This window comes from Macaca thibetana, chromosome 1 (assembly GCF_024542745.1).
Source record: "Macaca thibetana thibetana isolate TM-01 chromosome 1, ASM2454274v1, whole genome shotgun sequence".
NCBI lineage: Eukaryota > Metazoa > Chordata > Mammalia > Primates > Cercopithecidae > Macaca > Macaca thibetana.
This window is the reverse complement of record NC_065578.1, coordinates 158,947,522-159,058,042: the sequence shown is the minus strand read 5'-3', so window position 1 is coordinate 159,058,042 and position 110,521 is coordinate 158,947,522. Positions and strand designations below refer to the sequence as shown.

The following is a 110,521-nucleotide window of genomic DNA, read 5'->3' as shown; positions in this document are numbered from 1 at the left end:
AAGCCTCTTTCATAAGGGCACTAATCTCATTCATGAGGAGTCCGCTTTCATGACCTAATCACCCCTCTAAGGTCTCACATCTTAATGGGATCCCAGTGGGGATTAAGTTTCAACACATGAATTTGAGGGGACACCATCATCTAGACCATAGCGCACACTCAGAAATGTGTGCAGTGGAGAGGTCTCTCTCTCTCTCTCACACACACACACACGCACGCACACACACATTGAGCAGGCAGACAGAGCCCAGCCCCAAGCTCCTCCTGACAGGGCTGGCTTTATGGATGTGCAACCTGTACACTGTGCTCAGAGGGCCCTGCACTTGGTGCTCTGCTTTTGCCATCTTGAAATTCTTAACAATTTTGGAACATTTCCTTCTTTTCCCTTCCTTCCTTCCTTCCTTCCCTCCTTCCCTTTCTCTTCTCTTTTCTTTCTTTCCCTTTCTTTCTTTCTTTCTTTTTCTTTCTTTCTTTCTCTTTCATCTTTCTTTCTTCATTTCTTTCTTTTCTCTTTCTTTCTCTTCTTCCTTCCTTCCTTCCTTCCCTCCTTCCCTCCCTCTTTTCTTTTTTCTTTTCTTTCTTCTCTTTTTTTATCTTTCTTTCTTCCTTACTTTTCTCTTTCTCTCCTTCCTTCCTTCCTTCCTTCCTACCTTCCTTCTTGCTTCTTTTTTTGAGACAGGGTCTCACGGGTCGCTGTCGCCCAGGCTGGAGTGCAGTGGCACAATCTCCACCTCTTGGGTTCAAGTGATTCTTCTCCTCAGCCTCCCAAGTTGCTGGGACTACAGGTGTATGCCACTATGCCAGGGTAATTTTTGTATTTTTAGTAGAGATGGGGTTTCACCATGTTGGCCAGCTGGTCTTGAACTCCTGGCCTCAAGTGATCCACCCATCTCAACCTCCCAAAGTGCTGAGATTACAGGTGTGAGCCACCGCGCATGGACTAATTTTGGAACATTTTATTTTGTACCGGATCCTGCAAGCTGTGTAGACAGTCCTGTCTTCACTTTTCACCACATCCTAATGAGAAGGGATGCAGAAGTGACCAAGTTTTTTGACCGTGAGGTGTCCATCCAGGGCAGACACTTAATCTTTGGGTACAGTTCTTGGGCACAAGGTAAGCCTTTTGGAAAAAGAGGAGGAAGAGCTCAAATACCTTTGATTCAGTCCCCAGAGCTTCCTGTCTAGCCTTAACTCCTCAGTGAGTTCTCAACTAAAGCATGAATCTTGGAGTTGCCCACCTCTAATCTCTAGCCTTCAGACTTGGCCTGTCCCAGCCCTGTTTCCTTTGGGATCCCTGGCAGAAACCCAAAGGGGCGGAGAGGGGAGGGATGAAAGGAAAGTGAAAGTATCAGCCTCTCTGGATGCCCCTTCTCTTCCTCCTCCTCCTTCATCCTCCCCTCTCCCCCGCCCCTGTTGCCATGGATACCAGAACAAAGCCTCTCTTTCCCCTCTTTTCTGGATTGTTAATTGTCTTTACTCCATGGTGCCTTTGTTCATTGTCGCCAGTCCCTCCCAGGATGGGGATCTAGGTCTCCTCAAGGCAGGAAATAGGGCTTTAAAAAAAGTTTGGGGGTGAGTGTGGGACACTGTGAGCCAGGTGGTAGCTATGGGGAGGAAAAGAGACTGAGGAGACGGCCTCAGGATTTTCTAAATGGCGCAGACTTCTGGGAGGGAAGCACCTTCCGCATGTCTTTTCCTCCCTCCCTCAATCACCTGCCTTTTCTGGTGGGGCCCAGTGGCCCCTCTCTGTGGGAAGAGACAGAAGAGAATGAAAAAAAAACCACTATTGTGCGTATTCGCACGCATGTGGGCGTCCTCGCAGGGGGAAGTGGCCCTGTCTTTGCATTGCCCCCATTCCAAGTAGATCAGGAAGACATGAGGCCTGATTGTTGGCCCTACACTTAGGACTCCAGATAATTACATTCACAGAGAGTGTGCACTAGCCCTGCAGGTGAGAATGACTACTCCAGCCCTCTTCCCAAGCTCATTTCCTGTGGCAGCTGAACACATGAAGATGGAGTGGAAAAGCTCTAGAAGTGTGCGTGTGTGTGTCTGTGTGTGTGTGTGTATGTGTAAAAAGGACTCAAGTCACCAACATTAGCTGAACCCACACACTGAGTGGGGTCCCTGCATGTTTCTGTGCCTGCATGTTAAGGAGTGGTGGTATGGGTTGGGTCCTCTGTCCTTGGGAGAAAGTCTGCCACTCAAGAAACAGGAGGCTGACTGGCATATGGAAAGCAGAGAGCTGCTTCTACTTCTAGGGTCTAGGCTAGAATCTAGGGTACGGAATACTACTCAGCTGCTGTTAATTATATGTTTCAGATTCCAAGGACCAGAAAATCCCAAAAGCAGCAAGGCAGCATGGTATGCTGGACAAAGCATGGATCTGAGGACCAGAAAACCTGGGTTCAGATGTCCGATGGTGCCCCTTCACTGCGTGGTCTTGGGAAATTTCCCTCCCCTCTCTGAGTGTCTTTTTCCTCATCTGTGAAAGGAACTGTCCCGGTCTTCACAGAGCGGCTGATAGCTTCAGGGAGTCCCGTGTGTAGTGTGCAGGCTGGAGTGAACTATCCCTCCTCCTTGTGCCTCAGTCTTCTCTATTGCACAAAGAGGGAGCTAGAGGAGATGGTTCTGGAAGGCCGATTCCTTCCAGATCTTGTACTGTCAGATTCTGATAGGCAAATGAAACAGCTGTGACTTAATCTGTTACTTTCTTGATGGGCTCCATACCTGAGTGTGACTCCCTAGAAAAGCCCAAGTAGAAGTGGGTAGAAGCCCACCTCAGGTCAGCCTGAAGGCAGTGCTTGCCTCTGAGAAGAAGCCCCACGGGCTGTGCCATGGTGCAAGATCCCCTGAGTGGGGCACCTCTGACTCACATCTCTAGCTATAGAGATGTGGAAAAGCACTTGCTCAGACAGAAGGATGAAGAGTTGGTACCAGACAAACCTCATGAGGCTGGGCCTATCCTGACGTGACTGACCCGACCTACAAGCACCCTGTTTCTAAGCTTTGCAGGGAAAATGGCCCTGGGTTAGGTGGGGGTGGGTGAGGGAACAGGCAGGACCGTCTTGAAGCAGAGCAGTGAGACCAGGATTTCACTATGCTTCTTCCTGTTGTCAACCCGTGGGCTCTTGCTTTTTCTCTCAGAGCTTTCACTCTGGTGCTTGAGGAAAGTAATTCACACTATTTTGTGAATTTAATTATTTTATTATCTCTCCCAAGGGCATTTGCATTTTACACCTTGTCTCTAACCTTGGAGGTTAAAGGCAAAATCAGAAACCCAGCACATCTGGGTACCGCAACCCCCACCTGTGTTTCAGGCTATGGCCACACACAAATCAGAGGGGAGCCCTCGGAGCCCCCACTCCCGGAAGCCAAGCAGAGTCTTTCCTTCAGCAGGTATTCTGGACATTAAACGGAGACTAGAGCAGACAAGGTCCCCCCTCACAGAGCCTACAGTCTAAAGGGAAGCAGGAAAAATACAAGAAGCCAGGCACGGTGGCTTACGCCTGTAATCCCAGCACTTTGGGAGGCCGAGGTGGGTGAATCATTTGAGGCCAGGAGTTTAAGACCAGCCCGGCCAACATGGTGAAACTCCGTCTTTACTAAAAGTACAAAAAATTAGCCAGGCGGTAGTGGCGTGCGCCTATAATACCAGCTACTCAGGAGGCTAAGGCAGGAGAATTGCTTGAGCCCAGGAAGCGGAGGTTGTGGTGAATAGAGATCGCACCACTGCACTCCAGCCAGAGTGACAGAGAGAAACTCTGTCACCAAAAAAAAAAAAAAAAAAAAGAAAAATACAAGAAAACAGATAAGGCCGGGTGCGGTGGCTCAAGCCTGTAATCCCAGCACTTTGGGAGGCCGAGACGGGCGGATCACGAGGTCAGGAGATCAAGACCATCCTGGCTAACACAGTGAAACCCCGTCTCTACTAAAAAATACAAAAAACTAGCCGGGCGAGGTGGCGGGTGCCTGTAGTCCCAGCTACTCGAGAGGCTGAGGCAGGAGAATGGCGTAAATCCGGGAGGCGGAACTTGCAGTGAGCTGAGATCCGGCCACGGCACTCCAGCCTGGGCGATAGAGCGAGACTTCGTCTCAAAAAAAAAAAAAAAAAAAAAAAAAAAAAAAAAGAAAAAAGATAAAATAAGTGCAACTGTGGTAAGTGCTATGAAGGAAGCAAACAGGACTGAGAAACAGAATAAAGGTGGGATGGGGTAGAGGATGATTTTATATGGCAGGAAAGGGGGAGATGAGAAGAGACAAGAGGGTGAAAAGGTGCCCACTTTAGGAAGAGGAGGGTTTGGGGAAGAACTTTCCAGGTGTAAAGATTTTTATAGGATTTGAAGTCTAGTTCAAGGCAGATCTTTCAATATGGGGATCTGATTGGGATTTGGCAAAATTTGTAACAGTTTAGGATTGGAGGACATGGTGAAGGGAGGGTCTTGAAGAATAAACAATTGTTTGATAAGCTACTAGTTTGCCCAGTTAAGCAAACTGTTGTTCCAAGAAGAGGGCTGTTTGAGCAGTCTATTGTTCAGATAAATTGATTTTCAGGAAGTTCCTGAAGGAAATAATGAAGTTATTTACTGGTTTACATTCTTACCTTCCTGGGGAAGAAATTTCTGGAACAAATATTATAGTCATGCAGATATAAGCAGCCTCAGTGAAATGATGTCACTGCAGGTGAGACTGTTGTAGTCTATCTGAGCGGTAGGTAATGGTGGCCTGGACTAGGGTGGGGTGGTAAAGACAGAGGAATGGATGGATTGGGATATATTTTTGGAGATAGGCCAATGACTCACTAAATTGATTAGATGAGCAAAAAACAATCATAAATGATGGCTAGGTTTTTGACTTGAGCCATTAGGTAAGTGGTGATGCCATTTACTGGATGGGAAAGAAGATGGTACTGGGTTGGGGATGATGGTTAAAGGTTCAATGTTAGGGTTAGGATGTGGAAGCCATCCTCACAGGGTTAGCAAGTATTACACGCTAGGTTCTGGACAGAAATACAGTTATAATTTAACCTTAATGAGCAAGTGCGGTGGCTCACACCTGTAATCCCAGTACTCTGGGAGGCCAAGGTGAGAGGATCACTTGAGCCCAGGAATTTGAGATTAGCCTGGGCAACATAGCGCGACCTTGTCTCTACACAAAAAGAAAAACAATAAGCCAGGCAGGGTGGCTCATGCCTGTATATGTAGTCCCAGCTACTTGGGAGGCTGAGGTGGAAGGATCCCTTGAACCCAGGAGGTTGAGACTGCAGTGAGCCGTGACTTCACCAGTACACTCCAGCCTGGGTGACAGAGCAAGATCCTGTCTCAAAAAAGAAAGAAAGAAAGAAAAAGCATTAATTAGGTTGCACTTTGACGCACTTCCTTGTTGCTAAAAGTCCAGATACTGACCATTTACATCCCCATTGTTCCTATAGATAGGACTTCTGATGTTAGAATCATAAGGCTTTTGTTGAAGAATAGATTTGCATCCCCATTGTTCCTATAGATAGGATCACTGACGTTGGAATCATAAGGCTTTTGTTTAAGATTTGCTTAAGATGTTTTTAGCTCTTGAGTTCCAGCAGAATGGCTGATGCCACCAGTTGGAAGACCCTCACAGAGGACAGTAATCAGCATGAGAATGCAGTTTCTTCATCTCCCTGACTCTCCGTACTCTTCAACTCATCCACAGTGATCCCCATACCTCGGCCCACTCCAGACCCCTTAAAATCCCTAGCCCCCAACTCTTTGGAGAAGCAGAATTGAGGTTTTCTCTCCTTTCCTTGTTCAGCCTTGCGTTTAAAATTTTTTTTCTGTTGCAACCCTGGTAGTTGGTGTATTGACTTGCAGGCCCTCAGGCAGTGGGCCCATTATGGTTACAATGCCTGTGAGGCCCTTGAGTAGAAACATCAAGTGTGTGGTTGGATAATAGTCTTGGATATTAAATAATTTGGAGAATCATCACCACATAGTTGGTACTTAAAGCTATGGAAAAGGACAAAATTTTACCTAGGGAGAGGTGGTAGGAGGAAAATGGGGTGCAGGAGAGAGCCCACAGGGAATGCCCACCTGGAGACCAGAATGGAGGAGGGAACATAAACAAGGGTGGCTGGGAAAGAGCAGCCAGTGAGGTGGGAGGACTCAGGAGACTTGTGGACTCATGAAGTGAGTGTTTCAAGGAGAGGCTGACTGAGTTAAATCGTGTACATTTGATAGTTGTTCCTGGGAAATGGTGAGGTAGTAGAGAAAATCTAGAATCTTCAATCAGATAACTTCCTCTTACCACTAACTGGAGCTTCATTTTTCTCATCTCTAGAATGGGATTCCAGGTACTCAGGGACTTGCAAAGAGATGGAGTTAAATTAAATTAAAAAATAAAATAAAATGGGGATGACACCAACCTTACAGAATTGGGATAAGGTACAAGTAGATATCATATAGGAAAATAGTATTGTGTCTAAGACCCAGTAGGGAGACACTTTATACCTTAATTTGGTGGCAGTGTTTGGAAGGCATGATCTTTGCTCTTCCTCTCTCAATCTGCTGTTACTAAGGACAGCTACAGGGAGGGACCCACGGTCAAGCTGCCTCCGTGAAGATGATCAGGGGCCAGAGAAAAACAACCAGATACATGGAAAACACAGGCATGTTGTCTGGGAGGAGGAAAGTCTTGGTGGCACTTGGGTAACCTTTTCTTTTTTTTTTTTTTTTTGAGACGGAGTTTCGCTCTTGTTGCCCAGGCTGGAGTGCAGTGGCGCGATCTTAGCTCACCTTAACCTCTGCCTCCTGGGGTTCAAGCAATTCTCCTGCCTCAGCCTCCCGATTAGCTGGGATTACAGGCATGCACCACCACGCCCGGCTAATTTTGTATTTTTAGTAGAGACTGGGTTTCTCCATGTTGGTCAGACTGGTTTCAAACTCCTGACCTCAGGTGATCCGCCTGCCTCGGACTTCCAAAGTGCTGGGATTACATGCATGAGCCACTACATCTGGCAACTTGGGTAACCCTTTCATGGTTTCTAGGATGGCTTCATCCATAGTTATCCCAAACATCAGGCCCTTAATGTTGGCTTCTCCCACTCTCTTACACCCACCTGTTTTCTCCTTTCCATTCCTCCTACTCCCAGTTTAGCTCAGGCCTGCATCATTTTTACCCTGGTCACTGTTATTGTCTGGTCACTGGCCTCCTTCCTATCTCCAGCTAGATTGATGGCATCTGAGGCCTTGCTTAGAATCCTTCAGTGGCTCCCCATTTCCTTCCATCAACAAGTATTCATCAATAAGTATTTATGCTCTTTCTCAATCCCTGGCTAGGCACACTGGAGAGATACATCCCTGCCCTTGCGGAGCTTACAGTCCAGCAGGGCAGACAGACAAATGAATGGTTACCATATTATCTACAAGTGGGGATTTTTCCAGAGCCCACAGATGGGGCACCTGGCCCAGATATGGCCATCAAGAAAGGCTTCAGGGAAAGTTGATGTCTAGGCTGAGACCTAAAAGATGAAAGGAGTTAGCCAGGCAAAGCAGTGGGCAAGGATGAGTCCTTAGAAGGCCTTGAGAGCCTTGCTGACCACCACCTTTGAACACACTGGCCATGAATCATAGTAGGTCCATGATTGTCACTCTTTTAATCTGCCCTACACCCACAGGTCCTTCCAAGACCCATTTCAGATGCCACCTCCCCCAAGAAGACTCTGGTTCCAGTCCCCATACCCCAGTGTCTTTGGTGGCCCTGTGCCCATTTGCCTGCCCTATCTTAGCCCTCTCCACTTCACTGCAATGGTATATTCACCCATTCCTTTACAAAATCAGAATCCAGAAAGGGAAGGACACTGTCTCATTTGTCTTCGTGTCCCCAGCACTCAGGTAAGCCAAGCATATGTAGATGTTTTTTTTTTTTTGGAGATGGAGTCTCACTCTGTCGCCCAGGCTGGAGTGCGGTGGTGCGTTCTCCACTCACTGCAACCTCCGCCTCCCAGGTTCAAGCAATTCTTCTGCCTCAGCCTCTCCAGTAGTTGGAGTTACAGGCATGCACCACCACACCCGGCTAATTTTTGTATTTTTAGTAGAGGGGGGTTTCACCAGGCTGGTCTCGAACTCCTAACCTCAGGTGATACCCTGCCTTGGCCTCCCAAAGTGCTGGGATTAAAGGCATGAGCCACCGCGCCCGGTCACATGTGGACATTTGATAAATATGTTGAATGAACCGAAACCAACTCTGCATTCTCCCCCACCCTCCCATATAATGGGACAGGAGAAAATAAGAGATTTATATGAGAGGCTGCAAATGATAGGATTAGGGAGTGGTTGGAGATATCAGGAATCCATCTAGCTACAGGTGAGATCAGGTTTTTTGTTTGTTTGTTTGTTTGTTTGTTTGTTTGTTTTTTGAGCCGAGTCTCGCTCTGTCGCCCAGGCTGGAGTGCAATGGCGCGATCTTGGCTCACTGCAACCTCTGACTCCCGGGTTCAAGCGATTCTCCTGCCTTAGCCTTCCGAGTACGGGTGTTACAGGCGCGTGCCATCACGCCCGGCTAATTTTTTGTATTTTTAGTAGAGACGGGGTTTCACCATATTAGCCAGGATTGTCTCGATCTCCTGACCTAGTGATCCGCCCGCCTCGGCCTCCCAAATTGCTGGGATTACAGGCGTGAGCCACCGCGCCCGGTCGAGATCAGGTTCCCAGAGAAATGGGTTATTTAAAAACCCCGAGTTCAGGCTATCTGTCTGGAGGGGCTAGGAGGCTTGGAGTTGGACCAGTAACTTCTTAGGTCTAGCTTCAAGGAGTGAAGATTCTCTGTAGCGATCTGCATACCTGGGCAGTGGGAGCGGGCAGAATCCTTCTTTCTTCTCTTCTCTACACCCCCTCACTCCACCTCCACCCTCCACCGCCGCCCGGAAACCTTAAGCTTTCTCCTTTCCAACAGAGGTTTCCAGCTGTTGATGCCTGGATGGACCCGGCTGCAGGGAGGAGGAGGAAACTCTCTGTCCCTCCCTTCTTCTGCATGTCCCCACCCTCCCTCCCTCCCTCCTCCCCCCTCCCCCTGCGCGCTCTCAGTCTCCCTCCCTCTTTCTCCTCTAGGCTGTCCAGTAGCCTCGCAGCGGCGAGCAGCGAGCGCCCTGCTCCAGTCCCGGCTTGGAATTGAACTGTGTGAGCACGGGTCCTGGAACCCGGGTCCAGAACCGGCGAGCCCGGGTCTGAGCCCAGAGCTCAGCGGTCAGCCTCGTAGGCCCTGACTCGGAACCAAGCCGAGGCGCTGAGCGTGGAGCCGGAGAGCCGGAGAGCCGGAGAGCAGGGCGGGCCGGCCGGCTGCGCGTCGGACTAGTGGCGGAGCAGGACCGCGGAAGGCAGGGAGACGGCCGCAAACCCAGGGCAGAGGGCAGAGGGCAGAGAGCGGCCTGGCTCGGTGGAGAGGGCGCCGCCCGGCCGGAACCAAGCTCGCCGCCCGGGACGGCGGCCCCCCGTGGGGCGCGGACCCAGGGTGGCCGTGGGTCCGCAGCGACTCCCCGGCCGACGGCGGGGGGCGTGCCCCCTCCCAGCCCAGCCTCACCAACCCGGCCCGCCCGCGGCGTCGCGGGGGCATGTGAGCGGGAAGCGTAGGCTGCCAGCCGCGAGGACCGCACGGAGTTGGAGCAGGAGCGCGGAGCCGCGAGCCCCGAGCCCCGAGCCCCGCGCCTGGCTGAGTAGTAAGTGCACCCCTCCGCGCCATGATCGCGCCGTCGCGCCCATCTCCCCAGCCCGCTGAAGTTTGACACTTGCGCCCCTACGTTTCTGGGCACCCACCGGCTCTCTTCCCTGCGAGTTTCCACCCCGTGCAAAGTTTTTCGAGGAGGGACGGACCCTCACCTACCCCCAACAACCCTGGGCAGAGGCGGCTCCTCCCTGGCCGACTTGGGTCCTTGTGGAAAGGGGTGGCAGCCTGTAAGGCAGTGCGTGGCTGTGTGTGTGTGTGTGTTTGTGTGTGTGTGTGTGTGTGTGCGCGCGCGCGCGCGCGCGCGTTCACCACGCGGGTCGAGCTTAGGGTGCACCCTCAACCCGCTCCTCGCCGACCGCAGAGGACTAGGTCTTTCTCATTAGCCCGACTATGCGCCTAGTTCAAGGATTTCTCAGTGGGAAGCCGAGGCGACCTGCGCGCGTCCTGCGTGGGGCTCAGGTGCCTGCGACGAGGCGCAGAGCTCCTCCGCCATGGTTGCGTGGGGTGCTGGGGGACAGACGCGCGCCCCTTGCCGCGGTTTCAGGGTCGTTCCCCAGCGGACCAGACTGGCGCCGCATCCTGTTTGTTTTCTGCTCCGGCTGCTCCCGTCCCACCCCCACCCCCACCCCAGGCTGCTTTTTACTACCCACACCTCCCGCCCTGGGATATCGTAGGTGAGCCTTTTCATCCCGATTCCGCTGCAAACGCTGATCGCGCCTAGGGGTAGGGAGATGCGGAGCGGGTAGTCACTCAGTTCCCAGCGGCTCGCCATTGTTTTCCCACCCCGCGCGTTCCGTACGTAAACACACACGCACACACAAGGTTGTGTGTGTGCGCCTGCTCTGGCTGCTTCCAGTCCCCAGGCGCGCAGGGATCGCCCGCGGGATTCGCCCAGCTGCCCGCATGGGTCTTCAGGCTGGAGGCGCTCCAGGACTAACTGGAGCTGGAGAAGGCAAGAGACGTGGGGGTTGCCGGAGAGTACCGGGCGGGGCAGTGAGCCGGGCCTGGGCGGGAAGTGAATTTTGAACTTCAGCCCTGGACCTTTCCGGGAGGACCCCGAACGCTGGAGCGGCGGCTCCCGCCCTGGAGGGCCCGCGGCAGCTGCAAAGACTCCGCTGGCGCTCTTGGCAGCCGCCACGGTGACAGAGGCTTGGAGGAAGCCGAAGAGTTTTCCTGGGAAGTTTGCTTTGACTCTCTGGGAATTTCCGGGCAGGACGCCTCGGCGCTGGCGCTGGCGCTGGCGAAGGGGTCTGGCCAAAGACGGCCAGAGACGATGCTGCTGGCTCTTGACCACTAGGCTGTACTTGGCTCTCAGTAGTCCAAGTAGGTGGGTCCCTACTTCCCGGAGTTCATGCCTTCCAAACCGGTATCCCCCAAACGATCACGACATGCCGGTTTCAAAGATGGGTGCATAAGTCTGTTCGTTTCGCAGTCCTGGGAGGCAAGCTTGGTTCTGGCCGGGCGGCACTCTCCGTCGATCCAGGCCGCTCTCTGCCCTCTGCTCTCTGCCCTGGGCTTGGGGCGGTCTCCCTGCCTTCCGCGGTTCTGTTTTCGGACCCGTCCGACGCGGCGCCAGCCCGCTAGCTCCTTTTCTCCGGCTCCCCGGCTCCCAGGCTCCCCGACTCCGTAATCCGCGCCTCGGCGCAGTCGGGAGTCAGGGCCTGAGGCTGACCCCTGTTTCTACTGTGCTTCATTAGAAAGCACCTCGCAAGATGCTGGGATTCAGCACATTTGGATTCCAGTTCCCCATCGATGGGCAGCGTGGGTTCGGACTTTCCCGCATGCGAAATGGGTAGAGTAAGCAGCCATCTTTGAAACTGGCATGTCGTGATCGTTTGGGAGATACTGGTTTGGAAGGCATGATCTCCAGGAGGGTAGGGACCCACCTACCTGGATCATTGAGGGCCAAATATAGCCTAGTGGTTAAGAGTCCTGGAGCTGGAGTTAGATCCCGGATGCCCCTGGCGGTGTGGCTGTGGGCAATTTAACTTAACCTCTGTGCCTCAGTTTCCTCAGCCACAAAATAGGGTTAATATGAACGCTTCAAGGGGTTGACTTGAGGATTAAAAGCCTTAATAAAGTGAAACTGAGAACAGTGCCTGGTACATAATAAGTGCTAGATAAATATTAGCTGTTATTGCCATTATTATTTAACAGAGCCCAGAAGAGCACTTGGCGTTTGTGCTCAACGAATCGATTATAATATCGCCCACTTCTGGAGACGAGGAGATCTTGTACTCTCTCCCACCCTTTCCTGATTCCAGCCCCTCAGATCAAACTTATCCTTCTTATTCCTTGTCTACTGCCATCTTCTTGAGTCTTTTTTCTTTTTCTTGTTTCCTTCCTTTCTCCCTCCCTTCACAATTTTTGTGAAAGCATTTCATTCCCTCCCTTCCTCATTCTTAAAAATCAATCTTGGCTCAACTGCAGTGTTCTCTCCATGGAAATCAGGTCCCAGGAAGGAAGTGTCTCCAAAAGGGTGTCCCTTGAGCATCCTCAGCCTGGGCTGCTGGATCAGGATTGGATGTGCATTTGTGTCTCTGGGGCTGGGTGAATTTCTAGAGAGAAGAGCCCAAGAGGCCGGGCGCGGTGGCTCAAGCCTGTAATCCCAGCACTTTGGGAGGCTGAGACGGGCGGATCACGAGGTCAGGAGATCGAGACCATCCTGGCTGACACGGTGAAACCCCGTCTCCACTAAAAATACAAAAAAATTAGCCGGGCGTGGTGGCGGCGCCTGTAGTCCCAGCTACTCGGGAGGCTGAGGCAGGAGAATGGCGGGAACCCGGGAGGCGGAGCTTGCAGTGAGCCGAGATCGCGCCACTGCACTCCAGCCTGGGCGACAAAGCGAGACTCCGCCTCAAAAAAAAAAAAAAAAAAAAAAAAAAAAAAAGAGAAGAGCCCAAGTGTCAGGGGCCCAGGGGAAGAATCAGGTGGGATGGGCTGGGACTGTCCCAGGAGGAGCCCTGCTCCCTGGGTAGCGTCTGTGTCTCCTGCTGCTGGACTCACTTGGAAACATGGAATAGCACAGCTGCCTGGGTAGACTGGATGTGGGATTTGGGGTGAGGGGCAAAAGTGTCACCTCCAACTTTCCACTTGCAGTTGGAGGATTTTCTAGGAATTTGGGTTTGTCACAAGTTCCTTGTCTGATTTGGGATTCTGCAAATGCATAGCAGAGGTAAGGGGTGAGCTGAGGAACCAGGAGGAAGAACAGGGTGCTGCTGTCCAGCCACACTGCCTTGGACAACAGGCTCCTGTCTTCCTTTCTCAGACCCTCCAACCTCCACGTGGGGGATGGCCAGAAGGTTGCTTCTTCGTGTTGGCGATCCTGCAATTGGCAGTTTTTAGTTATGACAACTGACACTGCAGTCACCCCATTCACTCCTTCAACAGAAATTGTTGACCACCTGCTATGTGCCAGGGCCTGTGCTATGCAGTGGGATAACAGGGGAGAACAAGACAGGCAGCGTGCCTGCCTTCAAAGAGGCGTCTTTCTATTGTGGGGAGACAGACAGTAAATAATTTTAAGTAACCAAGACTATCAGACTATGACATGCAATGTGAAAGAAATACCACAGGGTGATGTGATAGAAAACATATGTAGGTCAGGCAGTGGTGGCCCTAGATTGGGAGGCCAGTGAAGGCCACCTGGGGGAGAGGACAGCTCAGCCCAGGCCTTGAAGGGTGAGGAGCCAGCTGCATAAAGACCTGGAGATGGGGGATTGCAGGCAGAGGGAATAGCAAATGAAACCCCCTAAGGCCAGAACGGGGGCAACAGCTATGTGGCTGGAGAGGAGAGACTGGAGAAATCAGAGAAATCAGAGGAGAGCCAGAGAGTAAGACTGATTAGGAGCCTGGATTTTATTGCAGGGTGATGGCAAGCCATCAGAGAGTTTTAAGTAGGGGAGTGACATGATCTGCTCCATGATTTTAAAAGATTATTTGGGACTAGTTGCCCCAAGGGAGGGAAATGGTGGCTGAGGGATGGGATGGAGAAAAGATTGTTTTTTCTGTAGACCCTTTCGTCCTTTCTGAATTTAGTACCGGGTGGGTATACAAACCATACCCCAAAACCTCCCCAAAACGTGGTTAATAGCAGTTTATAACCTGGAAAATTACATAAGAAGTGACAAAATCAGGATATAAAACTGCAGAGTACAGTCTTAGTCTTGTACAGAGAATTGCAAGTGTACACATGGCCATCGTGCACACACGCATGGACGGAATCTGGGAGGATGCATCAGAATATTTACAAGAGGTTAGCTCTGGATCCTAGACATATGGATGGTTTTAATTTCCTTATCTCCCATTTGTTTTTTTACTTTTCTACAATGGTCATGAATTATTTTTATTTGTTTGCTTGTTTATTTGTTTGTTTTGAGATGGACTCTCACTCTGTCGCCCAGGCTGGAGTGCAGTGGTGTGATCTTGGCTCACTGCAACCTCCACCTGCCGAGTTCAAGTGATTCTCCTGCCTCAGCCTCCTGAGTAGCTGGGACTACAGGTGTGTGCCACCACACCTGGCTAATTTTTTTGTATTTTTAGTAGAGACAGTATTTCACTATGTTGGTTTGGCTGGTCTGGAACTCCTGACCTCAAATGATCCCACCATCCTCGGCCTCCCAAAGTGCTGGGATTCTAGGTGTGAGCCACAGCACCCGGCCAAATTACTTTCATAAGTGAAAAATATGTACAACAGAGAGATCACTTTGGCTGCTAAGTAGTGAAGAGCTTCAAGGAGAGCAAGGATGGAATCAGGCAAGTTAGGAGGCTGACTTGATGACTTGGATTAGACTTGCTTGGGGAGGGCTTTCCACCTCCAACTCAGATTTTGTGATCAAGAGTGCCAGGGTCAGTCATGGATGATGTTCAGTGCTGCCTCGGCTCTGGAAAATACCCCACGTTCCACCTGCACCCTTATCCCCGTCATTCCTTCTGGTGGGAGAGTCCCATAGTGGACATTTTGCTACTGTGGTAATTGGTAGACTTAGGAAAACACATCCACAGTGAGAAGGATTTAGGGTCAGGAGAAATATTTGTCCCATAACATCTCCGAGCCTCTGTTTTCCCTCCTGTGAAATGGGACGGTAACAGTGATAATACCTTCCTTTTTTTTTTTTTTTGGAGATGGAATTTCGATTTTGTTGCCTGGGCTGGAGTGCAAATGGCGCGATCTCAGCTCACTGCAACCTCTGCCTCCCAGGTTCAAGTGATTCTTCTGCCTCAGCCTCTTGAGTAGCTGGGATTACAGGCACCCACCACCACGTCCGGCTAATGTTTTTTTTTTTTTTTTTGGCAACAGAGTCTCACTCATCATGCAGTGTGTAATCTCAGCTCACTGCAACCTCCGCCTCCCAGGTTCAAGTGATTCTCCTGCCTCAGCCTCCTGAGTTGCTGGGACTACAGGCACGTGCCATGACGCCCGGCTAATTTTTGTATTTTTAGTAGAGACGAGGTTTTGCCATGTTGGCCAGGCTGGTCTTGGACTCCTGACCTCAGGTGATCTGCCCACCTCGGCCTCCCAAAGTGCTGGGATTACAGACGCAAGCCACCGCCCCCGGCCAATACCTTCCTCTTGGAACTGTTGGGAGGCTAATGGCTGATGATGTCTATAGCAACAGCGCTCCACGAATAGTAAGCTGGGGTTTGCTATTACCAGACAAGTGTTGGTTGAGCTAGGCCTATTCCACCAAGGGATCTAGGTGTCCTTGCCCTTGAGAGGCTGACACTGGATTCTACAAAGGTTTTCTCCTCTCTGGGGGTGCTTTGAGATTGGTCCTTATTGGGCAGCTCCCCTGGGTAAGTCTCCAGGAAGCTGACACCACCGGAAAAAGTGGAATTCAAATGCAGCTGTGCTCCTGAGCCCCCTCCCCCAGCCACATTCAGGGGTGAAGCTGAGTGTTTGAAAAGGGCTCTGTGCTGGGAGGGCCGGCCAGGCACACAGTAAATCGTGCTTTGAATGGGAGTTATTTTTGTGCTCAGTGTTTGCTTAAGAGGGCTCGCTCCTGCCTGAACTCGTTGCGGTCCTCACCCTTTGCTAGTCCCCTTTCTGGAACCCGGATGTGTCAGCCAGGGAGGCCATCACAATGCCTTTTACCAGATGGGGAACTAGACCCATGGAGGATTGCTTTCTCTCTCCTGTCAGCTCCCTGCCCCGAAGCAGGAAGGCATGCTCTGGATGGTGGTCTTTGCCTCGGTGACTGCCTGCCTTTTGACTGGCCTTTCCTTAGTTCTTGGGAAGACTTGGTTCAAAGATTGCTGCAGGCCAGCTCAGCAGGGTTCCTCCGACCTCCGTCAGCTTCTCTGATCAAGAGTGACTGCTCTTTAAAAAATGTAAATACTTTCTCGGAGGAGCAGTGATATGGTAGTTCCCTCCTAAGAGCACTTGTATGCCATGGACCCAACTTAAAGCCCCAAGATGGTGAAGCCTTTGCAGCTCCCCTAGGAAAAGATTTCTGAGCCAGGCGCAGTGGCTCGCGCCTGTAATCCCAGCACTTTGGGAGACTGAGGTGGGCGGATCACGAGGTCAGGAGATCGAGACCATTCTGGCTAACACGGTGGAACCCTGTCTCTACTAAAAATACAAGAAAAGTAGCCGGGTGTGGCGGTGTGCACCTGTAGTCCCAGCTGCTGGGGAGGCGGAGGCAGAAGAATGGTGTGAACCTGGAGCCTAGATCACTCCACCACTGCACTTCAGCCTGGGTGTCAGAGCAAGACTCTGTCCCAAAAAAAAAAAAAAAAAAAAAAAAAAAAAAAAAAAAAAAAAATCTGCCCAGTCTGTGTAGTCCACAGCATAGAACCTTTTATTTTTATTTTTATTTTTTTTTTGAGACAGAGTCTTGCCCTGCCTCCCAGGCCTGAGTGCAGTGGTGCAATCTTGGCTCACTGCAAAACTCCGCCTTCTGGATTCAAGCAATTCTGCCTCCGTCTCCTGAGTAGCTGAGATTACAGGCGTGCGCCACCATGCCTGGCTAATTTTTGTATTTTTAGGAGAGATGGGGTTTCACTGTGTTGGCCACGGCTGATCTCAAACTCCTGACCTCAGGTGATCCGCCCACCTCAGCCTCTCAAAGTGCTGGGATTACAGGTGAGAACCACCAAGCCTGGCCTCACAGCATAGAACCTTGTAGCTACAACCTGCTACTCCAGGCGGCTCTCCTGCCTTAGTGGGTGGCAGGAGGTCCTTCTTGCTTTTGGAAGACCCCTCTCCTTCCATGGACTGCGTCTTTTGTGAAGGAGGCCCTGAGGCCTGCCTCCCTGCTCACTCCTGGCAGGAGCACATTGTGGTGCTGTCAGGGAGGATCTCAATGGTCTCAGATGGAACAGCAGCAGTGGTCAGACCTCCTAGAGGCTGTGAGGTGAGGAGGAAGTGGCTGAGGTTTCCTCTGCCTCCTCCTGAGGTCATCCATGGGCAAACCAAAGCCCCAGGATGTGTTGTGTGTGTGGCCTGGTATCTCAGAGTGCTGAGTGTACACAGGATGTGCCACGCTAGGAGACGTCCCGAGATCTGTACCCACATGTTGAGGGCTTCAGCCAGGGGTGTTTTTTTTGGGGAAAGGAATGTGTATGGCACAGTAGAGGAAAAGAAGTTAGAAGTGGGGACAGTATCTCCAGCTGCCACCTTTCTTCCCAAATAGCTTTTGATACCCACACCCTTTTGGTTACAGGAAGTCTGACACTGGGAAGTCATCAAATTTGGAATTCAGTTCCCTCCACTCTCCCCGCGATGGTGGCCTTAGCATTTAAATAGCCTTGGCATGAAGCCCCATAAACTGCCCCAGGGATTGGGGCAGGGTTGGGGGGAAGGGTATTAGTGTTACCCCCCGACATTGTCCCCCTGTGTCTTCCGGGGACATGTCCAAGCTAGGGTGTCAGTGTTTTGGCTTGAGAGGAGAGAGAAGGGGCCACAGACTGGGCAGGAGCCCTCCTGGCTCCCCTCCCGCTCTGGTGGTTTTGGTCCTAATCCCTGCCTGCCAAGCCCAGAGCTCCCTGGGGGATCCGCCCCAGAGGAGGCCAGACTGTTCTCCTCCCCTCTGCCTTACCTCCCCCAGTCCCCGCCCCCTGCTTGACTGAGAATGGAATGTGCAGCCTGTGGAACAAGATGGGGTGAGAACTAGTTCCCAGAGGACCTTGGTCCCGCCCCCTCCCATCCCCCAACAAAGGGGGTGAGGAATCTGGGGGCAGGGCCTGCTCCCAGGTATGGCTGATGGTGCCCCGATGCAGACTCAGGTCCTGTGCTGAGTTGGTGCAGAGAAAGGCAGGTGCTGTGGGGGTCCAGGACTAGCGATTTGAAGGTTTTCTTGTAAGTCCAGCATGCGGGACAGGTGCTGAGTTAGAGGAGGTGCAGCAGGCAGAGCAGCTCTAACTCCAGCTCCTGTAGCTGGGGGTGGTCAATATTCTTTGTTGGCCTCTTTTTTTTTTTTTGAAACGGAGTTTTGCTCTTGTTGGCCAGGCTGGTGTGTGCAATAGGGCCATCTCGGCTCACAGCAACCTCCACCTCCCAGGTTCAAGCGATTCTCCTGCCTCAGCCTCCGGAGTAGCTGGGATTACAGGCATGCGCTACCATGCCCAGCTAATTTTTTGTATTTTTAATAGAGACGGGATTTCTCTGTGTTGGTCAGGCTGGTCTCGAATTCCGGACCTCAGGTGATCCGCCCGCCTTGGCCTCCCAAAGTGCTGGGATTACAGGCGTGAGCCACCGTGCCTGGCCATGACTTCTTTTTTTTTTTTTCAAAGATCGTGGCTCATATTCATTTTCTTATTTCTGTAGTCTCTAAAAGTAATACAACAATGTGTAGCACCTTTGTCATCAGGATGAAAAGGATTTAAAATACATCTAATATTGCCAGATAGTGAAACAGAAATGTCATCGTGTTTGTTTCCACGGAAGACCAAGAGGAGGCACGGCTTGACCAGTGCTAAGAGGGATCTGGCAGGAGGAGTGGTTGTGGAAATGTGTCAGACTGGGCTGATGCCCTTTCACGATGACAACTGAGTGGGCCCCATGGACCCCCTGGCGGGCTCTGGGGGCAGGGGTGGGGGGGTTGCCCGGGACTCATGGGGCCTCCTGCTTTGGCCCTGGGGCCTAGGAAAGGCCAGACAGGGAGGGGAGCCTTGGCGTGAGCTGCCTTCACACTGACTTAAAAGCATTAACTCTTGCCTGGCCACACAAGGCAGGACCCGGCATTCCTCAGAGTGGAGGGTGAGGAGGATTTTCTGTCTTAGCCCTCAGCCTGTGCGGGGTGTGAGGTCCCTCACCCTCACGCGAACAACCTCTCCCCACCCTCCAGCCCTACTGGAGTCTGAAGTCACTCAACCATCCCTGTGAGGTTTTGGTTCGGGCCTGTTCCAGGAGGGTGGGGTAGGGTGGGGAAAGAAGGGGGAATAAAAGGTAATGAGGAGGGGTGGAAGGAAGCCTGTGTGCAGCTACAGCCGGCACTCAGGCAGGTGGGGTGAGGGCAGTGGGGCTTGAATAGGGTGCTCTTGAAAGCAGAGGGAGTGGCCCCTTCAGTCCCTGCCATTTCTCAGGCTTGTGTGGCTCCTTGTTTCTCGGCTGCTGGTGGGGTGTGTGTATGTGGTGGGGAGAGGTGGCTAAGTGTGATGTGTGTGTGATTGCAATGTGAGTGGTGTGTGTGTGTGTGTGTGTGTGTGGAGGGCCAGGTGTGTGTGCGTTTGTGGAGGACTGAGTGTGATGTGTGTAGCTGTGAGTGTGATGAGTGTGTGTGTGGAGGGCCAGGTGTGGTGTATGTGTTTATGTGTGCAGACAGGCAGGGGCCTGTGCTCTTGAGACCCCGACCAGCCTCTTCCCACCCATGGGAACCAGGCGGGGCCTCTGAGAACTCCAGGGAGACAGTGGGGACATTAGACAGATGTCAAGAAGGAAGGGAGAGTAGAATGGAAGAAAAAGGAAGAAGCAGAACAGCCCCACAGCTTCCGGTGCCCCAAGCAGGTTGGGGTTTTAATCCCAGTATATCTGGGGAGGGCCAGTAGTAGGCTATCACCCCCTTCCCTCCTTTTGCTATCAACTTGGTTTCCAGGGCAATCATGGAACCCCAGCCATCCCCCTTGCCCAGGAGCACTTAATATGGCAGTGTCTGGCCAGGGCAAGGAGCTGAGGAAGAGAAGAGTGGTTGAGAAAGACTCAATGGTGGGCTCCCTAACTGGGGCTGGTGGGGCAGGGAGAGGAGGCCTCTCCTCTTAGTTGGGTAAGGTACCTTAGTCAGTAAACTCCTAGGGACCAGAACAGGAAACAGGGTCAGAGAACAGAGGAAGGGGACCTGTGTCAAATCTTGACTTAGGTAGAGGTGGGTAGCAAGAGGGCTTTCTCTTTCATATCTGAGGTAGACAAGGGATGGACTTGACTGCTCTCGGCCAGAGAATCCTTGAAATGGGTGTACAAGTCTAGGTGAATGGGCCTGTCTTAGAGTTGTGCAATGCAGTCTGTACAACTGTACACAACGGCCTGTTGGAACTGGCTGAAAGCATCAGGAACCTTTGGTTTTCGTAATGTAAATTCCCCTTTTCTTCTACTGGGTTCACCTGACCTTAGATCCATACTCCTCACCATGGTGGCACTCTCCATTTGGGACCGATTTTGGCTATCTGTGTTGCCCTTTTCTGGGCACTGATTAACTTGAAGTTTGGAGAACCAGAATTTTTTTTTTGTGTGTGTGTGTGTGTGTGTGTGGGAAGGGGGGTTGTGTGTGAGTGTTGGTGTGTTTGGCAGTTTAGAGAGGGTCTGTTGGACCGTTGACACCCTTTATTGAGCCTGAGCCCTCTTGGGCCAATTGGCCACAGGTGTAAGGGACCTCCTGACTGCGAAGCCACGACTGATGGGGTTTAGGAGCTCTCAGATGGGGCACGTAAGACTGAAAGGAGGCACATGGGGAAGAGGGGAAGTTTCTGCCTCACCTGATAGCAACCCCTGCCCCAGGCCCTTCTTCTGTTCCTCAACTCGCAGGGTCTTCTTTATATCCCTGCCTTCTCTCTCCACCTCCCACCATCTAAATTCATCCATTCCTTGCCCTTCAGGATCCGTGCTCCTTGATCTCTAAGGAGATAGCTTGGCTAGTTAGCTTTACCAATCTAGGTGCATGGACAGATTAACAGGTAACTCCAGAAGCACATTGGCCTTTTAAGCAGCCACGGGGCCTTACTAATCCAAGAGGTGATTGAAAAGCAGGAACTTGGGGTGGAGATGGAGTGGATGTTGGGGCCTGTAGGGGCCTTCTCCAGTCCTCCGTCCCTGAGGCAGGTATGTAGGGAGCACCTGCCTTGTGGCTATGCCGGGCCACCCTGGGCTGGGGCTGAAAGACCATGAGGCCAGCACAGCCCTTACACAGCTTTGAGAAAGTGAAGTAAGTAACTGATACCAGTACTGACAAACCGAGGGGAGGGAGGGACAGGGCAGGATGCTTCGGGAGCGCCCACACCAGATTTGGGCAACCAGGGAAAGTTCCCTGAAAGACATAACATAAAGACCTGGAGGGTGGGGGGAGAGAACAGGTCAGAGGGAGGAGAAGGTCATAAGCGCAGGTCCCCTCCACATCTCCCAGCGGCCCCACCTGGGCCTCTAAGGGCATATCAGATGGTCCTATTCCTCACCAAGGACCCGGGCACACTATGACTTTGCGGGGAGAGTGAGTACTGGGCATTTGAAGACAAGGTGGCCAGGGGCTCCCAGAGCTCAGGGGCCTTATTCAGCTACAAGTTGTGTGTGCCAGCACAGGGGAGGAGGGTTTTGGTGTGCACTAACATACATGGGGGCCCTGCCTATGGGGGCCCTGGGGATGGGGGCTGCCTGTGGTGTGGTGCTGTGGGTTCAAGCGGGACTTGGGCACTGTGTGGTGTGTGGCCCAAGCTGCTGGGGGATTGAAACCCCAAGCCTCTCGCAGGCAGCTGTGGGGGGTGCAGGATTGCTAGGGCCAACTGCAAATTAGCCAGGCTGGCATTAAATGCCTTTGCTGCCTCTCTCCTCCTGTCCCTCCCTACCCTCCCGAAAATCAACAACTGTGTCAACAGCAGGGTGATTGTGCTTGGCCAGCAGCCTCCAGGGCTGCCAGGACCAGGCAGGTGCTGGCAGGGGCTGCTGGAGCCCCACGCTGGGAGCAGGCTGGGCCTAGCTGCCAGGGCTGCAGGATAAACAAGGCCGCACACAGGCTGGGCCGGGAGGGAGGCCACAGGCAGGCAGGAGGCGAGAACAGGTGTCTCAGGAGCTCTGTAGACACAAAGGGCCTCTTGTCTCCTCCTTCCTGGCCCCAGGGAGCCGCCCCCCTCCTCCCTCCTCTCAGACCCCGCCCAGAGATCAGTGACCTGGTCAGCAAGGGGGTGCTGTCTTCCAGATTCACCCCCTGCCTCTCAGGGTTTGTTGTTCTTGCTTGAGACAGAGGTGAGACCGGACCATGTGGGGTGGGGCGCATTAGCCCGAGAGGCAGGAAATCTGCCTCTGAGCGAATCCACTAGCTCTGAGGTCTCTGTGTGTCTCAGTTTCCTTGCTGGAAAGACAGCAAGATCTCTTCCCCCTGGGACACCCAAACGTGAAATGGATGGGAGATGGGAAAGCATCTGGAGCTTTGGGGAAGAAAGATGTGGTGAACGTCAGGAGTGATGGAAGCTAGGGTGAGACCTAAGGGATTCCAGGTGAGATTTAGGGCAGGAGGTGGCCGGGGTGTGGCAACCCTCCTTCCTGCTCACCTATTTCTAAAGCAGACCTTTACAGAGCACCTACTGTGTGCCAGCCACTGCACTAGGAACTGGGGAGGACATGGAGAATAATACAGTACCAGTATAGACAGACAGGCAGCTTCTGGAGCCAGGCTGTCTGTGTGATCTTGGGTAAGTAATCTAACCTAACCATAGAGATGATAACAACTGTACCTGCCGCAGGCTCATGGGGCTATTGTGATGGTGAAATGTAAAGACGTAAAGTATAGAGAAAGGATGTAAAACAGTGCCTGACATATAGTAAGGACCATTTAAAAGATGCCTGTTATTGTCCCTCTTCCTGAGAGCATATTAAGGACTCAAATCTAGTCAGAGCCTGGCGGGTAGAGAGGTAAACAAATAATGGCAGGTTGGTTAAGTACTAGACACCAGTGATGTCCAAGGTCTCTAGGATGCCCTGGAGAAATAATGAACTCTTCTAAGATTGTTTGGAAGGGACTTATAAAGGACATCTAGGCCGAGTTTTGAGTGAGATATAAGAGTTTGCTGGTCAAGAATGTGGGAATTACAAAAGCAGAAAGTGCATGTTAAAAAAAAAAAAAAAAGAGCCAGGCATGGTGGCTCACGCCTGTAATCCCAGCACTTTGGGAGGCCGAGGCAGGCAGATCACGAGGTCAGGAGATTGAGACCATCCTGGCTAACACGGTGAAACCCCGTCTCTACTAAAAATACAAAAACAAAATTAGCCGGGCGTGGTGACGGGCGCCTGTAGTCTCAGCTACTCCAGCCTGGGTGACAGAGTGAGACTCTGTCTCAAAAAGGAAGAAAGAAAGAAAGAATGTAGGAAGTGCCTTCCAGGCAGAGACACCATGTGAAGTGTGAAAGTATTGAGTGTGTGCCTGAAGTATATGGTTGTGAGCACAGCTGGAGGGGTGGCCTGGGCCAGGTGTGGAGGGCCTGTGCAGCCTACCAGATGTGGAGCCATTTAATTTCTAATATCTTTGAGCCATGTTTTCTTTATCCATAAAATGGGATAATGGTTCTCCCTTGTGGCAGGCTGATGGTACCGGTTAGAGAAAGATGTGTGCTGGGTGCACAGTTAATGGTAGCTATTTAGGTCCCTCTGTGATCTGGCGCATGTCCGAAGCCTGTCTGGGCCTTGGTCTCTAGATCTGTAACAAGGAGACAATGGTCTTTCTCCTTCCTTCCATGACTTCTGCAGATGCAAAAGGGCCAGGCTGCCCATCACCTGGGTAGATAAGTCAGGCTGAGAGGCCTAGGACTGCTTGCCTTATACAGAGGGGTCAGGTGCCCGCCTTCCCAGGGGCACCAGCTGGACCCTACTGGACTGAAGAGGAGGGAGCCTGACTCCATGGTGGCTGCAACTGTCTGTTCCAGGACCTTCCTGTAGTTTCCCAGGGGCTGCTCCCTGCGCATGAGGCGGTAGGGCCTTCTGTCCCACCTTTTCTTATGGGGGCTCCCTGACATCTCCCCTTTCTGGCTGTGCTGGTGTTTCCGGGGGGGGGGTGCTGGGGCCGGTGCTTCTACCGCTGACTGACAGCCCTGAGGGCACACAGGCCCTGGTCTAGCTTCTACTGCTAATGGCCTATATACCCTCAGGGCTGCCACTTAGCCACTTGGAGCCTCACTTCCCCCATCAGCAACTTGGGAAGGGAGCATTTTGAGTCCTCTTGATATAAAATAAGAATTCTGGTTCGCTGGAAATGGAGTTAGATGAGGGTGATGACAACCACACTGGCAGTTTTTGCTGCAGTTTAAAAGCTCGGATGTAGAGTCAGACACTTTCCCACAGCCCCGCACGGGATGCTTATGTGGGGCTTGTCTCAGGGGTACCTCATAAAACCTTCTAGTTTGGAAGGGCAGGGAGCATCTAATCCTCAAATTTGGCAGATAAGGGAATTGGGAACCATCTAGGTGGTGGGGCTTCCAGAGTCCCACCTGGCTGTGGATCTGCAGGGATGAGGCTGGTCTATGCAGTATGTTCAGAACAAGTGACAACCCACACTGAGATCTTGCTTTAGAGTCCCCTGGCCTCCTGCCCTAGTGTCTTGCCATTGGTTTTGGGGAACTGGTGATGGGAAGGGCCGGGGCATCGAGCAATGTCTGGAGCCCACTGGGTCTCCTGACAGTCACAGGGAACCATGCTGAGACTGGATCTGGAAGGATGTGTGCTTATAGGGCCCTCATTTACTTTCTCCTCCCTCACTTCCCACCTTGGCTCTGGACTTAGCCTTGTTTTCTCTTCTTCCCCTGAGGTCATGTTTCTCAGATAGCCACAAGGTGGGCTGACACCAAGGAGAGGCATTGGTGTAAAGGGGATGCTGGTCGATTAGGCTGGGGACACTACTCTGGGTTCTCCTGGCCAGGTGGTCAGATGACTCCCTTTGGAGCCTTGGAAACTGCCCAAGTAAGAAACAGAGCGAGGCAGAAAGAGCAGCGGGGACACTCAGATTTTTCCAGGGGCTTTGTCCATATTTACATGCCATTTGCATATAACCAGTACGCTAAACATCATTTTATAATCTATCCCCAGGCACATTCAGATTTGCCTTTTACTCTTGTTCTTTCCAGAGATGGCTAGTTCTGCCTTTTTGTGCCTGTCTGTGTCTTCTTACTCTTGTTCCATTACCCCCACTCCTGGACAGAGGGGTAGGCGACTGGGAACAGTCAGTGTGGGGTAGGGGTCGTTCCTGCTGTCGAACTGGTCTGATCAGATGAGATCAGACCTGACCTCTCTGGGCTTAGCACAGAGAGCTGGATGCACAGGCCCAGCCTCCCCTCCTCACCCCACCCCAGCGGCCACCACCTCGCCTAGTCAGGGATCAGGGCACCATGCCTGGCACTCAGCAGGTGCCCATTAAATGTGAAGCAAAAGCTCAATTAGAGTTCAGACAAATACATACCATGCAGGCTTCTCAGGACCTGGCTTTTGAGCTCATGAAGGGAGATGCTGGTGGGTTGAGGGGAGCCTCTGGTGGTCCCGAGGGTGGGAGGAATTGATTTCCCTCTCAGCGACTGTGACCAGGGAGGCATTTCTTTCTCTGCTTGGCCTTGCAGGAAACAGTGTTGAGAATGAGAGGAGCAGAAAGGAAGAGCTAGGCCTTGTATTAATTTGTTTTTCAGATTGAGTCTCTGTTACTAGCAATTTATTACATCCGGGTCTCCAGCCAAGCACATTCTGTTCTCCAGTGTTGGGGGAAGATGCATGGGGGTGGGGTGGGGAAGAGGCTGGACAGGAAAGAGGAGCAGATCAACAATTTTATGACTGAGTGTGTGGTGTCTTGGCCTGTGCTAGAGGACGGTTTTAGCACAGGGCATTTTGAGCCCAGCCCTGCGTGGGGAGGCGCTCCTCTAGACGGCATGGCATTCCCATGCGAGCCCAGACAGCCCTGGGGAGCAGGGTGAATGGGCTTCCCTCCCACTCTCATGCCCGCCGGGCCTCAGGCTCCAGATTTCTCTGTGTGAAATGAGGTCAGGGCAGTGATGCTTGGAACAAAATCGTAGTTTCTTGAGGCAGTGGGGCCTGGGGAGATCGCTCCGAGTAACAGGGGAGCAGCTGTGTGAGGGGACCCTGGAAGAGGGGTAGCAGGCAAGGCGGCCACCCTGTGGAAAGAATGGTGCAAAAGCAAAACAACCCCCTCTCTGCAAAAGTGCTGAGCTGGTGGAATTTCACTTGGCGGCTGTGAGATCAGGGCAGTAGATAGAGCCCTGCGGGCACCAGGGCTGTGTGGGTGCAGGGGGTCCCGGAAGAGAGGGCAGGGGCAACACCTGTGGCACCCCCTCCACTGAGCTGGCCTCCACATTGCCCAGGGCTCATCACTGGTCCCCATTCCTGGAGGTGCGTCCCTTACCTCCATCCACTTGTCACGTAAGTTGGTCTCATTCTTCCCATTTTCCCTCATTCTCTTCCCAACTGTGGCTTTGACTAGACGTAGCTACATCATCTAGTCTTCAAGGGGCCAGCATTGCGCAGAGGGCCATGGTGCCAGACAGCAGGGAACTCTAGTAGGAGGAACTCTGTCCGACCAGGATGGTGGTGCCTGAAGCCCCCGGGGCCTCTGCCTTATGGCTGGGCCTCTGGTGAGAGCCCAGGCTGCTTAGAGGAGAGTGAACCCTTCAGTAGTGATTTTTTGCATCCCAGCCACATCTCCAAGCTGGGTGCCATTGGATGGTTGTTGAAGGGCAGATTCACTGGAAGGATAAGAAGCTCTGGTGGGACTCTAGGAAGAGCCAGCACAGAGAATGTGTGTGTTGGGCAGTCGGGGAGAGAGGGTGTTAGGCAGGGAGATCATGGGCCTAGTTTCCAGCTGTGAGGTTTGAACTATTATTATCCTCCACACCGAGCTGGTGGCCACTTAACCCTGAGGCTGGTTACTTGTCCTCTGTTCTCTGAGTTGACAGCCTCCTTCCTGACTAGCTCAAGACTGTTTTTTTTGAGATGTAGTCTCACTCTGTCGTCCAGCCTGGAGTGTAGTGGCATGACTGCAACCTCCGCCTCCAGGGTTCAAGCGATTCTCCTGCCTCGGCCTCCCAAGTAGCTGGGATTACAGGTGTGTGCCACGATACCCGGCTAACTTTTTTGTATTTTTAGTAGAGACAGGGTTTCACTATGTTGACCAGGCTGGTCTTGAACTCCTGGCCTCAAGTGATCCACCCACCTCGGCCTCCCAAAGTGCTGGGATTACAGACATGAGCCACCATACCCGGCCAAGCTCAAGACTCTTGCCAGAGGTTCAGGAAAGGATGAACTCAGATTCGATTCAGCATGGGGGAATTTGGTAAGTGTGTGTTGAGCATGGATTCTGGACCCAGTGTTCTGCTGATGAGCATCTGTAGGGCACCTTTGTACCAGGTGCTGTAAGGAACACTGGTGACTTACAGAGGCAGAGGAGCCTCTCTGGGGTGGGAAGGGATGGTGTTAGTTTAGATTGCAGTTAGGCGGAGACCATCCATGTCAGAAGGAACCTTGGACACAGGCCGAGGAGCTAGGACTTTGTTGACAATGGGGAACCAGAGGATCTGTCAGAGAACTTTCAGAATGGGTGGCTCATTCATTCAGGCTGAAGCTGCTCTCTCATTGTCCTGCAAAAAATTCCAACAGAACCCTGTTCTTTTCCTTTCCATTCAAAGACATTTTTGCTGTCTTCCGTATTGAACTGCCTGGTAACTGAGACAACTTTCCCTTCCCTCCCAGGGCTAGTGGGTTCCCAGGGCTGCCACCCTGGGAAAAAGACAAGTCGTTTTTCCTTGTCTGCCCTGACCAGTGCTGCTCACGGCTTTGGTCCCACTGGGACCCAAACGAATCAGTGTGGCCAGCTTTCCTGGGATATCCAGCACGAGCAGTTTCCAGCATGGGCATGCTTACATTGTTCAGGATCAAGGAATATTGCTCTCTAGATGTCTTTTTAAAACCAATGGTTTGGTATATTTTTGAATGAATGAGATACTCATCCAGTGGATAAGCTTTACCAAGACCTCATTGTGTGAAAGGCACTGGGCAAGGCTAGGGGTGAGGGGATCAGACCCCACCCTCAGAGATGCTGTCTGCGGAGGTGAAACAGCTCATTGTTGGAACAAAGCCTCTTTCCCATCTCTGTAGCCTTGGGTCGGAAGGCTGGGGGCAAGGTGAAATCAGACTGGGGTTTGAGTCCTGGCTCTGCTTCTGAGCCCTGTGATTTCTGGCAAATAACAGAACTTTTTTCTTTTTGTGTGTGTGTGTGTGTGTGTGTGTGTGTGTGTGTGTGTTTTAGATGGGGGTCTCACTATATTGCACAGGCTGGTCTTGTACTCCTGAGCTCAAGCAGCCCTCCCACCTGAGCTCCCAAAGTGCTGGGATCATAGGCGTGAGCCGCCTCTTTCTTAGCTTTGGCTCTTTCTTTCTTTGTTTCTTTCCTTTCTGTCGTTCGTTCATTAGTTCATGCTTTCTTTCGTTCTCTTTCGGTCTGCCTTTCTTTCTATCTTCTTTTTTCTTTCCTTCCTTTTCCTTCTCTTTTTCACTTTTTTTCTTTCTCTCTTTGTTTCTTTGCCCAGGCTGGAGTGCAGTGGCACGACGCTAGCTTACTGCAGCCTTGAGCTCCTGGGCTCAAGTGATTCTAGTTGTGACTTAGGCGCGTGCTACTACACACGGCTAATTTTTAAGCTTTTTTGTAGAAACAAGGTCTTGCTATGTTGCCCAGGCTAGTCTTCAAAGTCCACATTGGTCTCCTGAAGTGTGCTGGATTACAGGTGTGGGCCCACCACACCTGGCCCAGAACTTTTTTTTTTGAGACAAGGTTTTGCTCTGTCGCTCAGGCTGGAGTGCAGTGGCATGGTCATGGCCCACTGCAGCCTTAACCTCCTAGGCTCAAGCAATCCTCCTGACTTGACCTCCCAAAGTGCTTGAATTACAAGTGTGAGCCACCACTTGTGGCCTCAGAACCTTCTTAAACTCTAGTTTTCTCACCTACAAAGTGGGAAAAAAAATAACACCTACTTTGTGAGATTAAAAGGATTTAATGAAGTGATGTATATATTATGGCCCTTAGTATAGGACCTGGACTATCAAAGGCTTTGGTAAGTGGGAGCTGATATTAGTGTGATGGTCGCTGTGGTGGTGGTTGTTGAAGTCTGTCCTGGGGTGGGGACAGTTCAGCTCTCCTGGGCCTACTTGGACTTGGGGGGCCGCTCCTCCTAGGGTCATGGGCATGGCCTCTGTGGGGTCTGGGAAAGGAGGGGAAGCAGCTTCCTGGTGTGTGGTGGGGACAGGCACTGTCTCCTGTAACACCTCCTATGGTTGCTACTTGCAGATTCGCTGTGCAGCATGGGTCAAGTTACTTAGCTTCTCTGTGTTTCCGCTTCCTAACTGTGAAATGCCATTAATCACGATGCTCTCACTTGAGAAGAGAGAACATTAAAAGGGTCACATGAGAAGTGTCTAGAATAGTGCGTGGGAATCTGATCCAGGCGTTGGCTACCCTTGCTATTTGTTGCTGTGGTTATTCTGTTATTGGAGTGACCCCCATTCAGTCAAAGAAGCAAGGGTGAGAGCTGGTGTCCCAAGTGTATCAGCATGGGGATGTGGGGACATGGGGGAGGTGGACTGGGGCATGGACTTCGCCATGCTGGCCCCAGGGATCAGCCCAGAGAAGGAAAGAAACTGTTTCTCACGTGCTAGCTGTAGGTAGGGCGTTCCCAGGTGTGACTGAAATGAGAGTCTGGCTGAGAACACACTGCCTTTTCTTCCCACCCTAACTGGTCACTAAGGGGACAGTTCTACACTACATAGGATTGATTTCTGTGAAACCTATGGAATTTACATACAGTTTTGAGGGACTGCTTTGAGGCATGAAGCTACTGCATTCACAAAACGCATTCACAAAACCCAACTGTGGGTGAATTGCAATTTATAATAATAAACAGCCTGCACCTGACCTTTGGACCCTGGGTGCTCAGGATGATGCCTGCAGGGCCTGACAGGAAGTGAGGGCGGTGGCATGGGTGTGGGGGGCACCCCTCCCCTGACCATGTGGCTGTCCCCTTGGCACCCAGCTCCAGCAGGCGGAGAGGGTTAATTGGGGTTTGGAGTGTCTGTGGAAAGTAACCTCTTCTCAAATATCTTGTGCTATGGTTTGGAACTTTGGAGTCAGGCATACCGTAAGTGGAATTCTGTCTTCAAGTAAGCCTCAGTTTCCTCATCTATACAATGGGTTTTGTCCCTGCAGAAAATATCTGTGAAGTGTTTAGCTTGTTGTTACCACTCAGCAAATAGCAGGCACTGTCATCATCTTTCTGATGAGGAGCTTCCGTATGTGGCCTGCCCTGGGCTACAACTCGAACATGGAAGTCAGAAGCTTAGCAACACTTTTATTTCCACTGCGTTAAAGTCCTGGGAGCCCTCCCCTACCTATACTTTTGTCTCTCAGAGAAGAAGTAATAATTCATTCCATATGCAAATGGAAAAACTGAGACCTGAAAGGCTGGGTGGTTTGTCCCAGGCCCCGTAGTGAGTTAAAAGCATCAGAATCCTTACACATGTATGGGGCTTTACAAACCAAGTGTGTAAAGGGCATTGACATTTAGAAAATAAGTATGCCGAGTCTCCTAGGGATCTGGTGCGTGTGTTTTGACTTCCAGTTTACGGATGGGAAAGATGAGGCTCAGAGAAATCAGATGAGCCCAGGATCGTACATTGAGTTTGTGGCAGAGTTGACGCTCAAACTCGAGCCCTCTGCTTTTTCCGTGGCACACACCACAGACCTCTCACCTGGGCCCTTCTAGACCCTCTCTGCAATTATTTTTTCCCCTCCATACAGGTAGATCTGTGAAGGTGAAGAGTCATGAGCCAGGAGGGACAGGGTTAAATTCTTCCTAAGCAACTGAGCTGGTTTTGAGCTGGGCGCCTTCAGTGACCCCGTTGTTGACCCCCTTCCCTTGGGTCAGGTCTGCAGGCAGTGGGGGAAGGGAAGCACTGCAGGGAGCTCTAATGGCCCAATGGAGGCAGAGAGAGGGCCAGGAAGGGATGCTCATCTGTCTCCCTCTTTGGACAGAGGTGAACAAAGATGCCGGTGGCTTTCTCAGTCTCCACAGAAAATTCCCAAGGCTCCCTTGGGGTGGGCTGCCGTCAGCTCGGCCTGCACTCTTAATCACACCATGGAGCACGGGCAGCTCCTGTAGACACAGCAAACCCCGTGATGTGTTGTTGGTTAAGTGGGAATTGGGATAATGTTTGCCAGTAAAGCACCAAATCAGAAAATGGAAGCATCAAATGAACCGTAGGGCTAGTGGGACTTTGGGGCTTGCCTGTCATTCATTGAAAAGGAAAAGGATGGCTTGGGTGGCCCACAGAAGCCAGCATCTGTGACCTCAAATGGATGAGTCCCTGCAAACTGGGAAGGCTGCCCAGTCCTCTTCCTCTCCCCAGGTGGCCTCCGTCTTGCCACTCCCTTCTATGAGCACAGACCTTCTGGTTTAGAGCTTCGGTCTGGACCACTGTGCTGTGTCCTCTCCAGGCGGGGAGGGCAGCAGGAGTAAACCTTCTTCCACGGGTCCTGAGCCGTACAGTAGGTCTCCCAGGGTTGTACGGCAAGGCAGGGGCAGAGCTGTTCTGGAAACAGGCGTCAGCTCAGTGCTTGCCTTGAAACCGCCAACTCTAAGATGGACGTCCGACGGGAAAGAATTTCCAGGAAAGTCGAGGAACTGATTTTAGGGGAAGACTGAATCTCTCCCTCTATCCCTATCTTCTTTTCGTCCGGGTCCCTTTAACTCTCTGCTGAGAAATCCTAAATACACCTTGTCTCTGGGTTGTGCACGGAAGCCTTTAATTGTTTCTAGAGGCAGTGAGGGAAGGCCTTCTAGTTGGTCGGGCAGGTCTGGCACTGTCTGGGTCTCGCTGCTTCTAGACACTTCAATTAGGGATGTTAATTATGGCCTTGTGAACACAGGTTCTCCCAAGGCAGCCGTTCCCCAGCCCTGCTGCCCCCATGGTGTCCCCTCGCCAGTCGATGAGGCTGTGTTTATGGTCTCGCCTCTGCCCATTTGCAGATTAAAGATGCCCTGAAAGCATAACTTATTAGCAGTTTTTTGTTCTCTCCATTTTTAAAAAAATTGGATTAAAGTAGACATAATGTAAAATTTACAGTTTTTAAATGTGTAGTTCAGAGGCATTAAGTCCATTCACATTGTTTTGCAACCATCACCACCATCTGTCCATGAAACTTTTTCATCTTCCCAAACTGAAACTCTGTTCCCATTAAACAATAGCTTCCCCTTCCTCTCTCACTCCAGCCCCTGTAACTCTATTCCACTTTCTGTCTCTATGAATTTAGCTATTCTAAGTACCTCACATAAGTAGACTCATATAATATTTGACCTTTTGTGACTGGCTAATTTCAGTTAACATAATGTCTTCAATATTTGTCTACATCATAGATGTGTCAAGATTGCCTTCCAGCTTAGGGCCGATGATATTCCATTGCATGTATATATCCTACTGTGTTGATTCATTCATCCATTGATGGACACTTCAGTTGTTTCCCATTTTGGCTGTTGTGAGTAATATTGCTATGAGTTCTGGGGGTACATCCCCAGAAGTGGAATTGCTGGATCATATGGTAATTCTGTATCTAATTTCTTGAGGAGCCGCCATCCTATTTTTCTTTTCTTTCCTTCTTTCCTTCTATCCTCCTTCCCTTCCTTCCTTCCTTCCTTCCTTCCTTCCTTCCTTCCTTCCTTCCTTCCTTCCTTCCTTCCTTCCTTCCTCTCTTTCTCTCTTTCTTTCTTTCTCTTTCTTTCTTTCCACAGGGTCTCACTCCGTCTCCCAGGTTGGAGTACAGTGGCATGATCACAGCTCACTGCAGCATCAACCTCCCAGGCTCAAGCGATCCTCCCACCTCAGTCTCCCAAGTAGCTGAGACCACAGGTGTATGCCACCATGCCCAGCTAATTTTTGTGTTTATTTATTTTTGAGACAGAGTCTTGCTCTGTCGCCCAGGTTAGAGTGCAGTGGTGGGATGTCGGCTCACTGCAGCCTCCACCTCCTGGGCTCAAGCAATTCTCATGCATCAGCCTCCCAAGTACCTGGGATTACAGGCAGGTGCCACCACACCTGGCTAATTTTTGTATTTTTAGTAGACACAGGATTTCACCATGTTGGCCAGGCTGGTCTCGAACTCCTGACCTCGTGATCCACCCGCCTCAGCCTCCCAAAGTGCTGGGATTATAGGCGTGAGCCACCACGTCCAGCTAATTTTTGTATTTTCTGTAGAGATGAGGTTTCACCATGTTGCCCAGGCTTCCATCTGTTTTTCATAGCAGCTACACCACTTTTCATTTTACATTCCCATCAGAAATTCTCTACATCCTTGCCAATTCTCCTCCTGCTCTTTCTTTTCTTTTTCTTCTTCTTTGTCCTTCTTTTTTTGGATAATAGCCATCCTGTTGGGTGTGAAGTGAAAATCTATTGTGCTCTTTATCTTTTAAGGGGAAGTCAAGGCCGGAGAAACACAGATACGTGCGGCGGCATTGCAGAGGCCCTTGGGCCCAGGCTTTCTAGCCCCGTCCTGGCTTCCATTCTCTGTCCTAAACCCCTTTGTCTCCAGCCCATCAAGAGAGGGCAGGCGAGGTCCACTGACTGTTAGGGGCCCTGCCTTCCCTCCTGTCACAGCAGCAGAGTGGCTGTGACCTGGCAGAGGTGTTGGGAGGGTGGACGTCCCTAGGGGTCAGGAGGAGGTTTCAGTAATGTGAAATTGAAAGAGTTGAATCATTTCAACCATGGGGCATGGGGATAAAGGAAATCATGATGCAGCCATAGAGTGGGAGATGTGCAGCCATTAAATACGGCTTTACAAATAATTTTTAATACCCAGTTTTTGGTAACGTGAAAACTGCTGATGTACTATTAAGGGGGAGAAAATAAATATAAAACTTGCTTATGAGGCCGGGCGCAGTGGCTCATGCCTGTAATCCCAGCACTTTGGGAGGCCGAGGCGGGTGGATCGCCTGAGCTTGGGAGTTTGAGACTAGCCCGACCAACATGGAGAAACCCCACCTCTACTAAAAATACAAAATTAGCTGGGCTTGGTGGCACATGCCTGTAATCCCAGCTACTCAGGAGGCTGGGGCAGGAGAATCACTTGAACCCAGAAGGTGGAGGTTGCAGTGAGCCAAGATTGCACCATTGCATTCCAGCCTGGGCAACAAAAGCGAAACTCCTTCTCAAAAAAACAACAACAAACAAAAACAAAAACAAAAAAAATCTTGCTTATGAATGAAAAACAAAACCACCTTCAGAAAAAAAGGTTTGATAGAAATAGGCCAAATTGTGATCAGTGGCCACCTCCTGGATGTGAAATGGGTGATTTTAAAAATTGTTTTCTTATTTTTAAATTTAAATTTAAATTTATTTTTGGAGACAGGATCCTGCTCTGTTGCCCAGGCTGGAGTGCAGTGGTGTGATCATGGCTCACTGCAGCCTCAACCTCAAGTGATCCTCCCACCTTAGCCTCCTTAGTAGCTGGGACTACAGGTGTGTGCCACCACACCTGGGGAATTTTTTCATATTTTTTGTAGAGATGGGACTTCGCCATGTTGCCTAGGGTGATCTCAAACTCCTGAGCTCAAGCAGTCCACCCACCTCAACCTTCCAAAGTGCTGGGATTACAGATGTGAGTCATCATTGCCCAACCTGCTTTCTTTATGTTATTTTAAATTTTGCAGATTGGTTGGACGCGGTGGCTCACGCCTGTAATCCCAGCACTTTGGGAGGCGGAGGAGGTTGGATCACTTGAGCTCAGGAGATCAAGACCAGCCTGGCCAACATGGTGAAACCCTGTCTCTACTAAAAATACAAAAATTAGCTGGGGCCAGGCGCAGTGGCTCATGCCTGTAATCCCAGCACTTTGGGAGCCTGAGGTGGGCAGATCACCTGAGGTCGGGAGTTCGAAACTAGCCTGACCAACATGGAGAAACCCCGTCTCTACTAAAAATACAAAATTAGCCGGGCGTGGAGGTGCATGCCTATAATCCCAGCTATTCGGGAGGCTGAGGCAGGAGAATTGCTTGAACCCAGGAGGCAGAGAGGTTGTAGTGAGCTGAGATGGTGCCACTGCACTCCAGCCTGGGCGACAGAGCAAAAAAAAAAAAATTTTTTTTTTTTGCAGATTTTCTATGGTAAGCACACACTCCTTTTATATTTAGGAAAAAACTGATAAAATAAGAGTGACTACAACTATTCATTAGGCATATGTGTTGCCAGGGTCTACTAAACACTCAGCTCTGCCTGATGCTATTGAAAGTTCAGGAATGAATGAGAAGCTAACCAGGAGATGTGGGCATAGGTGGTGGGGAGGACTGGCCAGAATACAGACGGGTGATGAATGTAAGGGGAGTCAGGGTCTGGGCAGCCCGGAGCCCTCCAGAATGCTGCCCTTTGTTCACGAGAAACCTCATTCATGGGGAAGATACTGTGGGTAGGACTCTGGCTTTGAGTCACCTTGTGTCTGCAAGTGGCGCAGGCAGGCTCCATTGAGCTCTTCACCCATGTTCATCTGGTCCCTTGGCATAGCTGGCAGGAGTGAGCGAAGCTTGTAGCCTGTGAAACCAGGGGTTTTCCTGCCCCAGGTTGACTATTACTTCCCTTGCATCATCTGTACCAGGGCAAAGGGCCTGGTTCCCTTGACTTCCATCGTGGGAGCAGCACTGGCCCAGCAGAGGTGGGAGGGTGGGGACTCCAGGAGATAACCTTCCATGGCTCTTGGGACCTTTGACTAGTAGAAGAGAAGCCAGTATAATCCAACACTTAAAAGAAGAGACTCATTAGCCAGTCTCTGGGTTCAGTTTCTTGGTCACTACTCACTGGCTATGACCTTGGGCAATGGCTCCTTACACCTCTGTGTCCTCATAGTAGCTATCTCATAAGACTAATGAAGGAATTAAAAGGCTAAATCCTTATAGATTATGCTTAGCTTATAAGTCGTTGATTCCTATGGTCTGGTTGAGAGGTGGATTCTAATGCTAGACTGCCTGGGCTCAAATCATGTTGGTGTCTCAGTTTCTTTTTCTTTTTCTGGCTTTTTTTTTTTTTTTTTTAAAGACAGGGTCTCTGTAGCTCAGGCTCAAGTGCAGTGGCATGATCATGGCTCACTGCAGCCCCAGCCTCCTGTACTCAAGCCATCCTTCTGAGTAGCTTGGGGTACAGGCATGCCTCACCACGCCTGGCAAATTTTTGTGTAGAGATGGGGTTTTATCATGTTGCCCAGACTGGTCTCAAACTCTTGGGCTCAAACAATTCCCCCACTTTGGCCTCCCAAAGTGCTGGGATTACAGGTGTGTGCCACTGCATCCAGCCAGCATCTCAAGTTTTTCATCTGTAAAGTAGAGATGATAATATGATCTACTTCGGATGATTATTATAAAGATTAAATGAATTAATATAAGTAAAAGTGATTCAAACAGTGCTTGGCACACAGTAAAAGCTCAATAAATGTTAGTCATAGGCCCGGCATGGTGGCTTATGCCTATAACCTCAGCATTTTGAGAGGCCAAGGCGGGAGGATAGCTTGAGGCCAGGAGTTCAAGACCAGTCTGGGCAACATAGCAAGACCCTGTCGCTACAAAAAATAAATTAGCTGGGCATGATGGCATGCACCTGTAGTTCCAGCTACTTAGGAGGCTGAGGTGGGAGGATTACTTGATCCTGGGAGGTTGAGAGGCTGTAGTGAGCTGTGATTGTGCCACTGTACTCCAGCCTGGGTGACAGAGTAAGACCCCATCTCTAAAAAATAGTTAGCCATAATTGGGGTCTTTCGCCACATACCAGTGTGACTCAGCCAGTTGTTTGTGGCTGGCAACTGCCAATTCATCTGATTGTCCCAAGAGCCTCAGTGGATTGGTCAGTGCCCATGATTCCCTTGCTAAATAATCTTGAATGTCACTATTATTCATTTTACTATTATTAGTATTGTGGGTTCCATGTGTCAGGATCCCTTCCTAGGTCGTATTTCATCTCACCCCTTGGCCAAGTCTTGGTTGAGGTGGTCCTGCCTCAGTTTCCAAAGGGTGCTGGTGATGGAAAGCGGGGTTCTGGGCAGATTGGGGTGAAAGCTGGCTGCTTTGGGGATTGTTTGATGAACATTGTAGATGAAAACAGAGACTAAGCTACTTCTCTCCCTTTGCTTCCCTGCCCTTTTTGAAAGGGCACCAAAGCCAGGAAAAACAAACAGCCACCCACAAATAAAGAGGACCATGAAAATAACAAAATGAAAGAAGAAATCTTGCTTTAGTGGCAGGCTTGTCTGACAATAGGGTAGATAATGGGAGAGGAAGTGCAGCCTTTGGAGAGAAAAAGAATGGAACACTTTGTTCACTGGAAGAATGAATGCTGCCTGAGCAAGAGCTGCTAAAATGGGGTGTCCGATGAGCGAGCTTGTGTTAGGGGAGCTAGTGGTGATTAGGCTTACATGAGGCATGAGTGTTGTCCCACCTAGAACCCCTGGGGTGGGCGACACCATAGGCTTAAGCGGGCTGCGCCAGCGGGAAGCTGGTGTGCCAGTCTGGCTTGGGGCCTTGGCCACCGTGATCACAGGGCTGCTGCTCACCTCCTCAAGGGCTGCCCAAGCTGGGAGCTAGATGCTTGAATCTCTTAGGGAGCCCCTAGACCTTCTGTCAAGGTATATATTGTTTTCTGGAGCGTTAGGGAGACAATCCCAGGGAGGAGAGGACGAGGCCAAAGTATGTTTGCTGACTATTTGCATTCAAGGCTGTGCGCCTGTCAACACTGCCTGGTGGCTTTCCTGGTGAATGAAATGTACTGACTCCTCTTCCTTTCTTGTACCACTTACCCATCTGGATCGTGAACCCATTTCTCCTGCCTCTGCAGTGAGTTGGGTGCCTGCGGTGGGAAGAGGGAGAGAAACCTTTCCTGAGCCCTTGGGATGCCAGGATGCTGTGTGGAAGTGCTCATTTTGGGAGTGGGCTATGGGCTCACAGATGCATAGAGGCTGATATTTGAAATACATTTAAGAAGGGCCTTAGATGGCTGGGCGCGGTGGCTCACGCCTGTAATCCTAGCATTTTGGGAGGCAGAGGCAGGAAGCCCAGGTGTTCAAGACCAGCCTGGGCAACATAGTGAGATTCCATCTTTATAAAAAAAAAAAAAAAAGGTGGCAGGAGGCCTTGGAAACATACTGGTTTGGGGCTGAATGGTCTGGCTGGAAGCACAGTCCTTCATTTAGCTACCACAATACTAAGTGCCAGTCTGCTTTGTGCCAGACATTGTGCTAAGTATTTTCTATATAATAACTTATCAGTTCTCCAGCAAGCATGAGAGGAGGTATTATTAGCCCCCATTTCAGACAATGAATCTGAGGTGTGAAGAGGTTAAGTCTCAAGTATTCACTGGGTTACCTAGAACCCAGTGGCTTCCCACTTTTCCACCCTTCACCTCCTAATCTAGATGACAATGATAAAATGTCCATTACGGTTGTTCAGTACGGCTGGGTGCCAGGCACTGGGCTTTGCCTGTGTTGTCTTGTTTACTCTTTGAAACCTCACTAGTGAGTATATATTACTATTTGTCCCAGTTATAAATAAAGACAGGAGCGTCATTTGAGCCCAGGAGTTCAGGACCAGCCTGGGCAACATGGTGAGGCTGAGAGAGTTAAACTAGTTGGCTAGTTAAGAGGGATACTGGGTTTGAACCAATTCTGTGTGTCTTCCGGAGCCTCATTTCACCACGTACTGTGAGGGCTTAGTCTACATGGCTTAGACTTGTCACCAAGCAGAAGCCAATGCTGCCCAGCCTACCCCAGTACTGGGAGAAGGAGTGTTTGGCAAAGGTGAGATTTCATCAGCCTGGCAGGTAAAGATGGCTGTTTGCAGACTGGTTGCACTTGTCCTTTCCCCTGTCTGTGGTCATCCCTGTAGTCCCCACCTTCCTCTCCCTCTGGGGTTGGCAGAAGGCTGCAAGGGTTAATGGAATAGCACTTCACCCTCGTGGGCTCCAGAGGAAATGAGGGAGCTCATGAGTTCTGCAGAGCTTTTGTGTCATCAGTCGAGGAAGGGAAGGCACCGTGGCTTGGCCAGATAAGCGGTGGCGCTGCGAATGTGGGGCTTCCTTGGCAGATTTGTAGCCTTTCCGCCTGTTTGCACTGTGGGGCACCTGCTGGGGCTTCCAGGGTGGTTGGGGACATCAACAGGGCATTCAGAAAACTGATAACCTAGGCTAGGGAGGGAGCCCTACATGGAGCAGATGGAGGAGGAAGAGGGTGGCGGGCCCCGGTGTTCCGCAGGTGCACGTCTTCTGCGTGTTTGACCATGCGGGGGAAGGGGGGGGCGGTGGGTCAGGGAGCAAACATTTTTTTGATTTTCACAAACACCGTCATATTCAGTCTTCTCTACCTCTATGGGGTAGGTATTATTTGTTCCATTTTAGAGATAGAGAAACTGAAACTTCCTCATGGTCACACATCTAGTGGTACGTAACAGAGCTAGTCTTCAGACACAGGTCCATGTGACAAAGTCCTTTTTCCATTAGCCACACCAGGATGCCTCCCAGCAATGCTGGGTCATCACACCCACCCACCTGCCTCCAGAAGAGGTGGGCTGGCTGGGGAGGAGAATAGGCTGCCAGTCCTTCTCCCCCTTGCCCTTGAGGGTAGGGAGGGGGAGGGACTCCTTCCTCCTTTAGGGCTCTCTCTCCTTACCTCCTTCCCTGAACGTATATTCTGTACCAGATTCTATAATTATACCTTATCTCTTACTTACAAAATAGTTCTTGGAATCTCTCTTTTACACATGAAGAATGGAAGTTTTGAGAGGTGAAGTCTTTTCCCTAAGTTCCCAGAGCTGCCTGGGTTTCTTTTGCCTAGGTTTTCCTTGGCCATGACTCAAGTCAAAAAAACCGCAGTCCTATAAGAGGTGAAGACAGTGGCCATTCTATCTTTGCTGGACCAGAGCCTGTTATTTCACGCTGAGGAGAGTGGCCAGGGCATCAGCGGATAAATGAAACGATGTGGATTTAGACATCAGTGAGGCCTGAGTTCAAATGCTACTTCTACTGGGCCCTGAGTAGGGCGTTCTAGCCCTCTGAGCCTTAGTCTTTGTAGTGTTCTTGTGAGGATTAAGCAGGGATGTGAATGAAGAGCCTTTCACTTAGTGTTTGCAGCCAAGTAAGTGCTGTACCACTGCATGCTTGCTTTTTGCCTCCCATTCCTTTGGTCAATATTCAGGGCTATCCCCCAAGGGGCCTTTGACATGGCCAGTCAGCCTCAGCTGCACAATTTCTGCATCTCCTGGCCCTAGGATGAGCACTGTCCCTGCAGGAAGCCAGAGGTGCTCACCTGTCCAGGACACAGGCTTGGCCTTGCCATTGGGAGACAAGGATAAGGCCTGCCCCTGCCTTCTAGCACTGTTGGGGTGCAGGAGAACCTGGAGACAGGCTCAGGTCCTAGAGGCAGGAAGGCCTCCAGAGAGGGGCCTCCTGGAGACACTGTTGACCTCTTTTCAGTTTGGGCCTTCTGGAGGCCCACATCACACTGGGAGCCCCAGCGGCGCTTTTAAGCAGCCCCATCTGTCTCTTTCTCGACCCACTCACTGGGTTGGGAGAAGACTCAGATGCCTCCAAGGCCTGAGGACCAGGTGGGAACATCACAGCTACAGTCTCTCCCTGGCCACTGCTTTCCTTTGTGCCCTTGGGCCAGGGTCAGCTGAGTCCCGGCAGCCACAGAAGCTCAGGCTGGACTGTGATTCTGTCCCTGGGGCGCTGCGGGGAAGCACCTCTTCTCCCATGCTTGGGAGTTTACCCAGCCGCTGTCTGGTGTTGGCCGCTCTACCAGGTGAATGCCACCCTGGCCACCCTGGCCAACCGGGAAACAGCTGAGGGAGTGTTGGCTGTGGCCCCCCTGAGATGGGCTAGACCAGACTGGCCGTGCCCTGGATCTGATCCCCCCCAGGGCCCACAGAGGCTGGAAAGGGAGAGAGGGACTCTTAGGAAAGCTTTGTCCCAAGCCTGCAGCCAGTCCAGCTCCCAGCTCTGAGTAAACATTAGAGATAGGATCGGGTGTAGCCAGGAAGGGTGGCAGGGTGTGGTCTGTGAGAAGAATGGCAGGATGTGGCACCGGGGCACTGTTCTGGGCACCCACGCCTTGGGCTATTGTTTAGGGCAGCCTGAGGTTCTCAGCTCTCTGGAGGCTTTCAGAGGAAGTGGCATTCCCCTGGGACTCAAGCCCTGCCCCACCCCTGCTGCATGGATCTCTTTCCCTGGTGATGCCCCTTGGCACCACCCACTCAGGGCAAGCTTGGGAGTGGGAGCCAGCAGTGGAGGGGGCTTAGTGTGTGCCCAGTGGGGAAGTGTAGCCATTGGCCCTCTCAGAGGGTCTGCCTGTCTGTTCAGGCTTCCTGTACCCCAGCGTCTGAGTCACCCGTCATGCTACGATGACTGGAATTTATCTCTATCTTTATCTTCATCTAGATATTTTTTGTGGGGGGGGGAAGACTGTCGTCGTGGAGGGAGGAAGGGCTGACAGTAAAAACTCCTTTGATTCCAATCCAACAGGGTCGGTGGTTGACTGGTTAGAAGAGGAAGTGGCTGGTGATTTGTTTGGGGCAGAAAGGGGCTAGGTGTGTGTGCACCTGTGGGTTGGTGGGGGTCAGAGGGGCCGTGACGGGGCTGGTTGTGGGGAGGAGAAAGGAAGAGGATCGGCACCTGCAGCGGGCTTTGTCATATAAGGGCCATGCTTTGAGCCACTGTCGCTCCTTGGAGGCGGGTGCCTCTCTATACCTTGTCCCAGGTGCTGGATTTGGGGGCCCCAGGGCCTGGCAGGCACCAGCTGAGACTCAAGGCTCTGCGTGTCAAGGGTGAAGATGGCTGGAGCCTTCTCCTTCGCGGTCTTCACTTCTTAAGGATGCTCGCTTGGGTGAGATAAGACCAAGGAGGAAGAAGAACGGAAGAGGGATTGTGAGGTGGGTTCCTGAGAAGGAAGGGAGGGCAGAGCGGAGATGCTGCTCAGCGCCCCAGCTGGCTGACGGCCTCTGACTCTATACAGTCTTTTTTTGTTTGTTTGTTTGTTTTTGAGACAGAGTCTCACTCAGTCACCCAGGCTGGAGTGCAGCAGTGCGATCTCGGCTCACTGCAACCTCCGCCTCCTGGGTTCGAGCGATTCTCCTGCCTCAGCCTCCTGAGTAGCTGGGATTACAGGCGTGCACCACCATGCCTGGCTAATTTTTGTATTTTTGGTGGAGATGGGGTTTTACCGTGTTGGCCAGGCTGGTCTTGAACTCCCAAACTCAGGTGATCCACCTGCCTCGGCCTCCCAAAGTGCTGGGATTACGGGTATGAGCCACCACGCCCGGCCATTCTATATAGTCTTGAAGCAGTGCTGCCCAAAAAGCTGTGTGAACTCGACATCTCCTGACCTCAGTTTCTCTGTTTGTAAAATGTGTTAAGGTTGGGCAAGAGAGGAAACCGGGCACACAGGAGCACTTCCATCCGAGCGAGGGGCTGATGGGCTACCCTATGGACTTGTGGCCTCTGACCACAAGGCATCAGACTAGGGTGGAAACCGAGGGAGCCCAGTAATGCCTGTATCCTGTGGACCCAGGGTTCTCTGGCTTCTGGGCATTTTGGGACAGCGGAGTTTGAGGTTACTGACCTTAAAACCTCCTGCGGAGCCACATGGAAAATCACTGAAGCAAGGAGCATGCTGTGTAACAAAGGAGTAAAGGAACTTGAGGGATTATTTTAGTTTCTGCAAAGTCTAAAGGGAGACTTAAGGGTGGACTCCAACGGGGTCTTTAAATCTAAAAAGTATGGAAACTGTTTCTTATCTGACCCAAGGTAAAAAGAAAAGGAAATGGACTCACTTTGCTGCTTGGGGTATTTAGGAAACTCACAGGAAGAACTTAGACCCAAGGAAGAGACAGCAGAGGATAATTGGGTGTGGGAGAAAAGCCTGAGAGAGCAGGAGCTGTCTAATAGTCCTAGCAGTATCCATCACCTGTTAAGCATCCAGACCTGCTTTGTGCTGTGCTGCTGAACTCTTTGTCACTCTCTTGTCATTCTAAGAATATTTATTGAGCACCTACTGTGTTTCAGGCACTGTGCTAGGCTCTGGAGCTACAATGATGAGCAGAAACAGGTACATTTTTGGCTACTGGGTGAATCCAAAATAATTTTTTTTTTTTTTTGAGACCGAGTTTTCGCTGTTGTTGCCCAGGCTGGAGTGCAGTGGCGCGATCTCAACTGACTACAACTTCTGCTTCACAGGTTCAAGCGATTCTCCTGCCTCAGCCTCCCAAGTACCTGGGATTACACACCTGGCTAATTTTGTGTTTTTACTAGAGTCAGGGTTTCACCATGTTGGTCAAGCTGGTCTCAAACTCCTGACCTCAGATGATCTGCCTGCCTCAGCTTCCCAAAGTGCTGGGATTACAGCCATGAGCCACCGCGCCTGGCAACTCCAAAATAAATTAAGTGTGTAAAGGTATCATTACCAACTGTGACAAATACTTTTAAGGTCAAGTTCAAAGTGCCATGAGAATGTAAAATAGGCACTCTGATAGGGTCTGGTGTTGTCAACAGAAGATTCATCTCTCCACGTTGAGTTTCTTATTCCCATTTTACTGAGGAGGAAATGGGCACAGAGAAGTTAAGTTACTTGCCCAAGGTTGCACAGCAATGATTGGTCAGAGTTGGGATTCAAAGGTACCCAAGTCTATCTGACTCTAGAGTCTTTTCTCTCAACCACTTGACTCTCAGAGCATCTTGGACTGTGCACAACTTATAGATAGATATTCACCCTGTATTATTTAATCTTCATGGACACCAGTGAGATATGGGTTATTGTGCTCATTGTAAGGATGAGGAGACAGGCTAAGGGAGGTTCATTAACTTGACTAGGTTCACACATGTTAGCCTGTGGCAGGGCAGGAATTTAAACCCAGGTTGTTGGATTCAAACCCTGTGGGTCTTCCAAGTTGTCCCCTGACTCCCTCCAGGACCCTTGTTTTACAGACACAGCTTGCAGGGGTGAAACAGACTGTGCAGAGACCCCCAGCTGCAGAGTGACAGAGCAGTGACCACATAACGACCCCTCTCTTTCCATCTCGCTCCCTTTCCTCCCTTATCTAGTTGATCATGGGACCGTCACTCCCCTCTCTGGGATGGTTAGGATCTGGAGCCTGGCACTGATGCTCTTCACAGAGACACCTGCGTCTCTCTGGGCCATGGCAGGCTGGGGCTTGGTTCCCTTAAGACCAGACAGGGCAGGGAAAGGAGCTGCTCTTCTCAAGCAGACCTGTGCTTGGGGAGGGGGAGAGGGAGGTAAAAGAGGTACCCAGGGACCCTCTCCCCCAAAGGTGAGACCCAGAGATGCTCTCCAGTGGGGGCGGGGTGGCACTGCGCCTGGGCTGTTGCCTTTTCACAGACAAGTGGGCCCAGAGGATACCAACTAAGGGCCAGTGCCCAGCACCTGTCGTTGAGCCAGACACCTGTGAGGATGGAAGGGCCCTTGTCTGGGCAGGGTTATCTGGTGGGCACCAAGCCCTAGTGAACAGACTGACACCTCTAAGCTGGCTTGGCTGGTCACCAGGAGCCATTGTCTTTGTGCTGGAGGCCAGGGTAGGCCGCTGAGAGGGCCAGGAGACAGGCTCCCTAATATAAGGGTGATCCATGGTGCCTGGCTGGAGGGACCATGGAGGCTAAGTGTGTGTAAAAGCTCAAAGGGAGGAGGTGTCCTAATGCAGCGCTGTCCAACAGAAATATAATGGGAATTGCATGTGTAATATTTGCTAGTAGCTACATAAAAAAGTATAAAAAGAAATAGGTGAAATGAATTTTAGTGATGTATTTTCTCTAACCCAACTTATCCAGAAAGAATTTCAACTTGTAATCAGTAACCATTATTAATGAGCTATTTTATTCTGTGTACTAAGAATTCTATTCTCAGTTACATTCTATTCTGTGTACTAAGCCTTCGAAACCTGGGGTGGGTTTGATGCTCACAGCACATTTCCGTTGGGACTGGCTGCATTATAAGTGCTTAGTAGCCACGTGTGGCAAGTGGCTGCAATCTTGGGCCGTGCAGTCCTAGAGTTAATTAGGACAGATGATGGCCTCCTTTGCCTCCACCATCAGCTCCAGGGATGGATGGTTGTTCACCATCCCCAACTGGGGAGACCTTGGACTTTTGTGTCCCGCTCATCTGACCATGCTCCCGGAGGCTGCGGCTGCTGCTGGGATTTCTGGGCTGCAGCAGGAAGGCTTCGAGGTAGGAGCTGGAAGCCCCTGAAGTTGGGACAGAATGAAGGAGAGACCCTTAGGACCCAAGTCTGGAGTGAGGAGGGACCCGGTGGCCGGCCTGTGCCCGCGGTGGGTGTGAGTGAGGTGGTGCAGAGCCGACGGATCAGAGGCCCACAGGCCCGCATTGTGCGCCTGTCACACTTCCTTTGGCTTTATTGCTTTTGTCCAACACCCTATTGTCTGGCTTCCTTTTGTCCCCCATTCAGTGCTGCTGCCTTTTATTTTCCAGCCAGCCTGGTTGTTTTCATTTCTTTTGTCTGAAGTTCCTGAGAGGAAGGTTTTATTTTCAGCGGTTTGATTAATTCACAGCTTGAGCCCAGGGTTTGTTTGTTATGTAATTGCTGCCTTCGGCTTCAGGATAAAACCCCCTCCCCGACTGCGCCCACTCCCACTTCTCACCCCCCTGCTCTCGGCCTGGCTCTGAGCCCCTCCCGGTGCCCGGATGGGCTGAGCCGCCTGCTTCCTGGACGCTCTCCAGGCCCCTGGGCTGCAGGAGGGGACCGCAGAGCGAGCTGGGCCGGGGTCTCTTCTCTTCTCTGCATCTAGGTGGGATGGGGCCTTTCTTCTTATGGTCAGGGAGGCCCCTCTCTGCAGTGCCCTATCCTGGGGCCCAGCCCCTGGGGAACCCTACACTTTGAAAGTGGGTGAGCAGGAGAGTCTGATCTGATCGGCAAGGTGAAATCAAATCAAATACACATGCACTCATGCGCTGCCTTCCCACCAACGTCTCCGTCAACGACCGAACACATGTAGGACGGTGGTCCTGCAAGATTCTACTACTGTATTTTTGCTGTAGCTTTTCTATATTTGGATGTTTGGATACACAAATATTTAACCATTGCATTACAATTGCCTACAGTATTCAGTACGTAACATGCTGTACAGGTTTGTAGCCTGGGAGCAATAGGCTATACCATCCAGCCGAGGTGTGGAGTAGGCTGTACCATCTAGGTTTGTGTAAACATACTCTATGAGGTTTGAATAACAAAGAAATTGCCTGGTGATGCATTTCTCAGAACATGTTTATGCTATTAAGTGATGTAAGACTGTCTAGTCATCCCACTGTATCTGAGATGGTTGGTTTCAGGACCCCCAAAGGTACCAAAATGTGCTGATGTTCAAGTCCCTGATATAGAACGGCATAGTATTTGCATATAACTTATTCACATCCTTCCGTATACCTTATTTTTATTTATTGTTATTATTATCATTATTATTATTTTTGAGACAAGAGTTTCACTCTTGTTGCCCAGGCTGGAGTGCAATGGTGCCATCTCTGCTCACCACAACCTCCGCCTCCCAGGTTCAAGCAATACTCCTGCCTCAGCTTCCTGAGTAGCTGGGATTACAGGCATGCACCACCATGCCTGCCTAATTTTGTATTTTTAGTAGAGACGGGGTTTCTCCCTGTTGGTCAGGCTGGTCTTGAGCTCCCGACTTCAGGTGCTCCACCCACCTCGGCCTCCCAAAGTGCTGGAATTACAGGCATGAACCAACGCGTCCGGCCAGTTGTTATTATTTTTGAGATAGGGTCTTACTCTGTCACCTTGAGTGGAGTGCGGTGGCTTAATCTTGGCAGCTTCAAACTGCTGGCCTCAAGCGAATCCTCCAGCCTCACCCTCCTGAGTAGCTAGGACTACAGGCGCATGCCACCCCCAGCTAAATTTCGTATTCTTTTGTAGAGGCAGGGTCTTGCTATGTTGCTCAGGCTCATGGGCAGCATAGCAAGACCCTGTCTCTACAAAAAAAATACAATATTCCTGGCCTCAAGCAATCCTCCCACCTCAGCATCTCAAAGTGTTGAGATTACAGGCATAAGCCCCTGTGCCTCTAGATTATTTATAATACCTAATATAATATAAATCATATGTAAATAGTTTTTGCCCTGTATTGTCTAGGGAATAATGACAAGTCTACATGCCCAGGACAGATGAAATTTCTTTTTTAAATATTTTCGATCTGAGGTTGGTTGAGTCCATGGATGTGGAACCTATGATACAGAGGACTGATTGTATATATTTTATTCAATTATAATATTTACTTATTTAAAATGCTCTACATGTACTCTATTATATACAATACATGTTTCATAATACATAACAAACATTTTACAGAGTTGATGCAATCTATCCAAATGCATCCATACATAGTTGATGCAATATTTAAATACCATACTGCGCCTGGGATGTTTAAGGAATTTTTTACTGTAGGGATATTTTTACTATATCTGATTTTAGCCTTACATACCTCCTAATCCTAGCCTTACGTACCTTACAAACATCTAATCTCCATGCAAAAAAAAAATTTAAAAAATTATTTAACAGTGCTTTTCTAACTCGTGCATATCAGAATCACCTGGAGGGCCTACTCCCAGAGATTCTGGTGGGCGGGACCCATGACTTTGCCTCTCAAGCCCCCAAGGCATACTGAAGCTGCTGGTCCTTATACTGCATTCCAACTAGTAGTGGTTTAACAAACACCAGATCATGTGATGGTATTTGGAAATGTAATACACAAGAAAACAACAAAACACCAGATCAGTGCTTACTGGTGCCACGAACTGTTCTAAGTACCATATAAATATCAACTCCTAGTTCTTACGGCCGCCCTGTAGAGTAGGGACTCTTACTATGCTCATTTTACAGGTGAGGAAACTTGAAGTACAGAGCAGCTAAGCAACTTGCCTTAGGTCACTGGGCTAGTCAGTAGCTGAGGCAGGACCCATGCGTAGCTGGAACCTGCTGTGTGTTCCCACTAGACTCCAGAGCGCATCTCTAGATGCGTGCCCCAGTGACTTTGGAGGATAGGCATCTGCTGCTCTGCCCAAGCCTGGCATGACCCCTGGAAACCACTCCCTGAGATGCTACGATTGCTCAGCTCCTCAGATGTCCCAGGCAGTGATGTGACAGGAAAGGAACAGCAGGTGCAGAGTCTCAAGAGGGTCTGCCAGGTATACCAGGTGCTTAAACTAGGAACTGCAAACTCAAATGCCTATAGTGGCCATACTCTAAATGAGAGATTCTAGCTAGATATTGGAAAATATTTTTTGTAAAGCCAATCATCTCAGTCTGTTATTCCCCTCTGTCCACCCCCCCCCCTTTTTTTTTATTTAAAGAGATGGGAGTCTCACTAGGTTGTCCAGACGGTCTTCAAACACCTGACCTCAAGTGATGCCCCTTCCTCAGCCTCTTGAGTGACTGGGATTACAGGCATGAACCACCATACCTGGCTATTTCCCCCCTTTTGATAGATGCATGAAGTAAGAAATCATTTACTTTTACTTTGTCTCCACTGTAAGAAGACGACTATATGTCTTATATATAGAAGACTATATGTCTTATATAGTTAATACTTGGTTTCCTTTTTGGGGAGTAGTAGGAGTGTAGAGGCTAAGGTAGACTGGCCTGTCCATAAGAAATACCCATTACTCAATTCCAGCCAATATTTGCCACAACGACAATTGAGCTAGAAGTTCAAATTTAGATTTTTATGTGCTATCTCTTGACTTTTAAGTTTTGGAAACTAATTATAAAAATGCATTTGTAGGCTGGGCATGGTGGCTTACGCCTGTAATTCCAGCACTTTGGGAGGCCGAGGTGGGCAGATCACCTGAGGTCAGAAGTTGGAGACCAGCTTGGCCAACATGGCAAAACCCCATATCTACTAAAAACACAAATATTAGTTGGGGATGGTGGTGCGTGGTAATTCCAGCTACTCGGGAGGCTGAGGCAGGAGAATCACTTGAACCCAGGAGGCAGAGGTTGCAGTAAGCTGAGATCGTACCCCTGCACTCCTGACTAGGTAACAGAGTGAGGGAGTCGGGGCAGGGAAGCATTTGTATACATACAAACATACACAGACAGATGCGCACTCTCTATCTCTCTCTCTCTCTCTCTCTCTCTCTCTCTCTCTCTCTCTCTCTCTTCCCAACTCTGTTGGGCTCAGAGACAACCAGTCAGTATCTGGCCTCGTTAGTTGGGCTGGTCAGTCCACTAGTCCTGTAGTCCCAGCATTACACAGGCAGCGCGTGCGGAAGCGTGGGCCCACTTTTCTCTAGAACTTTTTGTTTAAAAAGCAAAAAACAAAAAAGCATGAGGGATACAAGAGCCTTTGCTGATTTTTTTCTGTGGGTTCATAAGTAGGCTTGCCCTTTCCGTGAGTGTGCCCGTGTGACGGGCACCAGGAGGCACTTGGGTGGGGTCAGGGGAGCAAACAGTAGGATCACTGCCTCTGGGCGGAAGTTTATGACCGGGGACTCACCTCAGCTCACTCTGTCCCTCCCCCAGGATGTCCATGAGGAGCCCCATCTCTGCCCAGCTGGCCCTGGATGGCGTTGGCACCATGGTGAACTGCACCATCAAGTCAGAGGAGAAGAAAGAGCCTTGCCATGAGGCCCCCCAGGGCTCAGCCACTGCCGCTGAACCTCAGCCTGGAGACCCAGCCCGGGCCTCTCAGGATAGTGCTGACCCCCAAGCTCCAGCCCAGGTTTTCAGGGGCTCCTGGGTCAGTGTTCCCGCCCTGCCTCCATCCTCACACCCATGCGCTGTACCTGGGCTCTCTGCTAGACTGGGCAGGCCCACTCCCCTAGATGGCAGCAGATACAGGCAGAAATGGTGATCATAGGGGTAAGACGCTGTGCAGGGAAGCAGGGAGGCACTGCCAAGTTCAGTCTGAGGCTGGAAGCAGAGTCACCTATCAGAGCAGGACCTGGATTCACGCCTGCACTCACTCACTCTCTTGATAGTGACTGTTCACCTATGTGTGACCCAGTCCTTGTTTCTGAGGACTAGATGGGGAGATAGAACACACATGCTAAAGTCTGGCTTAAAAGTCATCTACCAGCTTTTTCAGGTGATTTGGGAAAATCAACCTAATTACCCAAGCAAGAATTAGGTCACTGTTAAAGATGATACGGTTCTTCACCCTTAAAACAAGAGAATTGAGCTACATGATTAATAAGGATTCTTGCAACTGCTACAAATTCTGATTTCATATAGGAGATGTAAAAAGGTAACATATAATTAAAATCCAAATAAGTGAAAATGAGGAGAGTTATGGGCTCTAAGAAAGAATCCAGCCTGGAGGAGGGGGTTGGAGGGTGGGGGCACTGGTGATCGAGGAAGACTTCCTGGAGAAGTAGAGCCTCAAGCTAGGCCTTAAAGAATGGGGAGGACTTTGATGAGAGGAGTGAGGCAGGCAGTGGGGAGTTTGAGTAGCTTTTGCCAGCCCCTGCCTGCTCCCCTTTGCAGCCCTGCTGGTGTAGTGGGTGTGTTCAAGGGAGTAATAATTAGTAGGTGACTTTTGGCCCCTGATTGCAATGGCAAACCTCATTCACATGCATTAACTCCCTTGATCCCAGCAACAATCCTGTGACAGAGGAGGTATTAATATTTCCATTTTCAAAAGAGGGAAGTCAGGTTCAGAGCAGTTGAGGGACTTGTGTGGGATCAAGCATTGTGTGAGTCACTGAGCCTAGACTGAAACCCAGGTCTTTTGTTTTGAAATCTTCTGTTCTTTTCCTGAACAAAGCTTGGGCAGGTAGAGGTCAAAGGGGCCTACTGAGTGGAGAAGTAGGACCTGGATAGGGCTGGGATCCCTCAGGGTACACATCTTTGGGGTTCCCAGCCCTCCCTGCAGCCTGTCCCCTTCTCCTGGGGGTGATGGTGACAATTCAGTATGTCTTGCAGGACTGTAGCTCTCCAGAGGGTAATGGGTCCCCGGAACCCAAGAGACCAGGAGCGTCGGAGGCTGCCTCTGGAAGCCAGGAGAAGCTGGACTTCAACCGAAATTTGAAAGAAGGTAGGATGTCTGCCCTAGTTAGAAGCAGAAGCCTGAGGCAGGAAGGTGTTGTTAAGACGGTTATTCCTCACCCCTTTGCTGTCTTCCAGTGGTGCCAGCCATCGAGAAGCTGTTGTCCAGTGACTGGAAGGAGAGGTTTCTAGGAAGGAACTCTATGGAAGCCAAAGATGTCAAAGGTGAAGGCCTGTCGGGGGTGGGGGAGATGTTTGAACCCCATCTCTCTTCTGGTCTGGTCATGCAGCCTGGCTCTGTAGGGCAGTTCTTGGTACCCTCATACCTATCCTGTGCCATCTGGCTCCTGCCTGGCCTTAGGGGTCATCACCATCCCTCGCCTGGGGGCCCCAAGCATTAGGTCTCACTCATCCCATGTAGGAGAGGCCTGGTAGGAATCAAATCCCATGACTCTGAATCTGGGCTCTCACCAGGCACCCTTGTGACTTCAGGCATGTCATTGCCACTTCCCAGGTCTAACCGCAACATGAGCAGAAAGTTCCCTTTCACTCTAATTAATTCTAGGTCAGTTGGACCTCACTAAGTGAACGAGAAGTAGTGATTAATGGGCTTGGGTTCCTTAGAGTGATTTTTTTGTTTTGTTTTTGCTTTTTTTTTGGGGGGGGGGTTTGGAGATACGGTCTCCCTATGTTGCCCAGGCTGGAGTGCAGAGGCACAATCTTGACTCACTGCAGCCTCAACCTCCTGAGTGATCCTCCCATCTCAGACCCCTGAGTAGCTTTGGGAACACAGGCACCTGCCACCAAGCCAGGCTAATTTTTATATATTTTTTAATAGAGATGATGTCTTACTATGTTGCCCAGGCTGGTCTCAGACCCCATGGGCTCAGGCAGTCCTCCCACCTTGGCATCTCAAATTGCTGGAACTGCAGACATGAGCCACCCACCGCACCCAGCCAGAATGATCATTTTTGCATTGTCATCGATCACACCCACAGAGGGAACTTTAAAACCATAGAGATGCTCAGGCTCCACCCCCACCTATTGAATGGGAACCCTGGGGCATGGTAGGGGCCTGGGCCTCTATACTTCTCAAAGGATCCCTGAGTGATTCCAATGTTTAAAAAAAAAAGAAAAAAGGAAAAAAAAGGTCTGTGGCCAGGCACTCAGGAATAAACTGCTGCATCAGACAGGAGCTAAACTGGAGGTCAGGGAAGCACTAACATTTATTGGTTGAGGACCACGTTCCAGATCCTGGACTAAGAGCTTTGTATATGTTAGTGCTTCTTTTTTTTTTTTTTTTTTCCTGGAGACAGCTGGCTCTGTTGCCCAGGCTGGAATATAGTGGTGTGATCTTGGCTCACTGCAAACTTCGTCTCCTGGGTTCAAGCACTTCTCCTGCCTCAGTCTCCCGAGTAGTTGGGATTACAGGCATGTGCCACCACTCCCAGCTAATTTTTGCATTTTTATAGAGATGGAGTTTTACCATGTTGTTCAGGCTGGTCTTGAACTCCTGACCTCAAGTGATCCACCTGCCTTGGCCTCCTAAAGTGCTGGGATTATAGGCGTGAGCCACCAAGCCTGACCTCTATTAGCTCATTTATCCCTCACAGTAACCCTCTGAAGTGACTGTCATTATGCCCACTTAACAGACTCTAAAAACCCTAAAGTGCAGAGAAATTGGTAACTTGCCTAACAGCTCACAGGCAGCACGGGTGGAAATGGGAATTGACCCCAGAGCTGTCTTGCTTCAAAGCCGGAGTGTGTCCCACTGGATCCCTCTGATGGGATGGTTGTCCACCCTGACCCTGTGTGGTGCTGAGCACTCGAGGACATTCAAGAGGCCCAGGGCTCTGGGGCTGAGACGTCCCACTGTCAGCATTTTCAGGGGGCCTGGAATTCGTGGCTAATAGGGGAGAACTTCTAGGCTAGTAGTTGCCAGGTAGCAACATGAAGAACCCCCTTCAAGGCAAGCATCTTGTGTCATCATCTCTGTGGCTCAGCCCCTAATGGTCCTGGGACATAGCAATTGCTCAATAAGTTTTTGATAGATGGGTGGATAGATGGATGGATGTACAGATGAACAAATAAAAAGTCTCAATGGGGGCTGTTTCACTGTGGAGCAGGGACCCAAGAGAGCCTAGCAGAGAAGGAGCTCCAGCTTCTGGTCATGATCCACCAGCTGTCCACCCTGCGGGACCAGCTCCTGACAGCCCACTCGGAGCAGAAGAACATGGCTGCCATGCTGTTTGAGAAGCAGCAGCAGCAGATGGAGCTTGCCCGGCAGCAGCAGGAGCAGGTAGGTCCTGTTCGGTGGGTGTGGCTTTCTTTCCAGGAAAAGGAGTGTGTCAGGACCTAGAGAAGGGTGCCTTAGGGGCAGGCCTCACCAGTGCAAGCTGGGGCCTGGGGGCAGGCGGGGCAGGGTCTATGGCCAGGGGCTGTAGGATTCCCACCTGGACTGATTCATGAGCCCTTGTGCGGGGTCAGGGTAGGAGGGTATGAAAGGGACTCTGCAGGAAGAGCAGCTTGCAGCTTCCTACCCAGCCTCCTGGTCCTGGAGGGAGGGATGAGCTTCCTACAAAAGGAGAACCAATTCTGAGGGCTGACTGCTCTGCTCCCTACTGCCACCCCACTCCGCGGTTTGCCCCACTGTAGAAAGCAGGGCGTGGTTAGGGCTGGGCAGGCTCTGGGCCCCAGGGCTAATGTCTGTGACCCCCTCTGCCCACTCTTTCCCTCTCCCAGATTGCAAAGCAGCAGCAGCAGCTGATTCAGCAGCAGCATAAGATCAACCTCCTTCAGCAGCAGATCCAGGTAACCGGAAGGGAGACCCAGAGAGGCATGGGAGGTGGTTGAGGGAGTTGACACCAGCCTGGAGGGTGCTGGGGACAGGGGATGTGCACCGAGTTAAAGCACCAGAGCAGAATCACTCAGGCTTGACCCGAGGAGGGTTATTTCTGTTCTAGCCTCCAACCTGTCTTCCTTCCCTGATTTGAGGGAGGAGCCCGGCCTGTCTTCCTCCCCAGCTGAGATCTGAGGGCAGGTAGACAGGGGCCCACAGAGGTGGCCTAGGGTCAGTGGGATCCTTTAGAAAACTGTCCCTGCTTTATCCCCTGTGCCTCTTGTCCATGGGTCCATTCTCTGTGTCGTAGGCTGACCATAGTTGGGTAGCTCTTTGGGTCCCTGGGGACTCACACAGCGTTTCTTTGCCTTCAGCAGGTTAACATGCCTTATGTCATGATCCCAGCCTTCCCCCCAAGCCACCAACCTCTGCCTGTCACCCCCGACTCCCAGCTGGCCTTACCCATTCAGCCCATTCCCTGCAAACCAGGTGAGTGAGAGAAGGGAGGTTCCAGCATGGCAGCCAACCTGTCCTGAGGTCAGGGAAAGCGCCCTGGAGCGACTCTCATCCATTAATTTGCTATGTGAACTTCCTGGGCCTCAGTTTTGGATCTGTCTGGTGGAAGAATAATCCTCTTTTTCTGAATCTTGCTGAATTTCACTGAACTTCACTGGGAGAATGAAAAGAAATAGCACACTGAAAAACCATAAAGCCCTTTCCAGATGTAAAATGATATAGCAATCCAGGTCGAGTCTCCCCAATTCGAGTATATTTACTGTGCCAGAATATTAATATCTGGAATATTGCCGGGTACGGTGGCTCACGCCTGTAATCCCAGCACTTTGGGAGGCCAAAGTGGGTGGATCACTTGAGGTCAGGAGTTTGGGGCCAGCCTGGCCAACATGGTGAAACCCCATCTTTACTAAAAATATAAAAATTAGCTGGGTGTGGTGGTGCATGCTTGTAGTCCCAGCTACTCAGAAGTCTGAGGCAGGAGAAACGCTTGAACCTGGGAAGTGGAGGTTGCAGTGAACTGAGATTGCACCACTGCACTCCAATCTGGGTGACAGAGCGAGACTCCATTTAAAAAAAAAAAAATCTGGAATATTAACTGGGGTTTATAAATCTCCCAAATTCTTTTTTGTTTGTTTGTTTGTTTGTGTTTTGAGAGACAGAGTCTCACTTGTTCTGTCACCTGGGCTCTGGAGTGCAATGGTGTAATCTCAGCCCACTGCTGCAACCTCCGCCTCCCATGTTCAAGCAATTCTCCTGCCTCAGCCTCCCGAGTGGCTGGAATTACAGGTGCACACCACTATGCCTGGCTAATTTTTGTATTTTTAGTAGAGACAAAGTCTCGCCATGTTGCCCAGGCTGGTCTCCTGACCTCAAGTGATTCTCCCGCCTCGGCCTCCCAAAGTGCTGGGATTATGGGCATGAGCCAACATCTCCCAAATTCTAACAGCCACGATTCCTATCTTCACACTCTTGCCCCTGCCTACACCATGTCACTCTGGCCATGTCACACTCTTGCCCCTGCCTACACCATGTCACCCCATCACTGAAATTCAGCAGACTGGCCATGTGTCAGACAAGGGTGTGGGACCTGATGGTGCAGGGCAGTTGGGGACGGAGCATGGAGTCTGGGATTTATTTTCTAGGCCGTGGGTGCATGTGAACGTTAGAGTAGTGAGTGTGTCATTCTGGCTTTGAGGAGTAGGGAGTGGAGGCCAGAAGCAGGACCTGCTGAGGTGATTCTAGTAATAGGGGATGATACCTGAACTAGGGCAGTGACAGAGAGTTATGGGGACAGGGCAGAGACGCTGCCCATAATTACCCCAGGAGTGTGGACAGCTTTAAAGGCAACCTGTGCTAGTTCATCGTCCCTGTTCCACAGGTGAGAAAGAGACAGAAGAGGAAATTCCCTGAGGCCTGTAGGCTGTGGGCTTGGGTAGACTGCTCAGTCCCACCCGCTCTCCGCTCCTGCGTGGTTTTGGCCGGGCACTGTAGGGTGGTGTGAAGGGGAAACACGAAGGACTGAGAAAGCCAGGCCCCATCTTCATCCATTCAGGGGCTATAGAAAGACACCATGGACTGGGTGGCTCATAAACAACAGACGTTTATTCCTCACATACAGTTCTGGGGGCTGGGAATTTCAAGATCATGAAGCCAGCATATTCGGTGTCTGGTGAGGGCCGACTTTCTGGTTCACAGATGGCGTCTCTCACTGTGTCCTCAGGTGGTGAAAGGGGTAAACAGGCTCCCTCAGGCCTCCAATCTCATTCCTGAGGGCTCCACCCTCATGACCCAGTCACCCCCCAAAGGTCCCACATCCTAATTCTATCACATTGGGAATTAGATTTCAACATAGAGGGGCACAAACATTCAGACCATAGCATCCTGCCCCAGACTCTCCCCAGGTCATTTTCTAGTCATATGCAAAATGCAATTCATTCCATCCCAATAGGCACCCAAATCTTAACTTGTTCCAGCATCAGTTCAAAAGTTTCAAGTCCAGAGCCTCATCTAATCTCACCTAGGCTGGGCGCAGTGATTCATGTCTATAATCCCAGCACTTTGGGAGGCTGAGGCAGGAGGACTGCTTGATGCCAGGAGTTCAAGACCAGCGTGGGCAACAAAGTGAGACCCTGTCACTACAGAAAAAAAAAAAGCCCAGCATGGTGGCCTGTGCCTGTGGTCCCAGCTACTTGGGAGGCTGAGGCAGGAGGATTGCATGAGCCCAGGGGGATAAGGCTGTAGTGAGCTACGATTGCACCACTGTATACCCTCTTGGGAGACAGAGCGAGACATACAGAGACAGAGTGAGGCCCTGTCGCATAACAGACAAAAATAATAATAAATCTCAAATCAGTTATAGGTAAGACTCAAGGTATAATTCATTCTGAAGCAAATTCCCCTTCAGAACTGAGGAATGAATTTCTGAGGTCTGTAAGCTGTCCAGTTTATGGCACTTTGTTTCAACAGCCTGAGTGGACTAAGACAGGCCCAATGTGGAAGTTTCCAGTTAGCTGGGGGAATGTGGAGTGGAGAAGGTTGAAGGTGGAGGACGGGGTAATTCCAAACCATTGCAACTCCCCATGAATGTGGAGGAGAGCCGTGGAAGCAAGGGGACAGTGATCCGGTCAGGGATAGGGCCCTCAACTGCTTTCTGGGCAAGTGAGGCAGTAAATAAGGTGTGGGAGCCTGGGACTGGCACGGCTGCCTCCCTCTTTGTTTGCTCCAGAAACTAAGCAAGCAAGGTCCCTTGCAAAAGCTGACTGCAAACAGTGGCCCTCCCTAGCTCACAAACCTTACACGGTGCTCTGTACCCACAGCATGGGCTCCACACTCCTGACCTCGGCCTTCAAGGGCCTGGGAGCCAACCCGGCCCTCATGGCCGGCCTCATTCCTCACAGCTCACCCTCACACACGCCACCACCCCATCTTCACCTGCCCGAATCCTGCCCATGCTGCAGGCACTAGCGCACACCTCGGCTCCCACAGGGAGCCTGCTCTAGTTACCCCGCTGGAGCAGAGTTCACTGGTGTTCTGCCTGTGTGGCTCTCATCACCACCTGCCATGCACTTCGTGATTTCTACATGTGGCCTATCTCTCCACCTCTCCACCTGGATGCTGGGCCTGGGAGTGAGATAGGGTAGGTAGGAGTGCCATGTCAAGGAGAAGGAAAGGCTGTGGAGTCTAGAGGTCCTGGGTTCAAATCCTGATGCTGCCATTTCGTAGCTCTGTGGACAACCCATTTTTCTTCTTCTTTTTATTTTTTTAGTTTTGAAAATTAAAAATTTTTTTTTTTGAAACAGAGTCTTACTCTGTCTTTCAGGCTGGAGTGCAGTTGTGCGATCTCGGCTCACTGCAACCTCCGCCTCCTGGGTTCAAGTGATTCTCCTGCCTCAGCCTCCTGAATATCTGGGATCACAGGCGCTTGCCACCATGCCCAGCTAATTTTTGTATTTTTAGTAGGGATGGGGTTTTACCTTGTTGGTCATGCTGGTCAGGCTGGTCTTGAACTCCTGACCTTGTGATCCACTCACCTTGGCCTCCCAAAGTGCTGGGATTACAGGCATGAGCCACTGCACCTGGCTTAAATTCTTCATAATAGATATGGGGGTCTTGCTATGTTGGCCAGATTGGTCTTGAATTCTTGGCCTCAAACAGTCTTCCCACCTCAGCTTCCCAAAGTGCTAGGCGTGAGCCACCACACCTGGCCCCATTTGACTTCTAAGGTTTTCATTTCTTTTCTGTAAAATGGGATGATGATGTATTCAGCCCGTTACATATCACATACAATGTATTATTGTGAGATGATACACATGAGACGTTCTACACAACAGGCAGCCGCTTTTGTGCCCTGTGCCCAGTAGGTACAAAATAAAAGTAGCTGTTGGATGAATAGATGGTGTACCCTCTCTCATTGTGCCATTGGATGGGACTCTAGAATCTGGGAAACTCTATTTAGAGTGAGTTGGGAAGGGCGGGAACCCGCTGAAGATAACAGTCAGCGTGCAGAGGGGCAGTGTGGGGTGAGGGGATAGGAGCCACCCAGCAGTGCTTTGGGGCTGGGGAGGGCAGTGGTTGGAACCAAGCTGGCCCAGCTCCGAGCTATTGCCCACCTTGTGGTGCTGGGACCTCGTCAAGCAGGGTGTCTGCTGTTCTGTGCTCATCCAGGACTTTTCTCCTTGCCGCCTTTTCCATAGTGGAGTATCCGCTGCAGCTGCTGCACAGCCCCCCTGCCCCAGTGGTGAAGAGGCCTGGGGCCATGGCCGCCCACCACCCCCTGCAGGTACCGCCCTTTACCCACCGGCCTGGGGCTCCCTCTCGAGCTTATGACGGCCGGCTGCCGTGTTAGGGGACTGCGGGGTGTGGACTGGTGAGCCCTGGCATCCTGTGTTCTTGTTCACCTGCTCCTTCTGCGCCCGCTTTTCTGTCCATCTCCTTGTGTGTTCTGGGTATGCTCACCTCCCTTCCTCTCTGTCCTGCTGTGGGAGTCTCCTTTGGTGTCTTGTCATCCTCTGACCTGCCGGGTCTCCCTCAGGAGCCCTCCCAGCCCCTGAACCTCACAGCCAAGCCCAAGGCTCCTGAGCTGCCCAACACCTCCAGCTCCCCAAGCCTGAAGATGAGCAACTGTGCGCCCCGCCCCCCCAGCCATGGAGGCCCCACGCGGGACCTGCAGTCCAGCCCCCCGAGCCTGCCTCTGGGTAAGCCTCCTGCTGCCTGCACTTGTCCCTCAGCCCTCTTTAGGGGAGGGCCAGCGGCATGATGTGACCTTGAGCAGGTCCCTTCTCCTCCCTGGGTTCCAGATTTTATCAAACAAGGCGTTAGACTTGCTCTTAGCAGAAGATCCCTTTCCTCCTCTCCCTCATCATAATCTCTCTGGGTGTTCCAAGCATCAGGGATTCAGGCCAGAGTCGCACAGTTCCAGGGGGTACGATTCTCATTTCTAGTCTATTGACATGCACAACAAATAGCCAGTGTAAGTGGCATCCCCTTGAGGACGTGCAATGCAGCCGCCCCGCGGAAGGACAGGAGGGAACAGTAACTCAGGTGCCTCATGGGAGTGGCATGGCGGGAGGCTGATGGAATTTGGACTCACACTGGGCTGATGCCCTCAGCTTCTCTCGCTTCTCTTCCGTCCCTTCTGCCCTCTCCCACAGGCTTCCTTGGTGAAGGGGATGCTGTCACCAAAGCCATCCAGGATGCTCGGCAGCTGCTGCACAGCCACAGTGGGGCCTTGGAAGGCTCCCCCAACACCCCCTTCCGTAAGGTAAGGTCCCCCACTCCCCTGAACCTGGAGGCAGCAACAAATGGTGGCCAGGGGTGGAAGACACAGTCTGAGGCCACCAAGAGAGGAGCAGGGAGAGGAGTGGGGTGATGCAGCAGAGGCTGATGTCAGGTTGCCCCTGTCAATCTAGGACCTCATCAGCCTGGACTCATCCCCAGCCAAGGAGCGGCTGGAAGATGGCTGCGTGCACCCACTGGAGGAAGCCATGCTGAGCTGTGACATGGATGGTGAGGGCTCAGGTGCGGGGCTGATGGGCAGGAGGGCCCAACTCTGTATCCTGCCAGGGCAGGCTGTGTCTGCCTCTGATCTCTTCCCTCCCTTGGTCTGTTGGGTCCTTTCGAGGTGTGTGTGCCTCCGCTGTCCCATTATGTGTCTGTTGGCTCTGTCTCTGAGTCTGCTTTCCTAAGTTTTGTGGCTGCTGAGTTTCTGCTCTCTCTTGAGGCCATACCGCTGTGATTTTCTTGGGCCTCTGCTGATAACTTGCTGTTTCTTCTGCCCCATCTGCTCCTGCCTTGCTCCTCCTTGGCTGACTGCTGTGGGAGCCTCCTCAGTGCCTCCTGCTGGTCAAGTAGGGGACGTCTCTCTGCTGGCCCTGGGGCACTCTTGGGATCCCAGACAGGCTGCCTGGCTGACTTCACTCCTGTCTCCCAGGCTCCCGCCACTTCCCCGAGTCCCGAAACAGCAGCCACATCAAGAGGCCCATGAACGCCTTCATGGTGTGGGCCAAGGACGAGCGGAGGAAGATCCTGCAAGCCTTCCCAGACATGCACAACTCCAGCATCAGCAAGATCCTTGGTAAGGGCCAGTGGCTGGGGCCATGGTTCAGTATGACCTGGTTGCGGGAGCCAGCTGGGTCTATTTAGGGCGTGCCTGGTGATGTTCCATACTGTGTTGGACTCCAGTAGAATCTGATGATAAGGGTGCAGGAGTTGCTGGGGATGTGAGGGCAGCTGGGTCCTGGGGTCTTACCACTGACGTGTTTGGTAGCATCTGTCCTCAAGAACTCAAGGAATGTGTGTGTGTGTTTCCATTCTTTAGTACTCGTGATCTAAATGTTTGTCCAGACCCTTGCTCTGGCAGAAAACGGGAGAGACTAGCGTTCTGGGCTGTCACTAGAAAGATTTTTTTTTTAGTTACATGTCCTTACTTGTGGCCACAGAGGGACGTCGGGCAGGGCAGATGGGGCTCGAGGGGGCAGTTGTTTTCAAGACTGAGGCTCCTGTGGTGTCAGCGCAGGGCAGGACTCTTGTCGACTGAGACATCAGGTATTTTGCCCTGAGCAGGGAGCCTGTCTGGGTTGTTGAAGGCCGGAGGTGGCTGCTCTTTTGTTTATGAAAATCAGGGCCGGGCGCGGTGGCTCAAGCCTGTAATCCCAGCACTTTGGGAGGCCGAGACGGGCGGATCACGAGGTCAGGAGATCGAGACCATCCTGGCTAACACAATGAAACCCCGTCTCTACTAAAAATACAAAAAAATTAGCCGGGCGAGGTGGCGGGCGCCTGTAGTCCCAGCTACTCGGGAGGCTGAGGCAGGAGAATGGCGTAAAAAACCCGGGAGGCGGAGCTTGCAGTGAGCCGAGATCGTGCCACTGCACTCCAGCCTGGGCGACAGAGCGAGACTCCGTCTCAAAAAAAAAAAAAAAAGAAAAATCAGGCAGGCCAGAGAGGCTCAAGGAAGTTGCTGCATTGTTAGGAACATGGGTGGGTACTGAGTCTTAAGCTGGCAATTGGATACCCCTATACAGGCTAACTTCATTCATTCATTTGCCCAACGTCCAAGGAGCACCCATATCGGGCCAGGCCCTTGCTGAGTGCTTGCACATATATTATCTTGTGGACCTACTTGGGGACCAAGATCTTCTCAGGTCCTGCATGGGGCTTGGGGTGGTCAGCAGAGCCCAGCACTGACTGCCTGCCCCTGGGGGGTTGGGTCAGGATCTCGCTGGAAGTCCATGACCAACCAGGAGAAGCAGCCCTACTATGAGGAACAGGCACGGCTGAGCCGGCAGCACCTGGAGAAGTATCCTGACTACAAGTACAAGCCACGGCCTAAGCGCACCTGCATCGTGGAGGGCAAGCGGCTGCGTGTGGGCGAGTACAAGGCCCTGATGAGGACCCGGCGTCAGGATGCCCGCCAGAGCTACGTGATCCCGTGAGCAGGCCCCTGCCACAGGCAGCCAGGAGACTGTGTGTGCATGCGTAGCTCTCATAAGTGGCTGGGTGTCAGTGTGTGGCCTGCCTTTGTGTGTGACCCCAGGGGTGCTGTGTGGATGCCTATGTGTGTGTGTTATCTGTGTGTAGTTGAGCCTGCACGTGCGACTCGACTGTGTATGGCTATGTATGTGACTGTGGTGACTACTCAGTGGCTGAGGATATAGGAATGTGACTGGAGGACTGGCCACATGGACCTGGAGAAAGTGCCTGTAGATCCCACTGCCAGTGAACTCAATAGAAATTCAAAGGTGCTAGAAATAAAAGTATTCATCACACAGAAAGGTTCCTGACTTGACTAAAGCAAGCACCCTAGTCTATTCCTTTAAACAGGACATCTCCCAGGGCATTTAAAATATACAATTTCTACCTGGTGTGGTGACACACACCTGTAATGCCAGCACTTTGGGAGGCTGAGGCAGGAGGATCCCTTGAGCTCAGGAGTTTGGGACCAGCCTGGGCAACGTAGTGAAATCTCATCTTTAAATAAAATTAGCCTGGTGTGGTGGTGCACACCTGTAGTCCCAGCTACTCGGGAGGCTGAGGCAGGAGGATCACTTGAGCCTGAGAGGCTGACACTGCAGTCAGCTGTGATTGCACACTGTTCTCCAGCATGGGTGACACAGCATGACCCTGTCTCTAAATATAAGTAAAGAAAACAAAATACACAGTTTCTAAAAACTGGATTCGAACATGATCCTCCAAGAATATTGTCTGTTGAACACATCTATGGCCCTGGGTCTGCAGGTCATCTGCAGGGTTGTAGGTTCAGTGAATCTGGCCATCAGAAAGCAGGCTGGGGGCAGGGTATATAAGTCACAGTCAAGAGTGTGTGGAGTGGGAGTGCACACTTTGAGGAGGCTTGGAGGGGAGATGGGTTTGGGGTTGAATCAAGTGTGCATCCGTCACCATGCCCCTTCTCTGCCCCACAGCCCGCAGGCTGGCCAGGTGCAGATGAGCTCCTCGGATGTCCTGTACCCTCGGGCGGCAGGCATGCCGCTGGCACAGCCACTAGTGGAGCACTATGTCCCTCGTAGCCTGGACCCCAACATGCCTGTGATCGTCAACACCTGCAGCCTCCGAGAGGAGGGCGAGGGTGCAGATGACAGGCACTCGGTGGCTGATGGCGAGATGTACCGGTACAGCGAGGACGAGGACTCGGAGGGCGAAGAGAAGAGCGATGGGGAGTTGGTGGTGCTCACAGACTGATCCTGGCTGGGTGGGCCCGGCCCCTTCTCCTCTGGGGAAGACCTTGTCCCAACCCGATGGGCACAGCCAGCCAACCTAAGACTATGTTGGTACTTGGACTTCTTCATTCCCCAGAGATGGGCAAAGCTGTGCACTTGTAGATACATTCATGAGGGGAGAGGTGCCCTCCCTTCCTGAGGAGCTGTTGGCCTGGGTGGGCAGGAACTGCAATATGGCCATGGGCTGAGCTGGCTGAGCACCTCAGCCTTTAGGGCTCATGGCCAGGGGACACTGTGTGACTCTCCTCTCTTGCAGGTCTATTCACCTGGGGTATGGCAGCTACTGACCTGTCTCCCTGGGGTCACATGCTTTGTTTCCATTCTTGTCCTGGCTGGACCAGCCACTGTGGGACCAACACCCCCCCCACACTCCCCCAGACTGCTCGTCTATCACCAGGATCGCTTTGCACTTTGTGCGAAAGGGTCTGGCTGTCCCTTGCTGTTTTCATCTCTGCCAAGCCCGTTGCGCCTCTGGCTGCTGTGTGTGTGCGTGTGCACGTGTGTGTGTTTCATCTGTTCATTCATTGCACAAGATATTTATTGAGTGCCCACTACGTGCCAGGCACTGTTGCTGAGTTCCTGTGGGTGTGTCTCTCGATGCCACTCCTGCTTCTCCGGGAGCCTCTTTCTGTGCTTCTCTTTGTCCCCAAATTGCTACCTCTTTGTCAGTCTGGGTGTCTCAGGTTCTGTGTTTCCTTGTGTGCATTTCTGTCTCTCTCTGGCCTTGTCTCTCTGCAAGGCCCTTTATTTCTCTCTTTCTTGGTGTCTGTCCGTGCTCCCTTTGCCCTCTGGATTCTCTGGGTCTGTGTAGGCCCCTGGTCTGCCCTGGGCTCATCAGCCTTCCTGACCTCCTCCTGCCCTCCCCTTCACTCCCTCCCTGGCTCTGCCAGTCGGTTCCCACGGAGCCATTTTTAGCTCTGATCAGCATGGGAATGTGCCTCGGCCTCCAAGGGGCTTTGTCCTGGTGCCCCCGCCCCTGGTCCCAACCTGATCCCATGAGGGAGTCGGGACAGGAGGATTGATGGTGCTCCCCTTCCTGCCAGCGTCAGAGGCCCTGGAGAGGGGCTCTCCATGGCAGCTGGTCTTTATTCCTCCCTCATGAGCACAGGGCGGGGGGCTCCCCATTCTTGGAAGAGGTGGAGAAGACTCCTGGGCTTCAGCCTCTCCCACCCAGCCCTGCTCCTCACCTGCCGGCCGTCCCCTCCCCCACTCTATACTGGGGACTGGATCTCAGCCTCTGATCAGTTTCACAAAGTTTGTTCCCTAAGGAAATCAAATCCCATTGTCACCTAACTCTAAAGATCTAAACAGCCCACGGATCAGTATGGGAACCCCAAATCCCACAGGGCCAGATGTGGAGTCTGTGTCTGCCCCCGTCTTCTCTTCATCTTCAAAGCCCCCACTTCTCTCCAGGCTGTTTCTTTTTTTATGACTGTAAACATAGATAGTGCTTTATTTTGTTAATAATAAGATAATGATGAGTAACTTAACCAGCACATTTCTCCTGTTTACACTCGGGGGATTTTTTTGTTTTCTGATGACATAATAAAGACAGATCATTTCAGAATCTGGCCCTTGTGCAGGGGAGGAGGGAGGCTGGCTTAAGTCCAGAATTCCTAAATACGCCACCAGCCTGGGCACCACTGTCCCCTGGTGGCAGCCTGCAAAAGCTTCAGGCCTGGGGCTTCGTAGGAATTGGCTTCATGCAAGGGAATCCCAGGCCAGGTCTGTGAGTGACCTGAGTGACCACAGAGCCCACACTGAATGCCCCTACCTTGAGGAGGTGAGGCCACCCGGATCCTAAGAAGGCAATGGTAAGAGCACTGTAATAGGAGTCAGGAAGCTCAGGGTCTCCCTAGAACTGGCCACATGGCTGGGGTTGGGGAGTGGGAGCCAGGTCTCTCCTTTGGGGCCTCATTGTCCTCATCTGACAACAAGATTAAACCTTATACCTGGTTCTTATTCAGAGAAGGAGCCCTTTGAGACTCTAATGAAAGCTGTGGATCCTTTTCTCAGAAAAGGGCTCACAAAGGTTTACCCTGAAGCCCAGCTGAGGCCCCCACAATGCTAATTAATGAAGCAGGGTCTCTAATGATAATGCTTCAGGCTCTCCATGACACATGCTTTGAATGAACACTTCAGACCTAGTTATCACATTGGGAGAAGTAATAGGCCTGCAAGGGCCGGATGACGGACTGAAATGCCTCAAAAATGCATATTAACCAGGCTTTAGAGAGACAAATCTTGTGGTGAAAAATTAATCCCATCAGTATAGAGTGGGGACAGCAAAACCGAATGGCAGTTCTTGTGGAAGAGTTGGACTTGGGCTGAATTAATAGAGGTTTGTGTTCACAACAAGGGAGGTGATGGTCCAGTGAACCCCACACAGACCTAGTCCCAGGGGCAGCATGCCCTACCTCGCCCCGTCACTAGGGAAGTCTGGCCTCACAATGGAGGGACCCCAAAGCAGGCACCCCACATGGAGGAGCACAGGAGGGATCCTGGTGGACATTGTCCTTAGAGGAGTCTTCAGAAGGGTCAGGCATGTTTCCTCTAGAAAACAAGACAGAGTTGGACAGAAAGGACAGGATTGCTTTCTCCAAAGCTGCCAGGTGGGCAAAGTGTAGTATTCCACAAAGCTCATGAGGCAGAACTTCAGCTCTTGGATGAGGTTCAAGGCTGTCTTGACATAAAGAACACCTTTTCCACAAATAAGAGTGAACTTCCCAACTCGGGAAGTCCTCAAGCTCTTGAGTCCTGGTGGAGGGATTTCTAGATTGGAGAGGGTAGTGGTGAGAGAGGGCAGGTGTGGTCGATTCTAGGACTACAAAGTTGGGAGGGTGTGGAATAGAGACTGCCCAAGAATTAAGCGCCCAGCCATTTGGTCTGCGGAGCGTCCTGGATGCTGGCTGGCTGTTTTTTCCCCAGCCCAGGTTCTCAGAGCCTCCTCTCCTTTGCCCTCCTCACGCCATATCTGGAAAAGATGCAGGCAGATGTGGGAGGAGGAGCTGGCGGTGGCGCCTGCCCCCTGGTGGTCACGATGGAGAGCTGCTCATTGCACCTCCCACTGTCTATCCCCTCCCCCCTCCGACCTCGGCCCTCGGCCTCCTCCACTTTTCCAAACCAGGTCCTGCCAGTCTCAAGACTCTCCTAACCTGGCTCATTCCCACCTGTCGGTCCTGAGTTCCTCTTCCCTTCTCCAAGTGCTCTTGTCTTGCCTGCCTTATTCCATCTGCTGAGACACAGTAGCGGGCCATGGAGCCCCACCCCCTGTCCCATGAGAGGCAGGATGGGGCCAGGTGGTTGCAGAGGCCAGGAGCAGAGTGGCGTGGTCATTACCGGGAAAGCTGGGCCACAAGTTCGTCCCTTCCGTGCGTCTCCGGCAGAGACCGTGGGGCAGAGCCCGTTGGGAAGATGGATATGCCCGAGTGTCCTTTAACTAGAGCTCTTTGCTAAGAGTCTTGGAAGGGGCCCGAGGGGGTGGAGCCCAGATCACACTTGGGAGGCTCCCAGGCCCGGTGTTCAGCCAGGAGGGCAGGAGTGCTGGTTAGCCTGGGGTGGCAGTGAAAGGAGCGAAGGAGGAACTCGCAGTCTTTGGGGGACAGGATTGTGTTCCCTGCCACCACACCAGCTCACTCCGCCGGAGGGCTGGGGGAATGAGAATACCTTCTTAGAGGCAGCAGTGGGATGATGGCTGCTGTTAATTCCTTCCCATGCAGATGGTGGCCAGGGCCTTAGGGGCACAGGATAATACTTGGGGGGGGCTCTGTCCCAGCCATTCCCTACTCACCAGTACGACACTTGTCTCCAGCGCAACAGCATCAAGGCCCAGGAGGCTGGAAACAAAGCTGGCTTCACAGTGTTAATTCTGCCCTCAATTCCAGAGGTGGCTCGGAGAGGAACAAGGAGCGGGGACACTGCTGTTTAGTCCAGATAGGTCGTGGCTGTGACCACCTGACCCCACGGGTGACCCCCAGGGGGCACCTACTTGACCAGCCTTGGCATCATCCCTATGTCTGGGCACCTCTTTTGCCCATGTCCCCCCCACTGGTAACCCCCAAGGCTGCTGCCCATAGGAGGCCTGGCTATGCTGGATCACCATGACCTTGAAGGTGCCAGCTCCAGTGGTTGCCATGGCACCAGGGTGCTTTTTGCAGGCAAAAGCCAAACAACCAGAGTCCACCTGGCAGGCTGCTGCTGCTGTTGCCTCTGCTGCCCCTAAGGGCACTGGGCACTTACTGGCAGGGGGGCAGTCCTGGAGCAGCTGCTGCCTGGTGCACAGCCTGGGAAGTACAGCCGGAGTGACTGGGCTGCTAAGAGGGGTGCCTCCTTCTCATCTCTGAGTTTCTGCTCTTCCTTCCCTCTGGCCTTCTGAGAAAGTGACGGATTGGTTCCAGAAATCACTCCTGCCTGTTCTCAGGCAGAGCAGCCCCTTCCCCACCCCACCGACAGCTGGGAGCCAGAGATGACCCAGAAAGATGTCCTGAGCACTTCTTTTTAGGATGTCACTGGTTCATGTCCCGAGTCAGCCAAAGTCCTTGTAATCCACAGCCTAGTTCCCTCTAAGCAGCGCTTTACCAGGTTTGACTGGTAGGTTCTACCAAGAGAGTCAAAGGCAGAGAAGCTGAGTGAGAGAAATAGGGGCCCTGCCCAGAGCCTTCGGAGCTAGGTGCACAGGAGGATGTGTGCAGGTGGCTACCTTGACTTCAGCATGAAGCCCAGGTGGACATCAGGAGGGGTTACAGCACCCCTCAGCCCCCACGCAGGGGTCAGTTCCTCACCATTGTCACTCAGACACAGCAGTCCGGAAATGAGCATTTTAATGCAGAAAACCATGATAATTTACAAATGAATCACTTTCTGGGCCAGAGCCAGGAAGGCCCCAGGAGCTGTGAGGGCAGAAAGGAGGTGGAGGCTGTTGAGTGTCCGGGCAACCAGCTGAGTCAGCACCTTTCTGATGGGATCCTGCCCAGGCTCTCCCACGCTGGACCCTGGGGGGCCCTGGCCCCCACCCCATCCTCTTGGCTCCCACTAGGCATTCCCAGATAGGAAGACCTTGGGTCAGCTTCAGGACATAAAGTAGAGCTGGAGACACATCCCTGGAAGGAGGGCCTGAGGGCCAGGGAGGGAACAAGGCAGGAGACTGCTGGTTCTGGTTTTGGCCACCTCACCCTTGGCCACGTCCCCTCTGACCAAGCCACAGCACGAAGCAGAGCCAGGCTCCGGAGGTCCAGGGCCTCACCACTCCCTCTCCTGTCCCCTCAGCAGGGGGACAAAACAGAAGCACAGGAGAGCACGTTGGGGAGCATGTTTCCTCGGGATGAGGTTTGATTGGATCTGGTTTGGGGAAGGTGAGGGGTCTCAGATGAGGTGGCTGCTGGGGAAGATGTCATGCTCAATTCTTGGCCCCCACCCGTCACCAAGATATGTACATCCATGTGTCAGAGTTGGTGTGATGCTGGTTTGGAGCTCAGCACCTCCCACGTGGGGCATGCAGGGGGAGACGGACTGGAGGCTCAGGGCACTGGAGGTAGAAAGGAGCCCTCCCCGCCTCCTTCCCCAGGCCAGGAAGGGGTAAACACACATATAAGGCAGCCCCAATTCCAGCAGGGCCTGAGGCTGGGAATGATGTGATTCCCAGGGGTGGTTATGGTCCAGGACCTGGCTGCAGGCACTTCCTCCCAAGCCTGGTGGGGTGAAGGGGACCCCCAGAAGGGGGTCCTATCAGCCCCTCCAGACAGGAGAATGAGGTCTTCAGTGGCAACCACTGGGGGCTGGCGGCAGGGACAGAGCCTTCTCCCTGGACACCCACCTGTCCCCTCTCCCACCTTGTCGAAGGGTGTGGACCCCAGAGCGCAGAATTGAGCTCTGGGGAACAGGTCTGGCCAGACGGATGGGTAGGGGAGGGATGGGGTGGCTGGTCACTTTGGCATCTCCAAGGCTGACACTTGAGGCTTCACCTTGAAGTACTGGTTGAATCGGATCACTGCGTACCTGGGGGAAGACAGAAGGAAGCTGGGTGTGAGGAAGAAAGCCAGGTGGGCCCTGCTGGGGGTGCTCACATCATAAAGTTTCTCAGTGGCTCTAGGCCTATCTAAGTCTGAGCAGATCAACCCCAACCCAGACTGGTTAGTATTATTATTTCTTTTGCTTCTTTTTAAATGTTTAATATTTATTTGTTTTGAGACAGGGTCTGGCTCTGTCACCCAGGCTGGAGTGCAATGGCATGATCTTGGCTCACTGCAAACTCTGCCTCCCGGGCTCTGATGATCCTTCCACTTAGCCTCCAGAATAACTGGGATTACAGGTGCACGCCACCACACCTGGCTAATTTTTGTATTTTTTGTAGAGATGGGGTTTCACCATGTTGCCCAGGCTGATCTCGAACTCCTGAGCTCAAGCAATCCGCCCGCCATGGCCTCCCAAAGTACTGGGAATACAGGCATGAGCCACTGCGCCCAGCCTATTTTTTTTTTTTTTTTTTTTTTGCAACTACATTTTTTTTCTTTTTAGATCAGACTAGAGAAACCCTTCCACAAACATGCTTGTTTGGAGTTTTGGTTTTACAGTTCTTATATACATATTGCTGTGCAAATGAATATCTACAACTTTTTCCTTCTGGACAACCGAAACCAGACCTATTAAGCGATACTCTCCATTGCTCCCTCTCCCCACCCCCTGGCAACAATTCTGGTTTCTATGGATTTGACTGCTTTAGTTATCTCTTATAGAACCATATTTGTCTTTTCATGACTGGCTTATTTAGCATAATGTCCTCAAGATTCATCCATGTTGTAGCAAGTGACACGATTTCCTTCGTTTTTAAGGCTGAGTAATATTCTATCGTATGTATAGACCGTATTTTATTCATTCATTCATCTGTTGGCAGACATCCGGGTTGCTTCCATCTCTTGGCTACTGTGACAGGAATAATGTTGCTGTGAACATAGGTATATAAATATTTCTCTGAGAGTTTGCTTTCAATTATTTTGGCTACCCACCCAGAAATGAGATTGCTGGATCATACGGTTCTTATATTTTTATTTTTGAGGAACCACCCTACTGTTTTCCATAGTAGCTCACCATTTTACATTCCCACCAATGGTGCAGAAAGGTTTCAATTCCTGCACATCCTTACCAACAATTATTATCTTCTGTTTTTTAATAGCAGCCATCCTAATGGGTGTGAGGCGACATCTCACTATGCTTTTCATTTGCATTTCTCTAATAGTTGTGAACACTTTGAAACCAGGCTAGTGATTCCCTTTCAGCTGAAGGTGGGTGAGAAGGAGAAGGGCAAGGCCCTGGACCAGAATGGAGAAATGATTCCTGGCCCTTAGGGACATAGGAACCTCACAGGACAGGGACTCCCTGAATCATCAATACACAAGCAGCAGCTAGCTACAGTCCCTATATATCACTAGGAGCCACTGAAGGAGTAGCTGGGTCTGTCGCCCAACCAGAAGGCAGCATGCCAAACACTTAACCACTGCATGGCTTCAGCAAGTCACTTCTGCGCTCTGGACCTCTGTCCTCTCTGCTGTTAAAACGAGGTAGGATCTGCGATTGTTCAGACTGATTTTCAACGATTGCATCTACCACCAGGCTCCGTGGATAGGTGCGCTGGCAGCAGGGCAGGGAGTGGAGTAGGCAGCAGGATTTGGTGGGGACTAGCAGACCTCCTGTGAGGAACAGGGAGGATGTGACACTTCTCTTTTCAGAGTGGTACTTTCCTGGCATCCCCTGGGGATAGCGGCCCCACTGGAAATGAGCTAGAACGGGGGCAAGTCAGCAGAGCAAGGGAGCGGACTCTGGGCATTCTGCCTGGGCTGTACTTTGCCCACACCCTGGGCTCAACCAAGGCTCTCCCTTTTCTCCACGCCCCCCCATCACCCCCTGCACTCACCTGAGGAAATCAAAGTGGATGGTGGAGTACTGGTTCTGGATGAGGGCCCAGAGAGCCCAGAAGAAGTGAGACGCCTGGAAACAGACCAGAGAGGGTCAGCCTGGCAATCTCCCCATGCCTGTTTCCAACTCTACAGCACTGGAGGGATGCAGTCATTGTGGAAGACACACAGCTAGGACCCTGGAAGAGATGTGGTGGGGTCTCCCTAGCACAAGCTGGGGAAATTCTGGAGGCCAAGTCACTGCACAGCATTGGGAGCCTCCACTCCTTCTAGAGAAAGGGGGGCAGAGCCAGTTCTACCAAGGCCCGAATGTTTACCAACCCTAAGGCAGGTAGTCAGTAGTGAGGAATTCTGGGGGGTTCCCACAACCTAAGCAGGACCCACACTCCACCTCTGGTCTCTTCCCTACCCAGGGAGATCTCTTGGAGTCTTCAAGGCCAAGGTATCCAGGCCGAGATGAACCCCTAAGCCAGAGCTTATGCCTAATGGCCAGTGGGGACTGGTGCTCTTCAGGAAGGTGCAGGGAAGGAAGAGTGATGGGCAGCAGTGCCCTGGCCACATGTCTGCTGGAAGATCCCTACACTAACCTCCTCCACGCCTTTTCCTCTCTTCTACTGGGAGGCTGGTTAGGTTGGAAAATGAACCTAGATATGGAAACAAGAATCCCCCAAGTCTGGGCATTTGCTAAGCATCAAACTGTGCTTTCCTTGTGGCTAGAGGTACCCACCAGGCCCAGGTCACCTCAGGCTCAAGAAGCCAGGGATTGGGTGGGAGGAGGGTGAGGATCAAAAAACTACCTGTCACACTATGCTTATTACCTGGGTGATGGAACAATCTGTACACCAAACCCCGGTGACAGGCAGGTTACCTATATAGCAAACCTGTATGTGGACCTCTGAATCTAAAATAAAATCAAGCCAGGGAGCTGTGGTTCCTGTCTACCCCTGAACAAACACTAGTGATGCCATCGCTTTCCCATGTGCGTCCCCCAACCCTTGTGGCTCTCCCATCCCATTCCCACCCCATCCCAGAGTCTTCCTCACTCAGGGGTTGGCTACAAAGTACCTCCCTCCACTTTATTTCCTTTCCATTCCTTAAAAGGGGCATAGATAAGCTAGCACATATGAATGATCACTAAAAAACTTAGCAAGAGGAAGGCTTGTTCTTAAGGTCTTAAAGTCTAAAGACTGAGGAGGAAGAACCTAATGTAGACTCAGTGAGGAAAACAGAATAGGGATTCTGAAATTACAGAAAAGTAAAGATTGTATTTAGCTCTCTTCTGTACTGTGAAATTCAAAGCAGCTGCCTTGTCTTCTTATGCACAGCTGACATTAATGAGGCTAGTTAGGAATCCCTGGGCACACACCAGTGGAGACTTGGCATGAACCAGCACCTTGGATAAGGGGCATTCAAAATTGAGAACTGACAGCACAGTCATTTGAGCAGGAAGAGCCTGTCGGGAAAAGTTTACTTAGAGTGCTGAGTCAGTGGAGGTAGTTACAAAGAAGGATTAGAGCTTGACATTCTGTATCTTCTCTAAAGGTTATGGTAGCTCACGCCTATAACCTTAGCTACTCGGAAGGCTGAGGTGGGAGGATCATTTGAGGCCAGGAATTAGAGACCAGCCTGGGCAACACAGCAATACCCTATCTCTACAATAAGTTCAAAGAAATTAGCCAGGCGTGGTGGCACACACCTGTAATCCTAGCTACTCAGGAGGCTGAGGTGGGAGGATCGCTTGAGCCTGGGAGTTTAAGGCAGCAGTGAGCTACGATTGTGTCACTGTGCTCCAGCCTGGATAACAGAGTGGGACCCTATCTCAAAAAAAGTATATATACATATATATATATACACACAATATATATGTATGTATGTATGCCGGGCGCAGTGGTTCACTCCTATAATCCCAACACTTTGGGAGGCAGAGGTGGGCTAATCACCTGAGGTCAGGAGTTCAAGACCAGCCTGGCCAACATTGTGAAACCCTGTCTCTACTAAAAATACAAAAAAACTAGCTGGGTGTGGTGGTACATGCCTGTAATCCCAGTTACTTGGGAGGCTGAGCACAGGAGAATGGCTTGAACCTGAGAGGCAGAGGTTGCAGTGAGCCAAGATAGTGCCATTGCTCTCCAGCCTGGTCAACAAGAGTGAGACTCTGCCTCAAAAAAAAAAAAAAAAAAAAAAAAAAAAAAAAAAAAGAGTATATATATGGATGAATTTAACTGCAACATGAAGGGCTGAGGTTAGACAGTAGAAAGAACTACGTATTCAAACAAGGGAATTGCTAACATAGGACGCTAGGATATTTCTTGGAAGTATTTCTCTAGAAAGGAGAGAGCCTAGACTTGGTGGGGCTTGGGGAGCAGGGAACAGGGCATCAAGTATTAAGGGCTGCCTAAGACAGCTCTTACCAGGCTTCACCTCTAGGGTGGGGTCAGGGGCTGGGGATGGGTGTCCCCAGGCTCTCACCTGACCTTGGGCTCTGGGTAGGAGGCTAGTTGGGTCACCAGTCCCTCCTGCTGATTCCTTTCCTGTGCCAGCCCTAGTCACAAGGCACTCACCAGGGCAAACTTGTTGACTTGCACGTAGAGCCTTTCCACCTCCCTGGGGGTCACGGCCATCCCCTTTTGTGCCTGCAGGTAGTAGCGCAGCCACTGCAGCTGGGTCTCCCGCGCCGGGTACAGGCAGTAATCCACCTCATTCACGCCTGATGGGGAGGCAGACCAGACACAAGTTGCTTGGAGATGAGCCCACCTAGGATCTCCTCAAGCTCAGTAGGTGTTCCCTTCTCCCCTCAAACTCCCATCTCCTTTGACCTGTGGGGCTGTGCCTAAAGAGGCGGCCCTGAGAAGGCAGCTTCTTTGAGTATGAAACTCAGCTAGTGTGGGGTCTACCCCATCCCAGCTAGGAGCACTGCTTCTGTGGGATTGAGGAAAGCAGAGAGAGAGAGGCAGACTGGTTAAGGGGCAAGACACTGTCTTGGGAGTGACGGGAACCCCTCAAGACAGCACCACTGTCTCTCCCAACCCCTGCACAAAAATGACCATGTGCAGGAGGCCCTCAGTGAAAAGCACTGGATCAGCATTACTAGCCCTAGGTCTTATGCTAACCTTGTTAGCCTTAGGGGGAACCCTTTCCTATCACTGGCCGAAATTTCTTCATTTATCAAATGAAGGGACTTCATGTAGGGATATCAAATATGGCTTCCTGGTGTTAAGAGGCTATTTAAAAACATCACCTGGAGAGCACCCCCACCCCAGTCCAGTTCCCTAGATGGTTCTGATGTGTAGCCAGGCTGGGAACCCATGGATCGGATGGCTCTGGTTCCTTCCAGCCCCGCCATAGCCCTCCAGCTGCCAGCCCAGTACCACCAGCTCATCCCGGGCATGGTGGAAGAAACCACAGCTTCAAAGCTGGTACAGAAAGAAGTGGTTTAAGACAGGAGGACCAGGACTGGGCCACCTTCTCCAGGGTTCCCTCCTTCCTCTTCTTCTTGTCCTTCTCAAGCTTCCTTTATATCCCTGGAGAAACATATGCAGTCTCCTGAGGCTCCAGGAGTGTGGCTAGAAAAGAATCTCCTGGAACAGATGTAGAAACGGAGGCCCAGAGAGGAGAAGAAATGTACCCAAGGTCATATGGTGGTTAGAGGCAGAGTGAGGGCGGGAACTCCATCTCCCAATGCCCAGAACTGTGTCTTCCTCACTCCTGCGCAGCCATGAGGCCCCTCTCCCCAGGTCGGGATCTCCCCAGCTCTCTCCCTTCCCCCAGGCTAGGTTCTTCCTCCTCCATTCTCAACTTGGGAGCAGGCTGCAATCTACCCCTTTGGAGAAATTCCAGTTGGACTTTGCTCTGTGCCGTGGGCGAGGAGGACTTAAAATGCTTAAGAATTATCCCTTGTGGAAAGGCCAGTGAGCCTGGCAGCCAAGAATTCCCAGACCCAGGGCCCTGCCAGTGCCAGCCTCTGCTCCATGCCCCACCCCGAGGCTCAGCTGCTCTGCCCAGCTGAGGCTCCATCGCCCTGGGGGTTCCTAGGGGTACTCTCAGGTACAATCATTGCTCGACAGATTGATCACCTGGGGTTCCAGAAGGAACACAATTGGCCTGATGGGGCTGGACAGTGGCTCTCCAGTTGGCCTGGGCATGCCTCTCCTATCCTGAGCCACAGGGCCTCACCCCATCATGGGAACACCTCACCGTGCTAGTCTGGGGACAGCTCTCCAGCCCCAGTGTCCAGCTCTGTCCCATGTGAGTTGCCTCCTCGGTCCCATCTAATTAACCCTCAAGCTGGAAAATCCTGCCCTGCTTCCTCTACACAGATGGTTCCATTGTGCATACTATGCCTTTATAGAGCACCTGCCCACCCCTAGGAATCACCCCCCATCCTGCCTCTCCCATCCCCACTCCCGGAAAGCTTCCCAGTCTAATCACAGCAGCAAACGCCAATACAATGCCTAGTATGTGTCACACATATGTGTGTGTGTGTGTCTCATATCAACACTATGAGGTGGGTACTATCATCATCTCCATTTTATAGGGGCACAGAGAGGGTAAATAAACTGCCCAAGGGTCACACAGCCAATAAGCAGCAAAGCCAGAAACTGAACTTAGGGAGTCAAATTACACAGCACATACTTAGATTCTACTTAGATGATTCTCATCAGGCCACCAGGCAAACAGCTACTTGTAGCTTGTTCTGGTCCTTGTCTGCATGTAAGGCCCCCATGTACAATTGTACTGGGCATAAAGGAGCTTGGACAAAGGAGTGGAGGCTGAAGTCATCCTGTGCTGTGCTGGCCGAGCTGCAGCAATCGTCTAAGCTGTGTCGACCTGGAGGAAGGGGTCTTTTTCTAATTCATGTACCAAGCTGAGTATCTTCAGGATCCTACAGAGGTCACATTTTCCTAATTTGTACCAAAGTGCCATATGGGCTAGGAGAGGTCTGCTCTGTGTATGTGAGTCCTGCTTCCCCCAATGAGACTTGGAACTCTCTAAGAGCAGGCTGTGCCTTAACCCCTCAAGCTGTGATATTTTGGAGGACAAGAGCTATCTAGCCTCCACCCTCCCCATACCCTGGCCCTGGTCCCCACCCTAAAGAGGGTGCTTTGAACATTGGTCAAATCTAGTCCTGTATTGCCTAATGACAGGGATACCTTCTGAGAAATGCATCATCGGGTGATTTTGTGTGATCATCAGAGTGTACTTACACAAACCTAGATGGGACAGCCTACTACACACCTAGGCTGCATGGTATTGCTCCTGGGCTACAAACCTGTACAGCATGTTACTGTACTGAATACTGTAGGTAACTGTAACACAATGCTAAGTATTTATGTATCTAAACTTATCCAAACATAGAAAAGGTACAGTAAAAATATGGTACCTATGCGGGTGCCTCTAGTCCCAGCTACATGGGAGGCTGAGGCAGGAGATCGGTGTGAACCTGGGGGGCAGAGCTTGCAGTGAGCTGAGATCACGCCACTGCACTCCAGCCTTCAGCCTGGGCGACAGAGCAAGACTCCGTCTCAAAAAAAAAAAAAAATGGTATCTATTACCGTAAATATACAGTAATCTCATAGGACCACCATCTATATGCGGTCCGTCATTGACTGAAACACCACTACAAAGCACATGACTGTAGTAATGCCCCTCTCACCTGCAAACTCGTTGAAATGGTTGCCAATGTCAAAAGCTTGGTAGTTGTAGCCAGCATATTCATAGTCAATGAACCGCATGTGACCTATGAAGTAGAGGAGAGTCGATGAGAGTTGGCCCAGGAGATCTGGCAACAGAGCCTGGTCAAGCTTCTGCAGACCTCTGGGATGCACCCACTGAGTGATGCCAGCCTCTGCAGCAACCCTGCCCAACCCCATCACTGCAGCAGTCTTCTAAGCTACTTCTTTCCATCCATCCATCCATCTGCCCTTCCTAGTTCCCAGTGTCCCTCTCACACAGCTGGATCTTCAGGCTCTCCTCATCTAAAGACAGCTGTCCTCAGCACGGCTAAGGATCAGGAATAAAGCTAAGTATTAATACCCCCTGGGGTGATGCTCTCATCAGCAACACCAGGAGGTGTTCGTTCTCTCTCTCTTTCTTGGTACAGACTTTTTTTGTTTGTTTTTGTCTTTTTGTTTTGAGACAGAGTCTCGCTCTGTCGCCCAGGCTAGAGTACGGTGGCTTGATCTCAGCTCACTCCAACCTGTGCCTCCCTGGTTCAAGCAATTCTTCTGCCTCAGCCTCCTGAGTAACTGGGATTACAGGCGCATGCCACGATGCCTGGCTAATTTTTGTATTTTTAGTAGAGACGGGGAGGGTTTCACCATGTTGGCCAGGCTGGTCTTGAACTCCCGACCTTGTGATCTCGACCTCCCAAAGTGCTGGGATTACAGGCATGAGCCACCGCGCCTGGCCAGACTTTTTTTTTTTTTTTTTTTAATAGGTTCTTGCTCTGTTGCCCAGGCTGGAGTATAGTGGCTCCATCATGGCTCACGGCAACCTCCGCCTCCCAGGCTCAAGTGATCCTCCTGCCTCAGCCTCCCAAGGAGCTAGGACTATAGGCATGTACCACCAAACCAGGAAAAGTTTTGTGTATTTTTTTTTGTAGAGACAGGGTCTCACCACACTGCCTGGGCTGGTCTTGAATTCCTGGGCTTAAGCAATTCACATGCCTTGGCCTCCCAAAGTGCTAGGATTATAGGCATGAGCCACTGTGCCTGGCCCTTGGCGCAGACTTTTCAAAGTAGGAATTTTTTATTTCCTTTCCCCCTTCCCTCCTACAAATTAACTTAAGACCTAAATCCAGGTCTCCTTTTGCTTGTCCAAGTGCCAGCCAGAGGAACAGATCCATGAAGCCAGCTAACCAACCAACCAAAGCCCTGCTACTGCCCCGGGGCCAGAAAAGCCATACCTTTGATGCTGTCATAGATGATATTCTTGCAGAGCAGATCATTGTGACAAAACACCACAGGGGACTCCAGCTGGGACAGATGCTCCTTCAGCCAGGCCAGCTCCTGTTCCAACACCTCTACCTTAGGGACATCTGCAGAAAGGCTGGGCAGTTGCAAAAAAAAGGTAGCCAGTGAAGGGAGGGCTGATAGACAGGCAGGTGCTTGGCCTCAAGAGCCCTGAGTTTGAGCCTCATCACTCCCTCTGTCTTACTGCAGGGGGGGCCTTGGAAAAAAGGCCAATCTCTTAGACCCTCACTTTTGTCATCTGTAAAATGGCACTGAGGTGTCCTGCCCTTCTGACTCCTCTGGTTACACTAGGAAGCTGATAAAGACATGGGCATAAAAGCATGAGGCAGGGCATAAAGTCACTGACTAAGGGCATCCCTGCTACTTTGTGAAATGGACAGGAGGGTAAGGAAAGAGACACAGGGAAAGGACAAGGCAGGTGAGAATGAGGGTCCAGACTCGGGGATTCCAGACTAAGAACAAGGAGCAGTGGGGAGAGATGCAAAACAGACCTGCTCTTGGGATGCTGGGAAAACTCCCCAGGAGGAAGTGCAGCTCCCTAAGTCGAGCTGAGTCCCACAAAGATCCTCCCCGGCAGGAAGAGTAGTGCCCTGGCAGGGAGCTGGAGCAACGGAGCTCTCTTGAGGAGGCAGAGGTATATCCTGGTGTGCCCCCCTCTCACCCCAGCAGCTGACCATGTCACAGGTAGAAAGGACCAGAGAGACGGTCTGGTCTAACCTCTCATTTCACAAACAGACCATCGGCTCACATGAGAAAGCAAACCAAGAGCTTCTTTAGCTCACTCCTACACTGTCAAAGGAACATTAAGGCCTTCAATGAGAGCATGCTTGCTTTGTGGCTCCCCAGTGACTCGTCCCTTCTACTTTGAGTTATGAGTAAGTGTTCCCTTGTCCCAGACCCCTGCCAGACCATGCAAGTGCAACTTGGGGGCAATGAACAAAGATGCATGGGTCCACCTCTCCTCCTGCCCCACCCCCATCCCATGCACTCAGCAGCCATTTCTGCTGAAAGAAACACATGTTGAGGAATGAAGAAATCAGCCAATCAATCAAGTTATCAGAGGCCATGTGGAAGTCTGATGAGGGTCCACTGTGCCTGCATGCTCTGAACTTTGGTCCCCAGGAGGCACACAGGTCTGTGTACACTGAAAAGGCCAAACACCACAGTCCTTAAAAACCTAGAACCACCAATGGGCAGAGGGGAGGAGGCTGGGCTTTTATCTCCATTCCTGTGTCACCTGTTTGTGTTTCTCTGTCCAGGGTAGCAAGAGCACATAGAGGAGGACGGCCCTCTCTCACCTTCCCACAGGACAGACCGATCACTCCCTCACCCAGCCCGGGGACCAGAACACGAGGAAGCGTATTCAGCCACTGAGGCACTCCTCTGTCCCCTCCGGAGAAGGAAGAGAGCACAGGGTCCCTTTCAGGCTTTGAGAAGGTCAAAGCTCAAGAAGATCTGAGGTCATCTAGTCCAGCCCCATGGGGAAACTGAGGCTCAAGGGAGGAAAGAGACTTCCTCTCAGCCTCCAGATACCTCTTGCGCTGCTGGATCCTTTACTTCTTCATCTAGGGAAAGTAGTCCTCAGCCCCTCCAAGGATCCAAATCGAATGGAGTCTCCTAATTGTGAGGGCTGTGCACTCTCTCTGAAGGCCTGGGTGCCCCTCAGAGGCTCTGCAAAGGCCCCTCTGAGTCCAGGGAGTCTGCTGGGAGGGATGATATGGGGGAGGCCTCCCCCATGCTTCCTGGAGTTTATCTGTGCTGACAGGTCTGCGTAAGATGTGTTTCAGTCCTGGCTCTCCTTAAGAAGCTACCTTTTAAGATTCCTTTTATATTTTTTTCTTGGACTGAGACCATCAAAAGAGAAGAATTAGGAGGGTTCCTTTGGTTTGCTCAGGTCCTGGCCTGAAAAACATGGCTCTGACATCCAGGATGCCTGCTGCTCTATCCCTGACCTCAGTCTGAACCCCACCCTGCCCACCCCAAGGCCATGCAGATGGTTACTGTGGGAACAATCCTGGCCTTCTATCTCCCCGGGGCCTCCCTCACTGCTCTGCTTCCCTCCCTGAGCACTTGAAACATCGCCAGCTTCGCTACCTTCAGTCTGGCCACCACGGGGCTCTTTCAAGGCGTAATTGGCAGAAGAATAACCACCACCGCATCCCAGAAACACTGCCCAGGAAAAACTGCTCCTCCTGCTCCTCTGCCCCAGGGCCAGCAGGAAGGGGAGGAGGGGGCTGGAGGTCTCTGCAGGGAAGCCTTGGGGTTCCTCCTGATATCAGGACTGCTGCCTGGCCAGTCTCTACTCTGCTGTCAAGATCTGGACAGGCAAGAGTACTTTCTCCCCACAGGGCTCTTTCTAGGCATTTGAGCTTACTGGCTTATCCCTTTGCCCTCCCACCAACCAACCCACCGGTATCTCCTCGTGATGCCCGACCCAGTTATCCGCCCCACGTTCTCCCAGCCACTCTGGACACATCCGTGTCCGACAATGAGGCTACCGAATCTATTTCCACAAGTCTCCGACACATCCTATTCTCCATCCGCCACCTCAAGTTGCCCTAGGGCAATATTCCTCAATCCCTTGCCTCTATCACTTGCCTCAGAATCACCTGGGGTGCCTATCAAAATGTGGCTTCCTGGCAGGGCACAGTGGCTTACACCTGTAATCTCAGCACTTTAAGAGGCTGTGGCAGGTGGATCACTTGAGGCCAGGAGTTCAAGACCAGCCTGGCCAACATGGCGAAACCTTGTCTCTACTAAAAACACAAAAATTAGCAGGGCATGATGGCGGGCACCGGTAATCCCAGCTACTTGGGAGGCTGAGGCAGAAGAATCAGTTGAGCCTGGGAAACAGAGGTTGTGGTGAGCCGAGATCATCCCACTGCACTCCAGCCTGGGCGACAGAGCAAAAAAAAAAAAAAAAAAAAAGCCATTTCCTAGGGTGCAAATGCAAGACCTCTCAATCGATCTCCAAAGTTGGGCACTTCAGGGGAATCTTATGCTCAAAGTTTGGGAATCCTAGTCCTAGATCTTGTCCACTTAATTACATCACTCCCAACTGGTCTCCCTACCTCAAATCCACCCTCCCCCACCAATCTGTCTCTCATGATGCTAGAGGACTTTCTTCCTAAAGCCCAGTCCTGGTCAGGTTACTGGCCTGAATCTCTGACGCAAACATCTTCATGACTTCCCACTACTTGCTAAATTAAATCTTGGCTACTTAGCCTGACATTTAAGGCCCCTTACCACCTAGCTCCAACTCTGTAGTTCACCCCTGCCCCTAGACCCTTCCCAGGTCCTCCCAAAGATCTGCTCCAGCCAACCTCATCTACTCGTCACTCAGGAGCAAACCCTGCTCCAGCCATCTCCTCCAGTTGGAGTAGCCTCCCTGCTCATTTCTGCCATGCCAACTCTGCCAAGACAACTTTCCCTGGTTCTCCCACTCCCAGCATACCCAGCATACATTACACACCCTGCCTTATTTTGCAGCTGTGTATGGGCATGTCCTGTGTACCTAAATGGCTCTTAAGCTCTTTGAGGGCAGGGCCAGTGTCACATTCGTTTTTAAATTGTTTTAAATTCCAGTCAATCAATGTCTGTGAAATGAAGGATCGAATAATTCAGGGTTATTAGGCAATGCCTGGAGCTCCAGGTGCTTATCTCGTCTAAATGATTGCTCATCATTGTTCTGCTTTTGGGCACTCAGGCAGCTTAGAGCATGGATCATCCCCTAAAGAGGCTCAAAGAAGTTAAGCAACTTGGTTTGTCCAAGGTTCAAAGGTGTGACAAGAGCAAAGAGATTGGGCCAGCTCTTCTCCCAGGATTACTCCCTCCCAATAAGGTTACCCCCAAGGTCACACAGTGACAGCACAGTCAAAGGAAGCTGCAGTATCAAGGATTATGTCTGAGCACCAGAAGCCTGGCTCTAGTTGCTAAGCTGCCACTGATCAGCGACCTTGGGCAGGTCCCATCCCCTCCCTGGGCCTCGGCTTTCCATCTGTCAAATAAGAGCTGTGGGCTGAAGGGTTGGAAGTACCTGTTCTCTATGAACTGTTCTAGCCCTAAGGGAAAAGGAGGTCCTTGTCCCAGAAAGAATATTTGACATACAAGGTCTGAACATGGTCAAAGAGAGGGCAGGCCTGGGCCACCTTGGACAAATAGTCCCAAAGCAGTGCTAGATAAGCATGGCTGGGATGATGCAGATAAAGTCATGCATGCGTGTGACAGAGACATACTCAAAATGGGGATAGAGTTAATTATTATTGGAAGAGAGAAGACACACCCTTCACCTCAAACCTCTTCTGCACCCTACTCCCATGAACATTTGGAAGACGGGTGATGGCCAAGCCCAGCAGGGAGCGTGAAGGAAGCAGAGACTCATTACTGCCTTTTTTTTGGAGGAAGGAAGGCAAGACACCACGCTTTCCTCCAGGCCTCCATCCTTTCCTCGGCACTCAGGGTGTGCTGGGGAGTCAGGTGTCTAAAGGCTCGGAGGACTCTCAGGTTGCTGGTCAGAGTGCTTAAGGGAAAACTCAGGGAACTCTGTCTTATCGGGGAAGGGCAATGTCAGGATGGGTGGACTATCTCCTTTCCTGTGAAGAGCAGTGAGGGAAGCAGCAAGCTGTCAGTCTGAGCAAGGTGGGGGCAGGGTCCCCTAAGGCACATGGGGACAAGAGGGGTCTTGGGAAGTAGCAGGAACCTTGATGTCTCCAAGGGCTTGTCAGCTGATGAGTTGAGTTCTTCTGACTGTTGCTAAGCTCAGTCCCACCTCATTCTGAGGGCCCTGCCCTGCTCATGGTTCACAAGGCAGGGCAGGTGGAAAGAGCCCTGGGCTGGGAAACAGAAGCCCTGCCTTTCACAAGTCCCATAACACTGGGCCAAGCTCAGTCTCTGAGCTTCAGCATCCTCTAAGTAAAATGGGGAAATGTTGTCCCCAACCCTGGTCCCTGCCACAAGCACAGAGTGAAGGAGAAATGAGCACATGGGTATAAAACTGCTCATCTAAGCTCCTTAGTCAGCGGGCCCAACTCTGCTTGGAGACAGAGGCTTAGCAACTAGGACTGAAGGGACTGCAGGAGAAACTCCCCAGCCTCCTCCCTGGGACCTGAGCCCTTAAACCTCCTAGCAGGGTGGGCTGGAGCCAAAAGGATGGGGAAGGGAGATCATATTAAGGCAGCCTTGGACCCTCCCAGATCTTTGTACCTGGGGTTGATCTCGTTCTTCACAAGCGTGAAATAATTGTACATCTTGTGCCAGAGGGTGGGCTTGGGCAGGCTGCCGTTGGCGTGGATAGTATGAATCTTTGCCATTTCTAAGGCGATTAACCTACAGCAGGGAACAGGAAGAGTAGAGCATCAGTGCTGGGACATTGCCTTCCCCACTCATCCCCTGCTGGCCAGATAGGGGCCCTCCAGGCCCACCAGGGCACTAGCCAGAGGGTCAAGGATGGGACGATTGCAAGTCCCTTAGGAGCACAGGTCCTGCAGAAGGAAGGTCTCAGCACAAGGGAGGAAAATGAATTAAGACCTTAGTCTGGCAGCTCCCTTTCCGGTGCCAGGCTGGGGCTGCCTCAGGGAGCAGAAGGGCAGAGCAGTGGGGCTGTTGGTCACAGGTCAGTGGCCTTGTTCTACCCCAGTGTACCCATAGCAACTCCTGAGAACAGACGGGCACCTGGGGATGGGGGCGGGGTGGGCCGGGCCCTCCTCTCCCCAGACTCTGATCCATCCTCTCAGGGGACGTGAACATAGGTCACTTTGCACCAAGAGATCAGGGGGTAGTGATGCCAGGCAGGGAAGAAATGCCCGCCTCTTATCAGCCTGGCCAAGGTGGGGAGGGAAACAGGCTGGACCAGGGCAGCCCCTTCCTCTGCTATAGGGAGTTGATGCTGGCGGCTGGGTGCCAAGGACGCAAAACAAGCCAGTGTTCTATTTTCAAGTTCTCCTGTGGACATTATCCAAGGTCTCAGGAGAGAAGTGGTGGTAGGGAAGGTTGCTGGGAGAAGGTGGGGGTGAGTGGAAGACTGACCGGTCAGAGAAGGAGGGCCTTGATAAAGACCCCATCGCCTGAGGCCCTGTGTCCCAGCTAGGCCCTCCCAGTCCTCTGCCAGTCTTCCCTTCTGCTGTCCCACCCCCCAACCGTCTGCTAAGACTCCAACATTCAGCTTCCTTCCAACATACAGCCTCTGCCTGTTGCTCGAATAACAATCACTGGGAAAGACAACAAAGGCATTGGCTGTTTGAAACCTTGTTACCAAGCTGTTCCAGGGACATTCTCTCTCTTGCAAGGCCCCGGGAAGAGGCAGGCCATACCCTATTGGGATAACAGAGCAGTTTTGGGGTTCCTCTGGAAGCCCCCAAGACTCCCACCTCCTAAAGGGTGGGAGACAAGGGGTGTGGCAGCAACCTTGTGGGTGAGAGAGGAAGGCTGTGCTTTCTTTCAAAGGCCAGAGGCCCTGGGGCAGAAGGGAGCCCGCCAGGGTTTGGGCAAGGCAGGGAAAGAGACCTGAGACTCAGGCCTTCCCTTCCCAAAGGAAGATTCGGAACAGAGCATGAACAGAGCGTTTTCTTGAATATCAATAGGTCCGTTGTCTGGAATAGCAATGAAAGTAACCTCAACACTCAGCATTTTCATGCTACAAAGCCTCAGCAGGCCGAGGTTGGGGGTGGGGTTCAAGGGAACATGTAGAGGGTGGCTCCTGGAGGCCTCCCCCACAGACATTCACCTTCACCCAGAGGGATGATGGTCTATCCTGGGAAAACTATCAAGGAAGGGCCTACCTCCTACACCTATCCCAATTTTGGGCTCTACCCCAGGTGCCACGTTCTTCTTATGGAACCTAAATCCACCTTCAATCTTCTTGACAATGGTAATTGTTTGCGTGAGAGGATGAGTGACAGCATCGGATACACAGAGGTGGAGGGATCCTGGGAGTGGTGACGACCTGTTAATATCTGAGCTTATATGCACCAGACTGAGGGAGAGCTGGGGGGAGTGCAGTGGCAGAAGTCAGGACAGGGTCCCTTGTACCCTACTCTGACTTCACATCTCCAGTCTGGGTCCTACTGGAACTGTTCAGCTGGAGCCTGCAAACACCCCTGCATAGGTTTGTATGCTTGTCACACTCTCAAGACATACACACACACACACACACACACACACACACACACACACAGAGCTACAACATACAACTCAAATATCCCGCCTGACCAGCCGCTTATGAGCATGGAGGTGGAAGAGCTCTCAGATCCTCTTCTTCTAAGTCCCTGCAGAAGGCGTGCACAAACAGAGCCAGGTGCATTTGGGGTTAAGTGGGTGGCAGGTGAGGAAGCAAAGAAGCTTCTTGCTCTACACCCAGGTGGGCTTGTTTCCCCTCAGTATGCAAGGCCTCCTTCCCCTTGGATTAGCCTGGGCAGATGCCAAGGCTCCTAGGCAGACCCCCGTGCCACTGTCCCAGTGTCAGGAGTAAACCCCAGCCTGCCTTGGGCCTCACTCAAGCCTCGGTGCCCTCCATGTGGCTCATGGCATTGGAGGGAGGAAGGAGGACACTCCTTGCCATCCTTATTTTGGCACAGAGGAGAGGGAGATGCTAGGGGTCCTTCTTTGGTCCTCCCCCTTTCCAGTCTCCACAGCATTCCCAGGGCTTGAAGGAAAAGTCCAGTTCCTGGGCCCTACACATCCAAGCATTTACTGGGAGGGGCTCCCCAGGAGCCACAGATTCTTGTGAGCCTTTGAAAGGAGGCCTTGACAGTTCCCCAAACCTGGGTTCCCACTTCGTCAGGGAACCCGGAAGGAGCTCAGACTGGCAGAAGAGATAGCATCTCCCTGGGCAGGTAAAACCATGCGTACCCTGGATAGGGCCCATTTTCCTTGACAAACAGAGACAGAGGTAGAAAACCCTGAGTGCCCTGGGGATCTGGCTCACATTTCGTTTCTAAGGCTCTGAGATGTTTCCAGGTCAGACTTGGAGTGGGCAGAGATTTGAGGCATGGTGCCAGGAAGCAGATCTCTACCGCACTTAGGGAACCAGGTCCTCTGCTCCCATGTTCATCACAATTCTTCCTTTCCTCCCCCAGAACTCATCCTTCTAGCAGGCACCACTTCAAATCTGTAGAAAGCAACAGCCCCCCTCTGCAGAGCGATGCATATAAACATGCATTTTTTCATGCAATTTCAGGGAACTCAGCTCTTACAACTCTCTACCATGGACCCCACATGCCAAGGATTTCCAAGCCCGAGGCCTGAAGAATAGTAGAGACAGAGGCCCTGGCACCCTCCTCACCTGAAAAGCCGGGGCTCACGGATGTGCTCAGGCCCCAGGGCCACACCCTGCATGTACTCATAGCACAGCCCATTCTGGAAGGTGCAGTAGAGTCTGGGGGCACAGCCGTGTGCTCGCAGCAGCTGGAAGTTTCTGACCTCATTCTCCCGGTCCACCAGCAGCTCCGTCCGCTCCCCATACACCCGGACCAGCACGCAGTCCTGCATGTCCTCCTCCACGTAGCAGGCCACCAGCTTGTTGGTGATGCCATCCGTGAAGCGCTAGCATGGGGAGAGGACAGTGCGTGGGTGGGTAGGTGGGGCAGGATCTCTCTGGTCTCTCCCCTGGACTCGGTAGCTCCAGCAGGAGGTGCTCGTTTGAATGCTGAGCACAGCCACCCCAAGCCCCCCCGTGCTTTAGCCCAGTCACTCATGCTCCACTCTGTCCCCAACCTTGGGGGTCTCCAGTCTCTATGAGTTCAAGAAAAAAAAATGGTAGTGGGTTCAGCTCCCACACACTCCTGGGTCTGCCTCTAGTGAATGGGATTTGGCAATGGAGAAATTTCCACACTACTTGGGAGGTAGAAGCCCCCTCCTACTTCTTACCCTCCATCCCAGTATGGAAAGAAACGACAGGGACCAGAATGTGGCAGGGGAGGGCTGGGAGTTGCCCAGAACACTATGTCCTGACCAGCTGCCTCTCACCTTGTGCCAGGCAGTGGGCTCTGCTCTACCCCTTGCCCCATCCAGTGGTGGAGGTACAAGGAGGGTACTGAGGTTGGCACCCATCCCAGGACTTTAGTGGCCAGAGGTCCTTACCGGAAGAGACAGGAGACAACTGGGCTGCGAGCAAGGTTCTCTGCGCAGCAGGGTGATAAGGAGAAAGGAACCATAGAATTTGTAGAGCACAATGTAACAGAGCTGGGAGGGCCTTAGAGGTCATCTGAACCAATTCTAGGTAGGGAAACTGAGGCAGGAGAGGGGAGGGACTGGCAGATGGCACGTTAGGTCAGTGCTGGAATTAACCTCAGGCCTGCTTGATGTCTTGACAGTCTTATACCAAACTGGGCCTTTCCTTTTGAAAACGCTACTCCCTCCCCCAGGGCGGGTTCTGTCAGCCTCCACACTTGGTTTAGAACCTCCCCACAACTTTGCCCCCACCCCACCCCAGAATGCCCATCTGCATGGAGCCGCTACCATTCCAGCAAAAGCTACAAGCGCCCCATTCGGCACCTTCCTCCACAGGCAGCCCACAGCGGGGCTGGAGGTAGTCGGCTGGGGAGTTAGCCTAAGGCTCAGTAAGTGGCTCTGCCCACAGGTATGTCCCGGGACCTGTGTCCAGCTGGGGCTGGGGAAGATGGCCTGTGTGGGGGTGCTGAGCCTGAGCCTGAGCCTGCAGCGATGGTGAGGAGCTGAGTGCTAGCTGGAATTCCACAGGGTGGCTCCTGGGAAACACAGGGGTAGCTCAGAGCCTGGAGGATTTGCTCCCACCGTGGGGTGGAGAAGGGGCAGCAGTGCACGGGGTATAGCTGTGGGGGGGTCTCTTAAAAGTTCCCGCTTCCTCAGGTTTCAGAGCTGGCTGGGTACGCGCTTCTGGGCAGTGAGGGGCACCAGCACGCAGCGACGGGGGTGCGGCCCGCACACCCAGCATGCCGACAGTGGGCAGGTGGCCACCCGGCGTGCCTAAGAGCCCCAGGAGGAGGGGGGCGTGTGCAGGGCCGAGGGAGGTGTGAGCCTAGTTTTGCTTAGGGACGAAATAAATCCGTACACAACCACGTTCCAAACCTTTCTTGCGCAGCAGCCGCTCACCCCTGGGACCAACACCCGGAAGGATGCGAGGACGGGGTCCCCGCATCCCCCTGGCAGCCCTGGCAGGACCCCATCCTCGGCCCCGCGCCCACTCCGCTACCTTGGTCCGAACTTGCTCGGGTTTCCAATGCGGCCGCAGCTCCTGAATGAGGCGCAGGGCCCCGGGAAGGATGTCGTCCGGGTCCACGGAAATGCCGAAGTACGCGACGGCGGCGGCCCTCGGGGGGCCCGGCGGCTCCCGGCAGCCGGCGCTGGCCGCCGCCTTCTCCTCCATGCCCCATGAGCACTGCGGGCAAGGCGTGTGCCTCCTCAGGTGAAAGGACGCTCGCGGCTGAGGGGCCGAAGGGGGCACAGCCATTCCCAGCAGCCCCACCCCCTCGGAGCCGCGGCGGACGCTAGCCCCGGCGGGGGGGCCCGGCGAGGGAGTGGGAGTGGTAGAGGAGGGGCCAGGGGAAGTCCATGACTCAGGCGCGAGCTGCCCGCTTCGATCGCCGGCTCGCGGCCCGCCGCCCACCGCCGACCCCGGAGCGCTGCGGCCCGCCGCGATTGTGACATCACGGGCGGCAGCCCGCGGGAACGCCCCCGGCCCGCCCCCGCCCCGGCCCGAGGGCCACTGGGGAGCGCAGCCAGCCACAGCCGGCAGCTGCGGCCGCCGCTACCTGGAGCGCTGGATGGGGGCGACGCCCCCCTGGGGGCCGGTGACGCCGGGGGTGGGGCCTCTGCTGGCTCCGCCCCGCTCGGGTCCCCGCCGGGGCTGGCTTCCCGGCCTCCGAGGCCGCGACGCTCCAGCTCTCTCCCGGTAGCCTAGGGCGGAGGCGGGGGAGGGCTCGTCCCGCGCCCCCATCTCATCCTGGAATAGAGAGATCCGCTGCTCCCACGACGTCAACTTGGCCCCTCTGTGCCCCTGCTCTCTGTCTCTCAGTACCCGGACCCCGGGAAATGGCTCTGCAGGGGCGGCCCCTGCTACATCTCAAAGGTCCTTCCCTGCAGAGAGCCTCCACCCACCACCCAGGCAACCTCCCATCCCCGACAGAAACACAGCCCTTGGAGAGGGAACATTGGGTGATAGCGTCGGGGTGAGAGTGTGCCAGTCCAGCAGACTGCGCTGTCCCCTGGCAGGCCACTGAACAGCCAGGGCGTTGGAGTGTTTGGGCATTTCCTGGGCAGGAATTGGGGCAAGGCTGAGTTAAAGCCTCCGTCCCATCCAGAGCATGTGAATGGGGCCAGGTAGTAGGCAAGTGGGTGTCCCCGAGCCCAGTGCTTTGCTGGGCATTTGGGGTGTGAAGTGGACAGACCCTGCGTGTGTCCTGGGGAGGAGAGCTAAAGGCCTGGCACAGCTGCAGGGCCAAAGCAGGGCGTGGTGATGGCTGGGGGTTGAGAAGTAGGGGGAAGGGGTGACAAGGTGTCCCAGGGCAGAGTTGCTGCAGGGAGGAGACATGGAGAGAGGCGAGGCCGGCTCAGGGGCAAGTCCCTCTACTAGCCAGATTCTCCTTTGGTCATTCTCTGCCACCTCCTGAGCAGGGCTCTGTTGGCTGCCAGCCCTGTTTGCTGTAGTGAGGCCTCAGGGATCTCAGTAGTCACTGTCTCTCACTGCCCCGCCCAGAAAAGCACCTTCAGAGAATGGGCCCTTTCCTATTTTCCCAGTTATCCCTTTGGCCTATCCCAGAACCTGTTGACTACGAGGCTCCTATGCTTATTGCTGTCCAGAATCCAGCTGTGCCTAGCAGAACTTCTGCAGTGATGAAAATGTTCTATATCTGCTGTCCAATGCAGTGACCACTAGCCACGTTGATTTTATTCAATTTTTTTTCTTTTGAGACGGGATTTCGCTCATGTTGCCCAGGCTGCTGGAGTGCAATGGTGCGATCTCTGCTCACCACAACCTCCGCCTCCCGGGTTCAAGCGATTCTCCTGCCTCAGCCTCTCGAGTAGCTGGGATTACAGGCATGTGCCACAATGCCTGGCTAATTTTATATTTTTAATAGAGATGGGGGTTTCTCCATGTTGGTCAGGTTGGTCTTGAACTCCTGACCTCAGGTAATCCACCCTCCTCAGCCTCCCAAAGTGCTGGGATTATAGGTGTGAGCCACCGCACCCTGCCGATTTTATTCAATTTTAATTACTTTTAATTTTAGTGTAAATAGCCACATGTGCCTACCATATTGGACAGTGAAGGAGATAATGGGAGTCATGCCTGCCTTCTTAAGGTCGTGGAGCTCCAGGATGGAGCTGGAAAAGACAATGGCCTCCAACACTTCCTTTGCAGTCAGGAAGTACAGCTGCACAGGACAAGGGAACATGGAGAATAAGTGGGAGTCCAGGGTCCTGAAGCCCAGGCTCTGGCACTTGGCACTGCTCAGGGATTCTTGCAGATGGCTCCCAGAGGTACTGAGGGCCTGGTTGAGCCATTCAGTGCCTCACGACTTTCTGTCAAAAGAGAGGTGAGCAACTATGGTGAAGAGTGATGACTTCAGTGGCTCCAGGTGCATGCTGATTTCTCATTCCCCAAGTTACACAGGCCCTGAAGGCAGCCCAAGGAGTGAGAATGGGAGAAGAGACTGCAGTCTGAGGAGTCCCTGGTGGATGGGATGGAGGATAGCAGTGTGTGTGCACCTGTGTGCTTGTGCATGTGGCCCCGTACCAGCGTGCATGAAGCACTGTACGTATGACAGTACCAACTGCTTATGATGAGGCGGAAAGCCTCCAGGACCCAAGTCAGACAGGCTGGGTTCTGGTCTTGATTCTTCACTATCTTTCAGCATTCTTCACTACTTGATTCTTAACCAAGTAATCTTGGGCGAGGCCTTCCATTCTCTGGGCCTCAGTTTCCCCACCTGTAAAGTGGAAGTATTGCCTGGATCTCTGGTGTTCTATGATTTTAGGTGGTAGTGCCTTAGAATGCCTGTGTAAATGGCTACATGGGGCAGGGCGGGGGCATCTGCAGTGGATAAGGAGAGCTGAGGGGAGTTTTGCAGGGACAAGAGACAGGGCTGACATGCTCAGCAGAGCAGTCTGAACTCAGAGCTGGCTTCTGTGAGCTGGGTGAACTTTCTGACCCGCAGTCTACTGCCACAGCATTGGCCTTGGTCCCTGAGGGACTAGAGGGAGCTTGGTTCCGGCTCTCTTCAGACTTCCCACCCGAGGTTGTGTAAATAGCTCTACCTGAGTCCTGTTGATGGCCGATGGATGGCACCATCCCTGCATGCAAGAACCTGTGTGTGAGGCGAATGTGTAGCTTGTCCGTGTCACATTCCTGTCCACACATGATCATGCAGCCCCTCCCTCTGTTCTAAACCCTAGTGAACCCGGATGCGACAGGCTGTGAACATGAAGTCTTTATTCTGTTTGGCCTCAAAGCAGGGAAGGGCAGGTGCAGGGGTCAGGGCACGCATCCAGCAGGAGCTCCACATCCAGTGTCTCCATGTGAGGGCATAAGCCCAGGCAGAGGGGCATCTCAGAGAGTGTTCCCGCTCTGGGCCAGGGCTGAAGGCTGGGCCTGCCTGGGCGGCAGGGGGCCTTAGTGGGCCAAGGCGAAGCCAATGCGGTTGTTACGCCGATCAAACTCCGTGTAGAACTTTCGGATGAAGGTGGCGCCCAGGGCCCAGGTGGGTCCAGTGGGTGGTGGGATATCCATGGCATGGATGGCCAGTGTGCACAGCTTTTTACTACTGTAGGATTCCTGGCAGGAAGGGGGAGAGTTTCTCCATACCCAGCACATGACCATTTTCCTTTCACCTTGCCTGACCCTAGCAACTGTCTCCAGCAACATTCCCCTTCTCACCTCCATCTCTCCCCTAGCCACACTGGGCCTCCCTCACATCTTGGCCATTTTGCCCCATTGTGGACTGCACCGCTCCTGTGTTTAGCCCCTGTGCTAGATGCCAGGCAAACAATACATCAGGCACCGTGCTTCCTTCAGGAGATTACAGTTTGCCTTAGCTTCTGATCCTAGACAAGTTATTCAACTTCTCTAAGCCTACTGATTATGAAAAGAGGATAAGAATATAGGAGCATAGGATTATTGGGAGTATTTGATGAGAAACTGGACATGAGGGAACAGGCACAGTGATGCTCAAATATGGCCACACATTGGAATCACCTAGGGAAACTGAACCCCAGGTGCCACTTCTAGAGGTTCTAATTTAATAGGTATGGGATGTGGCCCAGGTACCAGGATTTTTCAAAGCTCTCCAGGTGACATGCACAGCCAAGTTTGAGAACTACAGTTCTAACATGATCTATGCATTGTAATCTGTCCCCCTTTGAGGGTCTGTGTCCAGCCTTCCTCCCTGCCACCGAGGGGGCCGACTCGAACCTCACCTGAAATACATAGTCCGCGCTGGTGAGCGTGTATTCTTTGCCTCCCAGGTGGAAAGAGATGTCAGGGAGTGTAGGGCCCTCGTTACACTTCACGACATACTGGGGTGGGGGGCAAAGGGAGCCTCCTTGAGTATGGAAGACGTCTCAGCAGACGAGGAGTCCTGCGTTGGTGGCCTGGCCTCTCTGCTGGAGAGGGTTGGGCACAGTGCCCCGCCCCATGGGTGACCAGCCACACGTGTGGAGAGTGTGAGGTGAACAAGCAAAGGCCTGAGATGGCCTCATCTGCCTGGGGGATTTGTGAGCCGATACCAGGTGGCGCTCCCCCCACCCGCAGCACCTTCCCTCTTTGGCTTCTTACATCGAACAGCCTCTTCTTGGCCCCCAAGGCCTCCATGAGCTTCTCTATGGAGCTGGTAGAACCTGAGATGTAGGATGCACCAGTGTCCACCAATGCCAGGCAGCCGTCTTCACAGAGCAAGGTGGATGACCCCACAGACACCCTGGGGGAGGCCACAGTCAGACAGACAGACAGAAGGCTGATGGGGCACCTCCAGGCTGCATGTCCTTCCTGAGTGTGGGTGGGTGGGTGGAGGCCACAGTGGTGGCCCGTTGAGGCAGTGAATGGAGGAGGGAAGGTACTGTCGCCCTCCACCACTTCTCCCCAGGCCCTTCCCTTCTGTGTTCCCCAGCCTGGACAGAGCAGGCAGAGAGCAAATGGTGGCTGTGCTTAAGAAGTGGCTGCATTTGGAAAGAGGGCAGGATGGTAACGCTGTCCTTCCCACCCTCCCCAACCTCAATGACATCAGCAATTTTTGGAGCCCAGAGAGGGTTGAGGATTTCTGACCCCTTCATTTGAATCTGCCAGACGCCAGTCTTGATGAGGTTGATATAGTGGAAATTCCCTTCGTAATGCTGGGGGTCGCTGCCTCCCAGCACAATCTGTCCTCCCAGCGACTGGGCATTCCTAAAGGAAAGATCAGAAGCTCTTGGAAACCCATAACCTCCGGGACCCAGCAACTCAGGCAATCGGGGAAGGTTGCACAAGTGTGCCAGGCAGGACAGAGGGCTCTAGGGCAGCGGAATATGGGACAGACAGCCAGGCTCAGAGCTGTCGTTGGGAAGCATGCGGAACATACTGCTTCTCTGCCTTTCTTCTCCTCCCCAAGCCCAGCCAGAGGTTGTTCCAGGGTAGTCCAGCTGTTCCCCAAAAAGCATCCCCAGAGAGGTCACAGAAAAGGAGCAGGTACAAGAACAGTGAGTGGATGTGAACAAGACACAAATGGACGCCCCTCACTCTTGGGTTGCTGCTGATTGAGCAGGTGCAGGGGAGGGGACCCTGAGGAGGCTGTTGGATGTGGGCAGGGGGCATGGAGAGAGCAGGAAGGAGGGACAGAGAACTTCGGCATCTAGCGGAGGCTGGGCTTGCTGATGCGAGTTTTGGGCCGGTGGCATGTGGAATTCTGGGTCAGGTGCTCAGGGAGTACTGGAAGGTCACAGCCATGTGGGGGTTTTGTCTCCTTACTCGGAATCTCTGCAGAGAAAGAGAGACAGCAGAAAGGAAGCTTCATTTCCTGCCAGCCTCATCAGCCCTGCTGTTTGGCAGGGTGGGTGTTATCTACTCTCTTTGCCCTTCAGGCAATAGAATCACTAAGAGGCGAAGTCACTTGCCTGAAGTTACCCAGTCCATGAGTGAACAAGTGGGGGACTGGAGCCAGGCTCCTGGTGCCCCGTCTGGAGCTGATTCCCCTCGCCTTCCTTTCCTCCACACTGCGCTTGGCTCAGGGACTACTGTAGGCCTAGTCTCCAGGGCGTGCATGTGTGTGTGATGTGTTTGTCCAGAATTCGTACTGGAATTCACACATGCACGTGTATGCATGGGTGTGTAGGTGTGCATATGTTATTTTGTGCAACTGCAAACTACTTGTGTTTTCATAAATTCGGAATGTATGTGTATGTGCTAGCACAAATTCCCTACTGCCTCTCTCTCAATACTTCGGGATGTCTCTGGATGTTCCCTCCTTCCCATCCCAAGATAAAGGAAGAAGCCAGCCCTCTCCTCTGCAGAGCCTGGCTTCTTCCTGTCTGCTGGAACCTCATCTCCTTCATGGCCTTCAAACTCCAGTGCCCCCATTTAGCTCCTCTTCTTTCCACATTTTTAATCTCTTTCTTTCCATTGGCTTCTTCCTCCACCTACAGGCATCACTTGAGCATCCTCTAGCATTTAAAAACACCCACCCTTCCTTTTCTGCTTCTGGATCTCACCCCCCACGCCACCCCCCATTCCCTTCCCTGTTGAATGTCCCAGGGCAACCTACATCTCATGACCTCCACTTCCTGATACCCACGTCATCCACCTCTTAACTGCTTGCCATCTGGCCTTGCCCCCACCTCCTCTAAAATGGCTCTTCTAAAGGCGACCCCTGACTGCAGAGCCACCAGTTGGTGTTTTCTCAAGGCCTCCCTTTCTGTCACCACACCAGAGACTCCTCTCTGTTTTACTGTGAGATTTTTCTGAACTCTGATCCTCTCCTCTATTCTTTTTGCCACTGGCCTCATGTTCTTACCCTTTTGACTTTTTTTTTTTTTTTTTTTTTTTTTTCCTGAGACTGGATCTCACTCTGTTGCCTAAGCTGGAGTGCAGTGGCATAATCACTGTTCACTGCAGCCTTAACTCCTGGGCTCAAGCGATCCTCTTGCCTTGGCCTCCCGAAGTACTGGGATTACAGGCATGAGCCACTGCACCTGGCCCCTTTTGCCTCCAGCTCTCTTGTCTCCAACTCATGCCATCTTTCTGAGTCCAGCAGTTTGGAGTAGAGCCCAACCCTGCTCAAGAGCTGACAACAGCTTCCCCAACGCTGGCTGAGCTGCACATAAGCTCAGCCTAGAATTGAAAAGCATCCATGGTTTTCAGCACCACACTCGCTGCCTGCCTGTGACACTCATTACATTGGAATATGTCTTGTCTTCCCTGTTAGCCTGTAAGCTCTATGTGGGTAGGGGAGTACAGATTCTGCCTTGTTCACTGTGTTCACTGCTGCACCCCCAGAGCCTCGCACAGTGCTTGGCACATAGCATTTACTGAACTGATGAGTGGGCAAACAAATGAAGGATCTAATGGATGACTGAAGTTGGCTGTCTCTGTGTGGGAGGAGCCATGGCCCTCACAGGCAGGGCTCCAGGTCACAGTAATCCCTTATTTCCCATCATCCCCACCTTGCATCTCCTCTTGCTCCAGAGTGGTATTGTCCATTAGAATGTCCTGCCAAGCTGGGAATGTTCTCTATCTGCACTGTCCAAAACCGTAGTTACTAGCCACCGCGGCTGCCAGACATTTGACATGTGGCTAGTGCAACTAAGAGCCACCAGTTGAATGCTTAATTGATGCTTAACTGTATTGAATTAATTTAAATTTCAATGGTGCCTTCCACATTGGCTAGTACAGCTCTAGATATTGATTGACGGTCATCTAATCACAAACGCTTAACAATTCTGGCCCAGGCTCTCCTTCCACTCCCCAGCTCTTCTCCCCTCCTCTCCCCCCACCTCAGCCCCTGGAGTCCCAGTCCCCACCTGTTGTAGTAGAAAGAGAAGACGTCCTCTTTTAGCACCCCTTGGGAGAGGATGTTGTCGAAGATAGGGGTGACCCTGCCAATGGCCTGTTCAATGAAGCCCATGCCCACAACCCCATCAAATTCGGCCAGCATGAAGGGTAAGGCAGGCATCTCCGTGACCTCTCCAAACATCTGTGTCACTGTGATTCCACCCACCTGTGGGAGGAAGGACCAGAGGAGACCAAGCCCACTGCCCGCTCCTTAGCTGGAGTCTGGTCTGGGCTTCCACACTAGGGATCCCAGGGCCACACAGGCTTCAGGGTACAGAATTTGGGGTAAGAGTGTTTCTTCAACTCTGCATGCACACACTCTGTGTACGCCAATGTGTATGCCAATACGTCTGTGCCACAGAGCCGAGAGAGAGCTGGAGTTGACCAGGGATTGGACAGCAGAGGCTGAGAGGGTGGTCCTGCCAAGCAGCAAAAGGAAAGCTGCCAAGAGCGCCTCCCCCTCCCCAGTGGCCCGCCTTTCGTGCCCGGCAGGACTAGGTCTTGGCCCCCACGCTTATCATGGGCGAGGGTTTCTTCAGCACAGCCAACCTTGCCCTTCTCCCTTCTTTATATCTGAGTTCACAGAAAAAGGGAGGGAGGCAGGAATCACCCTGATTTTCTGTCAGGCCCCATGTGTGCCCCTCCCCTAACTCTGATGGAGCAGGGCCTGAGAAACTCCAGAATGAGGAAAGGGTCAGACATGGGCCAAATAAAAAAAAAAGCAGGACTTGACCTGAATCCCAGAGTCAACCTCAACTGTGACCTTAAAACCTATGCCTGACCCTAAAACTCAGCCTGACCCTGACCCTGGATTTTAGTCTAGGGTGTAGCCCAGTCAGAGCTGGTGAACTTGGGCAAGTTACTTGACTGCAGCCATGGGGCTCACGACAACCCTACGTGCAAGTCAGATGCAAAAACGTCCATAAACCACCCAACAGTTAAGCCCGTAGCCCAAGCTTGCTCCCCCATAGGTACTGCTGCTTTGCAGCAACAGCCAGATGTGGCAGAGCAGGGTGTTCCTCAGCTCCCCAGGCTCCAAGTGGGCTGCAGTGCACCTCCCCGCAGGTATGACCCCTGGAGGGTCAGGAGAGGCCTGGGGACAGAAGGGGTTGGGAGCAGATGACCTAGGGCAACCCCACTTACGGTGATGATGTCCTGGCTCAGAAAGCCACTGACTGTCCCTGTTGAATAGCGGAGGGTGAGTTCCGTTCCATTGTGCTTGTAGCTGGAGGAATCCGAAGCATCGAAGAGCTTGTGATACACTGGCAGGGGGACAGAGGCTTAGGTTTGTCCAAGAGTGGCCCAGACAGGGGGACTCAGAGGCAGGGTGCATTGTGGGTATGGCTGGTGTGGCTTAGGACTCAGCTTAGGTACAGGGATGAGTGACTCTAGGGTCAGGAGGCTTGGAATATGTGCTTCATCAATCAAGGACTGGGTTTCTTGGGCCCCCCTAATGTGCCCATACCTCGATAATTTTGTCCTAAATGAAGGAATGTAAAGTAATCACTAACACTGATAACACCAGAGAAGATGCTGGGCACAGAGTAAGTGCCCAGTAAGAGGTTGTTGATTAAGATTAGGGATGGAAGAGTTCCGAGTGCCTGGGATGGGTTTGAGAATTCAGTCCTGTCTCAATCTCAGGAAGACTGGGAAGTAGCCTTCTGGGTGGTCAGGGATTCTTGGAGCTTTCTTTTCTTTTTTTTTTTTTTAAAAAACCTTGGTGGCTATATCAGAAAAATGGGAGACATCTTCCTCTCTCCCTTAAGTGTCAGGGTCAGTGGGTACAGAGGCAGAGAGGAAGGCACTCCCTTGGTGGCAAGAGGGATGGGAGCTAGGTGTGGGGCAGGATTGCTCATGCACAGTAGGGCAGGGGGATTGGGGAGAGGCACTGTGGGTCTTAGATCTCACCACAGGCAGTGTAGAGACGGCTGCACTTGGAGGAGGGCACCCAAACGTTGGACGAACCAGTGTCAAAGACGACTTTGAAGGTCTGGGGTGGGGTGCCGATGCCAATCTCGCCATAGTACTGGGTCTGTGGGGGTAAAAAGAGAGGGCTGGAGGGGCTCAGGGTCTTGGGGTCTTGTCTGGCTTCACTCTTGGCTGTCAGGGTAAGATTTCGCCCAGGTGAGGTCCTATAGCCTCTCGGGGTTTCTGCTGTCCTGCAGGAACTGGTAGGAGGCTTAGCATCGCCCCATGGCATCCCAGAAAGTGGGAATCTCAGTAAGACAAAATGGCGAAATCAAAACATTGAGAATGAAGCAGGATGCGAACTTGACCCTTGAGAATCTACTGGGGCAGGAAGCCGTCAGACTGTGCTGGACCAGGTCACAGAAACCCCCACCTGAGTCACACACCCCTTCCCACCCACCTGTGACACCTGGCTTAAGGCCTGGGCTGAGTTCCAAACCTAACCCTGCCCCTGAATGGCCCCTGAGTGCTTTCCTGTCTTCTGTGCTCAGGCTTTCCAACCAGAAAATGGGAATGTTCCTCAGCGCCTTCGTCAAACACAGCATAGGAAGGGAGAGTCTTGTGGCAAAGAAAGCCCTAGGTCCGTGGGGGAAAGGAGACAGGGAGGGAGGGAGCGAGGGGCTGGGCCAGGCACTCACATCCATGTAGTTGGTGAGGATCACGGAGGAGGTGGTGTTGCCAAGGGCCAGCCTCTTCATGGGCTGGCTCCACTCGGGACCAAGTCTGGCCATGTCCACACCTCGTTCCTTCAGGCTTTCTCGGATTGAGGGCATCCTCTTGAGGAAGATCCTGGCTCATGGTGGAGGAAGCAAAAATAGAAAAGTGCTGTACCCCCACCATAACGGTAGAGTCCCTGAGGCCAAATCCCTGCTTTTAGTACAACCACCTTTAATGTTAGCCCAGCCACCTGGAAATCACCTCTGTCCCTGAAGGCCTCTGGAGCATTTATAAGAGTTACCTCTTGTCAAGAGTCAATTTAGAGGAGTCAGCTGACCGCGGATTAAATAACCCTGAAGTGACTTCCTTCTGTTGCCTAATTTTAATTAGACAAGGCTGTTTGTTTATTGGTCCGTTCATTCATTTATTCCATAATCACCTGCTGAACAACTACTTTGTGCCTCACTGTGCTGGAAACTGGAGCTAGAAAGATAACGATCATGACTGCTTTTAAGGAACTCCAGCTGGCAGGAGGACAGACGGGAAATAGGCACAGACATTCCCTCTGAAGAGATGATGCCAGGGAGTGCCCCTGTCAAAACTAGGGGCCGGTGGGGAGACAGTGCCATGGGAGGCCACTAGGTGGCAACAGATGCCCACAGCAGCTGCAAGGTCTCCAGGACACCAGGGGACAGGCACCCAACCAGGGCTGTGGTGGAGAGGATCCCTGAGCTGGGTTGGGCATAGAGAGATGCCAGCATCTTCAGAGTACCATGCACCTTGTCCTTGGAGAGATGTGTCCCAGTCCCTTGGCTTCTTGTCCAGATGTTTTCCCATCACCTTTGAGAGGCAGAATGAAAGAGACCTGGGAAACTGACTCTACTGAGTTGCTACTGAGAGCTCTCCAACAAGCTAGCTGTCATCCATTTTATAGATGAGAAAAATGAAGGCTCACGGGGACAAAGGTGACTCAGAAATGTTGAAGCAGGGATTCAGAGCATGTGACTGGCCTTATTTCCCATATAGGGCCCCCTGGGTCCCGACGTAAAGGCTGTTTGCCAAAGCCCAGAGGAAGATGTCTCTAGCTGTTCACCGGAAGGTCCCAGGATGGAAGCCCAAGTTGACTCTGCAATAGACTTTCCCATACACAGGGAGATTCCTTCTTTCTTCTACTTTCTTCTCAGCGGCCAGTCCTCCTATACTTACACTACCCTTTCCTTCCTACATCCTTCCTGCGTCCCATGCATTCTACTTACTCTCATTTTGCCCATGGACATGAATGCAACTTTTATGCCTATCAGCATGGTATCGTAACAGAAATGATTTGTTATCTTCCTATCTCAGTTTACTGTTACCAAAATATTTTCACAATCATTATTTTATTTGCTTTCATAAGGTGGATGATTTTATTACTCCCACGTTACAGATGGGAAAATGGAGGGTCAGAGGTTTGACCCCAAAGAGGTTGCATTTCCCATTATTTACTCACAGCTGCCTATGGTTTGGACTTTTACTTTTTGCCATTTCCTTTTCAGAAAATCCTTTCCTTCTCCTCTTCCTTTTCCCCCCAGGTTCTTTAGTCCTCCAAGCCCCAACATGTACACCCACCTCCAAGAAGCTTGCCCCAAGGCCTCCAGCCCACACTGGCCTCACCTTCCCTTGGGCCTCTGCTCTGTTTTTCCTTGGGTCTCACAGCCTGCACTGTACAGCATGTGGAACTGGTGCTATATGGTGGTGAAGACAGTGGTTGCAGGGGGCATGCCTGAATCCCCTTACCACCTGTGTGATTCTGAGAAAGCTACCTAACCTCTCTGGGCCTCTTCTAAGTCTCCATTAAACCCTCTAAAAATGAGCCTAATGGTAGTACCTACCTCAGAGTCACTGTGCAGATGAAACCATGTGCCCACTGCTCAATACATGTAAATTGTGAGCATATATATGTACATGTTCACCTTGAGAAGCAGCTCATTCATTCAGCTGTCCCAAGTGCCTCACATGATGCTCTGCACATAGCAGGTAGCAAAATTCCTATAATTCTGTTTCAAAAGCTGGATTCCCTCTCCACCCCTTGCCCAATTCCATTCTTTTTCTCTTTTGGATAACAGCAGGGGAAGATGTTTTTACTTTCCTCTGCCTTTATCCTGGGGTGCAGCTGCTTTGAAGTACCCATCCTCTTACCCAGTGCTCACAACCCAGCAGTTACTCTCTGAGAGCCTCAGAGCAAGGGAAAGCAGTTTTGGAAGCAAAAGGCCCAGTGTGTGTTGAGGCTTAGCCTCTTACATATCACCTCCCTGAGCCTCAGTGTCCTCATCTGCAAAGTGGGAATGCTGAGTTGTTGGGGGCATGACTTGAGATGAGACATGTGAAAAGATCCTGTGACACCCTAAGCATTTTATAGGCTTAGCAAGTATTACCGTGATTAAAATGTGCCTTCCTACCTTCAGGACTGCTGGTCACATCTGCTGTCCCCAGATTGAAAGCCCCTTTCTCTGTGAGGCCTTCTCTCAAATGCTGTCTATTCCCCTTCTTCAGCCTTTTTTTTTTTTTCTTTTTTAGATAAGGTCTGGCTCTATCACCCAGGCTGGAGTGCAGTGGCTCAGTCTGTACCCATGCCCCACCCCCCACCCCCATTTTTTTCTTAGATGGAGTCTCACTCTGTCACTCAGGCTGGAGTGCAGTGGCACGATCTTGGCTCAGCAACCTCCGCCTCCCAGGCTCAAACGATTCTCCTGCCTCAGCCTGCCAAGTAGCTGGGAATTACAAGTGCCTGCCACCACGCCCATCTGATTTTTGTATTTTTAGTAGAGACAGGGTTTCCCCATGTTGGCCAGGCTGGTCTCAAACTCCTGACCTCAAGTGATCTGCCTCACCCTCCCAAAGGGCTGGGATTACAGGCAGGAGCCACAGCGCCCAACCACCCATACACTTCTTAATATTCAGGCTGTGAGCTCCTCAAGGGCAAGGGGCATGTCCTAATACTTCTGAGTTCTCTACAGTGCTTAGTTAGCATGGTGCTCTGGGCAGGAAGCGAAAGACACAGCTTCCAGATCTGACTACTAGTGTCATTTATTGGGCAAGTCACCTGACCTCTCTGAACAGGTCCATACCTCCCTGTCCAGCTGATTGTAAGGATTGAATGACAGCACACGTGGAAAAGTCAGGGTGTTGGGAAGGTGGGAACCCTGCACCCCTCCCATCCCTTCTCTGCCTGAGTTACCAATTACCGTTTAAAGGTGGTGGTGTCTGTCGGGAGACCGAAGGTGCAGGAGCCCCAGAGCAGCAGCAGCAGTCCCCAGCGAGGCATTCTTCTCCATCCGTCCATCCTTTCCTCAGTCTGGGGCTCTCTCTGAGATCCACTGAGGTTCTGTGGCTCCCTTAGCCCTTCCCCTTTTATACACTCCATGCTTGGGGTGATTGCAATTCTGCTCTGCCCTGATTTATTACCCTGGGGCAGATGGCAGGGCAGCCAGCAATAAATCTCACTGTGGGACAGAGCTAGGTGGGTGAAGGGTACCCAGGTTTCCGGATGTGGAGCAGAGGGGCTGGAGGAAGGGGAGCTGTGGGAAAGCAATCTTGTGTCCAGTGACGCTAGCAACCCTCTATCTGGCTTGGCCCTGTGACCCCTGGAACAGGCAGAGGCTGATGAGAAACAGCACTGCTCAGGGCCAATGTCAAAACCGGGACAAGCATAAAACCTAGGTTTCCAGCTCCCTAGTCCAGACCCAACCCCTATACCCTAGGAGCTCCATCCTCTATATTAACTTTGGCTTTGTCCCTGACTGGCCTCTCCCAGTCTACAGCCGTTTTCCCGTCTAGAACATGGTGAATCTTCACAATTGGTTTCTTGGCAGGAGACGCAACAGCTGGTTTAATTATAAGAGTGGAGGGACCGGGCACGGTGGCTTACACCTGTTCCAGTACTTTGGGAGGCTGAGGTGGTTAGATCACCTGAGGTCAGGAGTTCCAGACCAGCCTGACCAACATGGTGAAACCCCATCTCCACTAAACTACAAAAATTAGCTGAGTGTGGTGGTGGACACCTGTAATCTCAGCTACTTGGGAGGCTGAGGCAAGAGAATTGCTTCAACCCAGGAGGCGGAGATTGCAGTGAGCTGAGATCATGCCACTGCACTCCGGCCTGGGCAATAAGAGTGAAATTCCATCTCAAAAAAGAAAAAGAGTGGAGGGAGACTTAGCATGACTGACTCCATTTTGCCTCTGACCCCCAGGGGTAATATCCTTTAGGTTAAAATTTTCTGCTTAACTCTGTACATAGACCAGCTAGTTATAGGAGTTTAGCTTGCAGTTCAACTTTAAAAAGATGGTAACAGTTCCTTTCCCCAAACTAACCCCCAAGGAGATAAGGAAATATACAGACAAATAACAATGTTATGTTAAAGATTTATAGGAACATTGTGACCTGACCTAGAAAAAGGAAGCTTTACAACCTCCTCAGACCCTTGCTGCCACCCGGGTGTCTGTGGTCATCAGTCACCTCGTGATCGCAATCCCCTTCTTCTTCCCCTTCCCTTAATACAAAAAACAGCCTAACATTCGTGCTGACTTCAGATGGTTCTTTATGATGATGGTCCACCATCTTCTTGGTTTTCTGGTTCTCTGAATAAGGTAGCTTTCCTTGCCACAACACCTTGTCTCTAGACTTATTGGCTGTTGTGTGGCAAGTAATATGAGCTTGGACTCAGCTACTCATGGCCTTGAACAGTCTTTCTGTGTCTGATTACATTCAAGTATTGTTTTCATCAGGTTTGAGTTACAGGTTATCTAAATGGGCTTCCCATAAGGAGAAGCAATCACACTACAGAAAATTTTTCTTTGCGTTTTTGATAGCTGGCCTAAAAAACAATTATTTTAGGCTGGGCAGCAGTGACTCATGCCTGTAATCCTAGTGCTTTGGGAGGATGAGGTAGGAGGCTCACTTGAAGCTCATTCAAGACCAGCCTGGGCAACATAGCAAGACCCCATCTCTGAAAGAAAAATTAGCTGTTTGTGGTGGTACGTGCCTGTAGTCTTAGCTACTGGGGAGGCTGAGGCAGGAGGATCACTTGAGTCCAGGAGTTCAAGGCTGTAGTGAGTTATGATTGTGCCACTGCACTTCCACCTGGATGACAGAGTGAGACCCTGTCCCAAAAAAAAAAAAAAAAAAAAGGGAAAGATTTTACATTTTCTCAAGATAATTCCTAATTCTTATGTTATCTTCATCAGATTTTTGATTACTTAGGAAAACTGAACTTTAGAAAGGTTAAGTTTTTATATTCATGTAACTTTCTGTATTGCTATTAAAGTCTTTGGATTATTACTTTTGTGAAATGAATAACTTATTTTACAAAGACCTGTGGTTCTGTTTTGATCAAATGTTTTGAGGCTTTAACATATTTGATAAATGTCCTCAAAATCTAATTCTAAATTAAGTTTGAAATGTTGTAATTCTTCATGTTTTGTTTTCCAGAGTCAAGAAAGCCTTTTTTTTTTTTTTTTTTGGGATGGAGTCTCACTCTGTCACCCAGGCTGCAGTACAGTGGCATGATCTCGGCTCACTGCAAGCTCCACCTCCCAGGTTCACACCATTCTCCTGTCTCAGTCTCCCGAGTAGCTGGGACTACAGGCATGTGCCACCATGCCTGGCTAATTTTTTGTATTTTTAGTAGAGACAGGGTTTCACCGTGTTAGCAAGGATGGTCTTGATCTCCTGACCTCATGATCCACCCGCCTTGGCCTCCCAAAGTACTGGGATTACAGGCATGAGCCACTGTGCCTGGCCTGCCTTTTTTCTTTTTGAGCTATTTATAGCTTATAGAAATTGGGTTTACCTTTCTCTGTGTACCTAGTATCTCCAGGATTTAAAAAACTATTCAATCCCTCTGGGCCCAAGGACTATCATGGGAGAGGTAGGCACAAAACACTTTTTGATGTACTAATTTTGCTTTTAAGGAGTAGAATTAGTTCAGACCCTCCAAATATAGGTACACAGATGCCTAAACAGCTGATGGCTCAACACACAGAACTTATAGAAAGGTCAGTTTTGTAACTTTGCTATTTGGCTTTTGGTTTTGGCTCTTACGTTATTTAAAAGGTTTTAAGGGTTAATGAATGCTTGCCCACTTCCATTACCATCTGGCCTAAAACATTTAATTGAATACAAGTCTTTTGGCTTTGAGTTCCTTGGCCACAGGGATCCTATCAAGGGATATGATGGACCTGGGGCAGGTAGCCACAACACCCCCAGCAACAATGTGGAACAAATAAAAGTTTGGCCATTTATGCTGCTGTTGGTATATCTTGGCCAAATGGGAGCATGTCAACTAAAAATACAATCTTAAGCCCCCCACTGACAGAATGACCCCCCTCTTGGCTAAGGGGACCCCAGACAAACCTTAAAAACTTAGTCTTCAGGTATAATGTGATGAGAAGTCAGAGACACCTCATTATACCCTCTCCCTTTTGTGGTTTAGATACAACAACTAATCAACACGAATGTTAAAATAGAGGTCATAAGACTGACATAACTGAAATTTTGTGGCAATAAAATACCAAATTATAAACAGGACCTGAGGCCATGCCAGGCAAGAGTTAAGTCATGCATCACTACACTTAAAGAATAAGTTATATTCTCAACGACACAAGGTTTCTCTTTTTCTCTAGCAGCCAAGCAAGCACTGGCCTTAAGACAAACAATATTAAAACAATTGCAACTCATCCAGTTCATACATGCTGACTAACTGAACCCCAGTTCCACCAGCCAAACTATAGCTTTGATTAAACGAAAGACTGATTTCACTAATTTTCTCCTGATAAGAAGACTGCTGGCCATGAACTGGTTCTGGCTGGTTATAGAGATTGTGCATTTTCATGCCTTTGTGTTCTGATTTGATGTACAGGGCCTAATTGTAGTACATTTAAATGTTATGTTTTCACCTCAAGGCAAACATGGGTCATATGTAACATGCATGTTTGTACAATATGCATGTGTCAGGATCACCTTCATAAATATTTGTAGCTTCTCCTGTAACATACATACATTGAATATGTATGCTTAGCCAACTGCTGTCATAGTCCCAGGAGCCCTGGGTAAAATTGACAGTGGGGAACAGACTTACTGACTTTCTTATTGATACAGGGGCCACATATGCTGTAGTTAATACCCGCCTACCTTTATCAAAGAAGACTGTCTATGATGGCTACAGGAGGGGGTGTTGTGACTTGACTCTTCCTGAAACCTTTAGATTATCATCTTGGAGACTACAATCCATGGGAAAAACAGAAAAGATGAACCATACTCTAAAAAGAAGCATTGCCAAAATATATCAAGAAATGTTTGACTTGGGATAAGATGTGGCTGTTTGCTGTTGTGGATTTGAGTGGCTCCCTCAAGTTGGTTCAAATTGAGCCCTTTTGAAATATTATCTGGTAGCCCATTCTAGGTTTCCGTCATGGTGGGAGAACCAACTGATGTTTTAAGAGATTTGGCAATTACCAAATGTTAAGACTCTAGGCACTATACTAACTTCTGTTCGTGAGTTTGCTTCTAGCAGGACCACTCATCCAACAGATGTGGTCCTACATCCTTTTCAACTGGGAAATTGGGTCCTCCCAAATACCTGGAAAGAACAAGGACCTGAACACCAATTTGCTGCCAAGTGGACAAGGGTTTTTGAGCTGCTCGTGAACACACATTCCTCAGTTAAACTTGCTGGAGTAAAGCCATGTGCACATTATACTCAGGTCAAGGCAGCACCACCAGAAGACACCCCACTAACCCAGAAACCAGAAAACAGTGGGCTTGTGAGCACTTAAAAGACCGAAAGCTACTCTTTCACCAAAAGATAAGTAAAATGAAAATGTACCCTCTATGTGTCTTGCATGTCCTTTAGGGATTTTTGTTTCCTTGGCAAGACAACTTTTCAGTTAGGATTTCTCAGTCTATTGCCTCTTTCACTAGCATATCACACTGCCGGATTTGTCATCTTAAACCTTGCTCAGTATGTGACCACTCTGATCCTATAGTTGTTCCTGTACACATGATTTTAGTCATGTAGCCTCTTGGGCATTAGATTTATGGAATCTGGTTTTTCAAATCACACATAGGATCCAATTCATAACTCCATACCCAGAGGCCCCATGATTCTTTCTTACGCAGCCCCTCATTAGACACTACATGCAAAGCAATAAGAAGAACCCACAAGCCTGCAAGCCTACTTTCTACTTACCAAATGGCATCCCTAGCCACCTGCTGCTAGCTTAATTCCTCCTCTATAGCCCCATATTGATACAATTAGACAACAGGCTACCTGGCTTTAACAAACCTTAGAACACCAAAGCAGGCTTAATCTGGGGGCACTTACAGAGACTGCTTTACAGACCTATTCTCCTGGATTCCTAGTGTAATTCTATTAACCTTGGGAGGCATTCTTAAATTCAGCCTTGATGTTCTTCTTTTAGTCATGGTGGCCTACATTCTAGTAAAACTTATTATCTACTGTGTAAACAAAGATTGTGCAAGTCTCACTAAAACTATCAAAGCAAAAAGGGAAATGCCCATGATCATTGTTCCTAAAAATGGCACTATGAAATATTTCCTTAGCCAGGTCAAATGGTTTCATTCCATAGTCACCCCTTGTAGACCCTGTTTGACAGGAAGTAGCCAGGTGAGATGATGTCCCATTGTCCCCAGTCCCACAAGACTGTGGGATGAACCTTTAACAATGGGGAAATTGAAATAGTGGAGGGAGGCTTAGCATGACTGACTCCATTTTGCCTCTGAACTCCAGGGGTAATATCCTTTAGGTTAAAAGCTTCTGCTTAGCTCTGTACATAGACCAGCTAATTATAGGAGATTAGCTTGCAGTTCAACTTAAAGAAATGATAACAGTTCTTTTCCCCAAACTAACCCACAAGGAGATAAGGAAGAATACAGACAAATAACAATGTTATTTTAAAGATTTATAGGAATATTGTGACCTGGCCTAGGAAAAAGAACTTTTACAACCTTCTCAGACCCTTGCTGGCATCCAGATGTCTGTGGTCATCAAACACCTCTTGATCCCAACCCCTTCCTCTTCCCCTCCCCTTAATGTAAAAAGGAGCCTAAAACTCATGCCGACTTCAGATGGTTCTTTATGATGCTAGTCCACTATCTTCTTGGTTTTCTGAATAGGGTTGCTTTCTTTGCCTTTGCTGTTGTGCGGTGAGTGGTGTGAGCTTGGACTTGGTTACATAATCCTCTGGAAGCAGGGAGCTGGGGGAGGAGGGGTTGTCTATCCTCTGTTGACCTACTAATGGTGGGAGAGAAGGGCAGTCTTCCGGGTTTTGGAAAGCTTCTGCCAAATAGAGGTAGGGCAGCTGATCTTCCAGCTTATTCTCCTCTTTCTGCTTGGCTCTAACTTCCTTTTAGGTCCTGATTCTCTGCCCCATTTCTGTTTCCCCGTAGCTTTACAAGCAGTCAAGGACAGCTCCCCAAACAGACATCTGGTCCCCAAATCCCAGGATGGGTGCTATTTATTCAGGCTAAGATGCTTATCCTGGCTTTTCCCTGATTATTTTTTAGGGTCCACTTCAAACATTACCCCCTCCTCCATGAAGCAGGCCCTGACTCAGCCTGGAATTGACTGCTTTCTGCTGTAGGCTTCCACAGCATGGCTACAAGCCCTTCTATGAGAGCACCAACTTAGCTGCTTTTGCAGCAGAGTTCTTTATGTATGTATGAATATGATTTTTGCCCACAGTGGTGCTTAATATTTATTAAATGCATGAACTAGTGAACTGCAATGGGCAGTGCAAAGAGCCCTGGGTTGGTGGTCAGGGACTTGGATCCTAGTCTTCATTCTACCACGAATTTGCTGTGTGAAATTGAATCCCTCCCTTCCCCTCTTTGGACCTCAGTTTCCAAATCTGTAAAGTGAAACAGATGGCTGGATGGCCCCAAGGGTGTCTTCATGTTCTGATACTCTAATATTCTAATGTTCTGTGCCTCCAGGGTGTTGCCCTCTACACCAGCTGTGGGCAGTACAGGAAATGAGAGGAGCTCATCTCTGTGGCTAATGTTTTGGATAATTAATGTGTTTTGACCTCAGAGATAATAAGGCCCTTTCCAAACGATGGACCCTAGTGGTGATTTTTCAGGAACTGTGGTTGGGAGTGGGGGAATTACTTGGGGACAGGGGAATACTTTTAGATCCTTCATGGTAGGGGTACCTTGTCAGATTAAATGAACATTTACAAAGCACCCCTAAACTGCTCTTTCAATCTTCTTTCATTTACTAGCAAATATTCATGAAGCCTTTATTATAATGTGAGGCACTCTGCTAGATGCTGGAGTTACAAAGCTCACAAAAATAAACACAATTTCTGCTCTTGTTTATGGATCCCATAGTCTTGTGGAAGAGACAGATTATTATCATCATACATAAATATAAAATAGCGCTGATGACTAGTGCCAGTCAGGGAACTCCAGGAAGCTCCCCCTCAACCCCAAAATTATACTTGCATTGTGATCTGAAGGCTGCATTGGCAATGAATAGCTGAAGACAAATAAATAGAGTCCCAGCAGGAACAGAACATGCAAAGGCCCTGTGGAGAGAGGAAGCATGGTGTCAATAAAAACAAAAAAGCCAGCATGTCTAGAACAGAGAGATGAGAGAGAGTGGGGTGAGAGATGTGGCCAGAGGCAGGAACTGAAAGAGCTAACACTCATCAAATACTTACTATGTGCAAGATACCACTCTAGGTGTTTAATGCACTTAATTCTCACATAACCATATGAGGTAGTAGCGTTATATCACTATTTTACAGATGAGGACATTGAGGCACAAGAGGATTCAGAAGGTAACTTGCCCAGGGTCCCACTGGCAATAAGGGCCAGAATCAGACTGTAAGTTTAGGCTGTGTGGCCCAGAACCCAGTACATAAATGAGCTGAGTGTCAAACCATAAATGTTCTTGCATCCCATGTTAGGAAGTTCTATGTTTACCATAAGAGCCACAGGAAGCTGTTGACCCCTTAAGAAGGGAATGATGTAATTAGATGTTTTGCAGACAGGTTAAGAAAGGAATGATGGGCCAGGCGTGGTGGCTCACGCCTGTAATCCCAGCACTTTGGGAGGCCAAGGTGGGCGGATCACCTGACATCTGGAGTTCAAGACCAGCCTGGCCAACATGGTGAAACCCCGTCTCTACTAAAAATACAAAAATTAGCCGGGCATGGTGGCAGGCACCTGTAATCCCAGCTACTCGGGAGGCTGAGGCAGGAGAATTGCTTGAACCCAGGAGGTGGAGGTTCCAGTGAGCCAAGATTGTGCCATTGCACTCCAGCCTGGGGAACAAGAGCAAGATTTTGTCTCAAAAAAAAGAAGAAGAAGAAGAAGAAGAAGAAGAAGAAGAAGAAGAAGAAGAAGAAGAAGAAGAAGAAGAAGAAGAAGAAGGGAATGATGTAATTAGATGTGTTTTGCATGTGTTTCAGCTGCAGTGTGGACTAGCAAGGAGTTGGGATGGGTCCAGAGTAGCATGGCATATACCAGTTAGGAGGTCATGGTGCTAGAACTAGCTTGGACTAGCGTACGTGGGCATGGTGAAGATGAGAAAGATTGGATGGATTTGAGAGAAATTTAGGAAATAGAATCTGCAGGACTTGGTGACAGATTGGATATAGAGTGAGGAAGAGATTGGTTTTTGGAGGCACTCTGGGTACATAGAGTGAATGGAAGAGAACCAGGATTTCAGAAGGGGAAGAGGGTTGGAGAGACCATGAGTTTGAGGAACTGTTGAGTATGGATCTCCTTTGAGATGTCTCAGGGGTGATATCAAATGGCAGGTGCATAAATAAACCTGGGTGAAAGTTTGATATGTTATTTGCAATTGGTGATTAATGCGACAGGTAAGAATGAAATTAACCAGGAAGAAGGTGGGCAGCAAGAAAGTCCTGGACTCTAAGCTTTAATGGACAAGGAGCAGAGGAGAAATTTGCAGAGGAGACCCCAAAGGAGTGGCCACAGGGGAAGGAGAAGAGCAGCAGGTGTCTCTGAAGTTGCAGGGAGAG

The 110,521-nt window shown here is 51.3% G+C and overlaps 3 protein-coding genes and 1 long non-coding RNA gene across 10 annotated transcripts; 2 read left to right on the top strand and 2 right to left on the bottom strand.

The window, feature by feature from the left end:
• Nucleotides 1-9,067: 9,067 nt before the first annotated feature.
• On the top strand, nucleotides 9,068-64,551 carry SOX13 (SRY-box transcription factor 13). Of its 3 annotated transcripts, none has more exons than XM_050763549.1 (14): nucleotides 9,068-9,684; nucleotides 49,431-49,647; nucleotides 50,832-50,943; nucleotides 51,033-51,119; nucleotides 53,021-53,193; nucleotides 53,637-53,705; nucleotides 54,111-54,222; nucleotides 58,443-58,528; nucleotides 58,781-58,943; nucleotides 59,400-59,509; nucleotides 59,658-59,754; nucleotides 60,179-60,322; nucleotides 61,462-61,678; nucleotides 62,670-64,551. In XM_050763549.1, exons 2-14 carry the CDS (start codon nucleotides 49,432-49,434, stop codon nucleotides 62,944-62,946), a joined length of 1,863 nt encoding a protein of 620 aa, XP_050619506.1. In that variant the 5' UTR covers nucleotides 9,068-9,684; nucleotide 49,431; the 3' UTR covers nucleotides 62,947-64,551. The 3 variants fall into 3 exon arrangements, with proteins under 3 accessions (XP_050619506.1, XP_050619497.1, XP_050619516.1); XM_050763540.1 differs by having other exon boundaries at nucleotides 54,108-54,222; XM_050763559.1 differs by having other exon boundaries at nucleotides 9,568-9,684; nucleotides 49,431-49,629; nucleotides 54,108-54,222.
• Nucleotides 64,552-67,787: 3,236 nt separating this feature from the next.
• On the bottom strand, nucleotides 67,788-88,615 carry ETNK2 (ethanolamine kinase 2). 5 transcript variants are annotated; one of them, XM_050764054.1, is made up of 8 exons: nucleotides 88,028-88,615; nucleotides 86,141-86,400; nucleotides 83,065-83,187; nucleotides 77,796-77,938; nucleotides 76,545-76,628; nucleotides 73,453-73,598; nucleotides 70,891-70,964; nucleotides 67,788-68,978 (listed from the first exon to the last, which is right to left on the bottom strand). In XM_050764054.1, exons 1-8 carry the CDS (start codon nucleotides 88,283-88,285, stop codon nucleotides 68,906-68,908), a joined length of 1,161 nt encoding a protein of 386 aa, XP_050620011.1. In that variant the 5' UTR covers nucleotides 88,286-88,615; the 3' UTR covers nucleotides 67,788-68,905. The 5 variants fall into 5 exon arrangements, with proteins under 5 accessions (XP_050620011.1, XP_050620002.1, XP_050620034.1 ...); XM_050764045.1 differs by having other exon boundaries at nucleotides 68,880-68,978; nucleotides 70,891-71,070; XM_050764063.1 differs by lacking the exons at nucleotides 67,788-68,978; nucleotides 70,891-70,964; nucleotides 73,453-73,598 and adding exons at nucleotides 74,476-75,718; nucleotides 76,272-76,331 and having other exon boundaries at nucleotides 88,028-88,471.
• LOC126939605 (uncharacterized) lies at nucleotides 77,878-79,331 on the top strand. The gene is made up of 3 exons (XR_007720427.1): nucleotides 77,878-77,959; nucleotides 78,598-78,737; nucleotides 79,122-79,331. It is a non-coding gene; the product is annotated as an uncharacterized LOC126939605 (long non-coding RNA).
• Nucleotides 88,616-91,247: 2,632 nt separating the features above from the next.
• REN (renin) lies at nucleotides 91,248-101,868 on the bottom strand. Its single transcript, XM_050764975.1, has 10 exons — nucleotides 101,698-101,868; nucleotides 98,455-98,605; nucleotides 97,757-97,880; nucleotides 96,992-97,110; nucleotides 95,818-96,014; nucleotides 93,770-93,778; nucleotides 93,092-93,211; nucleotides 92,606-92,747; nucleotides 92,248-92,346; nucleotides 91,248-91,606 (listed from the first exon to the last, which is right to left on the bottom strand). The coding sequence occupies exons 1-10, from the start codon at nucleotides 101,793-101,795 to the stop codon at nucleotides 91,445-91,447; spliced, it is 1,221 nt and encodes a 406-aa protein (XP_050620932.1). The 5' UTR covers nucleotides 101,796-101,868; the 3' UTR covers nucleotides 91,248-91,444.
• Between the last annotated feature and the right edge of the window lie 8,653 nt (nucleotides 101,869-110,521).

What these genes read in the sequence shown, in the direction of transcription:
- SOX13 (XM_050763540.1), top strand. Translation starts at nt 49,432, where the DNA reads ATGTCCATGAGGAGCCCCATCTCTGCCCAGCTGGCCCTGGATGGCGTT. An exon ending in GGAAGCCAAAGATGTCAAAG is followed by an intron (nt 51,120 to 53,020) that starts GTGAAGGCCTGT and finishes ACTGTGGAGCAG; the next exon opens with GGACCCAAGAGAGCCTAGCA. An exon ending in CAGCATCAGCAAGATCCTTG is followed by an intron (nt 60,323 to 61,461) that starts GTAAGGGCCAGT and finishes GGGTTGGGTCAG; the next exon opens with GATCTCGCTGGAAGTCCATG.
- ETNK2 (XM_050764045.1), bottom strand. Translation starts at nt 88,285, where the DNA reads ATGGCTGTGCCCCCTTCGGCCCCTCAGCCGCGAGCGTCCTTTCACCTG. An exon ending in CCGAGCAAGTTCGGACCAAG is followed by an intron (nt 86,401 to 88,027) that starts GTAGCGGAGTGG and finishes TCCCCATGCTAG; the next exon opens with CGCTTCACGGATGGCATCAC. An exon ending in CATCTATGACAGCATCAAAG is followed by an intron (nt 76,629 to 77,795) that starts GTATGGCTTTTC and finishes TCTACTTCATAG; the next exon opens with GTCACATGCGGTTCATTGAC.
- REN (XM_050764975.1), bottom strand. Translation starts at nt 101,795, where the DNA reads ATGGACGGATGGAGAAGAATGCCTCGCTGGGGACTGCTGCTGCTGCTC. An exon ending in CCGTCTCTACACTGCCTGTG is followed by an intron (nt 97,111 to 97,756) that starts GTGAGATCTAAG and finishes TCCCCCTGCCAG; the next exon opens with TGTATCACAAGCTCTTCGAT. An exon ending in TGAGCCAGGACATCATCACC is followed by an intron (nt 96,015 to 96,991) that starts GTAAGTGGGGTT and finishes TTCCTCCCACAG; the next exon opens with GTGGGTGGAATCACAGTGAC.